Raw genomic sequence first — 144,179 nt, forward strand, 5'->3', positions numbered from 1 at the left:
GGGAAAAGAGACTGACTTAGAGGTGTTACCATATTTCGGGGCTGGAGATGCTGTGGGGATTTTCACATGAGCCTAGACTTGCAGTTTGAATCTCTAGTCAGCAATAAAAGAGAGAGCATCCAGGCTTCCTTACCAGCTAGCCTAGACGTTGAACAGAAGGGTGAGAAAGAGGGGTGAGGCTAAAAGCTGTCAGCTGTCAAATATTAAAAAAGGGAATCCATCTCTTTAACACAGTAAGATGACATTCCTATTTAATATATTCTCTTAAAAAAGCAGTTCACATTTTTACCGTAAATTCATCAAATCATTAACAACACAATGAATTTGTTGAGAAGGAAAGGACTTGGCTGGGTGTTGCAGAGAAGTCAGATACAGTGAGATAAGAAACCACGTCAAGAAAGCAAAGTAAATTTTAATGCACTCTGCCTAGAGTAACAGAGCAGGCCTGCCTAAGATAAAACAGGCCCGGATGCTTATTCTGAGGCTTCTTTTATGTGGTTTTGTCAGGGCAGAAAGGTCTTTGATTGACAGCTGTTAGCTCTCTGGGCTTTTTCTGATCAGTGAAATGTGGACAGGGGCTGGGCTTTGCTATGCCTTTGCTTCTGATGTTTCTTGTCTGGGGAGACCCTGGACAATTCCTGAGTAGCTCTTGGACCCTGTGGCTTGACTTGATTAACTCTGAGTAATTTCTGGCTCTCTGGCTCTATCTGAACAACTCCCTAAGTCATCTTTGGTGGGGGCCCTTTCTCCTTTTCATCCCACTCATTTCTGTCTAACAAATTTAAGATTATAGAAAAAGGCAGTGTTCTCTGACCTATCTGAAACAAACTCTTACATTTATGGATGAAAAAAAGACTTTTGGAGTTTAATGTTTCTCTCAAAGGGCAAATTCAGTGAACATTTCATAGAGTGCCAATCAATATACAGCCAGGCAGGAATCCAGATGTGTTTGTTGGTCACTGTTCTTGCCTTCAGGTACTTAGAGTCTAGTAGAGGAGACAGACCAAAAAAATAAACCAAAGCAAAGCTGTTCCAACAGGAAGAGATGTAATGAAGCCAAATACACATACTATTGGAATGAAGAGAGAATTTTTTGCTAGCAAACATGGTCAGGATAAAATTCCCAGGGAAGGAAACAAGACATAAATTTCATAATGGATAAAAGCCTTTTGTAGAAAACTTATACCTTTTGGGGGAGATACATTGCATGTAAATAGTCCTTCACTCAGTATGAGAGAAAGAGTAGGGGGATAAAATATTTCTCAGGCATCCAGTGCAGACTCTCAGTTATCAAAATGATCTTCATTTTTGTTCCTTGTCTCTGAAATGCTTTTGTAGTATAGCCAGCCATGAAGAAAAGATAGTTTTAAATCTGAGTTGAATTCTCACAGATCACATGATTATTCTCTTTGCTGAAATACATTCCTCTTTGCTGAAATGTATTTTTGTGAAAACACAATATTAAGTCAATCTATATATTTTTCTTAATATAAGAAGACTATACATTTATTTTTCTTATATGTATGTAAAGGGTATACTAAGTTTAATATAATTTAACATTTTAAAAATGCTCTAAGGATGTTTCCATGTGCAAGATTCATTAACACTTAACTAAAAAAATTATTTGATTTATAAATCAGCAAAATATTCATGAAGTAATTAGAGATGTTGAATTTATTTATTTTGTCTATTTCATCCATGTAGGGAGTGCATAATGGATTCCAATCTGATACCATGAGATACATCTACTAATTCCTGCTAAGGTACTGACAAAAAGTTCTCAGTATTACAATTTTATCAAATCCCTTTGTACATTGTTTTGTTAGCTAATTTACTAATCAAGCAACAATAATAAAAGTATAGAAATTAATTCAAAGACATTTATTTATCACTTTGTGCACATCAATGTCATCTTGCCAATGGATTTCAGCCCCATCTTGCCACATCTGGATTCAGTGTGACCAAAGAAAATGACAGTGAACATTGTTTGGAGTTAAAGAGTTTATTACCCTGCTAGTTCTCCCAGCAGTAGGTCAAGCACTGGTGTCTCTGCCTCCACTCAGAGCACTGGGCCGAGCTCTCTATATAGCACAATAATAGCTTATTACCTAAAGGTGTGGAAGTGGCAGCCCAGCAACAGGCCAGTTACATCATCAGGTGGTTTAAGTTCACTGAGGATCCTGGCTATAGGAACCCTAACTTCCACACACTCCACCCCTCCAGGATTCTCGCCTTACAATCTACACACTTTTCAGTCTTACGCAATGTTTTCAGTGCAAGAAAGCTGTAGCGCAGATTCCACAACAGCAACAGAGGATAACAGCAACTTAGAGATAATAACAAAAATTAAGATACAACAAGATTTTGATAGAGGTAACAAAAATTATAATAATCCTCAAGCCAGAAGACGTTCCCAATCCACAAAGACCTTAGGGGTAATAAGACATGTTTTAATGACACTAGCATAGGCAAATCTTGTCTATCAGGTAGGATGCATGCAAGAGAGTGGTCCTGTGATAGGACTGCAGCAGGAAGGGGGTCCTTTCCAGGTCTAGTGTACCATACTTTTACTCCTTTCCCCATGGGGTTACTGAAGGCTCTATATATATAGTGCTACTGGAGGTGCATGGACTGGCCATAATGATAAAACAAAACACCTGGGAAGATGCTCCTACCTTCTGGCCATTCAGGATGTACTACTGTAACCTTTGGTGGCCACTCTGCTGTTATTCCAGAAATACAGAGGAGGCCAGCTTCCAGGCCTTGTCCCCAAGGTGCCGGGAGAGCCAGCCATCATTGGTCCACATATCAAAAGGTCCAAGGCCATGTCCACTCAATGGAATCTCCAGGGTTCAGTGCAGGTTGGGGCTGGCATAAGATATTATTCTGGTGGCATAAGATATTATTGGCTTCAGCGATTCTTCCTTGGTTTGTACTTGCAGTTGTATAGGGGAGGCAGCAATATGAGTTAACATGTCTGTGGGGCTCAGGGCTCCCTTTCGGGGTCTCTCATTCAAACACTGTATCACAGTGCATAAGTGGACTGACCATCCCCACAGATTATTAGTATCTGACTTTAGTCTGGACTTTAACAAGCCAATGTGCCTCTCTATTATGCCTGCTGCAGTAAGATTGCATGGCACATGAAACTTCCATTTGAATCCCAGCTGTTGTACCCATTCTTGCAGTGTATGTGCAGTAAAATGGGTGCCCTGATTACTCTCAATTACCTGTGGTCAGTCATAGGCAGCAAAGAGAGGCTCCAGGCCTCTTTTGGTCATCTGCTGTTCTGCACAACAGGTAGGTAAAGCAACCAGAAGTCCAGTAGCTGTGTCCACACAAGTCATGGCATATTGATATCCTTCTGACAGAGGTAGAGGCCCAATATAGTCTATCTGCCACCTGACAAGGGGTATAGGCCCCTTAGCTACTGTACCATGTTGCTGTGGAACTTGGTATAAATCCCTTTTAGAGCACGTAACACACTCCTGGGGACTCACTGAGGACCAATGGATAGCTATTTCAACATATGGCCTCCAGTACCCCCTGATCCCTCAGGGCAGATACCTTGACCTCCCCCTCAGTCAAATCGTGTTCCCCAATAATCTTCCTTTATGGGCTCGAGTGAGGTTGGCTTGCTCTCCAGCATGAAATCTTGTAAACAAACAGGCCGGACTTGTGGCTCTGTCTCTGACCTCTACCTATTTGATTTTAATGACCAGAACTGCTGCTCCTGTTTCAGTTATTGCCACAGCTCTAGTAAGATCCTATTTGAAATCCCATCTAATTTCTTTCCAACCTCTCCTGCCTGTATTAAATCAAGCCACATCTGGGTCCTTGTAACCTTCATGGGGCCCTTTAAATTCTTCCTGTGAGTAGCAGATCTTATTTCTTTCCAGGTTCATATTGCTTCAGCTTCTTCTAAGTTTACTACTGTATGTGTCATCTTGCTTATGGGCTGCCCTAAGTGAGGGGAAAGAATAGACACTAGAGACCCAAATAAGGAAGTGGGAGCCTTTTGAAGCACAGTATTTCTCATCCCAGTAGTGAAAATCTCTTCATCTGGGCCATATGTGTGCCCTCTAACAGGAGAGGATGGCAGATCACCCAGATTGGGGCACAGAGCATGAAGTGTAGCCATAAGTCAATCAAGTAGGGAGTAACTCCCTGGGGTCTGATGTGCATTTTGTAATCGCTGCCTCAAGGCAGGCTGCACTGTCAGGGAAGCCAGCTTTCCCATCTCTGATCCCGACAGAACAATTCCATCCACCCCTAAGTCCCACAGATGCAGGAGCCAAGCTGATATTGACTCCGAGGGATTCTGCCTAAACCGGGAGCCCAAATCCACCAGCTCATCCTGAGTATAGGGGCGGAGCATAGAGTGCCCCATCACCTGGGGAGGGGCTGCTCTTCTCCTTGGGGAACTTTCAGCTGCTGGGTCTTTATTTTCTTTACAACCACTGGGGATGCTTTCAATACAGGAGATGTCAGTGCCTCCCACACCACCCCTTCATCCTTTCCTAGCTTTTCCATTTCCAGGACTGATGGCACCTTTCTCTCCCCTCCCCTAACTGCCTCTTCTGCTACAACCTTTACCTTTTCTACTGTGTCTCACAGCACTGCTAGCTCAGTCTTTAGAAGCTCCTCACCTTCACCTCAGTGCTACAAAGCTGGCGTTCTCGTGCCACCTCTGCCTGTGCTAACCTCAGGAGTTCGTCTTTTTCCTTGATGGCCTCTTCCTCCTTCAGAGCACCTGGCAGTGCTGCCGTCTCATTCTGTAAATAATCTTTTACCTCTTCAATGGCACCTTGCTGCCAGTGTTCTTGTGCTGCCTCCTTTTCATCAATGCCATTTCCTTCTTCAGGGAATCCACAGAAGTTTGCAGCTCGCATTCTTGTGCCTCCATTTCTTGGGTATTTTTCAGGAGAATGTCCTTCTCTTCTGTAGACTTTTTAATACTTTGAGAAGCAGCCAACCCACAGTTCCCACTGCCTCATGGGCACTCTGTCTCTTAAAAGACCTACTTACTGTACCAAGGGCTATCTGTACTGCCTCAGGTATCACCTCCACTTGCCTCCAGTCCTGGGGTGGGGCCCAGTCCCCTAGGAAGCAAGCCGCTTCAGACCACATAGCCATTGGGGGATGATCCAGTGTCTCCCCATTCACAGGGGCAGCCCACTGATGCACCCCTCCAATAAGGACAGCCTATCTTTTTCCTTGGTCAACAATGAACCCTGCCAACTTAACCAATTGTCTTGCCAATGGGTTTCAGTCCCAGGCAAGTTTGCTACAGATTAAATGTGACCAAAGAAAATGATAGTAAACGTTCTTTGGAGTGAAAGGGTTTATTACCTGGCTTGTTCTCCCAGTGGTAGGTTGAGCACTAGTGTCTCTGCCTCTGCCCAGAGCACTGGGCTGAGCTCTCTATAAAGTGCAATAATAGCTTATTGCCTAAAGGTGTGGAAGCAGTAGCCTAGCAACAGGCCAGTTACATCTTCAGGTGGTTTAAGCTCAGTGAGGATCCTGGCCATTGGAACTTCCCCACAAATGTACTGCAAAGTGGGAATAAACTGGAGAACAAGACTGTCTTGCCAATGAGTTTCAGCCCCGGGCAAGTTCACTACGGATTCAATGTGACCAAAGAAAATGACAGCAGAATGCTCTTTGGGGTGAAAGGGTTATACCAACTTTATTTCCAGGTGGCAGGTCAGTCACTAGAATCCCATTCACTCAGAATGAGTCTGTATGCAGAAAGCCAGCTTCTGCCAATCACAGGATATTTAATTGTATTGCCTCTGGACCCCTCTGTCCATACACCTGTCTGCTGGGCCTCCCTGCACAGCCGTCCCACACAGCTTTCCTCTGGGCCTCTGTCCTCTGTGCTGCCACCATTCCAGCCTCTGCTCTGCTCTCCTGCAACCTTGCAGTCCTGCCACAGTGTTGCACCCAGAGCACTGGGTGGAGCTTTTTATATAGAGTCAATAGCCATGTATTGCCCACAGGTGTGCAGTGAGCTAGCCAACCAGGGCCAGGTGAGAATCCTGACTACAGAACTCTCATTTTATCCACACAGACATAATGATTCCTTTATCCCATGGACTGTAACATACAAAAACAAAACAAAAATACTACTAATTTACACAAAAAACAAAATAAAACTTATCTTTTGTTATATATAAAAATGGACTTCCACTGGTTTCTAACTAAAACTAAATTTTTAAAAGTTATTCAGATTTTTAGTATTATTCCTCAATTTTATGAAAAAAATAATAAAATTTCCAATCACAGGATATTTAATTGTATGCCATCTTTGTATCATCCCTGGTGTTGCTCATTGGATACCTGAGGATATAAAGATTTTCATTTAATTTTATTTAATCATTTGGCTGAGGCAGTGCATCAGCAATTGGGAATATAGGTTCTGGAGTTACCCTAGGTTGTTAATAATCTTGGTTTCAGTATTAGCAGCTTTGTGACTTTTTAAAAACCCTTCCCCACCTCTTTTCAGGAAAGGCGGCCTGAGGATCTTTCCTCTGTGCTGTTTCCCTTGTGGTCAAGCTTAAGTTCCAATAAAGCCTGTCCAAGCCAAACTTTTATTTTGATTTTAATCCTACTAGCATGTGGAACTCAAGAACCCTCGGTTGGTAACATATTTTGTTTGGGTTATTTTTAATCCAAATACAACTTTTAGAAAACAACTATCAATTCAATTAGCTAAAAGTAAATTGCTTATTCCTCAGTAAGGCTTTTCTGAGCACTGCCTCATCTATTCTAGCACATTTCTCCAGCCTCAGTGTCTGTACTTTATCAGGCTACCAGGAAAGGGAGTCAAAGTAGAAATGTGTATAGTTAGTTATTTATTGCTCCATAAAAAGATAATACCCTAAATGTATTGGCTTAAAGCAAGCCTTTATTATCTCAGTTTATGTGGATTTGGAATCCAGGTGCACTCTTGATAAAGTCTCTCCTGAAATTTTGGTCAGTGTGTTGCCTGGGACATTAGTAATCTCAGGTGTTTCAGCCCCAGACAGATTCACTATGGATTCAATAAGATCGAGAAATGACAATGGGACATGCTTGGGGTAAAAGGGCTTTATATCTGGCTTTATTCTCACAGTGGTAGGTCAAGCACTAGAATCACGACTGCATCCAGCAGTCTGCAGGTCACAATCTACCTCCATCTCTGGGCAGAGTTCCTTACATAGTGATTCAGTCAATAATAGCTCATGCCCAACAGGTGTGGAGTCATCAAATAGTTTAGAATCAGGTGAGGATCCTGGCCATAGGAACATCCATATTTCCCACATGAAGGCTCAACTGAGGATAAAAATATGGTCCCAAGCTCCTTCCCATATTTGTTGGCAAACATCACAAGATCTGCTTCCCAAGTCATTAACTTCAGGTTCCACAGGGCTGTCTCACATGACAAATAGTTTCCTGAAAAGCCAATGATCCAAGAAAGAGTGAGAGTGATCAAAAAGGAAGTCACAGTCTTTTTATAACCTAACCTCAGAAGTAGTATCCCATCACTCTCCCATATTCTATTCATCAGAAAAAGTCATTAGTTCCAACACATGTTCAAGGGAAGGAAATTACACATGCACATAAATACAGAGAGGTGGGAATTATCCAGGTTTAATTTATAGACAGCCTAATACAATTTGAATTCTTATCTCCAGTGATTCATGAATGCTCATAAGTTCTCCAAAGTCTCATACCTTTACAGCAGCAGCTCAAAATCTAGAATTTCATCTTCTAAATCATATCTAAATCTGGTGATGAGACTACTTGGCTATAGTTTCTTATGTAAGCTCCTCATATGAAACCTCATTTTAACTGTAGACCTAAAATAAGAAATAGAAAGTAATATCTTCCATAAACACCCCATATTCAGTGGTCAAATAGTATAGGATAACTACTGTAGATAACCCTGTTCAAAAGGAGTAAAATAGGAACTGCTTTAGTATACACAGGGTTTGTTTTAATCAGTATGATATGACATGCAGACATGGAAGAAAGAAGTTTATACTTACAGTTGCCTAGAAACAGGGACATAGCATGCCTTACCAGTATAGTGGAGTCAATCAATAGGCAGAGAGAAGAAGGGAATTAGTGGGATAAAGCCTTTATTGTGGTTTCTGTGGGAAGGAAGAGGTGGAGTAGGGTATGTGGGCTTAGGGACTAGTTCGAATAATTTCTCTGTGGGCTCTGTCCATAGTTGTATGGTAACTCACCATGGGGCAATTAGGGAATGGGAATAGTGGCCCAGAGTATAAAAGTCCTATAATGGAAGTGCTAGAGATATGAGCATTGGATTACCTGGTTTTCATTTGAAACATACATTTAAGGATGAACTGTTTATTATTTCTAGGAATTGGCTAACCCTGGAGGACAGTCAAAGCATCAGAATATAGAAAATTAAAATAAATGGTTAATACTATGACAAAGTGGGGCCACTGATGCATAGCTATTTTGAAATCCAATTTGATAATCATAGGAAATTTTTGATTAATTATTAATGGCTGTGAATACATCATGGCTTTTGGCTTTGCCCTCTGATGTCTTTGTTTTGACCTATGAGTCAGCTTTTCTTTTTCTGGAAAGTTGTTACTTTGTTACATGTTTGCAGCTGAGCAATTCTATTGGCTTCAGTTCTTCCAGTAGTATTCAGGGGTCAAAAGATCTCTCCTCAATCTGCAATACCTTTGTTTCTCTTAGTTAAAGTGGTGATGCTTCTGTATTAGACAAAGCCATACCCATAAATCTCTGGGAGAGATGCACTCTATTTAAGGATCCTGCTGGGAGAGACTGGGAACACTCCTTACACTTACTGATTCTCAGTTCTTTTATAAGAGCATCCTGGAGACATACCTTTAATCTTTTTAGAAGGGCCTTTTGTGTAACTGAATACACTCAGGCATCACCTTTGATTTTTTCAGGTCTTAACAAAGTTTTTACAGTCATACATTGGCTTCATCTTTTGACCAAGTTTTCCTGCCAGTGGGCTGGATTTTATGTCTGCTTAAAAGCTATTCCTTAATTTTAGTATTGCTGTCCATCTAGAAAGGTTGAGGATTTATAAAACATTCAAACCTTGGCTCACATTCCACATAACTTCAGTCAATAATGTTGCTCAATTTCTGCCTTTACATAACAATAACCTACTCTTCACTTGCTTTTGAGTCTTTATATTCAGCATCCTTAAAGTCCAGGTTTCTACTAAAAATCTGCTTAATGCAATTTTAACAAGTTCATCAAAATCATCCTAGCCTCTTTCTACTTTCTGGGTCCACAGTGATTCCTACATTTTGAGGATTTGTTATAATGACACCCCTCACCTTGAACCAAATCTGTGTTAGTTGTCTATTTCTGTGTAACAAAATACTCCCATATTTAGTTTCTTAAAATAGCAAATATTTATTATCTTGCAGTTTGTGTGATTAAGAACCCAGATGCAGTTTTCTGGGTATCTGTGACTCAAGCTTTCTGCTGGGTTGCAGTCAAACTTTGGCTGAGGTACAGTCACCTCAAGACACAACAGGTGCTATTGGCTATTGGCAGTTATCAGAAGATCCACTTCCAAGCTCACTCATGTTGACCTCTACACAGGGCTGCCTCATGACACGACAGCTGGTTTTCCCAGAACAAGTAATCAAAGGGACTGAAAGAATGTTCACGAAGAAAGTCGTTATCTTTTTATAACTGAATATCAACAGAGGCATCCAGTCACTTCCTCCCTAGACTATCTTCAGATGTGAGTAAATAATACCAGCCAAGGGAATGGTATAACAAATGTACATGAATACTGGAAGCAGGGGTCACTGTGGACCACCATAAGGGTTCCTGATCAATGTAAATTTTTCTGACATATATGTTGAGCTAGACCCTATCCTGAACAGACTCAATCTACTGTGTGAATCATTTAGAATTTCTATAGAGCTGAGAGGCCTGTCACTCAGAATAGCCTTTTGCATATTTGTCAATGTGAGCATGAGGTGATTGTTTCTCTGGTGACTTCCCAATGACAAAGAGGTGGTTAAGTCAGAAAGAAAGCTTTCAATTTTCAGATGTTTTCACTACCTTAATTGGTGGTAAACAGTATTCAAATAAGGAATGTGATATCTCAGAGGGTATCTCTATGTAGGAGAGTCAACTATCTTGTCTCTAACTCTCTGCAGAGAATCCTCTCCATTTTCTCTTGTAAGCTAGAGAATAGCTTAAAATTAAGGGAGATAAGTATTAATCCTCTATCCATGGTTTTTAGTTTCCTGTGGTCAACCTTAGTCAGAAGCAAATGTTCCTCTTTTGTTTTATTGTCCAAAGGCCACAAGAGCCTAATGCTAAGTCATAATGCCTGCCTCTTTCACCTCACTTAGTTTTATCACATAGACATTTTATCATTTCTCATCACAAGAAGGAGACAGAATAATAGGGTATTTTGAAAGAGAGAAGAAATCACATTCACATAACTTTTATTATAGTATGTTGTTATGGTCTTTCTATTTGATTATTGGTTATTGTCAATTTCTTACTGTGCCTATTTTATAATTAAATTTTATCATAAGTAAAACATAATATATATAGGGTTTGGTAGTATCGTTGCTTTCAGGTATCCACTGGAGATTTGGAGCATATCCCTGGCACTGTTCTGGATCCATTTAATAAAGGAAAGAGACAGGGGAGTAAACCATGCAGGACATTCAGATGAGCAATTGCCAAATATGTGGGTCATGTTGGGGTGATGGGGGTAAAACCCCTGAAGCAAGATTTCCTGACTACTACAATTTTTGCTCATAGTGTGAGCATATCACTTGAGAATTAGTTTTCACTAGAATTTATGGAGATATATAAAAGTAATGATTTTTGCTCTCAAATATGTTCTGGTGTTCAGTACATTTAAGATGATTTCCCAAGCCACATCTGTAAACATGTTAACATGGTACACTGTACATGGGACACTTGGGATTATGTCCAACAGAGATTTTTGAGAGGTTGGTATGGTATTTTGATAAAAGCAGTATTGTTCTTAATGATGAGGCAGGTAATGGTTTAAATTCTGGCTTTGTCCTTTATTTTAAACAATGAACAGTAATGTTTATCTTATAGGATGTTTGTAAAGATTAAAAGAGAAAGTGCTATTAAAGTCCCAAAGAGAGCTTACTATATAGAAAACACTGAAAAAAATAATAATTATCTATCCCTCCCTCCTTGTTAGCAAAACAGTAATTTAAAAAAGCTGCTTACCTTGTGTTCCTCTCTAGATGCCATATTTTTAATTTGTCTTTTACATTCAACCGTTTTAAACATTAGCAATGATTTCTGAGTGATTTACCATTTAACTTATTTCATGCTCATTTCCGTACAAAATACATTACAAAGGCTAAATAATTCTGAATAAGATGGAATTAATTATAGTTCAATTTCTAGAAAAAAAGCATATTGGTAGGTTTGAGTCATGTGCATTGTCAGGGATGAAAAATTGAAACCTTGGGATGTGAGGCACTTCACCTGCAAAATAATAAAGGAACACAGATGAGTAAGTCTAAGCATGTAAAACATGTTTGTGTATATTTATATATTGAATTAAATTTGAACTTGTATTTATTTTCACTTTAAGACTTTATCTACATTAGGTGTTGAATAAATGTCAACATGAAAATGTAGTTCAAGGAAGGTTTTTCTAGTAGTTTTAAGTAAAATGACGTTGATAAAGAAAAAGAACAAGAGGAAAATGGAAAATTGACATATCAATAATTGAAAAAGGGAATATAACAAACTCCCTAGTGCTTAAATCAGTGAGTGATTCATAAGCCTATTTATATGACATAAGTTACAATTGACTGAAAGTAGATCTCATATAAAATGTATCTAGATTTGTAAGGACCATGTTTATATGTATCACTTACTGAGTATATCTCATTTTGTGACATCATACAATAAAATGTTTTGTTGAAAATTCAATTATGACATCTACATGACTTAGGTAACTCTTAACAGTATTTTTTATCTGAGAAATTCTAAAGACTAATTAGATGATTCACATAGTCCATAATATATGTAACAGTTTTTCAATAAGTAAATTGAGCCATTATTTTTATAGACTTCTCTGAGAGGTACCATTGGTCCAGATTGTTGGCACTATAAACCTCATTCACTCATTAATAGGCATCTCTACTGGAATTGTTTACCAGCTTAAACTCTGATCCCTATCAATGGAAAAATATATAATGTGAGTGGGTTAAAAATGCACATGATTATGCTGTTCAGAAAACATGTAAGGCATTTTATATTTCACCCCCTTAGAGTATTTAGAATCATCTATTTCTAGAACTGCATGGACCTGATATACTTTGGTAGAAACTCAGCTTGGAGTGCATTCTTTAGATCATTATGCCTCCATTGGACATTTTCTTTTATACCAACAAAACGCTTGAGAAATAATCTTTGCACACTCTCACTGAATTTTTCCATCTCTGTGTTTCAACTCCACTGCTTTTTGTGGACAGTCACAAAATTCTCTTCCAATTTTTTTGGACAATTTCCAGCAACTCTTCAAAGTAGTTTCTCTTTCACTTGTTCTTGGTTCAACATAAAGTGCTTTGGAATCCCTAATGGCTTTAGTCTTCACAAGAAGTCTTTATTTTCTTTCCCAGTTTTGACAGCAGTTTATATTAGTACCTTCATCCTTCAAAGTTTCCTCAATTATTGTCATCTGGATTTTTGTCCCATCTCATTTAGTCTTTCTCTTTAAAAGCAAGTTGTAGAATCATTACAAGAGCCCTTCACCTACAAGTTATTGAGTAAAAGTTTACTTGTTTCCAAGGCCCCTCTTATTATACTATATATTTATTATCTAATGAAACATGAAATCTGATCCAGGTTTAAACATAATAAGAGCAAAATTCTAACTTTTGAAGATTGCAGTATCCCATCTATTTGAATGTGACAATGTGACTCACAATCCTAACCAAGAAACTAACATTTTGATAAATTCCTATGGTTACAATAATGGACAGTATTTTCTACTTAATATTATTGCCTTCAGTAATGTTTCCATCAATGGTAGGTTATTCTGGGAAAACTCCAATAAAGAATGTGGAAATTGTGATTGATTTATTTTGACATTATTCCTTCCTTATTATAATTGAAGTTTAAGAGTCTATAAATTTTAAGGAGGCAATGAATCTATAATTTTAGACATGAAAGGGACTTGGTAAACAGATAATCTGATTTATAAGCTTAGTTTGCAAATGAGGAAGTGTAGCCAAGTGAAGCTAAGTGATGGTCAAAGACTATGGCATTATTAAGTAACACAGGAGAGTCTGTAAACCTCTGTTGATTTTTCCTCCATAGTTCTTTGCCATGAACTTCTTGCTGAGATTACTCTCAGTGTTGTAAATTATGACACTACACAGTGTATCTTTCAGTCATCTGGAAAACTTAACTCTTTGTGTTTGTAAGGAGCAATAGTCAAAACCTAGAAAATGGCAGCAGCATTTGGCTCTTCATATCTATTACACACCAAAAGAACTTCTTTCTCGGTCAAGTTCGCTATGGATTCAATGTGACCAAAGAAATTGACAGCACAACGTTCTTGGGGTGAAAGGGATATACCTCACTTTATTTCCAGGTGGCAAGTCAGTCACTAAAATCCCATTCACTCAGAGCAAGTCTGCATGCAGCAAGTTGGTCTCTCCCCCTACCTCTGGGTCTCTCTGCCTGCACAGCCTTCCCACACAGCCGTCCTCTGGGCCTCTGTCCTTGGCACTGCCACCACTCCAGCCTCTGCTCTGCTCTCCTGCAGCCTTGCAGCCCTGCCACCATGTCGTGCACAGAGCACTGGGTGGAGCTCTTTATATAGAGTCAACAGTCATGTATTGCCCACAGGTGTGCAGTGAGCTAGTCAACCAGGGCAGGGTGAGAATCCTGGCCACAGGAACTTGCATTTTATCCACATAGCTCCTCTCCAACACTGCTACTCAAAGTATGGTCCTTAGCATGGCACATCTTTATGAACAGTATGTTACTGGTCTATGCAAGATGACAGAAACTGAAAGAATGAATATAGAAAATTTATAACAACTTGTCTTTGCTGCAACTTCCAAGAGTGTTGTCAGAGGATTTTATGTAGAACAGAGTTTAAAGTAATTCAGTTGTCATGCTCACCTGGTGAGGCATATATGGTCTTCATACGTTGGAGGGACATTTTTTGGTCCATTAAAGTAGGTATTTTATAAAATGGTCATTTATTCCACAGTTTGAGTGGCACTGCCCTAGAGAAATGAGAATTCAGGGTTTGGTAGTTTCTGTTGCCATTGATTGCTTAAATATTTATTTGTTTTAATTGCCCATAGCCTTGTCTTCTCAAGGTAGCACACAGTTCAGATATCAATGTAATTATGGAAATCATTGCCTAAAGGACAGAAAATGCAGTAACTATGGTCTCAGTTCATCTGTGAGTCCCATAGAAATCACTTGTTAATGGGTATATTGGGTGAGAAGGTAGAAAACTGTAACACACCCAAGAGGCTTGTTTGCTTTTCTTCCTGACTGGAGGAAATGAAAACAATGGGAAAATATTGTATTCATTTGCTAATTCCTAGGGGAAAACACACCTTTCCTGGGAGGTAGGGCATATTGAAGTAGTTGTAGTTTCTTAGCAGTGTAGTTTTCCTCAGGAGAAAAGAATGGGGAGAGGCAGGCAGAAAGGATTCCCCTCAGTAACAACATGAAACACATTTTGAGATGATCCTGGAAATTAGGGAATTTGAAAGACACAAGTGACCTCTCATTGTCTCTAAGAATGTGTTGAGCTACAGGAACTTTGTAAGGTTTCAAAATATGCTCTGAAAGCAAGAAAATTGGTAAATAAAATACCTTATCAGCTCTAAAGAAACATTCTATAATTACTCTTAAAATCAGCTGGGAGCATCAGGAAAAGTGATGGGACTTCTCTGTTGGAGCTGAGAGTTGAAAAAAAAGTTTGCTTGGGCAGCAAGCACTTTCATGGAGGTCGTTAGAACTATTTGAGCTCATTGCATATGTAAACTCTAATAATGGGCATTAAAATGGAAAATTTAGGATAATAATGTAAGAAAGGCTCTTTGAAAGATCCATTTTAAGGTTCTCCTAGGCTCTATAAAAATACATGTAAGATTCATAATAATAAATTTCATTTGCACACCTCATTACTGTTTGGAACAATGTTCACATTGTTTTTTCTCATCTAGTACCTGCAATAGGTAAATAAGAGAGCTATTATTTCCATTTCACAGATGAGGAAATTAGAGTATCAATATTAACCAAAGGGGCAGGACTCCACATACAAAATTTTGATTTTGTTTTGTTTTGTTTTTCTCTAAAAATCTCTATTAGGACATAGAATGTATTATAATTTTCTTACCTCCTCTCCTTCCAAATTCAGGACACAGGCGTTGGTGAATTAACAGTTCTGCTATTCAAAAATACATGGACTAACCTTGACTATTATTTTAGCATTCGTATATTTTTTGTCAAGGTGACCTGCTTTCAGTCAGACAGCATTCTTTCTAAAGACATTCTAAATAGATTCAGTCAATCTAAAGATATCCAGTCAACCAGAGAACAGTGACAGACCTAATTGTATTTCATGTTTGATTTTTTAGGTTATTATTGTTTTGATGTCTTTATTTCACAACTTGAAAAATAGTAACCTAAGTAAGTTCAGGGATATTTTGAAATTATTTGAAAATTTAAGAAAATACTATTTTGAAGGTGTATGGAAGTTTATCAAATAATATGTAGAGGAATAAAATTTAGCATTTTTACCTGATTAATAATAGGATATGATAACTGTTTTGTTTAAAGGTTAATTGGAAAGTCATAAAAGTCACATAATGGAATGTAGAAATATATTATTACAAAGAAATTCATAAAACTCTGGCTTATTTTCTGTTTTCACTTGTATCATTTTTGAATGCATCTTGTAGTAAGTATTGAGTATGTCCAAAATATATATCCAAAGCATAAATAATTTGACTGTAGTCAATAAAATCTAAATGACTTTAAAATTCTATGTGAGAATTTTTGCTTTACTTTAACTGTCATGATTTATAATATTTTGATAGTTGTTGTGTTACATTTTGAAATTTTGTTATTAGCTCTGTCATTTCCCTTGCCTACTAACTGTATTACTTCAATGCCATTTTTTCTGACATAATTATACCAATTTGATGAACTGCCTTAAAATCAACATTACCAACAGGGTATCTGTTCACAGCTATTAGATCTATTGCATACTTTATGATTAATATATAAACCCTCAAAATACTCTCCAACAAGTAAAACATATATGGTGGGTCATTTCATAGATAAAAGCAGTGAATATCTTTCCCCAGTGAGACAGAGAAAATTGATTCAGATCTTTGCTCTCACCTCTTCCATGTGGAAAGTTTAAGCTCAACACGTTCTGTAATTCCCAAGGAATGTTTCTGAAGTCTCTTTTCATAGAGACTTGCTTGTGATTGTTACTCATTTGTACTAAATGGAGTGAGGAACCAATTCTTAGGCTGTGGAAAGCAAGGAAGGTAGAAAGAATAGTATGTTAATAGGAAATGAAGGCTATAGAATACACAGAAATCTTTTATATTTAGGGTGACAAGGGATGGGACAATAGGGAACAGCTTTTAGAAAATTTCTACCTTCAATTTGGAAATTCCAGTTCATTCTTCCTAAAACATACATGGCAGGCAATTCTGTGGTAAATATCATGTTAGAGAATGGAAACTGCACTTTCATCAGCTCTTATATCTGATCAGGTGTGCATTTATATCTGATCCTTCCTTCATCCATCACTATTATTCCAGCCATTGACCAATTCCTCATCTCTTGCATGGTTCATTGTAACTCCCTATTTTAATTCTCCAATATCCTTTCAATTTTAACTCCTCATTCATGGCAATTTTTTCTGAAGACAAATATGATCATATTTAGAAATACCACGTAAGTATTTAGATGTACACATCTTTTTAGAAGATCAATGTTGCACTCCTTGGCATTGCATCTGTAGGCCCTTAAAACTATCCTCCATGGTGTTCTGCCCCCTGCTGCTCTCGTGCATTCACCACAGGTCACTTGGGGTCAGTGACTTAGGTGATATATACACCATTCTTGTTTTACTTTCATGACTTTGATAATACTGCTTCTCTCCTTCCCAAAAGTAATTTCCCCCCATTGGGCTTTCAAATCTCAGAATATGTCCTCTTTTCAGTGAATTTTTCCTGATTTCCTCATACAGAGTTAATTGCTTTAGTTTATGGACTCCGTAGTAATTTTACTTAATTCCTCTAGAGCAGAGCACATCATATTGCAATTATACCACCTTACTTCTGTGAATTCCTCTAATTTGGAAACTTTATTTTCTTTAATATTGCACATATCTAACTTAGAGACTGATCTATATCAGATACTTTGTAAATATAAAATAAATAAGTGAACATGCCTTAACAGTAGCTTTAGCTTTTGTGTCTGCATAAATCAGCATCCCAGATAAAGGAAAGTATATTATTCCTTATAGTTTTTAAAGGCACATAACTGAGTTTAGGATATAGATCATGTAGAGAGAGAGAAAAAAAACAACAACAGGTGAATCTTTCCACATGGGTTACCCTCCACACACACTCATAAGGAGAATAACCGTTTGAAGCAGGTAATCTCCCCAGATTAAACTCTACCAATCCTTAGGTCTTGGAAAGTGAGAGAGTGGAGAAGTACCCGTCCTGTGGAGACCAGTTAGCCCACAATGGCCTTTATCAACTCTTCTGCCAGCAAATTTTTGTGTTGCCCTGATATCATTCTGCTATTGCTAGGAAAGCAACTAGGCCACTGATGCTGATTTCCCTAATGAAGAAGCAAGCAGTGATTGTCTCCAAAGAAACAGAGGCAAGAGGCAAGAACAGAACACAATTTTTTTTTCACTTCTTCTCTTTTCTCTCCAGCCTCCATCTGCTCCAAGTGGCAGGCACCACCCACCTGCCCCCACCTACCCAACACACACATTGGATTCAAGATAGATTTTAATCTGTTCATTCTGTTAAATCCTGGAATCCATAATTCTGTTTCACTTCTCAAATTTCTTCAGGGATGAGTTCAGTGGGAGGACAACAATCCTTGCTAGATTACTAGTCTTAAAAGAAACAAGCCAAAATGTTAACAGAGATGGTGTGTGGGTACAAGGGTCTTAAAAAAAATGCATGTATTTTATTTTTAAACAGTTTTGGTATTAAGACAAACTCTTATTTTGCATTTCCATACTGTGAGCTAACAGATTCTTTGGGGATTATGCATACAGCATTTCATTTTGTCTACAACTCATCTGAGGGCCAAAGAGATAACATTACTTGAAAGAGTTTATAGAGCTAGTTGACTGCAGGGCTTGAGCTTGATTAGCATTCTTTCTATCTAGTCAAGAGCACTTTCCATTGCACCATATTGCTTCCATTAAAATAAGATGAATTCTTAGAACTAATTTAACTCAGGTGCAAAGGTGAAGTGAATTAAGCAAAATGAAACTATATGATATCCTGAGACAAACAGACCCTTTGTGCTTGAGATCAGGAAGCTTTTAGTTATCTTGAACCTTGCTTTAATGAAATCCTTAGGCTGAAAGGGACCTCTTAATTTCTGTTGTTCTTGTTGCCCAAACTTATTTAATCATGGGACACATTATTTTAAGCAACATCTATTAACATCTGAAAAGCTAGTCAAAACACACATTGATTAATATTGGAGTAGATGATGTGTATGAAACCACTTTATAATAGTTCACATTATTTATTTATTTATTTTGAGGTTCCATGGGGCCTGGTGCTCATATGCCTGGTCAATTATTTATTTATTATACTTTTATTGGAGTCTAATGATATACAATATTATATTGGTTTCAAGTTACAACACAGTGATTTGGGAATTATATACATTAGAAATGTTCACCATGATATGTATAGTTACCAACTATCAACATGCAAAGATATTAAAATATTATTGAGCATATAATTTATTCTGTACATTTTATTCCCATGGCTTTCCATCCTCATATTTTATAACCAAAACTTCATATCTCTTTATCCTCTTCACCTATTTAACCCATGTCCCTTCCCCTCTCATGTATGGTGACCACCAGTTGGTCTCTTTATTTATGAACCTGTTTTTGTTTGTTCATTTGTTTTATTTTTCAGATTCTATGTATAAATTAAGTCATATGGCATTTGTCTGTCTATATGTAACTTATTTCACTTAGCATAATACCTTCTAGGTACATCCATGTTGTCATAAATGGCAAGATTTCATCCTTTTTTACAGGTGAATAATATTTCATTGTCTATATGTACCACTTCTTTCTTATCCATTCATCTATCAGTGGACACTTAGGTTGCTTCCATATCTTGGCTATTGTAAATAATGTTGCAATAAACATAGGGATGCATAAAGCATTTTAAATTAGTGATTTTCCTTTCTTCAGGTAAATTCCCTGAAGAGGAATTACTGGGTTATGTGGTATTGCTATTTTTACTTTTTTGAGGTTCCTCCATACTGCTTTCTATAGTGGCTGCACCAATTTACATTCGTACCAACAGTACACAAAGATTCCCTTTTCTCCACATCCTCATCAACACTTGTTATTTTCTGTCTTTTTTGTTATTAGGCATTTTCACTGGAGTGAGGTGATATTTAATTGTAGTTTTGATTTTCATTTCCCTCATGATGAGTGACATTGAGCATCTTTCTATATGTCTATTGGCTGTTTGTATGTCTTCTTTGGTAAAATGTCTATTCAAGTCCTCTGCCCATGTTCCAATCAGATTATCTATTTGTTGAGTTGTATGAGTTATTTATATATTTTGGATATTAATCCCTTGTCAGATATATTATTTGTAAATATGTTCTCCCATTCAAAAGGTTGCCTTTTCATTTTGTTGGTGATTTCCCTTGCTATACAGAAGCTTTTTGGTTTAACATAGTCCCACTTATTTATTTTGGCTTTTGTTTCCCTTGCCTGGGGAGACATAGCCACAAAAAAAAAATAAACTAATGCTGATGTTTAAGAGTTTATTGTCTATGTGTCCTTATAGGAGTTCTATGGTTGCAAGTCTTATGTTATGTCTTTAATCCATTTTTAATTTATTTTTTGTGTATGGTGTAAGACAGTAACCCAATTTCATACTTTTTGCATGTAGCTGTCCAGTTTTCTCAATACCGTTTATTGATCAGAATGTCTTCTCCCCATGGTACATTCTTTCTTTCTTTGTAATATATTAATTGACCGTATAAGTGTGCGTTTATTTCTGGACTCTCAATTCTGTGGAAGGGACCTCTTAATTTAAGTTATTTCAAATGCATAACAATTTTTTTGTTCAACCTACTTTTAAAGAGATATGAACAGCATAAAATTAGAGCCACTCAAAAATTATGATAAAACAGCCTTGTTCTTGAAAATTTAACAGTTTAAAGTTACAATATCATCAGATGATGAATTGAATGATCATATGTTGTTCAGTGCAATTATCATCTATTTGGTTTGATTAAATGTTCTATTGTGGGGTGAAGCACAATTAGAAATCCTGAACCAGGTTATTCCTGTCCATCCTACCAGTGGTTTTTTGTTTGTTTGTTTGTTTGTGAGTTTTGTTTTGTTTTTGGTGGCAGATGTGGATGGGTGTGGGTAATAGGAAATTATCAGCCAGCTCTTCTTTAAGTACACAGACCTCCAGGTTTTGGCTCCTTGGACTGATTATGTTTTATACAAATTACTGTGGAAAATGATTCTTTGATAGGTGATTGCAATCAGGATGATAATATATAATTTTGACTAATCAAGGAAGTTTGATTAATTTCAGTGTTGATCATAGCACAGTGTCACATTAGAATGAAATGCTGTTTACTGTCATCTGGGAGGAGTAAGATCCCACAGTGAACTGAGCACTTGTTGAAGTTCTCCCAACTTTGAAATAAAATTATCTCATATTTCTTGTTATTTCTATTGATGAGTATAAATAATGTTTCAGTGTTTCCAAAGTCAAAGCCCTCAAACTCATTATAACATATAAAAGCACTCTAAGAAAGATATCCCCCAAAAGTACTATTTGAGACCATTCTGTCTCCTTCCTCCCTTCCCACAAAATCTTGCATCTCCAAAGTAGTATTCACTGCTTATCGATATGAGTGGGTTTTCACTCTATTAGGTTTAATTAATCCATTACTTTTTATCTAAAATTTCATTGTGGTTAAATTAATATTTTGCTGGTGTTCAAATGTAATTTCTGTCTCTTGAGATTTAAAGTCAGATATTGTTAACCCTAACCATTAATAAATAAATCAGCTCTGCTTTTGGTTTACCCTCATCTCTACTCTACAATACTTTTACTCATTTCTGATTATAACCTGGGTCAGTCACTACTATATCTACTTCAACATTCCTTATGTCCCTTATTGTCGTTTTTCACCAGATCTCAGCTAATGATCCAGTTCCCTAATGCATTCAAAGTATCTGAGCTCTGGCTCATCCCAAGGCTGGGTCTTTTTTAGATCAATATTTTTTGTTGTTGGCTATAGCAAATATTTAATCATTTCCATCCACAACTACTCATGAAAGGGAGGCAGAATCAAGCTACCAGGGTTAATGGAACTTGGGGGTCACTGAGTAGTCCCCCCAAATCACTGACCCCACTCCATACACTGGTGGCCCAGTGGAATGAGGGTGGGGTTGATAGAATGTGAAGAGAGAAAAAAAGAATGCATGGTGAAGGAAATATAGACACTGGCCTGTACCTTTGCCTGCATGAAGGAGAAAGGGAGGGCAGGAGACCCTCTGCGCACAAAAGGACTGGAACTACCCTTATTACATGTGGAGAAACAGATGAGCCTCCCCCCATCTGTCATGTATTAGCAGAACTCCCCCAAGTGGTCTTCTGCTACCTCTGTTTTATCTTCCCAATTCTGGATTCCAAATTCTGCAATTCAAACCCATTATTTATCTAATACACTGCTTCTCCTCCAGTTACCAACACCACAGTACAGTTTATTGCCATTTCACCCACCTATCATGTTTTCTCCACCTAAATAAAAACTCTATGTGTGCAAGAAGCTTTCCCCTTCTGTCGACTACTTGAGTTCCAGTGTCAAGGATAAGATTCCATTTATTCCAGTGGATATAAAAAAAGGAATGTTGAATGAAATAATGTATGTTCTAATGCTCCCTTATTACTGCTCACTTTTGTTTCAATGACTTTATTAAAGTTATGTGTTATTTACTTCTAAGAGAATTTGAAGATTCATTCTAAATTCAGTATACATGATAAATCCAATCTCCTAAAGATGTTTTTCATATAACCTATTTCCTCTTTTTTATGTTTTTAAAAGCTCTCCCTTTAAATTTTTAAAGCAGATTTCATAATGTTGGTGCTGGAGTCAGACTGCTTGATATCATTCTACTTTTTCACCACTTGCTAATTGGAGCATTTGGTCAACTTTTGCAAGCTTTCTAAACTTCAGTTTCTCTACCATGAACTAAAGAAGAGTTGACCCATACTAGGGGCCACCAAAAAGATTTCCAAGGCCTGAGTAGTGAAAGCTTCATTAATTCTGAGAGTTTCAAAATGGCCACTCATGAAAACTTGAACTTTCTATTTCTACAATACCATCTGTTACTAAGTTAAAAGATAACAGTTGGCATCCACATTCCTGTTAAAGGATGAGCAAAGTGTTTGTTTTCCCCTCAATTTTTTTCAGTGCCAAGATATATTTTGCCACCCCCCCAAAAATATTTTTTTGGCATAACATATATAATGTAAATGAAATGTATCCCTTTTAAATTCTGTCTCTCTTGCCTGTCTCCTTGAGGATATAAAACCTTTATACGATTTGGGCTCTTTGGACCGTATCTCCTGCCCATCCCTGGGAGTTATAACTTCCCAAGCCTAGGTCCTAAATGTTGACTCAAATAACACTTTTTATTTTCAAAGTTATTTTAAATATTTTTTTATGGGCATTATGTTATCTTCTATATTGGCATTAACAATACTACCTAATAGGTTTATTCTGGGTATTAAGTGAGCTCAGACATGACTTCAAATGAGTTTAGAACACCACATGACTCATGATAAATTTACATTAAATGTAAGCATTTTTATCATAAGAAATGATTTCTTATTTGCCTTTAAAAACTTTCCATAGTGAAGGAGAAGATGAGAGAATTGGTGAAAGTATTTAGATGATTTTCTTTTCCATGGTATTACTATTTTCCTATGACTCATCTCCATTCTTCCCTTTAGGATACATGAAATTTGCCTGTATGATCATAATATTCTTTTAGCTTTTTGCTGGGAAAATTATGATTTATTTTTATTTGAAATGATAAGCACCTAAACTAAACCACAGCAACGGGACTTCATTTAAGGCCTTGTCCTTTCAATTTGTTATTGCAGCAGTCTACACTAACAGCTCTATTTCCTTACTTAACTTTTCACCCTTACCTTTCACATCTGGCTTCTTTATCCATCAAATTAATTAACTGGCAAGAGTGTCATATATGTCTTCCCTGAAAACCTGTAAACAACATCCTTCTTTATTGTACTAGAAAGATGGAGTGCAGGTTAATGCATGAAACCACTGATTACAAATGACACCTTGTAGCTAGCTCTATGGCTGGGAGAAAAAAAATCACACAATATACAGATACTGTCCAGATATAGAAATACTGTTGAATTTAACATACTGGATGCTATTCAGTGGCTCCCTACTCCACTTACCTATGAAAGATGGATTCCTGGAAACAAAAGTAATAAATTAAGAGTCAAGTTTAAAAGCTTCATTGTCTCCATACAATACTACTGAGTTAATCAATTTAAGGCAAAAGAAAAAGGAAAAAGCTTTGAGGGTAGAACAATACCTCTAAGATACTATGTAGAATACAGACACAGGGGAGCCTTATCCCCCAGTTCAGCATGGCGATTTAGTGGCATGATGAAAAAGTGGCAAAGAATGTTATGCAAGGAATATGGGAACCTCTGGCACAGGCAACCCCACCACTGTGTGAGAGACAGGTCAGCATTGGTATCTGCTCTTAAAGTCAGTGCACTGGGTTGGAAGCACAAAGTGAACCAACCACCTATGTGCAAAAGGAAAAATTGCACACAAGAGGAAAACTGGTGACCATTTCCAAACAAATTAACACATTGAATAAAAAAACCAAGGTCAGAGAGAAAATTGTATTGACTATCCTTGGTTGATGGAGCTTGAGCTAAATTTGTTGTTTTAACTGTGACTTTTTCTTCCTTATGTATATATATTCTTCCATCTGGTACCACCTAACAGTCAAATGCTATTCATCTCCCTTTCTGCCTAATAATCCTTCTGGACTTTTTTTTTTTTTTGCCTTCTTTTTTTCCTTCCATTGGAAGTAGATGATTTCTGAGACCCAGGATACTGTCATTTACTCTTCCCTGTTTTATGAAAATTATCCTTCTCTTGCTTCAATGATCACCCTTAAGAATGGCTAGCACGCTTAAATTTCTGACTTTGATCAAGACAGTGATTCTAACTGTATTCTGTGTACTGTCAAGAATCTATGTCCTGAATGAAAGTAATATGCCTAACGTTTCCTCTCATGAAACCATTCCTCATTTTCCCATTTCTGCTGATGACCATATTATTCTCTTTCTTCAAAATCACAATCTCTTGACTCAACTGCCTTTCCCATCTTTCCCCTTCATTTACTTATTCAATCTAAGTCATCTTTTAGATTATATGCCAAATTTATATCTTCCTCTTTATTTTTACAGTTTCATAAGCTCTCTTCCAAGTCCTCTCCTCTTCCAGACCCAATAAATTCTTGAAATCAGTCCATGTTCCATCCTTCTTGAATATCTTTCTAACGTGCTAATCTGGCTGCAATTTATCTAATTCCTTTGACTTATTGATCTTATTTTAAAAGTTGTTCATGTGTATGATCTTGTTGTTATCCCTATATTGTATGTCAAAAAAAAAGAGTAAAATTTCTTTGTGGGTAGATGTTAATCTTCAGTTAAATTTTTATTATCTTTCTCTTACTATTGACTAATAGATATTAAGAAAATTAAAGTAGTTCAATGATTTTTTAAATTAGAAAACAAAGATGTACCTAATGGCAATAATCTCAGTATAAAACTATTTATTGTAAATTGGTGCAGCCATACTGTGCAAAGCAGTATGGAGGGTCCTCAAAAAACTAAAAATAGAAATATAATTTGACCCAATAATTCCACTCTTAGGAATTTACCTGAAGAAAATAAAATCCCTGATTTAAAAATATATATGCACCTGTATGTTATTGCCACATTATTTACAATAGTCACAATATGGAAGCAACTAACGCATTCATCAATAGGTTAATGGATAAAGAAGGTGTGCTACATATACACATGGAATATTATTCAGCCATAGAAAAGAAAGAGATCCTGCCATTTGAGACAGCATGAACACACCTAGGGGGTCTCATGCTAATTGAAATAAGCCAGGTGGAGAAAGACAAATGCCATATGATTTCACTTATTTGTGGAATCTAAAGACAAAACAAAACAAAATGAACAAACTACCAGTAGACCCATAGACACTGAGAAGTGACTGGTGGTTACCAAGGTGATGGGGTTGGGGTAGTGGGTAAGTTTTTTTTCAACTGAATTAATTTTTTCACAGAAAGGAATAAAGGGGCACAAAATTCTTAATCATAATGTAAGGTGCTCACCTGGATGGTAGTACAACATGAAGAGTAGAGTCAATGATTTTGTAACATCTTCCTGTGTTGACAGATAGTAACAGTACACAGAGGGTGTAACTGTTGAACTGTTGTATAGTTGAAACCAATATAAGATTGTATTTCAACTATACTCAATAAAAGACATTAATTCTATCAATCACTAATTAACACAAGTTCATATTTAATTATTTGTTTGTTTTTGAAAAACACAATTGAGCACTTGCTATGTATCATGAAATGATGCCTACACTGTATTAAAAAAAAACAGAAATGCAGAGTCTCTGATCACATGACCTTCAGTGTCTAGTAAAGAAAACATAATTAAAATATTTTATACTGTCATAATAATTGATAAGATACAGTAACAAGATGTTCTATGATGAATGTGTAAGAAAAATATTGAAACTTCAGATAAATCTATTATTTTATAAACTTTTGATGATCTCTAATTAAAATAGCATTAATAAAGAAACTATCAGTATTTCTACCTTAGAAAATATATGTACAACTGTAGATATAGTTTCTGGCAATAACTGGTACCAATACATTTGTTCTAATTTTTGTTCTAATAGTACAAATATATTTGCACTATTGTCATAGGAAAAATGAAATTGATAAATTAACTAAAGAATTAAAAGATAAAAGTAATATTGTATGCACTACTGCCATTACTATTTAGGACTTTACTTTCTGTTTAGATAACATCAATAATCAAATAGTAAGAATTCAGAGATTTTGACAATCTAGTTACTATAAATATTTAAGAAGAATTTTGTTCTTACTACTTTTCAAAGTTTTTATTAAGCTTCTTGTAATAAATTTAATGATTAACTAAATTAATTATTTTCCAGTATAGAATCTTGCTAATGAATTATAGAAATGTATGTGATAGAAACTATAGGACTTGAATTTCAAATTATCTTTATTTCTTACTAAGTAACATATATAATCATGCTTTCCACCTCCAAAACCTTTCTCAGATTTTGCACTTATCTGTATTTTGACTTCTACTAAGGAGATAAAGGAAATTGAGGCATGCATTATATTTTGACTCCGACAGTGACACAATTCCAAGAAGCCCTAAATAAATGGATTTGTATCCATTTTTCATTTGTGATAGAACCAATTTGCAGAACATTTTTCTCCATCATTTATCTTTTTACTCTTAATCTCTCTTTAAAATTGTTTTGTCTTAGGGTTTCTAGTATCCCCATCATGCTACTTCTTGAAGATTTGTACTCTTAAAAAACGTCACCCACAAGAACAGAGCCACAGACCAGTGGAACAGATTAGAGACCCCAGAAATTAACCCAAACATATATGGTCAATTAATATTTGATAAAGGAGCCATGGACATACAATGGCAAAATGACAGTCTCTTCAACAGATGGTGCTGGCAAAACTGGACAGCTACATGTAGGAGAATGAAACTGGACCATTGTCTAACCCCATATACAAAGGTAAACTCAAAATGGATCAAAGACCTGAATGTAAGGCATGAAACCATTAAACTCTTGGAAAAAACATAGGCAAAAACCTCTTAGACATAAACATGAGTGATCTCTTCTTGAACATATCTCCCCGGGCAAGGAAAACAACAGCAAAAATGAGCAAGTGGGACTACATTAAGCTGAAAAGCTTCTGTACAGCGAAAGACACCATCAATAGAACAAAAAGGAACCCTACAGTATGGGAGAATATATTTGAAAATGACAGATCCGATAAAGGCTTGACGTCCAGAATATATAAAGAGCTCACACGCCTCAACAAACAAAAAACAAATAACCCAATTAAAAAATGGGCAGAGGAACTGAACAGACAGTTCTCCAAAAAAGAAATACAGATGGCCAAGAGACACATGAAAAGATGCCCCACATCGCTAATTATCAGAGAAATGCAAATTAAAACTACAATGAGGTATCACCTCACACCAGTAAGGATAGCTGCCATCCAAAAGACAAACAACAACAAATGTTGGCAAGGCTGTGGAGAAAGGGGAACCCTCCTACACTGCTGGTGGGAATGTAAATTAGTTCAACCATTGTGGAAAGCAGTTTGGAGGTTCATCAAAATGCTCAAAACAGACCTACCTTTTGACCCAGGAATCCCACTCCTAGGAATCTACCCTAAGAACGCAGCAATCAAGTTTGAGAAAGACAGATGCACCCCTATGTTTATCGCAGCACTATTTACAATAGCCAAGAATTGGAAGCAACCTAAATATCCATCGGTAGATGAATGGATAAAGAAGATGTGGTACATATACACAATGGAATACTACTCAGCCATAAGAAGTGGAAAAATCCAACCATTTGCAGCAACATGGATGGAGCTGGAGAGTATTATGCTCAGTGAAATAAGCCAAGCGGAGAAAGAGAAATACCAAATGATGTCACTCATCTGAGGAGTATAGGAACAAAGGAAAAACTGAAGGAACAAAACAGCAGTGAAGTTACAGAACCCAAAAATGGACTAACAGGAGATCAAGGCCTAGCTTGGATACCCAGAAAATGAACTAAGATACGATATGAGGAGGAGCTTCCGGCATCAGCACTCTCTGGAGGACTTGTGCCGGGGGATGATCATCAAAAAGCCTCCACAGGGATTCGGACGATGCTGCGGTTGTGGCTGCATCCAGCCCACCATCTCCTGGACTTGCCATAAGAATGAGGAGGGAGATGTCTAGGCTGGCATGTGCATACAGTGAGACAACGAATTTGACCGGATCTGTACTGTTGGAACTCAACCAGGAGTTGGGAGGGGTGCAAGTTGTAGCACTCCAAAATCTCATGACTATAGACTATCTATGGTTAAAAGAACATATGGGATGTGAACAGATCCCAGAAATGGGCTGCTTTAATTTGTCTGATGGTTCAAGTACAGTTGGACAATATCCATCATATCATAGATAAATTTTCACAAATGCCTAGGGTGCCTAAATGGTTTTCTTGGCTTCACTGGAGATGGATGGTAATTATAGATTTGCTTTGTTTATGTCACCGTATTCCTATTATGTTAATATATGTGTGCAAATTAGTTAGTAGTTTAAAACCTATACATACTTAAGGTACTATACAAGAAGATATGTCAAAGAAATAATCAATCCTCCCAAGTTTCCTTCGTATGCTACATCTATAGCTTTTCTTCTTCCTTCCTAATTACAACCCTTAAATAGAATTCGTGCCTCATATCGAATTTACCGAGTATCATAATTCCTCCAGGTGGTAAAGATACCTTGAGACAAGTGCTGGGCATAGAAGCCACAGGGCATAAATCTGCAAAGAAGTAAAAAGCTAACCTTTGCAAACAATATGGCTTCTCTCTCACTTACCAACTTTACATTTCCCTGTATGGCCCCGGAAGATGACTGGTTAGCCAGAGACGGGTAAGATTCCTCAAGGGAGGAACAACCTAAGACAGGCACAGTCGCAGGGGGGCCATCAGGTGAGAATTTGGGGATCAACAGAGGTGAGGCTCAGAACCTCACCCCCCCTGCTTTGAGAGAAATCTTCTGCATCCGTGGATGTCTTGATGCTCTTGTCTAGCCTGGATTAATACTTAGTCCATAGGCACACACCTGATCATCTGATCATCTACATTTGCCTTCTTACAGCACTAAACTATGTTTTCTACCTTTATCTTGCATCTACCTACCACTTCAGCATTTTATTAAAAATAAAAATAATAATAATAGTAGGAGAAATGGGGGATCAACATATAGATCAAGTACAAAAATCAAACGAATATTCATATTTGACCTGATTGTTTATAGGTCATATTGCATGATCAAAACCGAAAGTTTCTGTGATGACTGCCCTTGTACTGTTCACCATGTAAGAATTTATTCACTATGTAAGAATTCGTTCACCATGTAAGAACTTGTTTGTTATGCTTCAGAAGATTGGAGACTGACGAGAATTAGGCTTGAGATGGATTAATGATTGTACATTGAGCGTTGACCCCCCTATACTGAATTTTATTGTTGTTAACAACCATTTGATCAATAAATATGAGAGATGCCCTCTCAAAAAAATAAAAAAAAAATAAAAAGTCACCAAAAACTTCTCTTTTACTCATTTGTATTCATCATGGGTGATTCTAAATAAAATGAAGACTAATACTAAGTAAAACAAATGGCATATTCTTATCTTTATCATCTTTTCCTTTTATTACATTCACATCAAAGACTATGTTAAAGAAAATGAAGTATATCTTTAACGAAAGTTTTTTGTATGAAGTCTCATTAAAAAAGAAAAAATGAAAATAGGTCAAGAAAATAACTGTAAACAAAGAAATCACTCAGAAAAATACTATTAGAATATTAAAGTGATTTTCTTGGACAGCTACATATAAAATTATCAAGGTAAATATGACTCAGTATATGTTATGCTGAATTTGACTACTGTTATCCCTGCCTTCAAAGTTTCATTCTTCTTTAGTTAACTGTGGAGTTTTGATTCATCAGAACATAAAATTATAAACACAAAGCAACTTCTCCACCTCAATTCAGGTTTCCCTTTATTCACTGAACCCTGAAGATGCTGAGCTTCATTTTATTATATTCACCAATAAAGATCACCTAGCTAGAAATAGCCTTATTTCTAAGATGGATTGTTTGAAGAAATACAATAAGGACCCTTCCTTTGAGCAAAACTATAGAAGTTAAGTGTACTTTGAACCCACTAAGAGGCATAGAGTTTGTTTTCTAAAATATCAGATGAACTTACTGTAGGCCAGTTTTATTTTTATCTGTTCCAAAGCAAGAGCCACTGATCAAGAGAACAATAAAGTTCTACTTTATTCTTAAAAATGAGAATCCAGCAGAATGAAAGGGTTCGGTTGAATGTCTTTTAATTATATCTTCAAGGAGATGAAATGCTGTTAAAAATAAATACCACTATCTGAGAAACATTATTTTCAGTTGAGAAACTTTGTTTTGATATAAGAAAAAAAGAGGCATAATATTACTATTAAAAAAACTAAAATAACAATTTTAAGTGTTCACCCACAAATGGATATATCTTTTCCCCACATGTTCTATTTTAGTTTGGAGCTTCTGTTTCATTGAACAGGTGCTTGTCAAGCAAGAAAAATGATTTAAATGGATATTTCACAATTTGAAAAACAAATTTAGTTGCATTCTCAGTGTAGTAGTTTCATGGAAGCTGTATATAGTAACTTAAAAGATGAAATATAATTGAACACAGAAAAATTAGTCTTTATGACTAAATTATAACTAGGAAAAGTGGCATAGAATTATTTTAAAATAATTTAAAACACTGAGAACTGTTTTTTTTCCCTCCACACCATAAAGTTCATAATTTTAGCTCAAAGTACAATGTCCTTTACTTCAGAGAATTTTCCACCACTTAATTTGCAGATAATTTCTCTAGAAAAATCTAAAGAATAAGTATCTAAAGAATAAGTAAATGAAACAATTAAAAGCTTAAGAAAGTACTTCTCTATTCTTATGATGTGCCAATAGGATCATTTTCAATGTTATAATAAATCCTTCAGAAGATTTCCTTTGTTGGAAAGATATTAGATAGTATCTTTATAAACCAACTCTATTATCTATTATACTTAACATAGCCATATTCCATTGTTGCTGTGACAAATTAATACAAATTTAGTGGCTTAAAACAGCACAAGTGTTTTATTTCACAGTTATGGAGATCAGCAATCTGAATTGGGTCTCACTAGGTCTAAATCAAAGTGCTTCTGGCTGGGTTCCTTCTGGAGACTAGGGGAAAATCCATTCACCTGCCTTTTGCAGGTTCCAGAGGCTGTCCATGTTCCTTGGCTCCGGATCCCCCTTCATCTGAAAAGCCAAAAGTGTGGCATCTTCCAATTTCTCTGACCCTGCTTCTGTCATATTTTCTTCTCTGACTCCCCTGCTTCTCTTCCTCTTACTACGATCCTTGTGACTTTCTTAGGCCCACCTGGATAATCGAGGGCAATCTCTCCACCTCAAGATCCTTAATCTAACCATCTGCAGAGTCCCTTTGTCACATAAATCAAAACGTTTCCAGATTCTGGGACTGGGAGGTGCACATCTTTGTGGAGGGATAATTATTCTGACTACTAGAGTTACATATGTGAGATGGTTATTTGAGAATCCAAGTCTGTTTCATTTACTTAATTTTCTTTCATGGTAATACAATGACACAAGTATGTTGAAAGGGAACACTGTCGTTTAGGCTGCTGTCCCCATATTCCTCAGTTTGTGATCTCAGTATAATTATGAACTCTATGAGCTATTTTAATGGCCTTGTAAATTTTAGGCCAACTAAGCCAAGGGAGACTTTTTGAGGAAAAGAGATCAAATATTATTGACAGCAATTCATTATTGACATTGAAATTGTTATAAGTACTTTAAAGAATTGGCAAGGATAGTTTTAAATATTTTAAACATGTTACTATTATCTCCCATTTTATGGATGGCAAAACTGAGGCTTTGACAGATTAAGGAATTTACTTAAAAAACATACAGCTCGTAAGTGTCATGAACCTATGTCTACTGAACCTCAGTTTTTTACAACTGCTGAACATATTGTTAATTTGATATATCTTCCTTCCAAATTTGCTACATGAGTGAGAATATAAATCACCTTTGTAATATTGCAGTCTGTGTTCAGTACATTCCTGATTTTACCCATTTTGAAATGTCAAGCAAATGCCTTTAAGCCCTGTGATATTTGGGGACTTACATTTCTCAAAAACTGCTCTTGAATTAAATGTGGAGGAGCTACTCTTTTTAATCATATGCTTATGATTATTTTCTTGACAAAGTTTATCCTACCTGATTGGGCAGCAGAGTGTAAAATATATATATTTTAGAGTATGAAAGATGTACTTCAGAATTTTATCATTTCCTGGTTGTCTGATCTTAGGTAACTTACGGTATTTCTAGGCCTTGGTTTCTTTGACATGTTGGTGATAAATAATGCTTGTTTTAGAAATGTGCTGCTCTCTTTATAAACGATATCGTGGCAACTAGTCTCCTGTTTTCAAGACAAAGTAGGCCATTGATTTTATCCATTCTCCTTCCCTAAATACCATTGCTGGGAATTGGAAACGGTAAGGCATATGAAGTAAAAACTGCAAATAATTTAAATATTAATTAAGGAGAAGAGATCACTACCAATCAGTTAGGAAAATAAAGACAAATATGCATGGAGCACTGCCCTGTATTAGGCATGTTCTAAATCCTTTGCTTGTACTGTCTCATTTAATCCTCACCACCCCCGTGGATTTGACCCTGTAGATACCACCATTTTATAGATGAGGAAATTGAGGCAAAAAGAAGTTAGATAATTGATGTAAGAGCACTGTGTTACTAGGTGACAATGCTGAGATTTTTAACCTTGAAGTTTGGCTTCAGAGGCCATTTTAACCGCTGCACTCTTGCTTCCTTACTGACATATGAGTGGCGCTCATGAATGGTAAGGGCACGGTGCTGTCCAGCAGAGAAATTTCCCATTCCAGGAAACCTTTGTACTCAGAAAAGCATGGTTGAGAAATAAGGGTGTGTCGTAGGAAATTGTGCAGATGGGGGCCATGCTGATCGCAAGGGTTAGGTCTGTGTCCAGCCCGTGCTACCCGTCCCTGAGGGAAGTGCTTGCAAGGTTCCTTAACTCAGACTTTTTCGTAACTAGGAAATTAGATGGGAAGAAAGGCCTCATGTAGAGTATATAGAAAGACAACAGGAGTAAGAATAGAAAGAAGGAAATGTTAAGAAATACTTTCTTTCCTTCTGCTTTATTCCTCTGTCTCTCACCCTAAAAACTGGTATAATTTTTTAATGTATGGCATGAGTTTGATAGCAAGTAACACATTCAAGCAGGGCCAACTTTATGGCATGTGCCTTGTACAGTCTCATAAAGCCCTGCATTCAGAAGAGCTCCGTACCTGGTTTAAGACTCATAAGTCTCCAATACTCCAATACATTCTTCTTTTACATTTCAACTTGTATTTTGCACACTACTTGCAAGCAGGGTTTCCATGATTCTGGCAAGAACAAAATACATATGTGTGTGGGAGCTACTAAGTACAAATTGTACAATATTGGTGATTCTGCATATATTAAATTAATATATTAAATTCTATTATATTTGCACCTAAAACTGGCATTGCCTGATACAGAGATTAACAGTAAAACTCATGCTAATAATTTAAAATATAAATGTTTCTTACTTAAAATGACATTAAAGAAGCAGGAAATACCATAGCTTAGAGAGAGGTCACAAAGTAAGGAAAAACCTTATATTTCTGTAACTTTAGTAGGAGTATTTTTTGCATTGTGAACATTTTTACTTTGCACCAAACCCCACAAATTATGTAGGTTAGATCTATGCATCCAGGGAATACTGAGTGGCCCAAAAATCTCAGAATACCTATTTTAGTAGGTTATTCCATGGTAATAAGAAAACTAAAATGAGCATTCAACACAGAGCGTTCTGAATGAAAGAAAATTCTCCATTTTTAGCTATTCTCACTCAGGAAACAAACCAGATATTTGTAGGCATAGGGACTCAAACAGGAATAGGATTGTAAGTCCAATTTCCAGCTGCCCCAGAAGCACTTCCTCCTTTGGCACTATTCACTGACCAGGCACTTGATCGTGCCCTGCTGACACCTTCTAGCCTCCAGAATTAGAAGAATACATCTTCTGTTGTTTTAAAGCTCCCAGGTTTGTGGTCATTGTTATGGCAGACCTAGAAAACTAATATGATATATCTCGGGTTTAACCTTCTGTAACTTTTTAAACATCATTTTTTAAAATTGTTAATAATTAGCAATAATAATGAATAGTTAACATATATTAAATGTACTAGATTTCTTGCTAAGTGCTTTTACATGTGAATGTTACTTAGAGGTAATACCGTCAGCTAAGGAAGAAACTATTTTTACTTTTCAACTGGCCAAATTGAGACTTAAAGTAATTAAAGTAATTTCCAACAACCAGCAATGGCAGAGCAAGTATTTGTATTCCAGTCTCCGTTACTCCAAGCCTCCAGTTCCCAATTGCAGTAGTATATTTGAAGTAAGATTTCAATGTACAGTTAAATATTCATTTTACTGCAGCGTGTTTAAATATACTGCCACACTTAATTTTTGGCAAAAGCTTGGCACAGCTAGGAAGTCTATAAATACCTACTGAATGAATACATGTAGCACTGCAGCATTTTTATATGATAATATTTCTTTAAAAAAATTTTTGGCTGCAATGTGTAGAAGTACATTTTAAAATGGGAAGAAAAACTGATTTTATGTCATAGTATCTGTTACCCCAAACCCAAACTCCTTTCTAATGAAAGCAGCTGTCTCCAAAAGTACAGAAATCAACACAAACATTTATAGGTGCCTCTAAGACTCATAAACTACTCACCAAGCATGAAGAGCTTTTCTTCTAAGAATGCTCAAATGGATTATAAAAAAATACATTACTTTTATGTTCTCACGGCCCATTAAATCTTTTTTAATGCAGTATTCTTTTGAATCAGTAAGTTTTGAGTACTCCAAAGTCGTAGCTCTTGCTCTGGTTTTCGTTGCAGTGGGGGGTGGGGGCACACAATTGCTTCTGTCTTTTATTGTTACCTCCATAAACAGTATTAATTCCTAGGTTAAAAAATATTGCAATAAGAATATCTACTTTTTACTAAAGCAAAGAAAGATTTTTAGTCATCCCTTTGAAAAGAATGGGAAATCTGACTGTATGCCTGAGCCCTCCTGTTCAAAAGCAGTAAACAGCTGATCAAAATGCCTGACTTCCTGAATATATTTAAGAATTTAAAAGTGTTTCACTTGGGAGTTTAACATATAAAGGAAACATGTGATGGGAGTTGTATCGTGTACCCCCCAAAAGGCATGTTGAAGCCCTCATCCCCAATACAGTGATGTGTCCTTATTTGGAAATGGGGTCTTACCGGATGTAATCAAGTTAAGGTACGGTCATATTCCATTAGGGTAGGCCCTAACCCCGGATTACTGGTGTTCTCATAGGAGAAATCAGAAGCACAGACAACTGAGTGCCAGGTGAAGACACAGAAACAGAGAGGGAAGGCAGCCCTGTGAAAACGGAGGCAGAGATTAAATTTAGGCTGCCACAAATTGAGGACTGCTGGGGCTAAACAAGGAGGGGTCTCCCCCTAGAGACTTCAAAGGGAGCATGGTCCTGCCAGCCTCTTGATATTGAACTTCTAGTCTCCAGAACTTTGAGAGAATACATTTCTGTTGTTTTAAGCCACTCAATGATAATTTGTAAGGGTAACCCTAGGAGATGAAAAGAGCATCTGAAATTCGGTGTTTTCAGACTGAGATGATTATATTAGTGCATGTGTTGCCTATCATTCTAAAGAATGTGGGGTCTTTGATCAAGCCAAGAGAGTTTCTAGCTGTGGAGCAATTCTTTAGGTTTCAGTAAATGAATAAATATTTATTACTTACCTATTAAGACCTCTGAATTGCTTTAGCTGCTATTAGCTGCTATAAGGAAACAAACATAAGCCATGGGCATTTTTTTAAGAAAAATTATGAGAGACACATATGAAATTTTGAAACATCCGATTTTTCCTTTCAAAATCAATTTTCCTACGCATTTGGTTTTATGCCACATTGCATGTGGCATACTACCCTCTTCCTGCAATCTTGGTAATATGAGATATATTGACCATGCTAGATCACTTCCAATTCAATTAACAGAAGACACCTATTGCCATTATGTCAATCATATTGTTTGAATGCTGCAACAGGTCCCTAAAGATGTCAAGACGACTGCAGCTTGGTGGTTTATGCTATTGCTGTCCAAGCAAGATGAATTATATACAAATTTTAGTCTCTGGCTAGTTAAGCTGACCACATCTTCCAGAGAATTTGTCTTCATACAGCATCTAGGAAGTAAGCAAAATAACCTTGAATCTCTGTATTTTCTTCCAATGCAGCCATTAGTTTTCTAGTGTTCTTACTCTGGTCTCTTCTATTTTACACACTAGTTGAAGAGTCATCATGGATTTCTTAGCAGGCTTTCAATTCATAGATCCTGTCATAAAACATTTGGTAATTTCAGTAAACTCATATTTGGTTGAATACTAGGCTTTCTAAAATATTTTCTGGGAAATGCTTATTTTTGGCGGGGGGCAGAGTGCACATTATATTAGTCTCAGATGTATAGCATAATGATTCAATATTTGTATATATTACAAAATGATTTTTAAAGTGCTTATTCTTTTTAAGGTAGCCATTTCCTGGCATTTATATAATATGGCCCTAGGTCCAAACCAGAGTCTGGTCCAGGGAGAAGCTCCAGCTTCCAGGTGTTCTCATAACTGTTCCATTTACCAGGAATTTGGAACTTGGAAACTAGGATTTTTTTTCCTTCTCATATATATAGTTTTGTGAACAGAAAAAGTAGATCTGCTTGAAAAAATTAAAATGAAGACAACATGGATGGAGGAGCAGTGAAAGGAGCATGAGGTACTTTCTGAGGCCCAGCTATATTCCTCTTTGGATCCTCATAAGTATTCCTGAACCAGCTCAATGAGTTTCAGTAAATTGCAACCATGTGATCTTATGAGTCAGGAATGGAATTCATAATTGAATGAATAATAGAATGTTATATACATTTTTGGTTGTTTTCTGGATGTCACTATCTTTTCTCTCTCTCTTTCTGAGACTACAATGGACAGAAAGTCATTTTGTCTGCCATTCTGACTGTGTGAGACACATGGGTGGTATGGGGAGAAGGATTTGGTCCCTCTCCTGTTGTTGGTGGCCATTTCTCCTCCCATATACCCTATTGCTTCTGATCTTGCTCTACCCCTATTCTCATTTTCATCCAGGATAAAGAATGACGTCACATTAGTAACTCTGACAGAGGAAACCAAGCATTCACAGCCAATTCCTTTCCCTTCTTTTCTTTGGTGATATGTGACTTACAGAGAATGTGTGCTCTCCTCTATGCTCTATGTTTCAGAGTATTGGATCTTATTGCTGGGTGAAGAAGTAGAATATAGGGAAAGGGAGAAGTTAAGCTCAAAAGCACAATCTTGTTTTTGAGCCAAATACTTAAAAACCTCTATGGCGAATCCATTTTTGGATAGATAAATATCACTAGGATACTGATGGGTCAAGGCATTTGGCCTTTGTTTCTGTACAATGACACTACAGTACTTTTTTTAATGGTTTTTGTAGTTGTGCAGTGATGCTCTGCTTATCTACTGCTGCATAACAAACTATCCCCAAACTTGGGACTGTGCGTCCTTATGGGCAGTTGGATCTGGAACATCCACTTCCAAGATGACATCTTCACACACATGCCTGGTGCTTCCATGTTCCTTGATCTTCCTCTCCACAGGGTGTTTTATTTACCTGGTTTTCTCCTTAAGCTTATGGTGGTCTCAGGTTAGCTGAACTTTTTAAATAGTGGCTGGCTTTCAAAAGGAGTATTCTAAGAAATCTAGGGAAGATAATAAAGCTTCTCAAAATGTAGCTTCAGAAGTCCCAAAACCTTACTTCTGCCATATTTCATTTGTTAAGAAAATCACTGACATTACTCATATTTTTTATTAAGGTATTATTGATATACACTCTTATGAAGGTTTCACATGAAAAAACAATGTGGTGACTACATTCACCCATATTATAGATTCCCCCTGATACTCCATTGCAGTCACTGTCTATCAGTGTAGTAAAATGCTACAGATTTACTATTTTCCTTCTCTATGCTACACTGTCTTCCCCATGACCCACACCATATTATGTGTACTAAACATAATTATTCCTCAGTCCCCTTCTCCCTCCCTCCCACCCAGCCTCCCAAACCCCTCCCCTTTTGTAACCACTAGTCCTTTCTTGGAGTCTGTGAATCTGCTGCTGTTTTTTTCATTCTGTTTTGCTTCATTGTTATACTCCACAAATGAGGAAAATCATTTGGCACTTGTCTTTCTCCACTTGGCTTATTTCACTGAGCAAAATATCCTCCAGCTCCATCCATGTTGTTCCAAATGGTAGGATTTGTTTCTTTCTTACGGCTGAATAGTATTCCATTGTGTATGTGTGCCACATCTTCTTTATCCATTCATCTCCTGATGGACATTTAGATTGGTTCCATATCTTGGCTATTGTAAATAGTGCTGCGATAAACATATGGGTGCATATGACATTACTCATATTTAAGGGGAGAAAATTCGACTCTACTTCTTGATGGGGAACATGGTAAGATCACAATACAGAAGAGCATCTTAGTAAAATACTGTTGGAAACACCTTACATGCAACCTGGGTGAGTGGCTTTAATACTTCATGCAAGCCACAGGGATTGTTACTTTGCTCACCATGAAGGCATATAGCAGCTTTGTCAAAATTTAAGCGATCATTTTCATAAAGATGAGTTGTAAAAGTCAGCCCTTAATCAACAAATGTTGCTCAAGAAAACTGCAGGACTTTAGCAAAGACATATGGACCTCAGCAAAATAAGGGGCTAGGTTCTCATCAAAGGTGGGGCACAACAAAAATACAGGTTTTAGGGGCCTTGACTGCAGTCTGGTATGATACATAGCCTAAACATATGTGAGCCGCAAAGGGGACTTGCTAACTTCATTATGCACTGCGGTGTATGTAAAAGGTATACTTGTCTTTTTGTTTTTAATGTAATTTCAAGTTGAGTCTGATTGACTTTGAACTGTTCAAGATGAGGTTTTGCTAAGCAGATACACATAAAAGAAAATAATTTTGACTATCATGGAATTTATCATTGCATAAAACAGTATTTTAAAGCAATAACTACTAGGGCAATTCTTCTCACTGTTAACATCAAAGGTGGCTGAGCACTGTGTTCTCTATAGAACACACCAAGTTTTAGCAGTTTTAGGTTTAAATTTTATGACTGTCCAAGATAAGTAGCACTGGCTCAGCTTATCCAAATGTAGTTCTGCATTTCATATCATACTGAGAATATTCTAGAGATTAATTTTGCATTCAGTTTAAAAAGGCAACCTCACAACCTGATTTTAAGTTAGCTCTAGATTTTGTAATTGCTAGGAGATAAAAGTCATCCCTAAGGATCATGTTTCTTAGGCCTAAATAATTCCATAGCAAGAAGCAATTGAAACACTCCCTCTGGTGTAGGATGGAAAACACCCATGCACAATTCAACACTGGTGCAGGGGCAGCAGAATTAAAAAAAATTGACTAAATAGGGCAAAGGCAGGGGAAAAAAATTCAGTCTTCGATTCTTAAATATGATGTTGGCCCTGGAACAAGTTTTTTATAGTTCGTTGAGCACGTACTCTTTTCATTGTTGCTGTTTTGTTTTGTTTTGTTTTGTTTTATGAAAAGGCATAGATTTTGTCAAATGCTTTTTTCACCTCTATTGAGATGATTATATGGGTTTTGTCCTTTTTTATTTTCTCTATTAACACCATGATGTCTTATATTGATTGATGTTTTTAGAATTTAAACCAACTTTGCATTTTAGGGATAAATAATGTACAATCCCAGGATAAAAGATAACTCACTGGTATATAATCATTTTATATATTGCTTAACTGATTAGCTAATACACTGGGAATTTTGTCATCCATATATTAAACTAAAATTTAATTTTCTTGTGATGTTTTGTCTAGTTTTAGTATTGGCTTTCTACAGTGAATTATGAGTGTTCTAGTTTTTCTGTAGGTTTCTGGATTGGTATACCTCTCTTTAAAGCAGCTGGTCAAATTCATCAGTGAAGACACGTGGAGCAGGATTTTATTTTTCTAAGACTACTGCAGAGCAAGTTGAAACACCACAGTTTCCTGTATCAGTAGGAAGTATTTAACTTATTCAGTTTCTCTACTTATAGGTCAATTCAGATCTTCTATTTCTTCTTGAGTGAGTTTAAGTAGTTTCTTTTATAAGAACTTATCTATTTTATATGTTCTTCAATTATTTGGGTTAAAATTCCCTTATATTTTTTTACCTCTCTGTAGATCATTCTGACACTCTCTCTTTCATTCTTGGCTTTAGTATGATATTGACCTCTTTTTTTCTTGGTACATCTAGCAAAAGGTTGACCAATTGTGTTTATCTTTTCAAATAATCAATTTCTGGCTTCACTGATTTTTTTCTATTGTTTAACTATTCCCCATTTCACTATTTCCACTCTAGTTTTTATATTTCCTTAGCTCTTCTTGCCTCGAGTTTAGTAGTCTTTTCTTTTTTTCAGTTTTTTAAGGTAGAAGGCTAGGTTATTGATTTGAAATTTTCCTACTTTGCCAAGAGAAACATTTACAGCAATAAATTTTCTTCTAGCTTCTGTTTTAGCATTTGTATTTTATAATTTTCATTCATCTCAAATTCCCATTTGCCCTCATGATTTCTTTACTGATCCATTTATTATTAAGAAGTTCTATCAATCCAACCATTGTTAGGTATTGTGTGGTTTAATTTCCATGTATTTGTGAATTTCCTAAATTTTCTTGTTACCCACTTCCAAGTTAATTCCATTGTGGTAAGAGAACACACTTTTTATGATTTCAATACTTTTTAAATTAATGGAGTCTTGTTTGATGGCCTAACATATGATCCCCATGTACATTTGAGAAGAATAAATATTCTGCTGTCTTTGACTGAAGCATTCTATAGATATTTGTGAGATCTGGGTGATTTATAGTGTTAAGTCCTTTATTTCCTGCCTGATCTTCTGCCTAGTTGTTTTATTCATTGCAAGTTGAGTATTATTTTTGGATTGTTTATTTCTTCAATTTTGTCCATTTTTGTATTTTGGGTCTGTTGTTATGTGCATAAGTGATTATAATTACCATGTTTACCTGTTGGATTGATCCTTTACGATTATAAAATTCTTTCTTTAACTTTAGCAATAATATTTGTCATAAAATTCATTTTATCTGGTCTTAATATGGAGATTCCCTTTCTTTGATTTGCTGTTTGCATAGTATACATTTTTCCATCCTTTTACTTTCAATCTATTTGTATCTTTGAATATAAAATATGTCTCTTTTGGACACCATTATAGTTGGAGTACTGTATAAATCCATTGTATCAATTTGGAGTTTTAAAGCCATTTATATATAATGTAAATTATATTTACTGGTAAGATATGACTTACATTTTCCACTTTCATATTTATTTTCTATAGGCCTTCTGTTCTTATTGTTCATCAACTCCTACATTTCTGCTTTTATATATTAAATATATATATACATATATTTCTGGCATATATTTTAATTTCCTTCTTGTTTAAAAGTGTACTTTTTAAATTATTTTCATTTTGATGGTCCTGGAGATACAATTAACATTTAAATGTAATACAATTTAACACCAACTTAATTTCAATAGTATATAAAACTTTGCTGCAATGTAGCTCCATCCTCACTTTGTACTTTCATTGTCAAACATTTTTATCAATTATAAACCCATCAACACTTTTTTTTTGAGAGCCAGGGAGACTTTTACTGAGAGATACAGTGAGAAAACAGAGCTCCTGGCTTACACCAGGAGGGGACAAGAGAGCCCCCGATCAACACATTTTTCTAGTTATTGTTTTAAGCAGCTATGTTTATATTATATAGGAGAAAAAATAGTTACAAAAAATACATTTATAGAACCAAAACCTTGTATTCTTTATATTTACAAATATAATTAACTTTACCAGAGCTTTCTATTTCTTCTTATGGATTCAGATTGCAATCTTATATCCTTTCAGTTTAGCCTGAATACTCCTTTTAATATTTCTGGTAGGGCAGACCAGCCAGTGACAATTTTTCACTTTCAGTTAAAAAAAAAAAAAAGAGACATTCAAAGAAAGAAGAAATTCTGACCCTAAAATAGAAAAACAGACTTTTGAATATTTAATAAGAATTGTCCCTGAAGAAGCCTAGATGTTAGACCTACTATACAAGAGCAGAAAATCAGCTCTCTTAAGTATTTTCAAAGAACTAATGAAAACTAAAGGGATCTTCTAAATAATTAAAGGGAAATATGACAAAAACATATAACCAAGTAGAGAATATCAACAAAGAGATAGAAATTATTTCAAAGAAAGAATGGAGTTGAAATATAGAAAAACTGAATTGAAAATATTTACTGAAGCAGTGCTATCAAAGATTTAAGCAGATAGAAGAAAGAATCAGTTAAGTTGAACATAGGCCCGTTGAGAATACCTAGTTTCAAAAAATAAAGAAAAATGAACAGTCTCAGATCTGTTCATCTAGGAATGTCTTAATTTCTCCTTCATTTTTGAAAGATCATTGTGCAATATAGAAATCATTGATGGTCATTTTCTTTCAACACTTTTTATATACCTTTCTACTGTCCCCTAATATCCATAAATTTCGAAGAGCAATTAGATGTTAATCTTATTGAAGATCTCATACATAATGAGCAATTTTTGTCTTGCTGTTTTCAACGTTTGTCTCTCTCTCCCCTGCTCCCTTTGGCCTTTGAAAGTTTGACTAAAATTTGTCTAGTTGTAGATCTTGAGTTAAACTTACATGGGTTTCATTGAGAATATTCAAATTTTACATTGTTCTTTAAATCCAAGTTATGAGTTTTTGGAGTATTTTTTCAAATATTTTTTCTGTTCTTTTGTCTCTCTCCTTTCTTACTGGACCTCTTCTTATATTTATGTGTAGTATTTGTGTCTCACAGGTCTGAGACAGTTCATTTTCCTTTATTTTTTGGAAGTAGATAATTTCAACTGCCTTTTGTTCAGGTTAATTGATTCTTTCTTCTGTCAGTTTAAGTCCTCTGTAGAGATACTCCAGTAAAATTTTTTTCAATTTAGTTTTTGTGCATTTCAACTCCATTCTTTCTATTTTTTTGAAATAATTTCTCTTTATTGATATTATCTACTTGCTTTTTTGTCATATTTCCCTTTAATTATTTAGAAGATCCCTTTAGTTCACATTAGTTCTTTGAGCATACTTAAAAGTTGATTTTCTGTCCTTGTATAGTAAGTCTGACATCTAGGCTTCCTCAGGGACTAATCCTATTGACTGTTTAAACATTTTTTCTTTATTTTGGGTTCAGAATTTCCTGTTTCTTTGTTTGTCTTATTTCTTTTTTTACTGAAAACTGGGTTTTTAAAATAATATAATGTTGTATCTCACATTCAAGCAACCACCCTTTCCAAGTTTTTTGGTTGTTACAGCTGTTGCTGTTTGTTTCATGTCTCTAATGGGTGAATTCTATTAAGCTTATACACTGTTTTCGTGGACCCTGAAGTCTTTGCTTATTTAGCTTAGTGGTCAGGTAATTATTGGACATACCTTTCCTGAAATGTTTTAAACCAATATGCCTTCCGTCTTGCCAAGGGAAACATGCATGCCTTCAATGTTGTGGCTGTTTGCAACTCTGCTTTATCCTTTACTTCTTGTCCATGCAGAGCATCAGTGTCAACCACGAATGGAAGATTTGCACCTTCTCATTTATTTCTGGACATGCTATACCACTGAGATGTGTGCAGCCTTCTCTTTCTCCAGGAATATTCCAGAGCTTTTCAAACCTCCTATGAACATGTCACCACCCAAATTATCCTTTAAGTTTTTGGCTAGCCTCTTGTTTGCCACATCTGATATCACTGACTTCATAGCTGCTATGTAAATTATTTCTGCACATTGTTTTTGACAAATACCTTGGAGATAGGGCTTTTTTCACTGAGCTCTCTCTGAATTTGATCAGATAAAGATAAGACCCATGAATATATCTTTCCAAAAGACCAGGTTAAATTGTGATAATTCTCTGAGACTGAGACTTTCTGGGGCACTTCAAACCCTTTTGGTTACTGAAAATGGCTTCTAGGCTGCTCTTTTCATAGCTAATATGGTCTGAGGCTTCTGGTTTTCAAGACTACTGCAGAACAAATTGAGACTTCCCAAAACTTAGTCTTTGTACTGAAATTCAGCCTCATTTTTCTTGAACAAACACTTTGTAGATTGTTGTAGCCTTTAGTTAATTTCAGAGTTCTAAAAAGGTTGATATACAATTCCTCAAATGTTCTCATTGCTTTTATGAAGTATATTTTTGAAAGTTATAGTCTGCCATTCTGGAAGTGCTTCTGACTGATGTTGCTAGAATTTTAATATTGGGTTTCTCTTATGTATGTTATTGTTAGAGAACCTGAATGATGTTTTTGAGCCCATTGCAGTGCACCCTCTACTAAGAAACATTGAGCCTGTGGTCAACCTATGATGCTATTAATATAAAAATCACAATCTATGTATCATCTCTGGGTATAGTATGCCCTTGAAACTGATAGCATTAATGTAATCTTCTGGTAAATATTGTAGTTTTCTTGGGGAAAAATATGTATTAACATTAGTCCAAGGAAAATAGTGGTTAATATTAGCAAGCAAACTTACACAGATTTAAGCAGAGTTATTGTATTAGGCTGCTCATCTACTCCTCTGAGAGGATGACTATTTACCAGCTGAACAATTTCCTTAAAGTCACCAATACTGGATTAACAGAACCTAATCTTGAGAATGTTATTAGGGATTATTTCTTCTCAACTCATGATATTTTTGTCTATGTAAAGGAACTTCTATTTATGTAACACATCTGGTCCTTTTAAACCAATTTTCTAATCACTACACCTGAGAAGATGAATAGCTTAGCTAATTATTGAGTTTGGAAGGAGAAACTATGCATATCAACCTATATCCCATGTTTTTATCCTTCCTTTTAGGAGCATCTCTGCCTTCAAGTATCAAGATCTGCTCTTTTGCTCCAAACTGTTTTATTATAAAGCTATTCCTTGAGGGAGCCCATCAGCATTGAATAAGCACTTGCCTCATTACCACTTGCTCTATTAACAAGTCTAGTTGGCTTTAGATCTTGTTACATTCTCAAATATCAATGTCAATATTTAGTTGGTTCAAAGTTTACACAGGAAGTAAGCAGTTTTGATTGGACCTTCTCAAAGCCCCCCCATGTATCTTTTATATGTCTGTTAAGAGTCTATAGTCAAAATGAAATATAAAAATACAGTTCAAAAACCAAACAATGTTAGTAAATACAAAATTGTAATAATAATGGAAATCCACTGTTCACAGAAATCTAAACTTGAGGATAAATTCTGCATCTTACTAGTTATATGACTTTGAGCAGTTCATGTAAGCATCTTCCACTACCCAGTTTCATTATCTTTCATCTAAGGATATAATGATACTGACTTTATCACATTTTAGGGTTGTTAAAATGAGACATCATTCTAAAAACATATTTTCAGATTTAAAAATTACAAAAAAAAATATTGACAAAGAACATTGGTGGATAGAATATACATGGCCAGAAATGAATAAAATGGAGAGGAGTAGTCACCAAAAACATTATACATAAACAGAAGCTATGAATAGGGAAAGGTACATTTAAGTAATTTGGAAAAGAAGCATAGGTCATAAGTTATAATTGTTACATTGAATTTTAGTTGTTTTAATGTCTTTCTTCCTCACTAGACAAGGAGAACAAGTATATTATTTATCTTTATTTTTCTGGCACAGAATAGGCACTCAATAAATTGCTTCTAGACTTTTATAGAATACCAGAATTCTCTGCCTAAGGAATCCATACCCTACTTCCTTAGGCCCAAGAAGCAGGTGAGAGCAGCTATTTGTGGAGTATGTTAGCTCCAATGACTGGCACAAGGCCTCAAGTTCCCTATGTTGAATGCAGTTCATGGAGAGAATGACAAGGAGGCAGGTGAGCCAAGAGCTAAGTGCTGGTTATCCTTGGGTTACCTACCGAAGACTTTGAGAATTCTAATTATAATCTTAGCTTTTCAAGTTATTTTGATGACATGTTTGTAATAAAATATCTTCAGATTAAGATGAAATAAGATTACATTAAGAGAGAGGAACATTTTATTAGCTTTATGTTGTCTCTCTCTCTCTCCTCTCTCTCTCTCTCTCTCTCTCTCTCTGTCTGTCTGTCTCTCTCTCTATACATATATATATATATATATATATATATATATATATATATATATGCACACTTGTTCCATGTAGTCCTACAAATGTCGGAGGAGGAGAACTATGGGTAAGAATTCTGTTGAGTCCTAAAGGAAATCTTGCCCTGAACTGCAGGATCTGAACTGGTTAGTCATTGTATTGAAATGTTGAGTGCCTGGAGGAGGGCTTTCTTAATTCTTCCTACCCTTAGGGCTGAAATTTGAGTTGTATCAGGGCAGAAATTCTTATAACTTAGGTTCCACCATTTTTCTTTTATTTCACTTCTAAATTATAAATTACTCTTTCCTCTGATAAATTTTTAATATGTGATTTACTTGAAAATTAAGTACAGTGTAATGTAGTTGCCAGAAGTAGGCCAAGGGAATGAGTGAATAGTAGATTTCCTGTTAACAATTCTGCATGATATATAGCATGAAAAAGTAATCAGTTTTGACTGGAGATATTGTCTCCAGGGAAGCTAGTAAAAATGAGCTTTCTTTCCTTCTTGTAGCAATATTATTGAAGTTACTGAAATTGGGGTCATAAAGGGTTGATAGTTATTTTTTGAGGGCTTCCTCTTCATTATATCTCTAACTCTACATATATTTTCTAATTGTATACTTGCTGCATTGTTTCAGAGGATTTAAACATGTCTTAAAAAGATTTTGAAAGAGTGTCTTTGTTTTTTTAGTGTTCTCCTTGCATATCAGAGGCATGGACACATCAAAACTGAAGGACTTACTATAGCATAATTTGTGACTAATGCTCAAAAGTTTTCATTATTGGAGGTAAAACTGTCTTATAAATGTGAAAATCATAACATTTAAAATCATAGAGAAACATGAGAAAAATGAGTTCATATGTACATCTGTTCCAGATATGTCTTGCTAGTAATTGTCCATTTAGGTAGGGTCTCCACAATTAATCTTGCAATTCTATGTAAATTGCTGTAATTCTGAGTGGAGGTCCGTGGGTGGGGGAGATTTTGTTCCCAGCCTGGGGCAAATAAACTGTTGAAGCCGAAATCAGCCAAAGGGAAATATAAAGTGGGAGAAACCTATTTACTCCTTACAAAAAGCCATCTACTTCCATTCACCCATGTCTTTCTCGACCCGGCTGTGAAGAAACCAAAAGTACCTCCAGTCCAGGTGTGAGTTCACTCTCCATCCCTCTTGTAATCACCTACTAATATGGAGGTGGGCTACTTCTCTCCATCCCTTGTAAATACCTATTGATATGGAGCTGCACTAAGGCCAGGCCAGAGAGTCTGGGAAAATTGCAATTTTACCTACAATTGCTCATCATTACCTTTATTGCCTATTATACAAAAAGGAATCTCTTTCTTTGATTCTGCAGCTTCACTTATCTGCTAATTTTGTTTATTTCATGAGACCTTATATATATATATTTGTCTGAAATACTATTAGCCTAAGTCTAACTCTCTGTCTATAATGTGCAGTGTTTTGGGACCAGTTGTTTTACTTAACAGAACTCTTAGTCTCTAACATTTAAAATCCAGGAATCATATATTATCTTTTAAGTCCTATCTAGGTACCAATATTTTTTCTCTCTAGATTAAGTAACATACCCTGAGATGAATTTATACATATGACATACTTTGAGAGTTTAATGAAGCTTCTCAAATAATTTTTAAAACATTTAAAACTGAATTTGGCATGGATTTTTTTCATTTGACATGCAAAGAAATTAAGATTAGAGAATAAATGATTTATAGATCACTCAGCTCATAAGATGCAGAGCAAAACTTGGTATCAGGTTTTCAGATTCTAAATCTAGTAAGTTTTTTCTATTTTATTATTATTTTGTCTGTACCTGTCATGTATCCTGATTTATTTTACAAATTTCTGAGTGGCAGTAATAATGTGTTGCTTTAAGTATTGCATTTTATAGTCAAATGCAATGGATTATAATTCCTGTACTGGTTTTCAGTAGGTTTAGGAATATTGTATCAGTACAGCTGCCCAGCTGTGGCCTATTCCTCACTTTATTCTGCATAACTTAAATATTTAAGTCAGTCTGAAGATATGGTCCTAGTATGGTGAAAGTGGGGATATATTTTTACACTTGGGTTACATTTATAAAGGAAACAGTTTTCAGATGGCCATGAAGACCTGGAGTCTGGAGACAAACCCAGAAAATTCCCTGCTGGTAGTGTTGGGCACCATGGTCAATTATACGCTGTTATTATCATCTTATGTATCACTGGACATTCTTTATTTTGACATACTTTTCAAGGCCCCTTTGTTTTGACCAGATCCCAAACTCTTCCTTTTTATTCTTCATGACTTTCTCTTTTTTGGCCCAGACACATTTTTTTATTAAGGTATGATTGATATACACTCTTATGAAGGTTTCACATGAAAAACAATGTGGTTACTACATATACCCATATTATCAAGTCCCGACCCATACCCAATGCAGTCACTGTCCATCAGTGCAGCAAGTTGCCAGAGATCTACTGTGTGCCTTCTGCGTGATACACTGTTCTCCCCATGATCCTCCACACCATGTGTACTAAACATAATATTCTCAGTCCCATTCTCCTTCCCTCCACTACCCACCCTCCCACATCCCTCCCCTTTGGTAACCACTAGTTCATTCTTGGAGTCTCTGAGTCTGCTGTCATTTTGTTCCTTCACTTTTGCCTCATTGTTATACTCCACAAATGAGGGAAATCATTTGGCATTTGTCTCCACCTGGCTTATTTCACTGAACATAATGTCCTCCAGTTCCATCCATGTTGTTGCAAATGGTAGGATCTGTTTCTTTCTTATGGCTGAATAGTATTCCATTGTATATATGTACCACATCTTCTTTATCCATTCATCTACTGATGGACACTTAGGTTGCTTGCATATCATGGCTATTGGAAAAAGTGCTGTGATGAACATAGGGGTGTGTATCTCTTTTTGAATCTGAGAAGTTGTATTCTTTGGGTAAATTCCAAGGAGTGGGATTCCAGGGTCAAATGGTATTTCTATTTTTAGTTTTTTGAGGAACCTCCATATTGCTTTCCACAATGGTTGAACTAGCTTACATTCCCACTAGCAGTGTAGGAGGGTTCCCCTTTCTCTGTATCTTTGCCAACATTTTTTGTTCTTAGTCTTTTCGATGCTGGCCACCCTTACTGGAGTGAGGTGGTATCTCACTGTGGTTTTAATTTGCATTTCCCTGATGATTAGTGATGTGGAGCATCTTTTCATGTGTCTGTTGGCCATCAGAATTTCCTCTTTGGAGAACCATGTCTTCATATCCTCTGTGCATTTGTTAATTGGGTTATTTGCTTTTTGGGTGTTGAGGCGTGCAAGTTCTTTATATATTTTGGATGTCAACCCCCTGTCACATATGTCATTTACAAATATATTCTCCCATACTGTAGGATGCCTTTTTGTTCTCTTGATGGTGTCCTTTGCCATACAGAAACTTTTTAGTTTGATGTAGTCCCATGAGTTCATTTTTACTTTTCTTCCCTTTCTCAAAGAGATGGGTTCAGGAAGAAGTTGCTCATGCTTATATTCAAGAGTTGTTTGCCTATGTTGTCTTCTAAGAGTTTTATGGTTTCATGATTTACATTCAAATCTTTAATCCATTTCGAGTTTACTTTTGTGTACTGGGTTAAACAATAATCCAGTTTCATTCTCTTGCGCGTAGCTGTCCAGTTTTGCCAACACCAGCTGTTGAAGAGGCTGTCATTTCCCCATTGTATGTCCATGTCTCCTTTATCATATATTAATTGACCATATATGGTTGGGTTTATATCAGGGCTCTCTAGTTTGTTCCATTGGTCTATGGTTCTGTTCTTGTGCCAGTACCAAATTGTCTTGATTACTGTGGCTTTGTAGTAGAGCTTGAAGCTGGGGAGCGTAAATCCCCCTTATTTATTCTTCCTTCTCAGGATTGCTTTGGCTATTCGAGGTCTTTTGTGGTTCCACATGAATTTTAGGATGATTTTCTCTAGTTCGTTGAAGAATGCTGTTGGTATTTTGATAGGAATTGCACTGAATCAGTAGTTTGCTTTAGGCAGGATGGCCATTTTGACAATATTAATTCTTCCTTTCCATGAGCACGGAATGTGTTTCCATTTATTGGTATCTTCTTTCATTTCTCTCATGAGTGTCTTGTAGTTTTCCGAGTATAGGTCTTTCACTTCCTTGGTTAGGTTTATTCCTAGGTATTTTATTCTTTTTGATGCAATTGTGAATGAAATTGTTTTCCTAATTTCTCTCTCTGCTAGTTCATTGTTAGTGTATAGGAAAGCCACAGATTTTTGTGTATGAATTTTGTATCCTACAACTTTGCTGAATTCAGATATTAGATCTAGTAGTTTTGGAGTGGATTCTTTACAGTGTTTCATGTACAATACCATGTCATCTGCAAACAGGGACAGTTTAATTTCTTCCTTGCCAATCTGGATTCCTTTTATTTCCTTGTGTTGTCTGATTGCCATGGCCGGGACCTCCACTACTATGTTGAATAGAAGTGGGGAGAGTGGGCACACTTGTCTTGTTCCCAATCTTAAAGGAAAAGCTTTCAGCCTCTCCCTGTTATGTATAATGATGGCTGTGGATTTGTCGTATATGGCCTTTATCATGTTGAGGTACTTGCCCTCTATAATCATTTTGTTGAGAGTTTTTATCATAAATGGATGTTGAATTTTGAGAAATACTTTTTCTGTATCTATGGAGATGATTATGTGGTTTTTGTCCTTTTTGTTGATGTGGTGGATGATGTTGATGGATTTTTGAATGTTGTACCATCCTTGCATCCCTGTCATAAATCCAACTTGATCATGGTGGGTAATCGTTTTGATGTATTTTTGAACTCAGTTTGCTAATATTTCTTTGAGTATTTTTGCATCTGTGTTCATCAGGGATATTTGTCTTTAATTTTCTTTTTTTTTGGTGTCTTTCCTGGTTTTGGTATTAGAGTGATGCTGTCCTCATAGAATGAGTTTGGAAGTATTCCATCCTCTTCTATTTTTTGAAAACTTTAAGGAGAATGGTTATTAGGTCTCCACTAAATGTTTGATAAAGTTCAGCAGTGAAGCCATCTGGTCTAGGAGTTTTGTTCTTAGGTAGGTTTTTGATTACCAGTTCAATTTCATTGCTGGTAATTGGTCTGTTCAGATTTTCTGTTTCTTTCTTGGTAAGCCTTGAAAGGTTGTATTTTTCTAGACAGTTGTCCATTTATTTTAGGTTATCCAGTTTGTTAGCATATAATTTTTCATAGTACTCTCTAATAATTCTTTGTATTTCTGTTGTGTCCATAATGATTTTTCCTTTCTCATTTCTGATTATGTTTATGTGTGTAGACTCTCCTTTTTTCTTGATAAGTCTGGCTAGGGGTTTATCTATTTTGTTTATTTTCTTGAAGAAACAGCTCTTGCTTTCATTGATTCTTTCTATTGTGTTATTTTTCTCAATTTTATTTATTTTGGCTCTAATCTTTATAATATCCCACCTTCTACTGACTTTGGGCCTCATTTATTGTTCTTTTTCTAGTTTCACTAATTGTGAGTTTAGACTGCTTACATGGGATTGTTCTTCTTTCTTGAGGTAGGCCTGTATTGCAATATACTTTCCTCTTAGCACAGCCTTGACTGCATCCCACATATTTTGTGGAGTTGAATTATTGTTGTCATTTGTCTCCATATATTGCTTGATCTCTGTTTTTATTTGGTCATTGGTCCATTGGTTATTTAGGAGCATGTTGTGAAGCCTCCATGTGTTTGTGGGATTTTTCATTTTCTTTGTGTAATTTATTTCCAGTTTCATAGCTTTGTGATTTGCGAAACTGGTTAGTACGATTTCAATATTTTTGAATTTACTGAGGCTCTTTTTGTGGCCTAGTATATGATCTATTATTGAAATTGTTCCATGTGCACTTGAGAAGAATGTGTATTCTGTTGCTTTTGGGTGTAGATTTCTGTAGATTTCTATTAAGTCCATTTGTTCTATTTTGTTGTTCAGTGCCTCTGTCTCCTTACTTTTCTTCTGTCTGGTTGATCTGTGCTTCAGAGTTGAGTGGAGATTTGAAGTCTCCTAGAATGAATGCATTGCATTCTATTTCTCCTTTTAATTCTGTTAGTATTTGTTTCACATATGTGGGTACTCCTATGTTGGGAGCATAGATATTTATAGTGGTTATATCTTTTTGTTGGATTGATCTCTTTATCATTATGTAATGTACTTCTTTGTCTCTTGTTACTTTCTGTGTTTTGAAGTCTATTTTGTCTGGTACAAGTACTGCAACTTCTGCTTTTTTCTCTGTTAGTTGCATGAAATATCTTTTTCCATCCCTTCACTTTTAGTCTGTGTATGTTTTTGGGTTTAAAGTGAGTCTCTTGCAGGCAGCATATAGATGGATCTTGTTTTTTTATCCATTCAGTGACTCTATGTCTTTTGATCAGTGCATTTACATTTAGGGTGATTATCAATAAGTATGTACTTACTGCCATTGCATGCTTTAGATTTGTGGTTGCCAAAGGTTCAAGTTTAATTTCCTTACTATCTAAGAGTCTAACTTAACTCACTTAAGATGCTGTTACAAAGACAATTTAAAGGTTCTTTTCTTTTTCTCCTCCTTTTTCTTCCTCCTCCATTCTTTATATATTAGGAATCATATTCTGTATTCTTTGTCTATCCCTTGATTGACTTTGGTGATAGTTAATTTAATTTTGCATTTGCTTTGTAATTAGCTGTTCTACTTTCTTTACTGTGGTTTTACTACCTCTGGTGACAGCTATTAAACCTTAGGAACTCTTCCATCTGTAGCAGTCCCTCCAAAATAGACTGTAGAGATGATTTGTGGGAGGTAAATTCTCTCAGCTTTTGCTGATCTGGAAACTGCTTAATCTCTCCTTCAAATTTAAATGATAATCTTTCTGGATAAAGTCATCTTGGTTCTGGGACCTTCTGCTTCATTGCATTAAACACATCATGCCACTCCCTTCTGGCCTATAAGGTTTATGCTGAGAAGTCTGATGTTAACCTGATGTGCTTTCCTTTGTATGTGATCTTATTTCTCTCTCTGGATACTTTTAATAGTCTGTCCTTATCCTTGATTTTTGCCAATTTTATTACTTTATGTCTTGGTGTTGTCTTCCTTGGGTCCCTTGTGTTGGGAGATCTGTGGATCTCCATGGCCTGAGAGATTATCTTCTTCCCAAGACTGGGGAAGTTTTCAGCAACTACCTCCCCAAAGACACTTTCTATCCCTTTCTCTTTCTCTTCTTCTGGTATCCCTATAAAGTGAATATTGTTCCATTTGAATTGGTCACACAGTTCTCTCAATATTCTTTCATTCTTAAACATCCTTTTTTCTCTCTGTGCCTCAAGTTCTTCGTATTCCTCTTCTCTAGTTTCTATTTCATTTATCATCTCTTCCACTGTGTCCAACCTGCTTTTAATACCCTCCATTGTGCTCTTCAGCGATTGGTTCTCTGACCTGAATTCATTCCTGAGTTCTTGGATATCTTTCCATACCTCTGTTAGCATGTTGATGATTTTAATTTTGAACTCCCTTTCAGGAAGAGTCATAAGGTCCATATCATTTAAATCTTTCTTGGGAGTTGTATTAATAATTTTACTCTAGACCAGGTTTCTTTAGTGTTTCATGTTTGTATATGGCGCCCTCTAGTGTCCAGAAGGTCTACTCTGGAGCTGCTCAGCCCCTGAAGCAATATCAGGGGTCGCATGGGAGCGGTATTGGTGCCTGGGGGGGAGGAAAGAGCTGTTCCTTGCTTCCCGGCTTCTGTGCCTGTCTCCACTGCCTGAGCCAGTGGGCTGAGCACACAGGTATAAGGTTTTGTCCCAGAGCAGCCAGATATGGATCCCTGCTTTCCACAAGTGGCTGGAATCTCAGTCTCTCTGGGAATTCTGGCTATATTAGCTTTCCAACCCGGTAATCATGAGAGTCTCATGAAAGCATCATGAAATGTAGTTTTGTGCTCCCAGCGCAGATCTCTACAGCTAGGTATTCAGCAGTCCCAGGCCTCCACTCCTTTCCTGCTCCATTTCTCTTCCTCCTGCCAGTGAGCTGGGGTGGGGGAAGTGCTTGAGTCCTGCCTGTACACAGCTTTAGTATGTTTCCCTGTTCTATGAGGTCTGCTCTTTTCTCCAGGTGTGTGCAGTCTGGTGCTGTCCTCTTTTCTGTTGCTCTCACAGGATTGGTTGCACCAACTATATTTTCTAATTGTATACAGTTTTAGGAGGAAGCCTCTGTCTCTCCTCTCATGCCGCCATCTTTAATCTAATCCCTCTTCAGTACTTTCTTATACTACTTAGTTACAGCTACTCTTTATGAAAATATCTTAAATACTTTCAGTTATGAACCTCAAATCCCTTACCATGCTCCACACTCATAAGACTTCATGATCTTCTTTTATTCATTGGGCACATTAAATTCATTCACACCTCAGTGCCTGTGTACTTACCTTTCCCAATGCCTGGAGTGCCCTTTAATTAGAATTTCATGTGGTTAGATTCTTACTGTTTTTCAGGGTTTAACTCAGTATCCTCTTCCTAGAGAGCCCTCTCAACTATTCAATCCAAATTAAAGCAATTCTCTCTTACTTCCATCACTATCACTCCTATTGCATAATCCTTTCTTATATTATTTATTTATATGTTTACTTGTGCATTGGATGCCTCCTGCATCCTCTACCTTTCAAGAATCTGAGCCTCATAATGGAGGAGACTTTGTCTTATTTCTGGTTATATCTTCTGTATCTGGAGGAGCCTGCCAAATAGTAAGTGTTCAGTGAATATTTGTTGAATGGTAAATTAGGTTAAGCAGATGCTAGATTGGTCTTTATTCACACACAAACACACATACACACAACTCTTCACCAATCCTGACCAAGGACAATAGTATTGCTGAGGTGAGGAGGGCAGGACAAGTCCTAGCTCGGCAGAACCACAGGAAGGTGTGGTCCCCAAAGTCAGCAGAGCCGCCATTCAAATAGAAGGCCTTTCTCTCACTGTGACTAGAGTGACACATCGTTTTTTAGACTCTGGTTCTGTGATGTGTCAAAGGCTGGTTTTATAGATACTACCTTAATAATCTCTGCTTTAGTATGAAACATCAGTCTCAAGGACAAAAATGGTGAGAAAATAGTACCAAGCATGTTCAGAAGCATATAGTCAAGAAGGAATGACAGGAATTATGATTAAGAATAAACAAAACCAAAGTTAGTAGGAAGCATTCCTGCAAAAACATCTGGGAAAAGGGTAAAAATGGAGATTAAACATCCCACTAATAAACTGAAAAGGGGGACATGAAATCCATAATTTTATTAAATACTAAAATGTTAGAGTATTTAAAATTGTACCACAATTTATAATGTGAAAAATATGCTTTAAAATGAAGAAAGCTATCTTACAAAATTATGATGAATATGGAATGGATAAAGTAGCATTACTATACTACTATTTAGAAAATTGAAAGGAATGCCTGCATCTTCTGTAAACTAACATTATGACCTAGTAGACAAAAAGGGCCAAAATAATTAAATGAATCATTTTACTTCTCTAATTGACATTAGATAAAGAAACTAGGATTATATCTATGTTTAGGACAATTCAATATTAGCCTTTTCAAAATACATACATTTATTTTCTGTTTTGAAAAAGAATGTCCATTCATTCATTCTTAACTGATCATTTATTAGCAAATAGTTTTGCAGTATGTGCCATAAAATATGAAACATATTGAGAATAATGAAATAAACACAATTCAAACAAAAGCCATGTCTCTAAGAAGTTTCAACTCTTTTAAAGAAACAAATAAAAACAGAATTATAAATAAAAACTAAAGGATTACATAAAATTAGGGGAGTGCCCCCATAAGAATGGCCCTGCTATGATATCATAGGAATTCAGTTGAGTAGCTAATTAAGAAAGTAGTTTTGAACAGAACACTTTTAAGGATCAGAAGTCAAGGGAGGGATTTTGGGGTGAAAGAGTAGAGATAAGACTTTCCAGGAAAAAGGGAATTCAAAGCAGTGGTGCCCACGTGTTGCATTTGTATTACACATTCTAATACTAGACATTTTTTAGTAGCACACTTAAAGTGATTAAAAATCTCATAAAAACATGGTATGAGAGAATAATAAATACAGCACAATCACCATCACACTATAACAGCATCCCAAATTGTCTATAAAGGTACCATGATTATTGCACTGATGAATTTGTGGTCCTCCAGCATTGTATTGCTGTTTGAATTGAATTGTTCACTGCCCCGACCAAGCTTTCTTACATACTCACAAGGCAGTTATTATTGATCCCAGGAAATGAGGATTAGTCTTTGGTGTTGGTTTGGTGTTTCATTTGCTACCTCTGTCTTATGGCAAATTACATCATATTCTACCCCACACTGAATGACTTCCTCCACTAAATAGTCTCTCTGACAGTCCTCATCATAACAGCAAGTATTTTTAGCTATATCAAAATAAATTTTTAAGAAGGATCAAAATTTGGCCATATAGCTGTAAAATATTTGCTGCTCAGTGACAAAGAAACACTGTAGTATATATAATGCATGCAGAAATGTTCAGTTTATCTGAAACACATACGAAGCTGAGTGGGTGACATTCAACTAGAATATGTATAAAGTTGAGTGGTAGAAGTCTGGAAATAAAAAGAGAACAGATTATAAACTTTCTTGAATGCCTCACTAAGAAAATTAAATTATCTTTACTAGAGATTGGTAAATATAGTCAAGCAAGGCATCAATTTACCCAAACTATGCTTTAGGAAGATTATGAAATTAAATATATTATAAAGACCAGGAAGAAATGGGGAGATTAGAATGTTGTCTTGAGAGCAAGCACTATAGATGGCTGCTGGAATAAAATGGAAGAGTTTCTATGAAAAGTTACAACAAACTAGATCCTTCACTACTCAGGCTGTAGAACATTTACAATACATGCTACGTATGGTAATTTGCTGCGGTAATGAAGCACGAGATGGTATTACTTTTATTGTTATCACACCAACTTCTTAATCCTGTCTAGTTTGTCTAGATATAATCAAATATGAGGATATCAGTAAATTATGGTCAAGAATATTTTTTCTATTGCTACACTCTTCAGAGTGAGTTATTAGGTGCTCTGTGGCCTGCAGCTGCTATCTCTAAGACTGCCCATGCACAAGCTATTGTAGAATCCAGAAAACTGTAAGTTAATAGCATTGTTTCCTCTGTTTAATGTGATTTAATGGTAATCAATGTCACTTACCAACTCATTAAAAAGTCTTCTTCACAGCTCATCAGAAACTAAAACCTAGGGGAGTTGAATCTTTCCAGTCAATTAAAAGACAAAGGTGCCCAACATTTTTTCCAAATACTATTTAAAATGAGCAAATAAATGAATAGCTAAGTAAAAATATTTATTAGTATTTGAAAACTCTGCTTTGATCTGACATCAAGCTTTATAAAAATGCTTAGTCTAAAACAAGAAAAAAACATATAAATTGAAGGCTATTATTCAAAGAAAGATGTAATTTTTCAGCACTTACAACTTAAGAAATTTACAAGTCATGCCTAGTAAATTGCAAAGAAATCCTCTTCTCACACTTATGGTTATTTTCTTTGAGTTTGATGTTAAGTTTGATCTTCAAGACAAGATCTTCTGTGGAGACAGGACTAAAAGACTATGATTATATAATAAGAGAATTGTATAATTGCCTATTGTTGATAAAAACAAATATAATACCAAAAAAATCATCCCCAAATCTGAATTAAATTTCTTGATAAATTCAGTCAAGTTAACTTTATCATTGTTTTGGCCCTGTTTTCCTGCTTTGTTTCTGTGATCCTTATCACTGTAGAAACTATCGTATTTTCATAGAAATCAAATCTTAACTACAGGAAAGATTTGTGAGATTTGTGGGAAAATTAAGTCAAATTTACTTTTTCCCTCCCCTGAGTCTCCATGAACATTTTGAAAAGGTACACAATTTTTCAAAGGGGTGATCAAAAGGGATATGAGAACTATATAGCTCAGCTGCTCTGTGTGTTCCTGAAGACTTCCCATTGTCTCCAAGTTAGAACTATTGGAGATGAAATAAGAAGGTTTATATCCTGTACTGAATAAGCATGCAGTTCTATAGCCAGTTCCACTGGAGCCAATCTTCTTGCTTTATTTGTAAGGAAATTTTAATTGTCAGAATGCACAGGACATTTTTCATGTCTCACCAGAAAAACAAAGCAAAACAGAAAGTAACAACGAATTAGTGTTTCCAAAATAGCATTGGTTCAGTGTCTTGGGAAAATTTCTACTTGTAGGCTTTTCTTTTATTTTTGGCCAACAAAATTTTAAAGTAGGTATATGGAAGAATTTGTTATAGTAATTGTGTTGCTATAATACCATGTAGGAACTTGGAACATTAACTTACAATAATTATCTTCTTAGCAAATGTAAACACACTTTTATTAAAGATTGTGAATGGTAACTCTGCTTTCTCATGATGGGTCTCAAGAAAGAATTAGTCTTTTAACCTAAACATTTTTAGAGAATGGGGAACTAATAGAATGTTTTTTAAATTATCTCTTTCTTATTAATGTTACAATATAGGTTATACAGAAATTTTTTCTGACAAATTAAATAAATCTCCTGGAATAACTAGTTCAAATTTCTTTTTATGTCTTTTCTTGTAATTAGAACAGAAACAAATGGCCCCCAAAGAGAAGACATACATATTACTATTTACACATGCACACTCACATGTGTGTATGGATCTGCTAATTTAAAGAACTGCTACTTCTTAAACCCTCATTTCTCAACTAGTGATTGTCTTAAGAGACTATCTAAAAATTATTTATTAAGTTTTTTTGGTTTTGTTATTTAGTATTTTATGTGAATATGCCAAATATTTGGTAAGTTGACAAGATTTATTTAATGAAAACATATTCCTGCAAAAAAACATTAAATAGGGAAAAAGATAATAAAAAATCAAATTTCTGCAACTTTATAAGCTGGACTTTCATTTCACAAATCGTGTAAATAGTTTGAGAAATTGGTAATATTACAACTCTGCTCTTTTAAAATCTTTTCACTTTTAATGTGTTGCTGAAGACATCTATTTCCACAGAAAAACATTTAAAGGAAGTAAAATGATTTCCATTGCAACAAGGCCTGTTTTTAATTACAATTTCATTTACTTTGGATTCAATGTTAGTGTTTACATTTTTTTGACATTGTTTTAAATCATTTTTGTGGAAAGCTAATAGGGACTTCGACCCTAAAATATATTCAATATAACCTTATTAGTGACTGCAAACAATTTTGTTCAATTAAACTTAAATTCTTGGGTTTATGTAGCACTCATTCATGTATAAGTCATTAAATGATCATTTATTAATCTTGTCAATAACATTAAGCTAGACAGTGGGGATACAATGAGGTAAGAAAGATAAATTCGGTCATTCATGGTCCTTGTTGTTTCATTGAGTAGACAGATATTTAAACAATTATAAAATATGACGCATTTTACAGAGAATTATTCTGAGTCTCATAACATAATAAGTTTAGCCTGCTCATTCAAAATTTGCTTTAGATCAGTGACCCAATTTACTCTTTTCATTTTCTTCCATTCAGAATATGAATGTCTAGTCTATGCCTATCCCACTATTATACTTTGGAATCACATGAGTTGTTTTGCACTCTCACAGGTCCAAAGATGGTGACGAATTTTGACCCACGATTGATCATACCCAGAATCTCACCCATAGACGATTTAGATTATTTAGATGATGAAATATGGAATGTTTTATTTGATATGTATCTGAGATTTTGAATTTAGAGTTAATGCTCAAATGGATTAAGACCTTTGGGACACTGGGACTAGGTGAATGTGGCTTTAGGAGCTCCATAAGGGAAATAGAAAAATAATGACCCCACTGTCAAATGTATGAGATTGAATAACATTGGGGAAAATTTGTCATGAAACCCCTAGCAATATGGCCTTTGTGTGCTTGAAATTTTGAAGAAACTGCCAAACTGTTTCTAATGTGGTGATATAATTTTAAATCCCTATGTGGCTTGGAAATAATCGTTCCAATTTTTCTAAGACTTTCACAATGAGCGGTAGGGTCGGTCTTTTTAATTTTAGGCGTGTTAGTGGAGGTGTAGTGATATCTTGTTGTGATATTAATTTGCATTTTCCTAGTGACTAATGATGTTAAACATTTTTTTTAATCTTTGATAGTCAAAAACAAAATGAAGTAAGCTAAATTCAAAGATAAGACTTTGTCCACATTAGAAGGGAGAAAAATAACTGTTCTATTGATCATGCTTATCTATTTATCTTTCACAAATTACTGCATTTTTTTTCTTCAAGTCTCCCCACTCTTGATCAAAACTGACCCTAGTGTTTAGCAAAAAAAGTGAAGAGACTGAGTATTTTTGCAATTCAGGGATTGTTACCCATTGAGATCCACTAATGGATACTATACTTTAGTAGACTCTTTCTGCTAGGTTATATTTTGCCTTGCATCTTGATTACATGGAAGGTTTAGGTTACATCTAAGAAACTGGGAAATTATTCTGACATATGTTGCCACAGCTCTTCCAGGTTTAGGCAATGTTACAGCTCCTTACCATTTTGTATTAACGATATTGTGGCTCTCTAGTACATATTTGCACAGAAGCACTAAGAGATATTGTCTTGGCTTTTAAAATTATTTGTCCATGTATTGCATTTTCTATAACTTAATTGGCTAATGCATGAGTGACCTAAATCCTATCACTTTGTGGCCGAGTATGGGAATGCTGGTCAAGATTCCCTGGTTTCACATGCCATCTCTCTTACTTACTACACGTGTGTCTTTGGGTAAGTTGAATGTGCCTCAGGGCCTCTGTGCCTCAGTGTCCTCATTTATAAAATGGAGATTATAATGGTTATCTCCCTCCCAGGATAATTAAGCATATTAAATAAATAATATATGTAAGGCACTTAGAATATATAATATGCACCAAGTACGTGTTACCATGAGGCTCTACCATGTTGTAGAAAATACAGTTAATGATTTCAACTCTGGAGACCATCATAGGGTTTAATAAAATAATAAGGAAGAAGTACCTGGTTTATGGTGTTTCCAATGAGTGAAGCAAGTACATCTTTTCTTTACTCTCCAATTTTCATTACAATAAACTCCAAGACGTTTTCAAATTATGTTTTCGTGACTGGTATTGCAAATTACCAATATAAAGAAGTGTTGATGCAAAAAGAGTCAATCTATATTATTTTTTATTATAAAGGGAAGTCGAATTATAATAAAGCAAATATTGGTAGATTTTTGTTACTCTCTTTACAACACTTTCATTTGTCCATAAGGGGTCAAGTGTCAATTCCAAAGTATTCTTGAATGTCAAATAAAATGCCAAGCAGAAGCAGACAAATATCATATGATTTCACATACTTGTGGAATATAAAAACAAAACAGAACAAAATAAACAAAATAGCAGTAAACTCTTAGATACTGATAAGCAACTAGTGGTTCCCAAAAGGGAAGGTTTGGGGTAGGTGGGTGGGAGGGTGAAGGAGATAAATTCTTAATAGTATATATAAAAATTCTTAATAGTAATACAAGTTGCTCACAGGGATGGTAGTACAGCATGGAGAATATAGCAAATGATTCTGTAACATCTTCCTATATTGACAGATAGCGACTGCACTAGTGGGGGTGAGGATTTAATAATATGGGTAATTGTTGAACCTCTGTGTTGTATATTGGAAATCATTGTAAGATTATATATTAGCAATCCTTCAATAAAAAATATTAAAAATATGCCTTGTGTTCTCCATCCACTTTTTTGATTCAATTATATATGGATACTACAAACAAATGAAAAAAATACTAATGAAGTTTCCTGATTGCTGAGGGAGTTGTAATTTTTCATTTCAAAGGTCAGCCACAACACTATGTATGAAGGAATAAATACAAACACTAAAATCATTGGTGATTAATTGAAAAAGTGGAAGGGATGACATTTGAATTTTTATTTTTTTATACTGTTTGAAGGGTTCTCATCTTTTAATAAGTTGTTGGGACAAACACTTATTGATGATGCTTGATAAAGGCATTGAAGGAGAAAATGAACTTTATTTGGGTAAAAACATTTGAGATGAAAATATCTCATATTGTTTCCCCAAGGTAATTTTTACTTACAAAGGGATCTGTAAAAAATGCATTTTTACAATTTTAATTATATGACCATTAAGAAGTATGTTTTTCTTTTTCAGGCAGCTCAGAGGACTTTCAGTGCTTTAATGTGTTTGGAGAACCCAAGACAAGTTACTACTTTATTTTTAATTCACACTTGGCTTAGATTTGGTCCTCTAGGAGACATACTGGAAGACATTTGGTTTTAAAAAAATAATAACAATAGCAATATTAAGGGTTTATGTTATCCACTAATTGTTTTTTTCTCATCCCCTAGTGGCTAAAAATGCCTCTTTGTGAATTTTCCAAATGTTTGCAGGTGCCGAATGAGTCAAATTTGCACCTGCAGATTTACATGAATATGTTTCCAGTGAGCTTCATGCTGAACAGTATATGGTGAATGCAATAAAAACAGATGGACCTAGGGACAGCTGGAGTCTGAGAAGAAAAATGAAAATAACAAAAGCAACAGCAACGAAAATCTGGCAAATATATCAATGTAGTTATCTTTCATTGGGTTGGGGGTGCAGTAGGTATTTTCAGCATAAAAATCACCAGCAGCTGAATTACAACTAGGAGAGAAATTGCACAGGCTCCACAAATCAATAACCCAACTAGCAAAATGTGGAATAATGATGTATTATTCCAGGTGCCTTGACAATAAACTAGGCACAATTCCCCCAGGGCAGACTCCCAGACTCCACCATCCATCTTTCCTTTTCTAAATTATCTATTGTGCCCTTTCAAGTTCTATAGATTCTTCCTTCAACTTAATTCTCTAATTAGAGGTTTCCCTTTCTCATAGCCAAAAATTAGCCTTTTCAATATTTCAAACCTGAGTTATTACAGATTTCCTGCCACTGGTATAGCAAGATGGCATTATGTAGACCATGCACGATTTTCAGTTCTGATTATAACACTATCACTTAATCATTTAACTCTTCCAGGCCTTAGCTACCTAATATAAAAGTAGCATCAGTGATTCCTTCCTCCTAGAACAGTGGAGAAGTAAAAAGGATAAGACAAATGGAGTTCCGTTGTACACCTGGTAATGCTCTGAACAGTGGGTCAAAGAAAAGTAATTTATGTAAAGGACCCAATAACAGAAGCTGATACTCTATGAAGGTTGTTTGTGATTTTTGTCTCAAGCTCACGGTTGATTTCAGAAAATGTATTCTGCATCTTGTTTCCTTTGATGGTTAAATAAAATCCACTGTATAACTACATATTTTTAGCTATCTTCCACATTCTCCCCAGATCCATTCTCCATCATTCCTTCTATCTGCCCTGAAATAAGAGGAGTGAAAGTGTCAAGATCCTTTAGAAGGATGTCATCATGGTTCAGACAATAGATAATGATAATGTGGACTAAAAATGGATATGTTGAAGAACAGTCAAATTTTAGATATTTTGAATATTGAAATAAGAATGCAGGCATTTTGAGGGGATATTCAATGGGGAAGGAGAGCATGAAGGAGTAGGAAGATTTCAAGTTGATTCCTAGGATTCTTGTTTAGAGGAATAGAATGAAAGGCCAAATGATAGAGGAATTTAAAAAATGTAGGAGAACAAATTTAGGGGGCATTTATGCATAAAATCTGAAAGAAAATAGAAGATACAATATTTTTTTCATTCTTTATTGCATTATTTTAGATTTCATTTCATTCTTTATCCACCTGAATATTTTACTTGTTAATTAGATTGCATGTTTTATATTAATATTAATAATTCATCATTTTTATTCTATCCTCAAAATCAACCTGACTTTAAACACAGATAAAATAGGTTAAATATAAACAATAAATATATATAATGAAAACCATAATCCAAAGAAATCTTGAGGGAATAGACTAATAACAAAGTTAGACTTTGGAATGATGAATATGACTAGGGAAAAAGAAGAAAACTTTATGTTAATGAAAGGGCCAGTTCATCAGGAATACATAGCAGTCTTAAATGTATATAAGCCTAATAGCATATTTCAAATATATGAAAATATCAAAATGTATACAAAAAAACTGATACAACTTGAAAGAAGTAGCAAATCCACAATTATAATACAGGATATCATTATTCTTCTCTTAGTAATTGAAAGACACATATATTAAAAATCAGTAATCATATAATACACTTGAACAATGCTATCAAGCAATTTGACATAATTAATGTTTAGACAACATTTAGCTGCCCATCACAGAATACATATCCTTCTCTAGTGCATATGGAACATTCACCAAATAGACCATATCGTGGGACTTAAATCTAAGCCTTAATAAATTTAGAAAGTTTAAAACAATAGAAATTATGTTCTCTGACCACAGTGGAATCAAACTATAAATCAATAGTAGAAACATGGTTGGCATAATAGAAATACTTTGAAATTAAACATTAAAAATTAATATTAAAATACTAATAGAGTATTTTAATTATATCATTATATTAATGTCTGAAATTAATATTGAAAATTTTAAATTAAACATGTTTTAAAATAAGACCTATTTTAAATAAAAACATCACAAAGAAAATTAAGAAATATTTTTCACTAAATGAAGATAAAAACACACCTGGTTAAATTTGTGGTATTCAGCTAAAACAATGCTTACAGGGAAATTTAAAGCAGTTCATATTTTTTAAAAAAAGGATTGAAATTAATTATACAAGCTTCTATCTTAGGAAACTAGAAAACATGAGTATATTAAATTCAATGTAAGTAAAAGGAAGAAAATAATAAAGATAAGAGCAGATATCAGTGAAAAAGAAGAAATAGTAAAGAAATTCAATGGTTGGGATGGGGGAGAGATTGACTGCAAACAGATGAGGGAATGATTGAAATATTCCTAATCTTGATTGTGATGCTATTAATTAAGTGGCCACATACCTTTATCAAAACTCATCAATCTCAGTAAACTTTATGCATCATAAAGACTACTTTAAAAAATTTACATTACGTATTCCAAATTCAAGGCCTTTTTTGTTGTATATGCATTTTAACATATCCTTACATTCAATAGCTGGACTTTTCATTTTCTTGTAAATATTTCTAATAAGCTTTTTATTTTAGAATACTACTAGATTTATAGAAAAGTTTCAAAAGAGTTCCTATACACCATACCCTGCTTTTGTTATTGTTGATACCTTACGTTAGTCTGGTATATTTGTCACAACTAATGAATTGATGTTGATACATTATCATTAATCATACTCCATACTTTATTCGTACTTCCTTTGTTTTTACCTGATGTCCTTTTTCTATTCTGTGGATCCATTCAAGATATATACCATAGAACATTTAGCTGTCATGTTTGCTTAGCCCTCTCTTAAACATGTTTCTCAGACCTTGATTTTGATGATCTTAGCAGGTTTAAGAAGTACTGGCCAGGTATTTTGTAGCTATCCATCAGTTGAGATTTGTCTGATGTTTTTTTTATGGCTAGTCTAGGAATATGTGGTTTTTGGAGGAAGACCATAGAGGTGAAATTCCATATACAATCAATATAATTTATCATGTTGAATTTGATACTTATCATCTGGCTGAGGGAATGTTTGTTAAGTTTCTTCCTCATAGATTTATTCTCCTCTTTCCAAACTGTACTCTTTGGTAGGAAGTCCCTATGAACAGCACACATTTAAGGAGTGGGTGATTATGCTAGAAATCCTTTAGAGCAGAGTATCTACAAAAATGTTTTGGACTTCTTCTCCACAGGAGATTTGTCTCTTCTGCCCCCACGCTCTGGTCTGAATGTCTGTGTCCACAGAAGCTCATATGATGAAATCTTCACACCCACTGTAATGGTGTTAGGAGGAGGCACTTTTAGAAGGTGCTTAGGGTGGAGCTCTGGTGAATGAGATTTAGCAACTTCACCAGGAGTAGATTCCATCTCAAGAAACCACTTCCTTTGCTCATCAATAAAACACAATTTCTTATCCATTCCAGTCGAAGCAATTAAATCAAATCTTTATGTTCCACCTACAATTCTAGTTCTCTTACCATTTCTGCCTTATCTGCAGTTACTGCCTCCACTAAAATTTGAACCCTCAATATCCTCCATAAGGGTTGGAATCAATGTCTTTCTAACTCCTGTTAATATTGGTATTTTGACTTTTTCCTAGTAATCACAATTGTTCTTAATGGCTTCTAGAATGGTGAACCCTCTTAGATGGTTTTCAACTGACTTTGCTCAGATCCATCAAAGAAGTCTCTATGGCAGATGTAGCCATACAAATTGTATTTCTTAAATAATAAGACTTGAAAATCAAAATTACTCCTTGATCCCTGTACTACAGAATGGATGTTGTATTAGCATACATGAACATTAATCTTGTTTGTATATTACCATCATAACTCTTAGGTGACTAGGTATTTTGTCAATGAGTGGTAATAGAATTTTGAAAGGAATCTTACTTTCTGAGCAGTAGGTCTCAATAGTGGGCTTAAAATATTCAGTGACCCATGTTGTAAAGAGATGTGTTGTCATCCAGACTTTGTAATTCCATTTAAAGAGCACAGGGAGAGTAGGTTTAGTATAATTCTTAAGGGCCCTGGTATTTTCAGAGTGGTAAATGACCATTGACCTAAACTTAGTCACCAGTTATAATAGCCCCTAATGTGAGTCAGCCTAACTTTCAAAGCTTTGAAGCCATGCATTGACTTCTCTTTAATTTTAAAATTCCAAGATGACATTTTCTTCCAGTAGAAGGTTGTTTTGTCTACATTTTACTTTAGTGAAGCCACCTTCATTTTATTAGCTAGATCTTCTGTATAATTTATTACAGCTTCTGCACATCAGGACTTGCTGCTTCACCTTGTACTTGTGTGTTATGGAGACAACTTCTTTCCTTAAACCTCATGATCCAACCTCTGCTCACTTCAAACTTTTCTTGGGCAGCTTCTTCACTTCTCTCAACCTTGGTAGAATTGGAGAGAGTAGGACTTTGTTCTGGATGAAGCCCCATTTGAAGGGAATGTTGTGGTTGGTTTAATCTTCTATCCAGACCATTACACTTTCTCCGTATCAGTAACAAGGCTGTTTTGTTTTCTTACCAGTCATGTGTTCACTGGAGTAGCAGTTTTAATTTCCTTCAATAATTTTTCCATGGCATTCATGACTTGGCTATTTGGTTCCAGAAGCCTAGTTTTCAGCCTATATTGACTCTTGACATGCATTCTTCACTAGGCTTAATTTATTTTCTAGCTTTTGATTAAAAGTGAGAGATGTGTGGCTCCTTTCACTTGAACACTTAGAGGCCATTGTAGAGTTACTAATTAGCCTAATTTCTATATTATTGTGTCTCAGGGATTAAGAAGGCCCAAGGAGAGGGAGAGGTAGCAGGAGGGGTTATGGTAAGTTGACATGGCAGTAAGAACACATACAATATTTATCCATTAAGTTTGCTCTCTTACATGGATATGGTTCATGGCACCCTAAAACAGTTCCAATAGTAACATTAAAAAAAAAAATCCCTGATCACAAATCACCAAAACAAAAAAAGTAAAGATGGAAAAGTTTGAAATGTGAAAATTACCAAAATGTGAGACACAGATGAAAAGTGAACAAATGCTTTTGGAAAAAATGGCACCAATAGACTTGCTTGACACAGGGTTGCCACAAATCAACAATTTGTAAAAGACAGTATCTGTGAAGTACAATAAAATAAAATATTCCTATATTTTTGTTCTAGTAGCCTGAATGAACAAGGGTATCAAATTTAGTTATTTATGTATTTAATCATTTATTTATGTCAGTATGGACTTACAGATATTAATTTTAAACTTTGAGTGACCATGTAATAACTGCTATTTTGTTGCTCAAGCTGTTTCATCTTTGGTAACTCAGAGATCTTTCAACTGGCTCCTGTGCCCTTTGACATACTCTCTTGGCTATGTGTTTTTATTTTATTTTATTTATTTTTCAGTGTTTTTTACTCTCTAAGACTAACAGATGCCCCAGGCTTATCTTGCATATTCCCTATCTTAACCTGTGAATTATGTTTCTTGAAGTAACCGTGTTTCCTTTTATTGGAGAACAATATTGGAAATAAAGAATCTGGTCCCTGGTGCTCACTGTTACTGGGGTGTAGTTACTTCTGTGCCCTCTCACCTGCCAGAGCAAGAAAGTATGCATTTCCGTGTGAATTTTAATTAGCAGAAATCTATCCTTTTATATTATCCAAATTTCAATTTTTTAATTTCTATTTAATCTTTCACTATTCCAAATCCATGGATATTTGCATCATGATTACTTTTAAGAATTATATTGTTATAACTTCCACACTCATATACATTTTGATCTTCCATCTTCCTGATTTTGTAATTTGTGCACATTATGATTTACAAGTTAAGCTTTATTTTACCCATATATATATCTAATTGAGCTAGAAACATTTGGTTTCCATAATGTTTCCATAAATGACTGGTATGATTTAGTATCCAGAATGTAAGAAGAACTCTTAAAAACCAGTCATATTTTAGAGACAATAACCTAAAAGAAATTTGGTCATGAAACTTGAATTTTTTTTAAATATAAATTAATGGTTTATTGCAAAACACAAAATTTTAGTTTCTTATTGTTAGCAAGGCCATGAGACGTAGGTGGAACTCGGGGCTAGAAGCTAGGCTCAAGAGTGGGCCAGCAGGCACTGGTTTACAGCCAACAGCAGGCGGGTGTTTCACAGGGCAGCTGGATCCTTCTTATCCATAAGCTGTTTGTTCACTGCATGTTCTGAGGCATGGGTCCATTTTGTAAAGTGCAAGACCATCTTGAAATGCTGAGAAAAGAATCACAGAAGCTTAACTTTGATGGAAGGCCATGAAGGGCCCATAGTGTAATGCAGAGTGCTGGGTGTGAATTTGGCAGCCACTGTGTTCTTGGGTTTGCACACCTAAACCTGGACTTGGTATACAGTGCTCAATTCTCATACCAGTGGATGCTCTGGGTTATTGATGAAGAGAATAAGACTGAAAATCTAACATGTGGGCACACCTAATATTGCCCAGAGTGACTGGTTACTGGTGATAAAGATAACAAGTCATAAAATGAATATATGAAAACTTACTCTATTTCATTGTTATCAAGCAAGTGAAATTAAAACCTCAATGAGATACCACTATATGAGGATCAGAGGAGTTAAAGTTTAAAAGACTGAAAATATGTGGTTGTGAAGACATGGAGCAATAGGAATTCTCATTCACTATTATAGATAGGTTTATTAGCACAAATCCTTTGAACTATTAGTATTATCTACTAAATTTGAATATACTCAGGTATATACTCTGTAGAAATGAGTGCACCTGTGACCAAGAGACATGTACAAGAATAATAGTGGATTTAATAGCCCCTGTAGGAAATGAACTAAATATTCATTAAGAGTAGCACAGAGAAATTAATCATGCTATATTCATACAATGTGACATTAACTGAAATGGAAATAATAATAGAAATATACAGTCTTAAAGATATTCAATTATTTTATGATTCTATTTTGTGGGTAAAATTGCAATATTTCCAGGATCTCTCACCTGACCTTAGTGCATCTCAGTATCAATAGGTACTTCCAAAGAATGAAGAGAAGCCATCCATCTCCATATCAGTAGGTGATTGCAAAGGGGAACAAGGGCATATCTGGACTGGAGAGTTTGGGTGTGGTCTCTTTTTGCAGCCAGGTCATGAGAGACAGGGGCAAGCAGAAGTGGATGACTGATTGTAAGAAATAAATAGGTTTCTACCACTTTGTTTTTCCCTTTGACTGATTTTGGCTTCAAAGCTAAATTGCCTCAGGGTAGGAAAATATTATCCCCTCAAAGTTGTATCTGGTGGTAGTCATCAGGACCTCTGAAGCCAAAATCTTTCTACATGGCTGTGACCCTTGGGTGGGCTGCCGCTAGAGATGGTGGGGAGATACTTGGAAACCCCCTGTGGATGGTGGGGAGGCCCCAGTGGCTGCAGCAGTGGAGGTTGTAGTTTACCTGGGAGCTCCCTATCCATGGGGCTTCCAACTGGGGAGACCCTAGTGGGGAATTGGTCTAGGGTAAAGCACCTCCTAGATAGGTGGGGCCTTCCCAAGAATTGGGGAAGAGTAGAGACACTAAAAACTGTGAAATTAACCCTCTCTGAAAAAGAAGACTGCTTAGCAGACCTGATTGTACCAGAGGGGATTGTGGGATGTTTATTTCTTGACATAATGGAAAGGGGTATCGAGGAGAGAGAGAGACTTTGGCAAGAGACACACTTCACCATCACTTGGAGGAATTGGGTGATAACCTATGAGATATCCTTAAGAAAGAGAGACAGGAGGATGAGATTAGAGATGGCAGTGTGAGAGGTGAGACAGATGCCTCCTCGTAAAACCACATATAATAAAATGTAATTAGTACAACTAATCCTGAAAGAGCAACAGGAAGAAAGGCTGTGCCAGACTGCATAAACCTGGAGAAGAGAACAGACTTCATGGAACAGAGTAAAATACCAAAGCTGTGATCTGGTGGGACTCAAGCCCTTCTCCCACCCCAGCTCACCGGCAGGAGGAAGAGAAACAGAACAGGAAGGGAGGGGAGGCTTAGGAATGCTGAACACCCAGCCATGGAGATCTGTTCTGGTAGCATGGGATTACATTGCATGGTGCTCTGGAGATTAGTGAAGTTGCAAAGCTAAGACAGGCAGAATACCCAGAGAGACTGAGATTTCAGCCACATGTGGAAAATGGATCCACATTCAGCTGCTCTGGGACAAAAGAAAGGTGGTCAGTCTGAGAAACTTCCTAACAGCAAGAGGGCTGCTAAAGGGTCAAGGATGGCACAGACCTTACTGCTCAGGAGAAAGGACAGGTGCACTATCCAGGCACACTCTGCCCAGCAGGTTGGGAAATTTCAGAAGCTTTAGGCACTCCATTTCCCCTGGCTGGCTACACAGCTCCAAGGATCCCATGGTGATACCCAACCAGCTGCACCTTCCTCCCAACCAGTCCACACTGGCTCGCAAACCTGCAACTCCTGCCCTAGCATCAGGCCAACTAGAGAGAAGCTATGCCTATGGCAGCTACAAATGCAAAGCATAGAGGCTTAGACCTCCATGCTCAGCACATTGGTTCTGGCAATGGAGGCAGGCATAGCAGCTGGGAAGCAGGATACAGCTCTTTCCTTCCCCCAGGCACCAGCACCATTCCCCCAGGACCACTGACATAACTCCATGGAGTGAGCAGCTCCAGAGACTAGAGCTTTTCGGCACTAGTGGGCAACACATACAAATATGAAACATCAAAGGAACCTGGTTCAAACCAAAATCACACAAACACCAGAAAAAGGATCAAGTGAAACTGAACAATCAGTCTTCCTAAAAGAGATTTGAACATAAAAATAATAATCATGCTCATAGAGGTCTATAAAAATATTCAAGAAATCAGGAAACAATTTCAGATGGAGATTCAATCATTATGGAATACAGTATCAGAATTGAAACATACAGTGGAGGGACATAAAATCAGATGAGCTATAGTGGAGGAGAAAGTAAATGGAATAGAAATTAGAGAAGAGCAATACAAAGAGTATGAGGCACAGAGAGAAAAAAGAACCTCTAGGAATGAAAGAATATTGAGAGACCTGTGTGAATAATCCAAACAGAACAATATTGGCATTATAGGGGTAACAGAAGAAGGAGAGAGAAAAAGGGACAAGAAACTTTGAGAAAGTAATTGCTGAAAGATTCCACAATCTGGAGAAGGAGATAGTCTCTCAGGTAATGGAGGTGCACAGATATCCCAAGACAAGGGACCCAAGGAAGAAAACACCAAGACATATAATAATTAGAATGGCAAAGATCAAAGATAAGGACAGACTTTTAAAAGTAGCTAGAGAGAGAGAAAAGATCACACACAAAGGAAAACCCATCAGGCTATCATCAGACTACTCAGCAGAAACCTTACAGGCCAGAAGGGAGGGGCATGATGTATTTAATGCAATGAAAAAGAAGGGCCTTGAACCAAGAATACACTACATGCAAGATTATCATTTAATTTTGAAGAAGGGATTAAACAATTTCCAGATAAGCAAAAGCTGAGAGAATTTACCTCCCACAAACCACCTCTAAGTATACTTTGGAGGGACTGCTATAGATGGAAGTGTTCCTAAGGCTAAATAGCTGTCACCAGAGGTAATAATACCACAGTAAATAAAGTAGAATGATTAATTACTAAGCAGATGCAAAATGAAATCCACTGCCCCAAAGTTTTGGTCAAGGGATAGACAAAGACTACAGAATATGATACCTAATATATAAAGAATGGTGAAGGAAGAAAAAGGAGAGGGAAGAAAAATAACCTTTAGATTGTGTTTGTAATAGCATACTAAGTGAATTCAGTTAGACTGTTAGATAGTAAGGAAGTTACCCTTAAATCTTTGGTAACCATGAACCTAAAGCCTGTAATAGCAATAAGTACGTCCCTATCAATAATCACCCTAAATATAAATGGTCTAAATGCAACAATCAAAATACACTGAGTCACTGAATGGTTAAGAAATAAAGACCCACCTATGCTACCTACAAGAGACTCACATCAAATCTAAAGACATACACAGACTAAAAGTGAAGGGATAGAAAAAGATATTTCATGCAACTAATAGGGAAAAGAAAGCAGGAGTTGCAGTACTTGTATCACACAAAATAGACTGCAAAACAAAGAAAGTCACAAGAGACAAAGAACACATAATGATAAAGGGGTCAGTCCAATAAGAGGATATTACCATTATAAATATCTATGCACCCAACACAACAGCACCTATGTATGTGAAACAAATACTAACAGAATTAAAAGGGGGAATAGAATGCAATGCATTCATTCTAGGAGACTTCAACACTCCACTCACTCCAAAGGACAGATCAACCAGACAAAAAATAAGTAAGGAGACACCTGCATGGAAAAATACGTTAGAAAAGATGGTCCTAATAGACATCTACAGAACACTCCAACCAAAAGCAGCAGGATACACATTCTTCTCAAGTGCACATGGAATGTTTTCAAGAACAGATCAAACTCTAGGCAACAAAACCAGCCTCATTAAATTCAGACTAAAATTGTACCAATCAGCTTCTCAGACCACAACATTATGAAACTAGAAATAAATTATGCAAAGAATATGAAAAAGCCCAGAAACACATGGAAGCTTAGCAACATGCTCCTAAATAACCAATGGATCAATGACCAAATAAAAACAGAGGTCAAGTAATATATGGAGAAAATGACAACAATAATTCAATGCCACAAAATCTGTAGGATGCAGTGAAGGTCGTGCTAAAAGGAAAGTATATTGCAATTCAGACCTACCTCAGAAAAGAAGAATAATCCCATATGAACAGCCTAAATTCACAATTATTAAACTAGAAAAAAAATGAAACCCAAAGTCATTAGAAGGAGGGACACAATAAAGATTAGAGCAGAATTAAATAAAGTTGAGAAAATAAAACAATAGAAAGAATCAATGAATGCAGAAGCTTGTTCTTTGAGAAAATAAACAAAATAGATAAACCCCTAGCAAGACTTATCAAGAAAAAAAAGAGAGTCTACACATGTAAAGAAAATAAAAAATGAGAAAGGAAAAAATCACTGTGTATATCACAGAAATACAAAGAATTATTAGTGAATACTATGAAAAATTATGTGCTAACAAACTGCGTAGAAGAAATGGACAAATTTCTAGAAAAATACAACCTTCCAAGGCTGACCCAGGAAGAAACAGAAAATATGAGCATACCAATTACCAGCAACGAAATTGAACTGATAATAAAAAACTACCTAAGAAGAAAACATCTGGACCAGATGGCCTCACCACTGAATTTTATCAAATATTTAGTGTAGACCTAATACCCAATCTCCTTAAAGTTTTCCAAAAATTATAAGATGAGGGAATACTTTCAAACTCATTCTAGGAGGCCAGCATCACTCTATACCAAAACCAGGCAAGGACACTCCAAAAAAATAAAATTACAGACCAATATCCCTGATGAACATAGATGCAAAAATATTCAACAAAATATTAGCAAACAAAATTCAAAAATATATCAAAAACATCATCCATCATGAACAAGAGAGATTTACTCCACGGTTGCGACAATGGGACAACATTCGAAACTCCACCAACATCATCCACTACATCAACAAAAAGAAGGACAAAAACCACATGATCATTACACGGGAAGATGGTGGCATGAGTAGTTCAGAGGAAATCTCCTCCCCAAAACATATATATTTATGAAAATACAATAAATACAACTATTTCTAAAAGAGACAACAATGAATGCAGTACAACAGCCAGGATACATCTATATCTGTGATAACTCAGTATCACACAAAGGGGGTAAGATACAAGCCACGGCCAGGTGGGACCCGAATGCTCCCCCACCCCAAAACCCTGTGGAAAGAAAGGAGCCGGAACGTGAAGGGAGTGAAAGCCCAGGACTGCTAAACAACAAGCTCTAGAAATCCATACCCGTAACGCAGACACAAGGTACACGGGGTGCTGGACATTAGAGAAATGGAAAAGCAAAACCTGTGGGCAGGTCCCTGCAATGGGCGCCCCTGAGACAAAAGAAAAGCGACTGCTTTCTGCAAGTCTTAAAGAAACAGGGACCCAATAGCTGGACAAAGTTGTCCCAGCAGCTGGGAATACCAGGGAAACTTAGGCTCCCTAAACAGAGGCAGTGCAGCGCTGAAGCCCCTCACAGGACTAGACAGCCTGCCAGTCATTCCTCCAACTAGCACGGACCCTGACACACGGGTCCAGTACCAGGAGAGTGGGAGTGTGCATCAGAGGTGGAAGCGCTGGAAGGAACCGAGAGCAGATCCATGAGCCGCAGGAGAGGCTTGTGCTAGCCCACAGCAGCGCGACTGAACAGCTTGGGCGATGCTCATGCACACCAGCAGCAGTGAAGCCAGAGCCTGGTAGAAGCCTGCATGGAAAAGCCCAGCACACACCGGCAGTGGAGCCAGACAGGCAGGCACGCACCCAGGAGCTGACCGGAATCCCAGTCCAATGCACAGCACCCTGGGCCAGACCCAAAGGCCACTGCTGCCACACAACTTTGTGGCAGGGTCGCTGTTATCATGGAGGAGTGTACCTGGTGTGCCTGCCACTCCCCACAGGGCTCCGCGCTGCTCTGACAAACACCCTGCCCACAGCAGCTTAGGAGATTAACCCAGTGGCTGCTAAAGGCGTGCAGGCAGCCATCACAGGCAGCGGAGAAGGGCAAGGCATCCAGCAAGCAGGAAAGGACTTTCTTCTCTCAGCTGGCACACCCACAACCTGCCTACAGCCACTGCTATCACCATGAAAAGGCAAAAAAATCTGGTCCAGTCCAAGATAGTTACACCTGAGCAAGGATCTGCAGAGCCGAACTAACCAGTCTCCCTGAAAAAGAATTCAAAATAAAAATCATAAACATGCTAACAGAGCTGCAGAGAAATATGCAAGAGCTAAGGGATGAAGGCTGGAGGGAGATTACAGATGTCCGGAGGGAAATCACAGATGTCCGGAGGGAGATTACAGAATTGAAACAAACTCTGGAAGGATTTATAAGCAGAATGGATAAGATGCAAGAGGCCATTGATGGAATAGAAACCAGAGAACAGGAACACATAGAAGCTGATGCAAAGAGAGACAAAAGGAATGTCAGGAATTAAACAATATTAAGAGAAATGTATGACCAACCCAAAAGGAACAATATCCGTTTTATAGGGGTACCAGAGGAAGAAGAGAGAGAAAAAGGGATAGAAAGTGTCTTTGAAGAAATAATTGCTGAGAACTTCCCCAAACTGGGGGAAGAAATAGTTGCTCAGAAAATGGAGGCACACAGAACTCATGAGAGACAAGATCCAAAGAGGTCAACATCAAGACACATAATAACTAAAATGGCAAAGATCAAGGACAGGGACAGAGTATTAAAGGCAGCCAGAGAGAGAAAAAGTCACCTACAAAGGAAAACCCATCAGGCTATCATCAGACTTCTCAACAGAAATGTTACAGGCCAGAAGAGAATGACATGATATTTTTAATGCAATGAAACAGAAGGGCCTTGAACCAAGGACACTGTATCCAGTGAGATTATCATTTAAATATGAAGGAGGGATTAAACAATTCCCAGACAAGCAAAAGTTGAGGGAATTTGCATCCCACAAACCACCTCTACAGGGCATCTTACAGGGATTGCTCTACATGGGAGCACTCCTAAAAAAGAGCACAGAAAAAAACATCCAACATATGAAGAAGGGAGGAGGAGGAAAAAGAAGGGAGAGAAATAATCATCAGACTGTTCATAACAGCTCAATAAGTGAGTGAGGTCAGACAGTAAGGGAGTAAACAAGCTAACTTTGAACCTTTGGTAACCACAAATCTAAAGCCTGCAATGGCAATAAGTACATATCTTTCAATAGTCACCCTAAATGTAAATGGACTAAATATACCAATCAAAAGATACAGAGTAATAGAATGGATAAAAAAAGCAAGATCCATCTATATGTTGCTTACAAGAGACTCACCTCAAACCCAAAGACATGTATTATTTATTAAAAGTCAAGGGCTGGAAAAATATATTTCATGCAAACAACAGAGTGAAAAAAGCAGGTGTTGCAATACTAGTATCAGACAAAATAGACTTCAAAATAAAGAAAGTCACAAGAGATAAAGAAGGACATTACATAATGATAAAGGACTCAGTCCAACAAGAGGATATAACCCTTATAAATATATATGCACCCAACACAGGAGCACCAATATATGTGAAACAAATACTAACAGAATTAAAAGAGGAAATAGAATGCAATGCATTCATTTTGGAGGATTTTAACACACCACTCACCCCAAAGGACAGATCCACCAGACAGAAAATAAGTAAGGACACAGAGGCACTGAACAACATGCTAAAACAGATGGACCTAATAGACACCTATAGAACTCTACATCCAAAAGCAACAGGAGACACATTCTTCTCAAGTGCACATGGAACATCCTCCAGAATAGACCACATGTTAGGCCACAAAAAGAACCTCAGTAAATTCCAAAAGATTGAAATCCTACCAACCAACTTTTTAGACCACAAAGGTATAAAACTAGAAATAAATTGTACAAAGAAAGAAAAAAAGCTCACAAACACAAGGAGGCTTAACAACATGCTCTTAAATAATCAATCGATCAATGACCAAATTAAAATAGAGATCAATTAATATACAGAAACAAATGACAACAACACAAAGCCCCAATTTCTGTGGGATGCAGTAAAAGCAGTTTTAAGAGGGAAGTATATAGCAATCCAGGCATATTTAAAGAAGGAGGAACAATCCCAAATGAATAGTCTAATGTCACAATTATCGAAATTGGAAAAAGAAGAACAAATGAGGCCTAAGGTCAGCAGAAGGAGGGACATAATAAAGATCATAGAAGAAATAAGTAAAATTGAGAAGAAAAAAACAATAGAAAAAATCAATGAAACCAAGAGCTGGTTCTTTGAGAAAATAAACAAAATAGATAAGCCTTTAGCCAGAGTTATTAAGAGAAAAAGAGAGTCAACACACATCAACAGATTTAAAAACAAGAAAGGAAAAATCATGACAAACCGCACAGAAATACAAAGAATTATTAGAGAATACTATGAAAACCTATATGCTACCAAGCTGGAAAACCTAGGAGAAATGAACAACTTCTTAGAAAAATACAACCTTCCAAGACTGACCCAGAAAGAAACAGAAAATCTAAACAGACCAATTACCAGCAACGAAATTGAATCAGTAATCAAAAAACTACCGAAGAACAAAACCCCCGGACCAGATGGATTTACCTCAGAATTTTATCAGACATACAGAGAAGACATAACACCCATTCTCCTTAAAGTTTTCCAAAAAATATAAGAGGAGGGAATACTCCCAAACTCATTCTATGAAGCCATCATCACTGTAATACCAAAACCAGGCAAAGACCCCACCAATAAAGAAAACTACAGACCAATATCCCTGATGAACATAGATGCAAAAATACTCAACAAAATATTAGCAAACCAAATTCAAAAATACATCAAAAGGATCATACACCATGACCAAGTGCGATTCATCCCAGGGATGCAAGGATGGTACAATATTTGAAAATCCATCAACATCATCCACCACATCAACAAAAAGAAAGACAAAAACCACATGATCATCTCCATAGATGCGGAAAAAGCATTCGACAAAATTCAACATTCATTCATGCTTAAAACTCTCAACAAAATGGGCATAGAGGTCAATTACCTCAACATAATAAAGGCCATATATGATAAACCCATAGCTAACATTATACCGAACAGGAAAAGGCTGAAAGCTTTTCCTCTGAGATCAGGAACAAGACAGGGATGCCCACTTTCCCCACTGTTATTCAATGTGGTACTGGAGGTCCTAGCCAGGGCAATCAGACAAAACAAAGAAATACAAGGAATCCAGATTGGTAAAGAAGAAGTCAGAGTGTCACTGTTTGCAGATGACATGATATTATACATAAAAAACCCTAAGGACTCCACTGCAAAACTACTAGAACTAATATCAGAATTCAGCAAAGTTGCAGGATACAAAATTAGCACACAGAAATCTGTAGCATTCCTATACACTCACAATGAGCTAGTAGAAAGAGAAATCAGGAAAACAATTCCATTCACAATATCATCAAAAAGAATAAAATACCTAGGAATAAACCTAACCAAGGAAGTGAAAGACCTATACCCTGAAAATTATAAGACACTCTTAAGATAAATTAAAGAGGTCACTAACAAATGGAAACTCATCCCATGCTCCTGGCTAGGAAGAATTAATATCGTCAAAATGGCCATCCTGCCCAAAGCAATATACAGATTCAATGCAATCCCTATCAAACTAGCAATAGCATTCTTCAATGAACTGGAACAAATAGTTCAAAAAATCATACGGAACCGTCAAAGACCCTGAATAGCCAACACAATCCTGAGAAGGAAGAATAAAGTGGGGGGGATCTTGCTCCCCAACTTCAAGCTCTACTACAAAGCCACAGTAATCAAGACAATTTGGTACTGGCACAAGAACAGAGCCACAGACCAGTGGAACAGATTAGAGACTCCAGACATTATCCCAAACATATATGGCCAATTAATATCTGATAAAAGAGCCATGGACATACAATGGGGAAATGACACTCTTCAAAGATGGTGCTAGCAAAACTGGACAGCTACATGTAAGAGAATGAAGCAGATGACTGTCTAACCCCATACACAAAACTAAACTCCAAATGGATCAAAGACCTGAATGTAAGTCATGAAACCATAAAACTCTTAGAAAAAAATTCAGGCAAAAATCTCTTGGACATAAACATGAGCGACTTCTTCATGAACATATCTCCTCGGGCAAGGGAAACAAAAGCAAAAATGAAGAAGTGGAACTATATCAAGCTGAAAAGCTTCTGTGCAGCAAAGGACACGATTAATAGATCAAATAGGTATCCTACATTATGGGAAAACATATTCATAAATGACAGATCCGATAAAGGATTGACATCCAAAATATATAAAGAGCTCACACACCTCAACAAACAAAAAGCAAATAATCCAATTAAAAAATGGGCAGAGGAGCTGAATAGACAGTTCTCTAAAGAAGAAATCCAGATGGCCAGCAGGCACATGAAAAGATGCTCCACATCGCTAATGATGAGAGAAATGCAAATTAAAACCACAATGAGATATCACCTCACACCAGTAAGGACTGCCATCATTGAAAAGACAAAAAACAACAAATGTTGGCGAGGTTGTGGAGAAAGGGGAACCCTCCTACACTGCTGGTGCTAATGTAAACTTGTTCAACCATTGTGGAAAGCAGTATGGGGGTTCCTCAGAATGCTCAAAATAGAAATACCATTTGACCCAAGAATTCCACTTCTAGGAATTTACCCTAAGAATGCAGCACTCCAGTTTGAAAAAGACAGATGCATCCCTATGTTTATTGCTGCACTGTTTATAATAGCCACGTTATAGAAGCAACCTAAATGTCCATCAGTAGATGAATGGATAAAGAAGAGATGGTACATACACACAATGGAATGTTATGCAGCCATAAGAAAAAAACAGATCCTACCATTTGCAACAACATGGATGGAGCTAGAGGGTATTATGCTAAGTGAAATAAGCCAAGCGGAGAAGGACAAGTACCAAATTATTTCACTCATATGTGGAGTATAAGAACAAAGGATAACTGAAGGAACAGAACAGCAGCAGAATCACAGAACCCAAGAATGGACTAATAGTTACCAAAGGGAAAGGGACTGGGGACAATGGGTGGGAAGGGAGGGATAAGGGTGGAGTCAAAGAAAGAGGGCATTATGATTAGCATGTATAGTGTCTGGTGGGCATGGAGAGGGCTGTACAACACAGAGAAGACAAGTAGTGATTTTACAGCATCTTGCTACACAGATGAACAGTAACTGTGAAGGGGTATGTGGGGGGGACTTTGTGAAGGGGGGAACCTAGTAAACATAATGTTATTTCTGTAATTGTAGATTAATGATACCAAAATAAAAAAAGTAAAAAAAATAAAAACACATGTTCATCCCCATAGATGCCAAAAAGCATTTGAAAAAATTCAACATTCATTCGCCATAAAAACTGTCAACAAAACAGGTATAGAGGGCAATTACTTCAACATAACAAAGGCCATATTTGACAAACCAACTGCCAACATCATATTTATCAGTGAGAAGGTGAAAGCTTTTCCTTTAAGATAAGGAATAAGACAAGGATGCCCACTGTCCCCACTTTTATTCAACATAGTACTGGAGGTCCTAGCCATGGCAATCAGACAACACAAAGAAGTAAAAGGCATTCAGATTGGTAAGGAAGAAGTTAAACTATCACTGTTTGCAGATGATGTGTTTTTGTACATAAAATATCCTAAAGAATCCACTCCAAACCTTCTAGATGTAATACTTGAATTCAGCAAAGTTTCAGGATACCAAATTAATACACAGAAATCTGTTGCATTTCTATACACTAATGATGAACTACCAGAAATAGATATCAGGATAATAATTCCATTCACCATTGCATGAAAAAGAATAAAAAACCTAGGAATAAACCTAAGCAAGGAAGTGAAAGACCCATACCCTGAAAACTACAAAACACTCATGAGAGAAATTAAAGATACCAATAAATGGAAATACACCCCATGGGTAGGAAGAATTAATATTGTCAAAATGGCTATCCTCTCTCAAGCAATCTACTGATTCAATGCAATCCCTATCAAAATACCAAGAGCATTCTTCAATGAACTAGAGCAAATAGTTCTGTAAGTCATATGGAACCACAGAAGACCCCAAATAACTGAAGCATTCCTGAGAAGGAAGAATAAAGCTGGGGGCATTATGCCCCCCAACTTCAAGCTCTACTACAAAGCCACAGTAATCAAGGCAATTTGGTACTGGCACAAAGACAGACCCATAGACCAATGGAACAGACTAGAGAGCCCAGATATAAACACAAGCATATATGGTCAATTGATATATGATAAAGGAGCCATGACCATACACTGGGGAAATGACAGCCTCTTCAACAACTGGTGTTGGTAAAACTGGACAGCTACATGCAAGAGAATGAAACTGGATTATTGTCTAACCCCATACACGAAAGTAAACTCAAAATGGATCAGACCTGAATGTAACTCATGAAACCATAATACTCTTAGAAGACAATATAGGCAAAACTCTCCTATATATAAATATGCGCAACTTTTACTGAATGTGTCTCCTCAGGCAAGGGAAGCAAAAGCAAAAATGAACAAATGAGACTACATCAAGCTGAAAAACTTCTCTGCAGCAAAGGACACCATCAGTGAAACAAAATGGCATCCTACTTTATGGGAGAACATATTTGTAAATGGCATATCTGACAAGGGGTTAACATCCAAAATATATAAAAATCTCACTCACCTCAATGCCCAAAAAACAAATAACCCAATTAAAAAGTGGGTGGAGGATATGAACAGACATTTCTCCAAAGAAGCATTTCAGATGGCCAACAAGCACATGAAAAGTTGCTCCACATTGCTAATTATCAGGGAAATGCAAATTTAAACCATAATGAGATATCACCTCACACCAGTAGGATGGTCAGTGTCAAAAAAGCCTAAGGACAACAAATGCTGGTGAGGATGCTGAGAAAGGGGAACCCTCCTACACTGCTGGTGGGAATGAAAACTAGTTCAACCATTGTGGAAACAATATGGAGGTTACTCAAAATACTAGAAATAGAAATTCCATTTGACTTGGATATTCCACTCCTAGGAATTTATCCAAAGAATGCAAGTTATCAGATTCAAGAAGATATATGCACCCCTATGTTTGTTTCAGCACTATTTACAATAGCCAAAATATTAATCTAAGTGTACATCCGTAGATGAATGGAAAAAGAAGATGTGGTACATATACACAATGGAATGCTATTCAGCCATAACAAGAAAACAAATTGTACCATTTGCAACAACATGAATGGAGCTGGAGGGTATAATGCTCAGTGAAATAAGCCAGGTGCAGAAAGATAGTACCAAATGATTTCCCTCATTTGTGGAGTATAACAACAAAGCAAAAGTGAAGGAACAAAACAGCAGCAGACTCACAGACTTCAAGAAGGGACTAGTGGTTACCAGAGCATGAGTGAGGGACAATGCATGGGGAGGGAAGGAGAAGTGGATTGAGGGGTATTATGATTGGTGCATATGGTTTTTGGGGGTCATGGGGGAGACAGTGTAGCACAGAGACAAGTAGTGACTCTGTGACATCTTACTATGCTGATGGACAGTGATTTCAATCGGGAATGTGGAGGCAATTTGATAATATATGTGAATGTAGTAACCACAATGTTTATCATGTGAAACCTTCATAAGAGTGTATATCAGTGATACCTTAGCAAAAAAATAGTAATTTTTTTATATCCACATTTATTGGATGTTACAGATAGATTAGGTTACAGAGATCTTTTGCTGGGTAAATATATGGATATTTTCTAAAACTAGGAATCCTTAGTAAATTCTAGACTAAATATGAACTATAATCCTATAAGTCTTCTAAATTTATCTAATTTCTCAACTCTTTGGACCACGATGATTTTTTTATTTTTGTTACATCACTGATTAACTTCTGATTTCACAAAACAGAATGAATTTCAAATCTATAACTGGCATATGATTTCCCATAAATTATCACATTTATTCCATAGTTTATTGTTATTTGACAGGATTTTTTATTTTTATTTCTCAGATGACAAGAGACAGCCTCAAAGTTTTAGCAACTTGTCCAAAGTCTTACAACTAATAAATGGAAGACCTGGTAAAGATTCCAGAGCTGTCTTCCTAAAGACAATGTCCTTTCACTATTCCATTACGTTAAGAAGTATGTTTCTCAGATTAGTGGTACCACTGGATATTCCACCCCCCAAAAGGAGTTCTTTAATCAAAGATATTTAAGAAACGATGCATACAGGATCTTCTCTTAGAGATGTACACAACATATGAGCATTGTTAAAGTAAGAGAATTTCTGCAGTGATAAACTTAACTTTGTTTAACCAAAGAATTCCCCAATGGATTTGAGTCCAAACCATTTTTACAGTCAAAGCTCTTGTTCAATCAGTCCTAGTAAACAGCTTTCTGAAGAAAATGTGACAAAATTGAAAGTTATATCACAGTTGACCGATTATTTTTTAAATTTGATTTGTCAAAATCATGATTGGAATACTGATGCTTGCTGCAACATAGATGAACTTGGAAATATGTTAAATGAAAAAAGTCAGACACAGAAGGCCATAGATAAGACCCCCTTAGAGCTTGGACTCCATTTATAATGAAATGTCCAGAGTAGAGAAATAATCCATAGAGATAGAGAGCAGATTAGTGGTTATCAGATGTTGGGTGGAAGGGAAAATAGGAACTGACTACTGATGAATTTTTGTATTTTTGGAATTCTTTGAGTGTTAGTTATGAAAATTCCCTGGAATGATACAGGTTGCACAATTCTGTGACTCATCTAAAAGTTAAGTTGTACACTTCAAAAAAGTAAATTTCTTGTATTGGAATTATATTTCAATAGTCATGTTATTAAAACTAAAAGCAAGAGGAAATACACATGATTATTAAGCATATTAGTAACTAAATAAATTCAAATTCAAGTTGATTGATAATATATATATTTTTTAAATGCATGTGTTTGAAAAGTGATTACATTCTTTACCGAGTATGGCCTTGAGAGTCAGAGTGATCAGGGTGTGAAATTAAACCACGTATTTACCAAATATGTGATGCCGGACAAGCAGTGTAGTTTGGTTGTTGCTGATAATTGCTTTGATGTAAAATGGGAATAATAACAAACACCTCTTCCAGCTGCTGTAGGTGCTACAGAGATAACAAATGTCTGGCACCTTGCATTGGCATGCAGAGTTGGTGTCCAATTCTGCTAGGTGCCAGCAATGATAGACAGAAGATGAAACATGCTCTCTATAGTCAGTTCTCTCACCTTGCCCTCAAATGGCTTGACAGCCAAGCTAGGGAGCAGAGAAAACAACAGTGGAGGGAGATTGGGGTCATCCCCAGATAAAGACTGAGACACCATCTTCTGTGCTTCTGGGTACATGTGGGTGTGGCTCTGGGAATGTAGGATGGATGGAAGAAATGTCATCCTGCATGTTTCTGTGTACTATTTGTTTGTACTATATACATAGTTCTATCTTAATATGTGTGTATGTCAATTTTATAATAATAAAAATGGATCATCTGTCATTCTATATATATTATCATTTTCTAAAAAGTGAATACACTAAAAACTGGAAGGAATCAATGAGATGCTATGTGTAGTGCTGAAATTTGATTCAACTTTATCTGGAAAATGACTTGAGGACCTCAATACATTTATATCAGTTGTCCTAATAATTCTTCCAGAAATCTCATAATTAAATACAAAAGGAAAACAAATCTTTAAAAGTGTTAATGCCTTTTGTAGGATATTGAGAGGGTGAGTCTATGCTATTGCTTCATTGACATTCATGTAGTTTGGCCAAGCAGCCTTTGCGGGGTCTTAAACTTATGCTAGCCCTCAAAGAAGCATGGGCCCTAGATAAAACCTTGAAAGTCACAAGGAAATGCAAGCACTTGACATAACTTCCCCAATTGGTCTTGTGACACACAATCTCCTCCAGCTCCTTGGACTTTCCCTTGTGTGTCTCTAAGATAAGAGCCCTGGGAGCTTACTAAAAACCCACTCTTTTGATTTGCATTGACCAGTTAGGCCTCACCCAGGAACCCCAAAGTATTATACCTGGGGACCCTAATAAAAGCATGTGCCCAACTCTCATGGTTCTGTCTCCTATATCCAGCCCTGACCTCCTGATGTGAGCCCTCAAGGCATGCCTGTTATTTCTTTCAGGGCCTGGGAGTAATGAACCTCTCTATTTGAATTTCTCCTGTGGTCTTTTGTTGAACCACAGCTTACCATTCTGCACCCCAGGGCTCCACTTAACAAATATTAATTCAACTAAGTGTAACTTAGAGTTACTCATAATTATAAAACTGGAAACAAATTAAATGACCAATGGTAGGAATATGATTAATTAAATCAAGCTCCACTCACCAGATGGATCATTATGCACTCATTAAAATAATTGTTTAAAAAACATTGTGATGATACACCAAATACTTTTTTGTAAATGCTAAGTAGATAATTATTATATAATGAACTAAAGTAGGTAAAATATTCATGAAAGACATAACTGTAGAGACACCATAAAAGTGCCAAATACAAAGGATTATAATTTTTGAGTGATGAGATTATGTGTTTTTTCTTACTTATTGATATATTTTCAAAATTTGCACAATAAATATGTATTTTATAAATATATAAAATATTCTGGACATTAAATAGAAGAGTTACAATCTAACATAAGAGATTATCTAATAGGGACATATCAGATATATTTTAGCAAAGTCCAGGAATATAATGCCAAATACCACAAAAAATATGAAAGGTATTAACATTATTTGCACACATATTACATTATATTTAATGTTCTAAGAGATTTACATATATTAGTTATCTAAATTATGACAACCAGCTAGTGGCATAGTATTTTTCTCCCCGTCATTTAACATTTTGGGAAGATGAAGCCATTTAGGAATAAGAAATTTGCTCATCCAGCAAATGATGGAGTCAAGATTCAAACCCAGCCAATCTGGCTCCAATATTCTAAACCCTAATAGAATAAACTAACCAGTGTTTGTGTTTAATATATTCCAGTATTCCTAATAACTTTTCTTACAAATAATAAAAAAAAAGACTAACAGTATTTTAACCTTCAGAGATTTAGTCAGTTAAGTAAATGAAAATTTATACACAAACTCACATATGCATACACACAAACACACACATACAAATATAGCCATAATAATTATTTTTTATGACTTTCTCAATGCCCTTTGTGAAAAATTTACAATGAATGACTTACTTGCTCTGTAGGAAAGATATGGATTTGTTAATTAAGCCTGAGTCTATATGACTTCTATTTAAGGGTGAAAATTTGTCATATAGCTTGTGATAATCAAGGCATCCAGAACCTAAAGATGGTGACTTGAAAAATGTAAGAACAAAATAAAAAAACCCAGAAAGGTGAAAAAATATTCAAACATCTGTTCTAGATGATTCTAGACACAGAAGCATCATTATGTTAAGCCTGCGGTTCCTTTTCTCAATTTAACCTAATGTGTTTATCACTAAGTTCTCAGATAATCCTTCTCTTCTATTCTGAAGATGAATTTGTGCTAAAAATGCGGTGAAACAATCTGTAATTTCCATTATTTTAAGGAAATTTTTAGTTTTAATTAAAGTTATTAATGTCACATGAAAGAACTTTCGTTTAAGGCTGTGTATCTATTGATTGTCTGCAAACACCCATAATGAAAGTGGTTTGTGCAGGATGGACATTAAGAACCTCATATTAAGTTCTTCTTTGGAGTCATTCTCTTTTTGTTGTTGTTTTTCTTTAAGATCTCACAGTATTAGTTCATTCATTCAAATAGTTATTGCCTAACAGAACTCTCATGGACTGAAAGAGTTAATAAAGCTTCCAAGTGCCACCATATCACAATTTATTACCAACTGAAATATTCTAATAGATTATACATTTGCAAGACAGACCTTTATAGAACAGTGCTTGAAACTTCTACTTCAAGTCAATACTGAGACACTGATATCAACTCCCTAAGTGAAGCAGACATCCTTATTCATATAAAAATACTTTTTGTTTAGACAGACCTTGCAGCAAACTTCCCCAAACTTCTTATCCTAAGAAGTGCAAACTGTGAGAAAAAGTTTCTGACACTAATGCACCATAATTTTCCTATGTGATATTAACTAGTGCTAATGATGGGCCATCTATGCTTCCAAATTATACTTTTTAAAACGTTTTTCTCCACTTTTATCAACTTTATTTAATACTAGGGATATAGAGCAACACAAGTAAAATATAGCTATCTTTTCTACATGTCAGTTCCATGTAAGTAAGGTATTGTTTTCTGGTTTTCTTTCTTCTATATCCAAGAGTAACAAATCTCTGATAGATGATAGAAGCAGGATAAAAATCTTTTTATAGAGTAAGGAATTGAACAGATCATACAGCAAAATATATGTTCCATGTGTAAAGGAAGAATCTGAAACAAAAGAGCACAGAAGAGAAAACAATTATCCTTGCAAAATCTATTCAAAGGAATCCAGATTTAGAACTGGTCCATAAGATAAATGCACACACACACACCACACATATATATAAAATATCTCAAGTAAGTTATATATAACATTGAATAATACCTTCTTCCTAAGCACTATGCAGAGTGCTAGAACAGAGAAGATGATCAGTAAATATCTGTTGAATAGACAGATGAAGTAAAAGATGAATGGGGATGGATGGAGAGATACAAGGGCTGCATGGATGAATGGATGATAAACAGAATAAAGGAACAAAACTAAAATATCCTTAAGTTTAAGTGAAGAAGGTGGAGGCCTGCTAGGTACATCATCTCACATGAATAAGAACATTCCATTGATAGGCATATTCATAGTAAAGATACTGTTTTTCCTGGTGGAGGAAGTTTATAATAAGAGGCACTTATGCACAGTGAAAATTAAAAAAAAGGTACAGTCTTGGAAGCTAAGACAACTTGGCTTCATTTCACAGGTCTGCAACTTTCTATCTGGATAACTGTAACTGCATTTCTTAACCTTTAAAAGCCTCAGTGTTCTCATCGGCAAACTTGGGTATTTATGTTATATCATTGTCAGAAAGTCTTGATGTCAGTATGAAAGTGCTGAAATATGAAAGGTGCTCACAAATGGTAACTACGCTTATTTGGTGAGAGCAACCATTGGCAGTACCCTATTATATTTGGTAACCACCTTGCCTTGAATTCTACAGTGTCCTTTAAAAAGAAAATTGTAAAAGCATTTAAAAGAAATCAAGGGAATGTCTAGTTTAAAAACTCATTTCATATAAATCCACATTTTCTGAACTGATTAAATAATAACACTACTTTAGGGACTATGACAGTTCCACATGTTGATGATAAGACAAATGTATCATACTGGTTAAAACAGAGGCTTTCTAATCAGATTGTGTTTCATTTCCTGCTCTGCCACACACACCTGTTTGACTCTGGGCAAGTTAATTAACTTTCTAAGGCTCAGTGATCTCATCCCTAAAACAAGGATTAAAAATACCTCTATCCTCCGGTTGTTGTAAATCCTGAAAAGTACGTTTTACACAAAGCTCTTAACTTTATGTAAATGAGAACTCAATTATTCTTCACAACAGATGATGAAGTAAGTAATATTATTATCCTCATATGAAGAAGAAAACACGAGGCACTGAGAGAGGAAGTCATTTGCTCAAGGTCACAAACCTGAGGAAGTGATAGGGTTGGATCTGCACCTAGAGGATCTGGTGATAGAAAACGCCTACCCGTTAACATGTATTACCTCTCTATGCTCTCCTGGTAGTAATATGCAAGGACATTGAAGCCATTTGAAAAAAGAAGGGTGCAACATTTTTTATATACACTTAGAAACTGACAGAAGCCCCACACCTACTACCTTAGCAGGAATGCTGTGATTTTTAAATTAAAGCCAGATTTCTCTAACAACTGGTTGGAAACTCAAGATAACGCAGATTGCTTTTCCCATGGGAAAACATTTTCAACTTCGTCTTAGAAATCAAAAGAATAATATGATTTACTATAGTAAGCTGGGACGTTCATTTAACTGTTGGATTTTATCTAGTGTGTCATGTGACAGATATCCATACTAATATCTGAAAAAAATGAGAAGTGGCAGGTTTTGAAGGAAACTGTAACAAATTTAGTATCACTACATTCATATCTAAGGTCCATTCTGCTGTTTATCAAACAGCTCTGGACTTGGGCTAATTTCCTTCATATCTTTGATCTTCAGTTTCCTTGTGTGTAAAATCTGAACTTACACTTCACAAAGCTGGTACCATCAAAAGAAATAAATATCTACTAGAACAGTTTCCAAAATGTAAACATTGACTGGTTGTTAGCATGATTAGGAATAAATCATTCCAGTTTTGGTTTTGAATAAATGACATAGTTAGCCCAAACTTCACTTTGCATCTTTATCTTTGGAAGGTGAATTCTTACCTGTGCAGTCAGCAGCTCCCTAAAGGTATGCGTAAGCCATGAAACTTAAAAGAAAGAATAGCCCATTTTCCCCCTGAGGGATATTCATCTAATATTTGACACACTGCCATGTCTCTTTAAACATAATATATGGAACTCTAAATGAACTTTTCCTTAACGGCCCATGATTAGGAGACACACGAGTGACTGAACTGCATGTAATACAGTGATCCTGTCAGAGGTAGTGAAAATGAATAAGCAGCTGCTGTGGCATCAAATATCCTCTGTATGGTCTTTACTTATTGACACCTTTGATCAACTTGTCACCCATCTCCTCTCCTGTGCCTACAATCTTTAGCACTCAGTGTAGCTTTCTGTCAATTCTTCTAATTTATATCCTATAGATCTGCTCTGGGAGAGAATATTTCAGAGTAAGTGCATTAAGATTATTACAATTGTGCCTTTAAGTTTGGAGTGAGAGTCCGGGTCTCTTCTAGAATAAGTCAAGCAGGTTTTGGCCAAAAAAATCATGAGTGGCTGGTGAATCTCCACTGAGATTGGGTCTCTTTTTGCTGATTTTGCAGGAAATCTTACCTCCAGATAACTGGGGTGCAAAATGCATTCCCCCAAAACTGTCAGCATCAAATATCTTGGCAGGGTGAAAAAAAGCCTATGAATTGCTCTTGTAAAATACTTCAGAAAATAGCAAGAGAAAAAAAAAGAAGAAGAACCCTAAGCTTCATTATTAAAACTACTTCATTATTCTGTGACAAAAAGAGTCCTGGCATCCATATAAAAATGCCCAGCTCCAGCTGAAGGGTGCTACTTAAAGAAGAGATTAGTTTTCCTATCTAGGGACAGACCAAAAAAAAAAAGAGAAACTGATTTATTTTCAGTATGTATGCTGCTTGCCTTACAAACAAACATTTTTAGGTATTGCAAACATCATTTCCAACACTTTTAGATATTTGGACTTGGTCTATGCAAACAAGTTTCTGAATTCCAAAACAAAGCAAGCAGGAAGAGACTTCATTTAAAAATATATTTGACAAGTTTAAATTACTGAGAAGAAAACCCTTCTTTTGCCTGCAGCTTATGCCCTATACATAAAAGAGGAGGGGTTTGTTTAGCGGTATCTGCAATGTATTCTTACTTCCAAATTACATGTTTAAGCACAGAAATGATAAGGCACAATGAATGTCATGTTGCCTTCATCCCAAATAGAGAAGGAAATAGGAGTAGGTGAGTGTGTATAGTTTAGTCTGTCAGGCCAATTTCTACTACTTTGTTTCTCTTCAAGTTCTTCAAGTTCTCTTACCCTCTGTGTTTATATACTAATGAAGTATTACAAAGCAATTTAATTTTTTTCAGGGTTACTTTAAAGATACAATGAAATTTCCTGTGACTAATTTCCATTACAAAAATAGCTTGAACTGCGGGAATGATCCGAAAAAGTTTGTGGATAATAAATGGACCACAGATAAAAGCTTTCTCACTAATGAGAGAAAGAAATATTCAGTACTGCTGACCTGCAATGGCTCTTATCTCCCTTCAGGAAAAGTGACTTTACTTGCATTTATTTTTCAAGCAGTTATTAATTCCTAACTTAGAAAGATTTTGGAAATGATTATCTATATTTTTTGAGGTCAGTATATCCTCTGAAGATGTTGAATTACCTAAAATATAATAGAACAAATTACATAAGCTTATTGATGTCATAAATCTTTGCAGCACATAGATATTGGTCTATTTGCAATTTGTCAATAAGGTAGAAATATCCCCTTTCTTGTATGCTAATCACTTATTTAATAAAAAGTGAAAAATTAAGTAAAACTTTTTTAAGACGCAGGTGTGACTAAAACTGTCTCTGTGTGACCAATTTTAGTTGGGAAGATCTTTGGCTGCCCTTGCAGAATATGTTCATTAGTCGTATTTGCTTTGTTGAAGTTATTTAAGCAAGTGTAAACATGATGTGGTGAAAGAAAATGAGTATCTTGAGTTGCTCACTATTTGCTGTATCTAATTGCTGCCTCTTTCATTTTAGAGTACAAGCAAAGTGACATTTATATATTCATATATACATTCATATGTACTCACATATTATAACTCCTGTAGAAGTCTAGTGAGAGAAAGATAGAATGAGAATTATGGGAAGAATTCTGTACTGAGGAGTATATTCTAAGAATATTTTACTTAGTACATGAAAATCTAATATCAGTTGAGGTTTAATCTTTGTTTTTAATGTCTGCAAGAACTTTTAAAGATTTGAAATATTAGATTAATAATTTCCAACTAAGGTTATATAGTTGTAAAATTAAAGCTACAGAAGTTACTGTTTAAATTATAACAAAGTATAACTATTTTACAACCAAGAGATTCTTGGGCTGGTTTATATCATTGACCTCTTCCAGATTAATCTTCCCAAAATACAGCTATTATTAAAACAGAATTTCTCTTATCAAATATCTTCATGTTCCCACTGTATAACTCTAAAAAACAATTTACAATCCAAACCTTCAACAATGTCCCAATTTATCTGTCCATTCCTATTGACCATTACTCACCTTTTCATACATGCTAGCTCTTCAGCTTTGTTAAGCTATCTGCCATTCTATAAATATACATCTATTTGTTTATGCATACTGGCACTTCTACTTGATGTAGATAACCTTAAAAATCTATGTTTTAAGCTTTGATATTTTTCTTTTCTTTCCAATTCTGCCTATTGTACACCATTACTTAGATTTTTCTAAATACGTCTTAAACTCAGAATAACCAAAGATAAATTCACTTCCTTCCTAAACATGTTCCTTTTAAAAAAATATAAATTTCAAATAATGGCAATAGAATCCACCACTTTGTTCATTCCAGAAATCTAGTCTGAGCCCCACCATTGACGGCTCCTCTCCAGTACACTTAGTTCCCACAAGTAATCAATCTCAAGCCATTACCATATACTATCATGTCTCACCTGAACTATGGAAAAAGCATCTAATTGGATTCCATGCTTCTAATCTTGCTCTTCCCTTGTCCATTTTTCTATATTTAAAGAGGCTATTCTAAAATAAAACTTTATCAACTTAATATTCTACTTAAAAGCTCAAGGCTTTGTCATGCTCTTAGTCCACCATGAAAAGCATTATTGATTGCCTAACCAAGAGCTGTTTCTCCCATTTTTCTTGTCAGCAGAGGCTATCTTCCACTCTCCTCCCTGAAAAAGCCAGATAATTCCTTTCCCAGATATGCTTGCAACTCACGAGAAAGCAAGTAACTCAATCTTGGTCAACTAAACCTGAGATATAAGCTATTAGAGAGCTTCTCCCATACGTTTTCCTCCCTAAAAAAATGATAGAAATGAGCAAACATTATTGTATTAGCTCCCGCTGGCTCTGCCCTTTCTTCAGTTGATTCAGAATATGGCAGCCATTTACAAAGGAAGTCGAACCCTGATACTCGTCTACTCACAACCCTCAGTTGGCCTCCTGTCTTACTCTAAAGGGTAGTCAAAAGTCCAAATATTTTACATAATCTACTTTATATTCTTGCCTTTTTAAAACTCTGTGACCTTCCTTCTTCCTAACTCTGCTCCTCCCATTAACAGCATTCTCTTTACCTTTCGTGCATCTTGGCAAGAATGCTGTCTACCTGATTGAGTCCTCTGCCCCTTAGTAACTATATGGTAGCTTCTCTAACCTCCTTTAACTCTTAACTACAGTGTCACCCATCATTAAATCCTACCCTGCTCATAATACCTATAATTACAGCTCATTCCCTCCACAAAATTGAAACACATGCATATACCTTCAATTTTCCTTAATTTTTCTTTTTTACATTTTCACTAACTAGGAAACTTTATATTTCACTTACTTCTCTTGTTTAGGTTTTTTCTTTTTTTCTCCCTACCTCAAATATATACCCAATATCACAGGAAGTTTTGTCTGTTTTGTTTGCAGATGTATCCTTAATACCCAGAATGGTGCCTGACCTCTGATTTTATTCAGTAAAAAAGCTTGTCTTTTTCTGATTTTGGAAGCTCTCATGTGGGAATGAAGTGCTTGGAGATGTTGCAGGATTCTTCACCATGTGGAGGGATAGAGCTGATACTTTAACGATGACAGGCAGAGTAGCAATTTAGAAAAAGTCTAGGTCCTTGACATTGCGGAGCAATTATCTGACCCTTGAACCACCTACCTTCAGCCACCTTCTTGTTACATGGTGCTTAGTTATAAGTCCTAGTTTTTATACCACCATTACTTGTATTTTCTGTTTCTGGAAACTAATCTTGCCATAAATCATGAGACTAGAGGACTCACAAGATCCTTTAGGATCAAGCTTCCATTATATCTCACTATCTCTTTATTTTAAAATTTGCATTTCATGCTCTGGACTTGCTTAACACTTTTTATCCCTAGAACAAACCATTTTCTTATTTCTGAGAGCCTGATTGCCAGGAACTTCATCTTCATAATTCCGAACTCCTGTTCAAGATCCAACTTGAGTGTCACTTGTTTGGGACTTTCTTGCCTCCCAAATACAACTAAAGTGTCCTTATTAAACCATTCCTGCAGCTCTCTTAACTCTCCTTAGCAGTGGTCATTAATTTCTTATGTTTTGTATTAATTATATTGTGCTACTGATGGGGGCAGATATGCCTGCCTTAATCACCTTTGTGTCTCTGGAATTTAGCACACTGCCTAGCACAGAGAAAAAACTCAATAACTATTTGTTAATAAGTGAGTAAAACGGACTGAGTGAATGAATCAACAAACAACTAAAATCTGAGTGAATACCTTCATTTTTCCCTTTATCAACATGTTATCCCTACCATTGCAAATAGCTGCTATCAATTTTTTAATAAAAGTCATCTGAATAGTCATTTTTAAAATCAAGATGGCTATATATTATTGAAACATAGCTTTCCATCTATGTGAAAATGCAAAAACATTATTTCTTGGTTGTAAACAATTTTTCCCTTCAGGTGATTTTTGGAGATAGCTGGAGACAATTTTTATTGTCACTATTGGGAGTTGGTACTGGCATCTAGTAGACTAAACATCCTATAATGCTCAGGACAGTCCTTTCCCTCTACCTTTCTGAATAAATAATTATTTAAACCAAATTTTCAATAAGGTTGCAGGCTGAGAATCCTGTATGAGGCAACAATTGACAACTTGCCAATAATTCTATGATCAACTATAAGAATACAAAATTCCCAATTTACATTTTCATTGGATAAAAGAAATAGAGTAAGTGGCATCAAAATATATATATATATATCTACCGCTGAATTAGCACTTAAGTCCCAAAGGTGAAAGCAAAGACCTTAAGTTTCCCTGAATGAAGTGAACCTATATGATGTATCCAGGCTCCGTAGATCTTACTGGTGCCACAAAAAATTGGGATCATAACTTCTTTAAAACTAATTAAAATATTATTGAACAGGCTCTGGTCTACTTAGACATCTACCTAGTTTCTTCCACACCCTTTTCCGCAGCCTGAATAAGCAGAAGACAAGGGGGCAGGAAAGGAGGAGAACTGTGGGACTTCTATATAAATCCAATGCCAAACGGCGAGCTGGGGGTTTTCCTTCCCTATCTCCATAGGAGATGCCTCATCCTAAAATTTAAGTGAGAAGGAAGAAAGATTAATAAAAATTGGTAGCACTTGCAAAAAAGGAAAACTGGTAACTTTTCTCTAATTTGAATATTTGCTCTTGCAGGAGCCTCACTGATTTGTGTCCTTATTTATCAGGGAAGACTAGATTTAGAAAGAGACGGTGGCTTATAAAGAGGGATGGCAGTGGAATAGCCTGCATACACTTCTCTCAATATGAGGTGACAAGGTAAAGTTTTGTGTGGGTCAAATGAAATTGAACAATGTAACCACAATTGATATGTCTTGCTGTTGCCTCAACCCAGTTGACCTATTTGATATGAGTTCCTAGACTGAGAAATTGTGGAGTGTACACCAAGTGATGAGAGTTGAAGTGGGAGGTTGGGGAAGAAGTCCATATTTAGCTATATACCTCTAATCAGAGGATCATGCAGTGAGTTTTAGAGAATACTCACATGTGTATCCACTAAGAGAACCAGCTTTTGAATGCCTGCAATACAAACAATATTGATGGTGACTCTTTGTCAAAACCCTTTCCTTAGGGCTCCAGCAAATGAGGACCTAAAACCAGAAGAGGATTGGGTGGACTGAATGAGACTGTTACCTTACCGTGGAGGAAGGAAGCAGATGCTATTAAATTAGATATGAAACGTAGTGTTAACTGAGATAATTAGTACTCTTTAATAATTAGAATTGCACAGAAAGTCTTTAGACTGAAAAAAATGATATTGCATACTGAGGGTACAGTTTTAGTATCAGAATTGGTGATAGAAATCAATATAATAAGGAACCATTTCATGTGTGTATCACAAGTTTTCATATTGCTATCCCTTAGATGGATATTTTGTTTTTGTACTGCACCTTTCTTCTGGGGAAACTCAATAGGTTTTCTCATTTATCAAATAATCTTTATTCATAGAGGGAGTAAGTCTAAAAAAGCTAATTTTCCCCAAGAGAATAATCTGAGACTGGGAGAAGTTAACTGGCCCAACCAAAAACACACATTTAATCATAAACTGTCCCAAATACTTTATTCATTTGAATCCATATCTCCCATCTTAGATTATAAAGAAGTCAGCTTTTTTGGTAGATATAACAGTTTCATTCTTATAAAAGGGATTTTCAGACACTCATATTGGAAATAATTTTATTATTTTAATTTTCTTATTCTTATAAATATGAAGTCTACCAATTGTTTTCAGATATTATGCTTCTGATTGTATTGGGAGAGATTGTATCAGACTAATGCTAACGACATAAACAACTATTTGAAGGAGTCCAAGAGCTCTACATGCAAACAAAATCTGTGGAGGTAGGTAGGTGGGAAACAGAAATGAACTTGGTACTTAACTGCTTTTTCCCTGAGGACAAACCTGCTGATTCGAAATGGTAGCTGGGGGACTGAGAAGATGAGCAGGTTTTCTAGTGGGTACACCAGACTTCAAAGACAGAAGTTGGACATAACAGCTGCTATGGTAGGGAGGCCTCATAAAGTACCCAGGCTTAGAAGTCTTGAACTTGAAACGTATAGCTTCTGGAGGAAGATAATGTGGTCAAGAGTCTCTAAAAAATCTCTATAAAGTTTAATTAAATATTTCCAGTACTTAATCAAAATTAACCTGGCAGTCTGAACTTATTAAATGAATACTGAAGTAATTATGGGTAATATGATCAACAAAATAGACAATAAGAGAAAATTTCAGCAAAGAGCAGAAATCTTTGAAAAAAAAACCAAAACATATAAATGGAGAATCCAATACCTAAAGCTAAGAACAAATTAGATATATTAATAGCAGAATAGGTACAACTGAAGAGAGAATTAATGAAATAAAGACAGGTAACAAGAAAACATTCAGACTGAGACAAGGGCTGTCTTGTTTGATTCATCCTTATAGGCACAGTGACGGGTACAATTCCTGAACACAGTAGGCACACCACCACTTCTACTGCTGGCACGTGTAACTTACTATTCCTACTACTGCTTCTACCACCAAAATTATTAATTAAAAATCATTAAGCAGTCACTATGTGCTGATCATGATTATCAATGCATTAATCTATTAATCCGCTTGATTCATACTACAGTCTTATTAAGAAGAAACTAATTTTATAAATGAGAAACTGGAGCACAAATAATTAAGTTGCTTGAGGTCATATGTTTATTGAATAGTCAATATCAACTCAATTTCCTTACTGATTCTTTTAAAGATAAATGTGATGTAAAGAAAGAAAGCACAAAGGGTTAGAGAGAGAAAGAAAGTGGAAAGGATACAGAAAATTCCTTGCAGCCTGTCCAATCACTTTCTGATTAATTTTTCAGAGTTTTCCATTTCTTTGTTTCTGTCTAGAAGAAAGCATTCCTATGAAAGTAAAACCTTGATAATTTGACTGCATCTTAATTTAGGACGGGAAAAGGGAAAAATGGTATCAAGTCAATATTACTGACTTTGTCATTAATATTATTTAACACATCCTAATTCTGTAACTTTCAATAACAACTTACTGCTGAATTTTTACTGTGGATTTTTTTTTACTGGGAATAGGCTCAGTTTTCTGTCTTGTTAGAAAAGATAGAAGATTAATGAGCTAATATTTAGAAAGCATATCAAATGCAAAGTAGATATTTGAGAGGCACTATGAAGTTCATTAAAAACAAGCAGAGAGAGTTCTATTAAAACACATGGAATTCACGCTGACCTTAAGTAGTGACAGTATTTTTGAGGTTCTTAGCATCTCCAACTTTGAGAGAATGTCACTAACAAAGCAAATAATTTGGTTTCTATATTTTATTATCTGAAAATGTTTTTGTTTGGATTATCTCATCACAGTATTTAAAATTGTGAGCTACCTGAAAAATAAAGTGAGCTATTTAATAATCACTGAGATAATCTTTTGACTATAAACATTTGGGGATAGCATGAACACAGAGGCTTACAAATCGCAGGTCTCACTAAAGACCCATATTTTATATCCCTTGAATCCTTAATATATGTTTTCTATTTTTGTTGGCCTTCTTCAAAGTTTCTGTTTTTAATAAATTGTCCAATAGGGACCAATAAAAGAAAGTGGAAGTGCTCTCAGAAAAGTGCCTAGAAAAGATTTCTTGTATTTAACAAATGGATCTTAATTATTTTCATTGTATTAGATATTCTTAAATCATTTAAAGTCAGTTTTCTAAAACAGTTATAGTAGCAAATATGCAATCAAATGAATAAGGGTCTCTGTATTACATATACAAATAAAACTCAACATACAAATAGAAATTGGCATTTAATTACAGAAACAAAAATCAGGAAAAAATGAAAGAGTGAGAGCATTTTACTTAAAACATAAAAAATTATTCCCATTTAAATCTATTCATACCATTCCAGTTATTTTGAGTCATTTCATGTGTTAATCATAATCATCACTATTAATACCTTTTATGCTTCTGTGCATCCTAAGGTCAAAAGAAGTGATGACAAGCAGTTCCCATTGTACTTTGTCTCTTTTAAATTTAAACTTTTGACTAATAGAATCAGTAAACTATTTAAATCTCCCCCAAATACTCACTTTTCAAAGATTTTCCTCACAAAGTTCACTCCTTTAAATAGAAAATATTTTTGAGAATCTTTTATATGCCCTATACTTTGTTTAACTCTAAAGTAGTAAATAATACAAGGAAAACCCTGCTCTCAAGAAACTATTCACTAAAGGAAAAGCAATATTCACATAAAAACTAAGTGTATAAAAAAATGATGCAATGTGTTGAGTGTGAGGTGGCTTAGGGGCTCATTTAAATGGAATAGTCAGGTAAGGCTTACAGAAGTGCTGACAATGAGCAGAGACCAGACTGACAAGAAGAAGCCAAGCATAAGAGCAGAGCACCCCAGCAGAGGACCAGCAGGTGCCACCCCCACAGGAGATTTGCAGGTAAGTAATGGAAAGAATGTCTATGTGGCTGCTCTGTAGGGAATCACAGAAGAACAAGAAAGGCACAATAATTTAGGGAGGTACTGGCATAGTCCAAGCAAGAAACGGGACACATGGACCAGGTGGCAATACTAGAGATGAAACAGATTAATTGGCATTCAAAGCAGATTCATTTCTTGACTTTTAAGTCTTTAATTAAATTGAACCTCTGCAAGCATTTGCTGTTGTTATTACATCTGTAGATTCTAGTGTATCCCTTCAATTAGTTTTGGTTCCTAATTAATATAATTTGTTTTTCATTTAATCACTAATGGCATTTACCGGATTGGAAAGAAAAACACATCTGGATCTTAATAAATCAGTAAATCTGATACCTTAACTTCTGAGCATGGTAATAGAAGAGGAGGAATGTAATTTTTTAAAATATAGTTTTCTTTTATGTAAATAAAATACAGTGAGTATGGCAGCTCTTCAAAAGTTGGAGTCTTAGTTGCTGAATAAGGTCGTTTGACAAACTGACGGAAATTTTAATATGACCAAGAAAGTTATTTGTGAAATTTTAGTTTTCTCTTTGAACACAGGTTTCTAAATGCAACTTCAAAAACTATCACTAAACCTTTAACAGGAGACAATTTTAGTGGAACAAATTTTATATGTCAGTATAACTGCATATAGTTCCACTTTCCTTTAATGTACATCAGTAGTCCATTCCTAAATATTAGAAGATAGAAGTTGACATTATGTGTGAAAGAAAAATGGTCTATGCATGTGCAATATATATTTTCATGCAAATGAACAAAAATCTTGTATTTGGAGATCTAAAATCATCTTCAAGTCTTCCTCTACTCTAACTCCCTTCTTTGAGACACAACTTTCTCAAATCATTCTAAATACTTCTCTCCATTAGCTCAAGCTCTGTAGTGCCTGGATTATTCTGTACTCATGTACAAAATCATAGAATACCAAATCTCCTTAATTAGCTTTTATTTTTAAAAAATTAATTCAATATTTAATTTATTATAAAGAGAATCTCAGGACAAATTATATTATTTTACATCCAAGCTGTCAGTTTTATAAAATTACATGACCCCCATCTCCCACATCCTCAATATTTCCTAATAATTTAAAATTCATACTGATAGTTTCAAAAAATTTCAGTCGGATCTTAATTTTTAACCTATTTCAAGCTACTTTATCTGGACTTTGTTGTCCAGGACACTCAATCTCCTCTGGAAAAATAAATTAATATTCTAATAAGAATTTATGCACATATCAGTCACAGTTTTCACCATAGGATATCCCCTGTTTCTAATAGCCTACTAAATACTAACCAGTCAAAGCTGGACTAAGCCCTGCCTCCAATATGCCACCTTCCTTGACTATTCTGAAGGCTGTGTCTCTACCTCTTTGCATTATTATTCTTAAAAGATTCATGTGAGGCTTTATTGATAACTGTCATTAGGTAATCAGTTTATTTGTTTTGGTATGCTTACCCACCCCTGCACTGTGGGAGTTCATTTCTTTTTTTTTCTTTTTTTAGTTTGAATGCATTCAGATGGACAGACTCTTCATTTCAGCAGAATCCTCAATACCTCCCATTGGCTTATACCCATTTCACTTCATTTGATTTCTTTCTGACCACTACGGGTACTTCATTAGAGGACTCCATGCTGTACCAGTTCCTTGCAGTACAGAATAGAATACGTTTCTCAATCAAGTAAACTGAGAGATGTAGAGAATTTTGCATTTTCTTCTAATCATCATTAAATGGGACAGAGATATGAAAAATGAGTGTCAAAGAGAGGAAATGTCTGCCCAAAGCTACATAGCAAAGTGGGGTAATAGTAGAACTAACGAGGTATGATGTGCCCTTTGCTTTCGTTCATATCATTAATACACCATTCATCACACTATGAGTATCTGTTACTGTGTCCTCTCTCTCCATTAGAACAAAAGATATGTGTTAAACTCTTTATCAGCCCAATGCCCAGAATATAATAAGCTTTTAACAAAAAAGTGTTGAATTATTTCCTCATTCTATCCAGTGGAAATTAATTTGTTTCAATGTGCCCTTCATTCTCTCAGTTATTCCTCATCATCATTGTTTGCTTCCATTCATGAATCCTTTTTCAATTTTCACTATGTTTCCACTGACTTTAAGGTGGGAAGGAAATAAAAAAGAAGATTGTTAATTCTTTTGGGGTATTTCATCATCTTGGTGTGTTAACTGGAAAAGGCCAAAAGCTAAAGGAATTGCCAAAGAAGCTTATGTATTGCTGTCAATTTCTGCCTGCTGAAAGCATACTTTTCACAGCAGCCAGCAATGAAGAGATTTGGAGCCAAGCAATGAGTGTGCCTTCCTTTCCAAATTGCAGCACTCTGTGCATTTGGAACCAAGAGCTAAGATATTTTAATCATCTCTCATCACCAAAAGAAGCTTAACTATTTTGTGATGCCTCTCAGTATAGGTGATTGTGAAACTCATACAAATATTAAACATGATTTAACCATAAAGTCTTGATACTTTTCATCAAATTCCCTGAAGATTACTGTTTTTGGAAGGAATAATTCAATTAGCAATCCCTAAAAGACAGATTCTGTAAAACTTACCCATCAAGAAAAAAACAGTAGGCAGTATGGGTAGGTGAACTCCAGATTAGGCCATAGTTCCGACATTCCAGCAATGTAATTTTTGTGACCATGTCTATTTTTCTGTATATTTTTTTTTGTTTGTTTGTTTTGGGGGGTATCTAATTTTTTATTCTTTTGAATTATTTCCTTGTAATATATTTTCAGGGGTACAAATGCTGGACCAAAGAATTGGAGCATGTTTGGCTTGTAGTGTAAAACCTCATTGCTTTCCTGTTCATGATTAAATTTGTTTTTTTATTAAGGTATTATTCATATACACTCCTATAAAGGTTTCACATGAAAAAATAACGTGGTTACTAAATTTACCCATATTATCAAGTCCCCACCCATACCCCAATGCAGTCACTGTCCATCAGTGTAGTAAGATGCCGCATATTCACTGTTTGCCTTCTCTGTGCTACACTGTTTTCCCGTGACCCCCACACCATGTGTACTAAACATAATACTCCTCAATTACCTTCTCCCTCCCTCCTCACCCTTCCTCCCACATCCCTCCCCTTTGGTTACCACTAGTCCCTTCTTGGAGTCTCTGAGTCTGCTGTTATTTTGTTCCTTCAGTCTTGCTTCATTGTTATACTCCACAAATGAGAGAAATCATTTGGTACCTGTCTTTCCCTGCCTGGCTTATTTCACTGAGCAAAATATCCTCCAGCTCCATCCATGTTGTTGCAAATGGTAGGATTTGTTTCTTTCTTATGGCTGAATAGTATTCCATTGTGTATATGTACCACCTCTTCTTATCCATTCATCTGCTGATGGACACTTAAGTTGCTTCCATATTTGGCTATTGTAAAAAGTGCTGCGATAAACATAGGGGTGCATAAATCTTTTTCAGTCTGAGAAGTTGTATTCTTCGGGTAAATTCCAAGGAGTGGGATTCTGGGTCAAATGGTATTTCTATTTTTGTTTTTTTGAGGAACCTCCATATTGCTTTCCATGAGGGTTGAACTAGCTTACATTCCCACCAGCAGTGTAGGAGGGTTCCTCTTTCTCCGCATCCTCGTCAGCATTTGTTGTTCTTAGTCTTTTCGATGCTGGCCATCCTTACTGGTGTGAGGTGATATCTCATTGTGGTTTTAATTTGCATTTCTCTAATGATTAGTAATGTGGAGCATCTTTTTGTGTGTCTGTTGGACATCCGAATTTCTTCTTTGGAGAACTGTCTGTTCATGTCCTCTGTCCATTTGTTAATAAGTTTATTTGTTTTTTGGGTGTTGAGGTGGGTGAGTTCTTTATATATTTTGTATGTTAACCCCTTGTCAGATATGTAATTTACAAATATATTCTCCCATACTGTGACCATGTCTATTATGTAACAATAAACCTGGATCTATGACAAGTGTGTGGTGTGTACCATCATGTGATCTGAGAATTAGAGAGCTAAACTTACCACTGACAGTGAATTCAATGCACATACAGTTTTAACTATTATAAACCAACTTCTAGGACCAATTCCGTATCTAACTCAAAAACACCAAGCAGAGCTGCCACGTTTGCCGGTAAACTGTGCACTGCTTGTAAGTACCATGTCCTCTGCCCTGGAGTTTGGTGATGTGATAGACTTAATGTACCAAAGACAGGATCCAAAAAGTTTATCCCAAATATTTTGGATTTTAAAAGTACAATCTCTCTCTCTCTCTCTCTGACTCTCTCTCTCTGACTCTCTCTCTCTCTGATTCTCATATACATATATATGCATATATGTGTTTGTATATATGATAGATGGATCTCATATATATATATGATATATATCACATATATGTATATATATATAGTAGATATAGGTAAAGATATAGATAAATCTATACTTATATCTTTATTTATACCTATATGTATATATTTCTATTTCTATCTCTCTCCCTATCTCTGTCTATATAGATATCTTCAGAACCAAGCATCCTGTTTACATTTCAACCTAGGAGACATTGCCCAACAGAGTTTCTATTTATAATATTTCAAATGTTTTCTTAAAAAGTTACTCATTTAAATTTATGTTACTTCCAAATTTTATTTAATACATTGGTATTTTCGCAAAGGATTGAATAATAGTAAATGCAAAGTAATTGAACCAGAATTTTAAAATCAGTTATAAATTATTACATTTCTTTAAACATTTCTATTAATGAATTCACCCAATATTTTATACTTAATTTGTATTATTATCTTTCACACTATTAGATTTCCTCTCTTTGTGCTTTAAGACTTAGCATTTTGAGATCAATAATTTTAAGGATAAGAATATTGTGTGGGATGAATCACTGAAACTTGGTAGAATTAAAATTGTGACAAGGACAGTATGTCAAGAACATATAAAGTCAAGAATGTAATTCTTATGAACATTAAAATTGCTGAGACTACATATTAACTTAATTTTTCTTAGAGCTCTTCAGAAGTAGTGTGTAAGTGCATGTATTAACTTGCTGAGTTTTGTTGACTCTTCAGAAAGACACAGGTTAATTTTTTCCAGTATTAAGTAGCACTAAGTCCAATTTAAATACATATATTTAAGTATATATATATAGCCATATAAAGAATAAAGTATATATATATATATCATCTTACTTATTCTTGATTTTCCCTATTAACAAAATTTTGCATGTTTCCCCCTTACTAGTTCAAAGTTGTCAATAGTTTCCTAAAATTTGCTGAAAGATCAATTTAATATCTTTTAATATCCAATTAAAAGCCAAGACAAATATGATTTTTGAATACATATGACCTTAATGCATTATTTAACATTTGTAAAGCCATGTATATATGAAGAAAAAATGAGTTGGATTAGTGGTTCTCAAAGTTTGGTCCCAGACCACCAGGAATACCATTAACCTGGGAAGCTGTGAAAAATTCAAATTATTGGGCCCTGTTGGACCTGTTGGGTCAGACACTTTGTGGTGGGTCACAGAAATCTGTCTTTGAAAAAAAGAAAAAATACCCTGATTTGTAGTGTTTGCCTGTTTCCGTGGGATAAATAATCCCACCATGGTCAATTTCAAGATGAAAAGCTCCCACTACTGAGTGCAGAGCTGGGAAGTGGTTTACACCAATGCCTGAAGATGATTTTGATGCACGTTGCAGTTTGAAGGTCACTAGGACAGGCTGTTCGGGAGGTGTAAAAGCACCACCAGACGCGTTTGGGCTTGGATAAGCTCTCTGCTACTTACTGGATTACTAATTCAGTCTTGGGCAAGTTATTTATTTCTGTATTCATTAATTTACTGTTCATAAACTGGGACAATGAAGGTGTCTGTCTAATGGTGTGAGAATCATGAGTTCATTTTAATAAAGTGGAGTTGTATTTTATACAGGAGTTAGGTTTCTAAAGTCAGTGTTTAGGCTGTAGTTGTGTAGAAAAAAATTAGCCCAGCAAATTCTATAAGCATGTCTATATGACCAAGACAGCCTCCTTTTCTCCACTGTAAGAGAACTGTTCCCTCAGTCAAGCACCAAACACAACCCTTAGCTTGTGTTTGAAGACTGTATTATATAAAAACTGCTTATTTTTAGCACTATGCAACACAGAATACAGTGTGATGCTCATTCTGTGGAGTGGGGCAGTCCATGAACTGGGTCCAGTGAGGTTTAATTCATACCTTATCCTCTTGATTCATCCTCAGACACATAGGAATTGACATTATTTTTGCTGCTGTTATCATTATTGTTACTGTTGGTGTTATTATTTGTTCTTTATTTCTTTGCTCTTTTAGGGAGTGTGAAGTGCGAATTTTGAGATTCACTTATTTTAAATCTATAATTTGGGATTCTTTACACTGAAGTATTGAGTACAGTTTTATTCATGAAATTCCACTGTGATTCCAATAACACACAGTAGACCATCCACATCTTACTTAATATTATTATTGTTTTGCTGGTGGATGCAGCTTACTTGCAGTCTAGAATGAACAGATCCTCAGCAGTTCTTCACAGACCCCCACCCCGCAACTCCCACAAAGACTTTTGCAGAAACAGTAGCAATGAAAGCATAAACTTCTGGTTTCTGCCCTCCTGGAGTAAAGTTTAACACATTTATTAGAAGAAGGTCAATATGTTTTTAGTTTTACTGCTTTGCTACAAAGATGACATATATCTTACAGTTCAAATTTCACCAAAATGTCTCCTTTTCTATATTTCATCTGGTACTCCCAGCTCTATGAGATCTCTATGAAACAAATAATTCCTCTTTTACTCTGACATTTGCTCTATGCAAATATGTGTAAAAATTAACCTATTCCCCCTTCAGCGTAGCTGTAAATATGTATTCCCTTTACTCTTTCCTGATAAGACAGCCCTCTAATCAATTTTGGTGCTCTCATTTCAGAGCTAAATTCAATATATTCTATAATTTAACTCTTATGAGAGAGCTGACCAGACTGAGGTAATGCTTTTATTTTGAATTGGAAGGTTTGGGAGCACACTTAGAGAACCACTCACAACTGTAAATGTATAATGGAGATTAACCTGAAAGACATTGATTTTTATCTTGATATATATTCTGAAGCTCACTGGTGTTTGAACACTTTCAGCTCCTGTATACCTAAAAGCAGTAATACTTTTTCTTCCTCTGGTCTCTCAAGAATTAATGAAGCTTCCTATATCCGTCATATTTGAACAAAATCAATAAACCTCAGGTTTTTAAGGCAACTGTAATACCTGTCAGAGATATTGGCTATTGTTATGTTTCCTGCTTAATCACTGGGTTTGATGACTAACGATGCTCAAGAAACCAAGGGGCAAATACAACAAGGAAGCTTGTGTGGTAATTAGTAGAGCTTTATAATGACATTTGTACTCATTTAATTTTATATAGAAACTAATTAGAAATGTTTTTTGATATCATATTCTAGAACACTAAAAACATAGAAACCCTGATGTACAGTAACAAAGACTTCTTGAATCTATACATTTCAACAGGAATTTGCAATACAAATTTATTTTTGTATTTTGCATTATACAAATATATTTGTATGTTTTGTTATAATAACGGATAGCACCCCTCTTACAAGTATCTTTTATTAGCCATCAGAGACTTGTGTACTTCCATCTCCTATACCAACTATATGTGCAATAGTGGATAAGTAATTTCCTAACAAAAAAGCATAGCCTGACTCACAAGGTACCTGTTAAGAATAATTTCAGAAGATTTCAATAGTGACCAACAGTGGATTTATCACTTTCACTTTTATTGAACTGACTAGGTTTTAAAATGCCTAAGTCATAACTAGAGGGTGACAGAGAATTAGTGTGGTCACAATGGAGCAAGTGTAGTCTTAGGGTCAGGCTGACCTAGATTTGAACCCTTCCTTTATTTTTACATTTTGTGTGAGCTTGGATCTACAACTTAGATTGTTTGAGTTTAAACTTCTTCTTTTCAAAAATACAGATAATATCATTTATTCCATATACTTATTGAAGTGATAAATAAGAAAATGATATAGGATACTTCTAGGATACTGACTTGTCCCTGATATGTACTTAACAACATGAACTGTTAACTTATCTCTGTCATGTTTTATTTGTAATTTATTAATTTGATAAAATGTATCAAATATCTGAATTCAAAATAAAAGCAAAGATCTCTGGGCAGTCTAGTTGAGGAAGACAGGAGAAGGTAAATAGAGGAACCTTAACTGCTCATGTTACCTTTGTCATTAAGGGGGTTCCTGAAGTGTTTCATCTGGAATCTTGTGCCCAAGAAACCACAATAACTACATGCATGATCTAAAGGAAAGTCCTGATACAAATTACACCAACCTCTTGCTTTTCCTGCATTTACATACATGCCAATTGCATTATAATCTCAGAGCTCTCGCACTTACTCCATCCCCTGCCTCGTTCCCCACCAGACATTTTGACTAATTGCTTCACTCAATGCGTGTATTTGCTCCAGTATTTCCTTTTCAGAGTGGCCTTCCATAAATAGTCCATCTTAAATGACACCTTATTATTCTCTATCCCATTTTTGTACTATATTAAGCATTAAAGTGCAGGTTTTGAGGATAACAACTTTATCTCTTTGGTGTATTCCTGGGCTTGGGCAATCGCCTAAAACAAAGTAGGTACTCAAAAACCCATATCACATAATCATATTTACATACAAAAGTGCATAGTATTGGAAGAATTTGGTACAGGCAAATTATTTACTTACTTATATATCTTCATATTCATGTTTGCATGCATATATACACTCTTTTACAAAAAGAAAAGCAAAAATGAGAGAAAAATTATTTAGCTATAATTTACATATCATAAAACTCTCCCTTCATAGGTGAGCATTTTAATGAATTTTAAAAATTACCTACACTCATATATCTATCACCATAATTAGTAGAATATTTGCATTACTTCAAAAAGCTCCTTTGTGGCACTTGGCAGTTAATCCCTACTCTGTGCCTGGCATCATGCAACCACTGATCTTTTGCCACTGTGGCTTATACTTTTCTTTTACATAAAGCTATCTAAATGGGATCATACAGTGTACATTCTCCTAGGTGTGGCTACTTTCAATTAGCATAATATTCTTGAAATTTATCCACGTTATTGTGGATATGTAATTCACTACTTTTTATCACTGGTAGTATTTCACTGCATCAATGTTCTACTCTTGTTTATCCTTTCAAAAGTAATGGAGATGTGAGTTGTTTCTGGTTTGGGGTTATTGTGAAAAGAACTATGAACATTTATGTATGAATTTGTTTTGCAGTTCGGGTATTTCAGTAAGCAGGTGCTGAGACAGAGCTGGGTGTACAAAAACTTTACTAGGAAGTAATTCCTGTGAATTATAAAGGGTTAGGTGAGTGGGAGGATTGTGGAGGAGAAGCCTTTAGACTGCAATGCAGATCTGAAACTCGGAGAGAGCAACGTTTCAGCCAACCCCAAAAGGAAGTGCTGGTGTAAAGCTTTCCTGTTGAAGGAGCCATGCCATGTCAGTTTAGGTATCCTGAGAAGCAGGCGCCCAAACAGGGTTAACCATACAAGAGATTTACTAGACCTCTTGAATCAAATGGCAAGAGTCTTTTCACTTCTTTCCAGATGGGGTGCAAAATTCTTTCCCTGTCTATTAATAAATGGGCTAGATCAGAATTCGTGGATATGGCATATCTATATATGCCTCTGGAATACATGTGTGCTAACCAGGGATTTTGATTTCTTCCTGGTGGCAGGGATGCACAATTCAAAATTTTTTTCAATTTATAGGGGATATCCCAGTGTGCTTTCAGAACCGGGCTTCTAAAACATTTAATTATGTTTCAGAATCCTAAATCAAAGAGTTTATAATCCACTCTCTGGAGTTTCATGTGTTTTATGAAGGCCTCCTGCATGCTAGCCACTCCTTGCTCATACTGCCCAATCATCATATGCCATTAATTTAAAAATTCAGTGTGATTTACAAATCTCTTCAGAATATTATGACAGAATGGAAGATATACTAGACCTGGAGCAAAACTCTGAATGTGTATTGATATCCATGCTATGTCAATGCAAATTAATTCTTTTTTTAATCTGTTTTCATTTTTATCAGTTATATTGAGTTATAATTTATGTAAGTAAACATTTCCCATTTTAAGTGTACAAGTAAACAGATTTTACAAATACATATGATCAGGTAACCACCACCCCAAAAGATGTGTAACATTTCTGTAACCACAAAATGGTTCTTCATTCCTCTTTAAACTAATTCACATTCCTCCATCTTAGACCTGGGCAACACTGATATGGTTTCAATCACTATAGAATTTCTCCATATTTCATATAAATGAAATGCTGTTTGTATGTAATCTATTGTGTCTGCTTCTGTCACTTAATATCAAGCTTTTGAAATTCATTCACGTTCTTGCATTATTTTTTACTGTTGAATAGTATTCCAGTGTCTGAGTGTAACACAATTTATTAACCAACTGACAAAATGATGGTTGTAACAAAATATTTTTACTATTTTTCCCACAAGATTGATGTTTTCCTTGTCTGACTTTTAAGAATAAAACTGTTATGAAGATTTATATTCAAGTTTTTGTGTCACCTTGGAAAAATACAAAGTGGGACTGATGGGTTAAATGGTAAGTGTGTGTTTAACTTTACAGTAAAATGCCAAACTGTTTACTATTCATTATAAATATGAAAGGTCTACTTTCTCCACATCCACACTAATACTTCATCAGTCCATTTACTTTTAGCCTTTCAGATATGTGTGGGGATGTCTCACTGTAGAATGTAGAATATATTGTCATCCTTGGTGACAAATGATCATGTGTATCTATTCGTGCACTAGTTTGTCAGCTCTGAATCTTCTTTGAAGAAGCATCTGTTCAAATTTTTGCCCATTTTTTTATTGAGTGCTTTGTCTTCTTTTGTTGTTCTTATTGAATTATAACAGTATTTTATGTGTTCAGGGAATCAATATACATAAGGAATATACAAATATTTTCACTTGTATCTGACTTGCCTGTATCTAACAGTGTCTTTTCAAATAGCCTCATTAATATATAAAATATAATAAGCTACATATATTTAAATTGTACTATTTTATCAATTTTAACATATATATATGTATACACACACACACACAAAACTATGTACCTATAAAAAAATCAAATAATAAAAACTTGTATTATCTCCCAATTTTTATTTTGCTCCTTTGTAATTACATCTACATCCACACTTGTCAGCAGGCAAGAAATTATTTGATGTCATTATACATTATATATTATGTTGCTATAAATTAGCTTAAATTTTCTGTAATTTTATATAAATAGAATCATAATATATGTACATATATCTGCCTGGTTATATTCATTGTGCATAGTGCTTTTGAGGTTCATCTATGTAGTTTTGCAAATCAATATTTCATTTTTATAGCACAGTAGTATTTCATCTTATTGGTACATATGAAAATTTGTATATTTATTCCATCTTGATGGAAATTGTGTTATTTGGAGGTTTTTTGCTATTACAAATCATGCATGGAAGTTTGCACACAAGGTTTTGTTTGTGTGTGTGTATATAGACATACAATTTTATTTATTATTTATTTAATTAATTTGTTAATTTATTATTTTATTTGCAAGAGGTATATGGAGGAATGAAATGGCTGGATAATGATAAATTAATGCTTTAAGAACCTGCAAACTGTTCTTTTAAGTATTAAGAACATTTTACACCAATGATGAATAGTACTTTCTTATAAACATTTGGTATGGACTTTTCAAAAAATTTAGCACTTATAGTGGATGTGTACCATATCTCCTCTGTGTGTTTGTTTTTTTAAGTTTTGTATGTTCATTTAATATTGATTTTTCTTCTTTTTAAGAAATTATCATGGTTATTTTAGCTGTATTTCTCTAATAATGTTGGATGTCTTTTCATGTGCATATTGGCCATTTGTATATCTTCTTTTGTGAAGTACCTGGCAAAGCTTTTACTTTGTTATTGAATTTAAGAGGTTTTCATATATTCTGAATTCAAGTCCTTTGTATAATTTATGTATTTTGTATCTTTCTTGCAGCCTGTAATTCCCTTATATTATTGATGGCACTTAAACTTGATAATGTCCAATTTTCAAATTATTATTTTATTATCTGTTATTTTTGTTCTAAGAAAGCTTCCTCTAAATCACGGTTAGGAAAAATTTCTATGATTTTTAGAAACATTATTTTCAGGTTTATAGTTTGTTTTGTGATCCACTTTGAGATAATTTTTTTTAAAGGTGGAAAGATGTGTATACATAAATTTATTGTTTTAACCATTTTTCATTGTACACTTCTGTGATGTTAAGTACTTTCACAAAGTTGTGTGATCATCGCTAGAGTCCATTTCAGATTTTTGTCCACACAAAATCTCTCCATGCTTAAACTAATAGCTACCAGTTTCCCCCTCCAATCACTTTGTTGTAAGTTATATTCTATTTTGCATGTCTATGCATTTGTCTATTTTAGGTAACTCATGTGAATGGAATTATACAATATTCTTACTTTTGTGTCTGGCTTATTTCACTTAGCATAATGTTTGCAAGTTTATTTATGTAATATATATGTTAAAATGCCATGCCTTTTCAAGCTGAATAATATTCCATTTTTCATATATACCATTTATTATTTATTTACTTCTTTACTTTCAGAGTTGCTTTTTTTAATTTTGTTATCATTAATCTATAATTACATGAAGAACATTATGTTTACTAGGCTCCCGCCTTTACCAAGTTATCCCCACAAACCCCATTATAGTCACTGTCCATCAGCATAGTAAGATGCTGTAGAATCACTACTTCTCTTCTCTGTATTGCACAGCCCTCCCCGTGACCCCCCAAACATTGTACATGCTAATCATAAGGCCCCCTTTCTTTTTCCCCACCCTTATCGCTCCCTTCCCACCCATCCTCCCCAGTCCCTTTCCCTTTGATAACTGTTAGTTCATTCTTCAGTTCTGTGAGTCTGCTGCTGTTTTGTTCCTTCAGTTTTTCTTTGTTCTTATACTCTATATATGAGTGAAATCATTTGGTACTTGTCTTTCTCCTCCTTGCTTATTTCACTGAGCATAATACCCTCTAGCTCCATCCATGTTGTTGCAAATGGTAGGATTTGTTTTCTTCTTATGACTGAATAATATTCCATTGTGTATATGTACCACATCTTCTTTATCCATTCATATACTGATGGACATTTAGATTGCTTCCATTTCTTGGCTATTGTAAATAGTGCTGCAATAAACATAGGGATGTATCTGTCTTTTTCAAACTGGGCTGCTGCATTCTTAGGGTAAATTCCTAGAAGTGGAATTCCTGGGTCAAATGGTATTTCTATTTTGAGATTTTGAGGAACCTCCATACTGCTTTACACAATGGTTGAACTAATTTGCATTCCCACCAGCAGTGTAGGAGGTTTCCCCTTTCTCCACATCCTTGCCAACATTTGTTGTTGTTTGTCTTTTGGATGGTGGCCATCCTTACTGGTGTGAGGTGATATCTCATTGTGGTTTTAATTTGCATTTCTCTGATGACTAGCAATGTGGAGCATCTTTTCATGTGTCTGCTGGCCATCTGAATTTCTTCTTTGGAGAACTGTCTGTTCAGCTCCTCTGCCCATTTTTTAAATTGCATTATTTGCATTTTGTTTTTGAGGTGCATGAGCTCTTTATATATTTTGGATGTCAACCCTTTATCTGATCTGTCATTTATGAATATATTCTCCCATACTGTAGGGTACCTTTTTGTTCTATTGATGGTGTTCTTTGCTGTACAGAAACTTTTCAGCTTGATATAGTCCCACTTATTCATTTTTGCTTTTGTTTCCCTTGTCCAGGGAGATATGTTCATGAAGAAGTCACTCATGTTTGTGTCCAAGAGATTTTTTGTCTTTTTTTTTCTAAGAGTTTTATGGTTTCATTACTTACATTCAGGTCTTTGATCAACTTCAAATTTACTTTTGTGTATGGGGTTAGACAGTGATTCAGTTTCATTCTCTTACATGTAGCTGTCCAGTTTTGCCAGCACCATCTGTTGAAGAGACTGTCATTTCCCCATTGTATGTCCATGGCTCCTTTATCATATATTAATTGACCATATATGTTTGGGTTAATGTCTGGAGTCTGTAATCTCTTCCACTGGTCTGTGGCTCTGTTCTTGTGCCAGTACCAAACTGTCTTGATTACTGTGGCTTTGTAGTAGAGCTTGAAGTTGGGGAGTGAGATCCCCCCCACTTTATTCTTCCTTCTCAGGATTGCTTTGGCTATTTGGGGTCTTTGGTGTTTCCATATGAATTTTTGAGCTATTTGTTCCAGTTCATTGAAGAATGCTGTTGGTAATTTGATGGGGATTGCATCAAATCTGTATATTGCTTTGGGCAGGATGGCCATTTTGATTATATTAATTCTTCTTAGCCAAGAGCATGGAATGAGCTTCCATTTGTTAGTGTCCTCTTCAATTTCTCTTAAGAGAGTCTTATAGTTTTCAGGGTATAGGTCTTTCACTTCTTCCTTGGTTAGGTTTATTCCTAAATATTTTATTCTTTTTGATGCAATTGTGAATGGAATTGTTTTCCTGATTTCTCTTTCTATTAGTTCATTGTCAGTGTATAGGAAAGCCACAGATTTCTGTGTGTTAATTTTGTATCCTGCAACTTTGATATATTCTGATATCAGTTCTAGTAGTTTTGGAGTGGAGTCTTTAGGGTTTTTTATTTTATTGTCCTCCATTGGTCCCTTCTGTTGGGATCGCTGTGTACTTCTGTGGTCTGAGTAACTATTTCATACCCCAGTTTGGGGCAGTTTTCAGCAATTATTTCTTCAAGCACACTTTCTATCTCTTTTTATGTCTCTTCTTCTTCTGGTACCCCTATAATGTAGATATTGTTCCTTTTGGATTGGTCACACAGTTCTCTTAATATTCTTTCATTCCTGGAGATCCTTTTATCTCTCTCTTCATCAGCTTCTATGCATTCCTGTTCTCTGGTTTCTATTCCATCAATGGCCTCTTGCATCTCATCCATTTTGCTTTTAAATCCTTCCAGAGATTGTTTTATTTCTGTAGTATCCCTCCCTACGTTGTCCATTAGCTCTTGCATTTTTCTCTGCAGTTCCATCAGCATGGTTATGACCTTTATTTTGAATTCTTTTTCAGGGAGATTGGTTAGGTCTATCTCTTCAAGCTCCTTGTCAGGCATTGTCTCCCTGATTTGGGTCTGGGTCAAATTCTTCTGCCTTTTCATGGCAATAGAGGTAGTTGTGGGGAGCTGGCACGTCTGTCGGCTGGGAGAATGTTCCTTCTTGCTAGTTTGTGGCCTTCTTCTCCTGAGAGAATGGCGACCCCTAGTGGCTTGTGCTGGGCAACTCTTTGCAGACAGAGTCTCTGATTTTTGACTGGCCACTGTGGAGTAAGCTCTGCATTTATGGTAGGTGTGGCCACTCTCAGGCTGCTGCTCCGCTATGGTTGGTCTGCACCAGAGGGGTTTGGGCAGGAGGCTCTTTATTGCCATGAGAGGTCTCAGAGGTGCCTTGCCATCCATTGGGTTAGGACGCCTGGAGTTCCCTGGGATTCCCAGCTGCTTGCTTTTCTTTGTGTCATGGGCGCTGGCTGCGGGGACCCACTCACAGTTTTTACTGTTCCGTTCACCTGGTATCCAGCACACTATGCACTCTGTGTCTATTCTCTGGTATGGATGACTAAGGCTAGGTATTTAGCAGTCCTGGGCTCCTACTCCCTCCCCGCTCTGACTCCTCTCCTCCCACCGGGAGCTGGGGTGAGGGACGCTCAGGTCCCACCAGGCTACGGCTTGTATCTTACCCCCTTTGTGAGGCAGTGGATTCTCGTAGGTGTAGATGTAGCCTCACTGTTGTCCTGTAGCTTCTGGTCTCTCTTTTAGGGATAGTTGTATTTGTTGTATTTTCAAAAATATATATGGTTTTGGGAGGAGATTTCCACTGCTCTACTCATGCCACCATCTTGGCTCCTCTCCTATTGTTTATTTATTCATCCATTTATGAACATCTGAGTGTTTCCACTTTTGGATATTGTGAATAATGTTGCTATGAACATTGGTGTACAAGTATATGCTAGAGTTCCTGATATTAATTATTTTGGGTATACAGCAAGAAGTGGAATTGCTGAGGTATACAATTATTCTGTGTTTGGCTTTTTATGGAACTGTTCAAGTGTCTTTTATAGTAGCTATATCATTATCATCTTCCCACCAGCAAGGCATAGGTGTTTCAGTTCCTCCACATCCTGGACAATGCCAATTTTCATTAAAATTTAGCCATCCTAATGAGTGTGAAGTGGTATCTCATGGGGTTTTAATTTGCTTTTGCTTAATGATTAGTGATCATAAACATCTTTTCCGGGTTTATTGGCCATTTGCATATCTTCTTTGAAGAAACACCTATTCAAGTCCTTCACCCATTTTGAACCTGGGTTTTATGTTATTGTTGTTGACTTGTAGGAATTTCCCCAGAGATTCTAGCTATTAATATCTTTTCATATAAAGACTTTGCAAATATTTTCTTCTGTTCTGTGGGTTCTCTATTTTTGCATGTATGATATGAGGTCAGTGTGAACATTTATTTATTTTTTCCAAGTAAATTGCAGCTTTTATGTTCCCTAAATACTTAGCATGTGTATTTACTATCTAATGTTCAATAGTTATTTACTAATCCTTTGAAAACTTACATACACTGAAATGCACCCATCTTAACAATATATTTGCTTAGTTTTGAGAATGCAAACATTTATGTGGACAAAACATCTATGTGAAAGAGATTAATATATTTTTTTCCTGGTTATTGCTTTAGTGACCTCTTTTAAAAATTATTGCTTATTAACAAATCCAAAGAATCATTCAAGATTTTCCACTAAAATCTATATGGTTTAGCTTTTAAAGTTTAGACCCATGAAATATTTCAAATTAATTTATGTTTAAGACATGAGATAGATATTAGAGGTTCAGTTTTTTGTCCTCGCTGACAGCCAGTTCTTCGAAGATCATTTATTAAAACATTTCTTTCCTTTTCCTATTGGATGGTTTTGGTGTCCTAGTCAAAAAACAAACAACAGCAAAAAAAAAACATTTCAGATTTGGTCAATTTAAGGGCTCTCTCTTATTCCATTTATATATTTACTCATCTTAATACCAATATTATACTTTCTTGAATATTATATCTTTTTTATAAATACTGAAGTGAAACTCTGCTCTTCTTTTCCAAGGTTGCTTAGTATATAATAGATGCTTTCCTTTCCAATGTACCATTTAAAATGAGATTGTCAATTTCTATTAAATAGTTTTTGGAGAAAATTATTTGTCTTGCATTGAATCTGTTGGAGAAAACTGGCATCTTAACAATGTTGTGTTCCTGTCCATGAATATGGTACATATCTCCATTGATTTTGTTCTCTAATTTTGCTAATCTGTTGGATAATTTTGAGGGTAGATGTCTTATATATTTTTTATTAACTTATACCTAGGAATATTATTATTTGAAAATGTTTAAGTGGATTTTCTAAATTTAATTCTGAGATTGTATCCATATCTTGGCTAATATGAGTAATACTGCAGTGAACACGGGAGTACAGATTTCTCTGAGAGTGATTTTGTTTCTCCTAATTAGTGATTTTCAACATCTTTCATGTACCTATTGGCCACTTGTATGCCATCTTTAGAAAAATGTCTACTCAGGTCCTTTGTTCATTTTCTTTTTAATTTTTTTATTTTGGTATGCACAAATACTTGAACAACATTATGGTTACTAGAGTCTCCCATTATCAAGTCCCCTCCACATATCCCATTACAGTCACTGTCCATCAGTGTAGTAAGATGCTATAGAATCACTACTTGTTTTCTCTGTATACACTGCCTTTCCCATGTCCTCCCTCCTACCATTATGTGTGCTAATCATAATGCCTCATTTTCCCCCTTATCCCCCCCCTCCAACCCACCCTCCCCAGTCCCTTTCCCTTTGGTAACTGTTAGTCCATTATTGGGTTCTGTGAGTCTGCTACTGTTTGGTTCCTTCAGTTTTTATTTGTTCTTATACTCCACATATGAATGAAATCATTTGGTACTTGTCTTTCTCCACCTGGCTTATTTCACTGAGCATAATACCCTCTAGCTCCATCCATGTTGTTGCAAATGGTAGGATTTGTTTTCTTCTTATGGCTGAATAATATTCCATTGTGTATATGGTTTTTTATCCATTCTTTATTCATTCATCTACTGATGGGAGAATATATTCATAAATGACATATCTGATAAGGGGTTGACATCCAAATTATATATAGAGCTCACACACCTCAACAAACAAAAAGCAAATAAGCCAATTAAAAAATGGGCAGAGGAGCTGAACATACACTTCTCCAAAGAAGAAATTCAGATGGTCAAAAGGCACATGAAAAGATGCTCCACATCGCTAATCATCAGATAAATGCAAATTAAAACCACAATGAGATATCAGCTCATACCAGTTAGGATGGCCAAAAGACAAACAACAACAAATGTTGGCGAGGATGTAGAGAAAGGGAAATCCTCCTACACTGCTTGTGGGAATGTAAACTAGTTCAACCATTGTGGAAAACAGTATGGAGGTTCCTCAAAAAACTCAAAATAGAAATACCACTTGACCCAGGAATTCCACTCCTAGGAATTTACCCTAAGAATGCAGCAGCCCAGTTTGAAAAAGACAGATGCACTCCTATGTTTATCACAGCAGTATTTACAATAGCCAAGAAATGGAAGCAACCTTTGTTCATTTTTTAGTAGGATTATTTTGTTTTGTTTTGTTTTTGTATTTGTTCTTTTGCTAATGAGTTGTATGAGACTTTATATTTATTTCAATAGTAACTCCTTATCGGATTCCTAGTTTGCAAATATTTCTCCCATTCCATAGGTTACCTTTTCATTTTATTGATTGTTTCCTTTGCTGTATGGAAGGCTTTTAGATTGACATAATCACACTTGTTTATTTTACCACCTGTTACCTGTGCTTTTGGCATCATATCCAAAAAATCAGTGCCAAGACTATATTATCCAGCAACCCCATTTTTGGGTATATGTCTGAATGGAATTAAATCATTTAGTAGAGATATCTGCATTCACTTGTTCATTGCAGTATACATACTGTGACTACAATAGCCAAAATATGGAAACAACTAAGTATCCTCTGAAGAATTAATTTTAAAAAATGTGATATATGGACATAGATACAGACATAATGGAATATAAAAAAAGAAGAAGTCATAATAAAGAAGGAAATCTTGCCATTTTGACAATATGGTGAAACTGGAGAGCATTATGCTAAGTGAAATACCAGACAAAGAAAGACAGTACTACGTGGTATCACTTATATGAGGAATCTAAAGAAAGAAAAAAAAGTCAAACTCATAGAAATGGATAGTAGAATCGTTGTTGCCAGGAATTGAAGGATGAGCGAAATCGGAAGTTGGTTGAAGGGTATGCAGACTTCAGTTATACAGTGAATATATTTTGAGATCTAATGTACAGCATGGTACAATTAATAATACTGTATTGTATACTTGAAATTGATAAAGACAGTTGATCAAATGTTCTCACAAAGAGAAAGTGTAACTATATGAGTTGATGGTTATGTTAATGAACTTGATTGTGAGAGTCATTTCTCAAGTATCATCACATTGTATACCTTAGATATATTACATTTGTTCTGGCAATTGAATCTTAATAATTCTGAAAATAAATTAATTCTGATTATACTCTCCTTAACTCACTAAGGCTACCAGCCTCTAATTGGATTTCTTTGTCCTGACTTTCTCAAGCCATTTATTTTATGCTTTCACCTTGGCTATTATCATCACTATTAACAATTATTGAGCATCAACTCTGCACAGATCACTCTGCCAGACACTGAGGATAAAGAGTTGTAAAAGCCCATCCTTCATTGCAGCCTCTTTATTAAGAAGAATAAAACACATATTTTAAAGGATGATAATGATACAAAGGTACATATACTAAATGATCAATACTGACTGCATGGTTGTCAGAATGGAAAGATAATGTGATTAAGTGAATGACATCCACAGGTAAAGGCATAAGATATAAGATATTTTAACGTTAGTAAGTAGTTTTTGGTGAAAATGATTTGCCTACATTGAATCTTAATCTACTTTTACCATTCTCACAGGGCTTTTCTCCTCTACTAACTATCTCACTTAGAGTTGCTAAATACCTGTTTTCCTATGTACCAGGTACATTTACCTGATCATATCTGTAGCTAATTTCCAAGAAACTACAGTACAAATAGTTGAGTTGAAAGTCAATAGATGAATTGAAAGCAGTTTTCTAGGAGTACTATGTCTCAACAAAACTTACCTTCAAGCTACTCAAAGTCTGTCTCAATGGCTATCATTTCAAAAGTAGCTGAAATGTGTTAAGGAGTTTGATGAAGGGAGCATTTTTTAAACAGCACCATGTTAGCTGAAAGTTAAACAATAAGCAAAAGAGATAAACAGGCTGTGAAGAAAATATCTTTGATGCAGGGAATGGTGGGATGTTCTAAAGAGGGAATAAGGACTGTAAAAGTCTTGGAACTACAGATTGTCATACTCTACACACAGTTGACACTGTTAAATGAGTCTGCTGATGTTAGGATATGAAGACTCCTTTTGGTTCTCCATTTGTACCTGTTGCCTACAGGTACTCTATTGATGTACTTTTGAAAGTTCACACTGCCAGTGAATTTCAAAATGAAAAGATGAAAATATTAAAGTCTTTTATCTGAAGCAGGTACAAAAACACTCATCAGTCATCCCAGCAAACAAAGGTAATTGAGGAGAAGGAGATTTCTAGTGTAAAGAGCAAAGATAGAAGTGTAATATTTCTAGAATTTTTATTAGGATCTGTAGTATTTTGACTAGACTTATATGAAAATTTATTTATTTTAGAATTTTGCTTTAAAGAGGTCAAATATATATTAGCTGCAGCAACCAACAACACAAGCCAGTCAACAAAACCATGAAGCCAAAATTATTTTTTGTACAGTTACTTTGATTTTTATTCAAATTAGTACCATATTTAATAGTTATAAATAATATTTTTATATAATGACTTTTGGAGAGAATTCTCTTCAGCCATGATTCATTTAGTGTTTTCCCACAAATCAAAACTATCACTTATTAATTCCTAATGCCAACTGTTTTATAAACATGTACATTATTACTTATTATAAATAACAACAATTTTACTAAAAGGTTTTTAACAAGAAGTAAATAATTGCTCTATTGAAATCAGCACACTAATATGTATTTCTCATGAATTTAATCCTCAATTTGTCTTGCAGTCTAGATACAGGATTCTAAATTATGTTTATTGGTTTTATTTTATATGCAGGCAATAATCTCATAAATACATTAAATTTACAATTACTGTTTACATGGCTCAAATTGTATTTTTTCTAACCTTTGGAAATTGAAACCCTAATTATGTAATAATTACTAGTCAGTGATAGGCTAATTATAGAGTAATTGCTAAGTCATTATTGAGTAATAACATTGTAACACCATGAAATTACAGAGTAAATAAATGTTTGCCAATTTTCACATACTAAAACACAGTACAGAAAATCCAATAAGTATATTTCATTGTGTTTAAGGAAAGCATGCAAAAAAATCACACTGATCAGTTTTCAGTATTTATATATATTAACAACATTACTTCAAAACAAAACTTTTTATTTTATGATGAAATCATAACTGGCTTAATTTTTGCGTAACAGTTAACGATGAAGACAGAATGTATGATAACAGTATGTTTTCTCTTTAAATATCACTGGGCATATTACCTTTTTTTTGGGGGGGGGGAATATTACCTTTCCATGTAAGTAAACTGCATTATATGACATAAATGAGGTATCTTCGGGAAAGAAAAAAGTGCTTTTATATTTAATACAGTTATTTCACTGAATTAAGCAAACTAGCAAGAACAGATTTTATCATTCTAATTTACATACTAAATTTTACACATTCCCACCTATCCCACATTTTCCTAAATATCTCACATTTTCCACAAACAGAAAAATGTTTCTGTGCGAAAAGCAGATTCTGAAACCTGAATTACATATTTACAAAGCTTCAATGTCATGAAAGGTAAAAATGCTTAGGGAAATTCTTCTAGGTTAAAGGAGAATTAAATCCTCGACAAGTAAAAGAAACAAAGGATTCTAAATTTCTCTTAGATCTTAGATCCTAAAAAATAACAGCTTTAGGATATTATTGAGATACTTGGGAAAATTATAATTTGGGTTATATATTAAGTAAAGCATTACATCCATGTTAAGCTTGCTTGTTTGTGTTTTGTATTGTTTTATGTTGGAGAATATACTTGTTCATTGATAATATATGCTTTATTATTAACTGCAACACTCTACTATTTTAGGAAAAATATGCATCTATATACACACATGCACTTGTAGAGAGAAGGAATGAGAGGGAGGGAAAAGGGGAAAGATACACAGAAGGAATAGTAAATGTCGACACCAAGTAGAGTGAAAGAGTAATGTAAAGATGATAGATACATAAATGCTCATTGCAGTATTCTAGTGTTAATTCAGAGGTTCAGAAGCTTCCCCAGGTGGGAGGGTGTGGCAATTTGAAACTAGCTCCTTATGCAGACGGCAGGAAGGGGCCTGAGAAAGAAGCCACTCCAGATTGGTAGATGACAGGCTTAAGAAAGCAAGGTTTTTTACACATTAGGCATGTCTTCGGCAGCTACAAGATGAGTACATATCCAAAATTGCCTGCCCAATCTTAAAAGTTTACATAAAGGCCTACACTGGGCTCAGTCACATATAATGTCTCAACACATTATGCGTCATGGTTGTGTCGTTGGGCAGCTTCTGGGAATGGGTAAGGCAGGCGGCAGGCACATTCCAATGACAGAGCAAGTGTTGAGGAGCCTCTTACTGCCAGGGTCCAGCTCACGGTTAACTGCAATCATATCCCTTTGACGTCCTCCTCTAACATCTTGAGGATTTAATTGAAGTATAATTAGCATACAATATTCTAATACAACAGGGTCTAGTTACCATCTGTCATCATGAAAAGTTACGACAATATTACTTGTTATAGTACCTATACTGTACATTACATCTCCATGACTTATTTATTTTATTACTGGAAATCTATACTTAATCTGCTTCAACTATTTCACCTGTTTCCTAACCCATCCCCCCGTACCCAATAATTTGTTTCCTGTATCTGTGAATGTTTTTTATTTGTTTTATTTTGTTCTGTGTTTTAGATTCCACATATAAGTAAAATCATACAGTATTTGCCTTTCTCTGTCTGATTTATTTTACTTAGCATAATATCCTAAGGTCAGTTCATGTTGTTGCAAATCACAAGATTTCATTCTTTTTAATAACTCAATAATATTATACTGTATATATGTACCACATTTGCTTTACCTACTTATTTATTAATGAACATTAGGTTTCTTCCATGTCTTCTCTTCTGTAGATAATGCTGCAGTGAACATAATGGTTCACATATTTCTTCAAATTAGGGTTATTATTGTGTTTGGACAAATACTCAGAAATGGAACTGTTGGATTGTATGGTACTTCTATTTTTAAATAGAACCTCCATCCTGCTTTTTATTAGTGGCTGCACTGTTTATATTTCCACCAACAGTGTATGAGTGTTCCTTTTTTTTCCCACATTCCTGCCAATGCTTTTTTTTTGTCTTTTTGATAATAGCCAATCTGACAAATTGAGATGATATCTCATTGTGGTTTTGCTGATGACTAGTTTAATTTTTAAAAAGTGAAGGGAAATATTTCATACATTTTTAAATTTATGAAGGTTCCACTTTGTTCACCCAAAATATTTTGATTGAATAGCAAATACTCAAAAGAATGTAATAGGATTTCTTTTACTCAAGAATAATTATTTCTTGATTAACAGAGACATGTACAGAAATTACCTTATTATTAGACTATTGCAATACTTAATTTAAAGTTGCTCACATGTAGCCTCACAAAGGAATTGATATAGTCTGTACATTACTTAATGAATCTCAGAATTGTATAAGAAGACCAAAAGTGAGAAAACCCAGGAATTTCAAGCATAACTAGGTTAATGATAAATCAGGGGGTGCCTGAATTTGCATGTGTTGCAGTGCATCCCTTAATTTATTTTCCTTCCTCTATTCCACCTACATACATGTTCTACATGCACACACACTCATATATGCAGTAGATGTAGGTATATATATGTAATGTCAGCCTGTCTTTGACAAAAAATTTGGTGACTTTGGTAGAAGGAAATGGGTATGAATCTGTCAGGTATTTCTCTTGCCCTCTGTGTTTTCCTAATCCTCATATCTCTTTTGAGACAAAATCAATTCCCTACACACACACACACACACACACACACACACAGGCGAGAGAGAGGAAGAGAGAAGAGACGTTATAAACACTTAACAAAACCACCTCTGTACTGAAACGAGTAGCATGTCAGCTTTATAATATCTCTGAAAATATGAGCCCCAAATTATAAAGAAATTTAATGAATTAGTTCTAGCAAAATCAAATAAAGGAGCTGTGGCTATCTTCTTTTCCCTCTAATTCTCATGGTGTCATTCAAACCAAAGAGAAAGGCTGGTTTCTGAATAATTTTATATGTATTACTTGATATAAATGTTCATAGATTATGGCAAAAATATACTGTAACTATCGGAAAACAAATATTTTCAGAGAAAAAAGTCAGAAATTTTTGAAGAAGCAGCATTTGAAATGAAAATCATTTTTTGAAATAAAGCACTCAGTTTTATAATAGAATTACAGGCAATATAGAGAGATTTTTCATCCAACCTCACATCAAATTTCTTACATTGAAGTATGTAAGATGTCTTTGTTATTATGTAAAAAATGTTTATAGTAAACTTAATTATAAAGTAAAATTAATGTTGATTTTACTGCTATCTCAGTGATTATCTTGATACCAGACACATATATAGTTTCTATTACTTTATTCGTATTCAAAATAGCTATTTTTTTTGTTATTTTTACATTGGCTTCAAGTGTACAAAATAGTGATTTGGTAAGTATAAACATTACAAATTCCTCACGTTTGTAAATATAGTTACAATCACCAAAAATATTAGAATCACATCAACTATGTTCCCTGTGCTACATTTTTCATCCTTGTACCTTATTTATTTTATAATTGCAAGTTTAAACCTTTTTATTTCTAATAATAACTTTTTTAAGATAGAAATAAAGATAGTTCTTTAAACTAAGAAGACCCCACATAAGATGGAGTTCATAAGGTCCACAGTAGGCAAGTTCTTCACAGTAGAAGTTATGTCGTGAATCATTAGTAGTTACTATTAAAATATCATTTCCAATCTTCTGATTTAAAGTATTATAAAACATTTAAATTCATATGGGTTTATGAGTTTAATTTGATATTTTTTGAAAATAGAATTACCTATTAATGATTATAGCTATACAAGTTCTACTTCTTTAAAATCTGTAATTTTTTTCCACTGATAAAAAAAATTCCCCCCATTACTGTATACTATATGTATACTTAGCCTCTTTCCTTATCAACTCAGTGATAATAAATTGATACATAAATCTAGTATGTTTATAAAACTTAGTTAAGACCATCTTTTCAGTAGAAATTCTTAGGAATGTATTGAATATAATAAATTATAATATTTGCTTTTCAAACTTATATTCATCTTCCATATATCATAGAGAATGCCAGAAGTCATTTAATGCATCTGAATACTCTGAATGCATCATTTTTTAGTTTCATAGCATTTTTGTTCTTCCAAATGCTACATTTTCTTTTTATTTGTGGCATATATTTATAGAATTGCTCAATTTAGATTTTGTCCTTATTCAAAAATAAGCACCCACTCTCTTGTTATGTGTATGCACAATAAACACACCCCACATACATACTTATATGTTCATATAAAAAACACATTTTCTCTGTCAGTAAATACTGGATACATGATATCTTTTAGATAAGATATGAAATTCATTATCCTTTCAATCATGGCAAAGTATCTTTCAAGAATGATTAAAACTAACAACTTCGTTAATTACTTGAAACCACTCATATATTTTAAAATTTCCAGTCAAACTTTGATTAAGCTGTTTAGTCAAAAATTGGCTCAATTACACTGAAAATGCTTATTTGGATGTCAGTTTTCTCAGATTTTAAAAATAAAGGCATTAACTTCAGAGAAAATTATGTCAAATGTCTTCTGGTCTTCCTTTGAAGATATCAGAGTTTTTCTACTATACAGACAGAGGATGGAGATCTGTCTTATTCACATATTTTGCAATCTGAACTGTTGTAGGCACTATAGCAATGAACAAAAGTACACATACTGCACCCTCTAACAAATAAAATTCACTTGGGGAAATAGCATAGAAAATATATTGTAAGTAGGTGGGCTTTAAATGCTGGTCAATATTTAAATAACAATTTACAATATTTTTTAATTATTAATTTTTGAATTCCCAATAAATTGTAGATAGTATCCATTTTATATTCCTTATATAATGTGGAATGAGATATTGTACTTTTCCTCAGTCACATAGCCATTATCAACATAGCTACAGCAAAACCTTAGGTCTGCTCAATGCTAAGTAGAATGCTTTCATTTTATTGCTCTAAGATATGATTTAGCATTAAAAATTAATTCTATTGTGTCTATGCTTTTGTTAATACCATTGTTATTGTTCGTAAGCAGAAATAAAAGCTTACACATCAATGATGCTCTGTTCTCTAGCAGTTATATGTTTGTTTAATTAAGCAAAGACCTGTTCTGAGATAAAATTATTACCATCCAACCTAGAAATGTTAAATAATGAAAGTCTCTCTAACAGAGTGAGATATCCTAAAGGTCAAAGATGGTATCGACCTCTGAATTTTATCCTCATCATGTGGCTCAAATAAAGATAAATGCTTGTTGGGCAGCACTGCCCTTTTGTTTAAGCCTGGCTGACTCATTAAATTCAAACACACAAAGTTTTCATATGCTTTCACCAATTAGTATAATTAGTCCAACATGCTAAAGGGAGGTGTACTTTCTTAGTTATTTAGGTCAAATATTTTTTCCATGAATTAAGACAACAAAAGCTAACTATTCTTTGTTATCTGTAAGCTAAAAGGGTAATTTTATCACTAGGTGGAAGGGGCATTTCTTAAGTTCTGTGATTTCTTCTGCTTTGTAATGATGTTTGGAGTTTTAGCCACAAAGAATTATTCTTTGATTAAAAGATATCTACTGCCCAAGAGCAGCATAATAATTATATCCATCATGCATGCTTCAATGCCAGATCAAGAATCAACCTGATCTTAATAATCACCCTGATCCATATAAGGTAGGAAAATAACAAGTTTTGGAGATCTTGGTTCTAATTGTTGCTATTCTTTTGCTAGCTGCTGCCTTCACTAAGTAACTTTATCTTTTTGAGAAACATTTTCCATGTAAAACATTGAAAATAAACCTACCTCTTTGATAACTTATATAAATCTTATATAAAGATTTCAATTAGGAGGTGAGGAAAAATCATAACCTTTGGGGTATAGGATAGTTGGGCAATGATGGTAAAGGAGTGCAGAAAGCAGAAATTGTTGCTGCATTACATAAACTTATTTTCACTTTTTTGCCTTTTGAACAGGTTGAATAAAAAAGAAAATCAGTTATAAAAATAAAATCCCCATTGTGGGATTTAATGGAGATCACGCATGTTAGCCAACTTAGAACAGAAATTGATACAGAGCTTGTAGACAAAGGATTGGTCTTTTTCTTTTCTCTATTCTAAATTGTTTTAGATCTACACATTGATGTATTTTTTTTTCAGTGACTATTTTTAAAATTTTTTATTAAGGTATGATTGATATATACTCTTATGTAGGTTTCACATGAAAAAACAATGTGGTTACTACATTTACCCATATTATCAAGTCCCCACCCAAACCCCAATGCAGTCATACACACTGATATATTTTATAATTTAAATTAAAATTAGGATTCAAATTCTGACCTTGAATTGGAAAAAGTTCATCTTGCTTTTCTGTCTCTCTACTAAACATCTGTCATATCACTTGATTTGTCTGTGTAGTGTTGAATCAGTAAATGTTTATGCTGACAGATAATTATAAAGCAAAATTTTCAAATAACTTAGCTTCCAGAAAATGCATACTTTTATAATTTTGGAAAGAATACATTGAATCAAATGTTCTTAAACATATCCATGCTGTTATTTAAGGAAAAGGATAAAATAATTGTATTAGTATTATTTCTTAGAAAAGACAGAAACTGTTGAACTGTACAATCTTTTTTTTTAAAAAAGTCACATTTAATTATTCAAAGACAATATAAGTTTGTGTGCTTCCCTTCACCATATAGCAACTTAAATGTATTCTTCAGTGGCTTAATTTTATAAATTATATGTCAGTTTCTAATGGAATTATAGAAATAAAAAGGATTTGGGGTCAGACAGAAAAAGTTTTAAATTTTGCCTTATTTATTTGGTAGTATATGCACCTTAGACAAGTTACTCACCTTTTTTAAAATCTCATTTGTACTAACTTACCAGGGTTAAGTGTGCTAAATCCTCAACATCTAAATTTAGGTAATTTAATGTGCATTTCAGATAATACAAAAAGACCTTAGCAGGGTATTTAGTACAGAAGGGTCAGTGATTACAAATGATTACTGAGATTATGATGACATCTTTTATTGTATCCTTTCTGAGAAAAAAATCCACAAATAAACTGTATATTTCTATTCATTTGGAATATACTAGTTTATATTTAACTGAAAAGAACTTTGAATTAAAATATATAAAGGCGGAGCCAAGATGGCAGCGTGAGTAGAGCAGTGGAAATCTCCTCCCAAAACCAGATATATTTTTGGAAATACAACAAATACAACTCTCCCTAAAAGAGAGACCAGAAGACACAGGACAACAGCCAGACTATATCCACACCTGCGAGAACCTGGCGCCTCGCGAAGGGGGTAAGATACAAGCTGCTGCCTGGCAGGACCCGAACACCCCTCACCCCAGCTCCTGGTGGGAGGAGAGGAGTCGGAGCCAGGAGGGAGAGGGAGCCCAGGAATGCTAAACACCCAGCGCTAGCCATCTGCGCTGGAGCGCAGACACACAGTGCGTGCGTGGGGTGTTAGAAACTCAGGAAACAGGACAGCAAGACCTGTGAGTGGGTCTCCGCAGCTGGCACCCTGGGCACAAAGAAAAGTGAGTGCTTTTTGAAATTCTTAAAGGGACAGGGACCCCACTGCTGGACGGAAGCATCCCGGGACACTTAGCTGAGCAGCTGGGAATCCCAGGGAACTCTGGGCACCCTAACCCCCTGTGCAGCAGGGCGGCTTGGAAGCCCCTCACGGAGATAACTAGCCTCCCAGCTGTTTCCCCTCCAACACAGCTCTGCCATATCGTAGCAGCAGCCCAAGGCAGGCAGCGTCCACAGCAACTGTGGAGCTAAACTCCATAGCAGCCAGGCAGGAATCAGAGGCCCCATCTGCACGCAGCTGACCAGCACAAGCCTCTAGAGGTCGCTGTTCTCCCAGGAGAGGAAGGCCACAAACCAACAAGAAGAGACGTTCTCCCAGCCGTCACTCACCCCAGCTCCGCACACTATCTCTATCGCCATGAAAAGGCAGAATCTCAGACAGACAAAAGTCACAGAGACAACACCTGAGAAGGAGATAGACCTAACCAGCCTTCCTGAAAAAGAATTCACAATAAAAATCATAAACATGCTGACAGAGATGCAGAGATATATACAAGAGCTAAGGGATGACGTCTTGAGGGAGATTACAGAAGTGAAACAATCTCTGGAAGCATTTATAAACAGAATGGATAAGATGCAAGAGGCCACTGATGGAATAGAAACCAGAGAACAGGAACACATAGAAGCTGATACAGAGAGAGAGATAAAATATATAGAGAAGGTTTGAATGCAAATTAAAATGATGAGGTTACATAATGTTGAGGTTAGCCTTACTAACCTCAGATAAGAAAGATAGTTCTATAAAGATATGGTTATCATCAAAAATCTATTAATTTAAAATTATCATAAAACTTCTACTTCTGATTACTTCTTAGTACATAAATTTTTTTAATAAAAGAAAAGAAAAGAAAGAGCAAGATAGTAAAGTGTTTGTCAGCTTCAAATAAGGAGAGAAAGAGGATTGGGAATGATAACTATAGCATTTAAGATTACTCTTGCCATGGGTACTGCAAACCCATTAGAGGTGATTGAGAGGTTAAACTGTATTTTTGAAATAGTCCATTTGTGCTACCAAACTAGCATAGACTGGGTGGCTTATAATAAACACTCATTTCTCATAGTTCTGGAGGCTGTGAAGTCCAAGATTAAGGTGCTGGCAGATCTGGTGTCTAGTGTGGACTGGCTTCTTGGTTCATAGATAGTTGTCGTCTCACTGTGTACTCAGATGGCAGAGAGCAGAAATAGGGAAGGTCAGCTCTTGGGTCTTTTTATGAGGGCACTAATCCCATTCATGAAAGCTCTAAGCATTAATTATAACCCAAAGGCCTCACTTCTTAATATCATCACATTGGGGTTAGAATTTCAACCTCTGAATTTTGAGGGGATGCAAATATCCAGTTCATAACATTGAACCTCATAGAATTAAGACAATATAAGTAGAGGCAAAGGCCAAATTAAGGAATAGAGCTCAATAAGCCATTTCCCTTCAGGACCTCGAAAGACTCTAAAGTTTCATGGAATAAAATCAGGCTTCATACATAATGAAGACCACTTGGAAATAATATGATTAACTCAGAAAATCAGAAACTATTCAATTGATAAAGTTAAATAAGAATTCCTAAAATTCACAGATGACAGGATAAAGTAAATGAGAATCCTTTCCTAGAGGATCATAGTATCATAGGTAACATCACCCTAATCCTCAGATTACTCCTACAGATATTTTTCAATGATAATATACTGCACACATAAACATAAATATGTAGAAAAATGTAGCAAGATGATGTAAGAACTTCAGAAATGAGAAAAAAAAGTGATATATAGGAATAGCAGATACATAAAAATTACAAATTTTGGAATTATCAGACTCAGACTGAAGATAAAAATATGTATTCACACATTATAGGAGATAAAAACTAAGCTTCAGCAATTGGGAAGAGTACCAGAAACAATAAAGAGGGACTTAGCATATGAAGAAAAATCTTCATAGGATGTGTTGCAGTGAAGAATATAATAATATAAAACAAGGACTCAGTGGGCACACTTAATAACAGATTATACAAAGTGAAATAGAAATAATGAATTGTAAATTTGGCCAGAATAAAAAAGCTGTATGCAGCATTCAGAGGCAGAAATTTGGAAAGAAGAAAAGAAACAAAGAGCATGTAGAAGAAATTCTGACATATGTTTAATTACAGTCTCAGAAGTGGAGAACCTAATTAATGATACAGAGGTAGTATATGAGGTAACATTTAAGAATTTTCCAAATGCATGAATAGTATTACTCCATTGTTCCAGGAAGTTCTACAGTGAATTCAAACAAATCTACACATAAACCATCAAAATAAAACAAGACAAAACCCAAATCAAATCATCCCTCGGGTAACAGGCAGGAGGCATATAGGACAGTGACCCGGATGGTGTGTGTTGGTTGAATACAGAGGCAGTGCACCAGCCACAGGCCTGCTGAGAGAAGTCTCTGAGCTGGATCCAGGGCCAGTATGTGGTCAAGAGGAAGCTGCCAGTCCCTGAAGGTTCAGATAAGAAAAGAGACTGGGCCCTCAGATATGGACTGCTAGGGTCTGCAGAACCTGGCCCAGTCTTACCTCATGCCCTGCAGGGCGCTGGGAGATGCTTGGAGGGGACCATTTTGTGGCATGCCTGGCTTGCCTGCACCAATTGTCCAGGCTCTGCCTCTCTCACTGTGGGGCAGGTGCTGGCAGGGGCCATGCGCAGTGATACACCCTCCGTATACCATAGCAGGTGGGGCCCAGGGTTCGATTTATTGCCTTTCTTTTATTCTACCTTACCTGTGGGACTAGAGCTCTTCCCAGATCCCTGGGAATGAAACAAAAGCCCAGCCAACTGTGCTCATTCCTTCTTGTCCTTCAAAGTATTTGACAGCCTTCACCAAGGCCTTATGTATGTGCCCTGGTTATGTTTGGTGTTGGTGAATGAGGTCAGGTTTGTGCAAATTTGTTAAATAAATAGACAAACATGAAAAAATCTTTGTCAGTGGCCAAAATATAGGAAATTAAGCCAGATACAAAAGGAAAAATATTACATGACTTCAGTTATATGAAATATCTAGAATAGGTGATTCATAAGACAGAAAAATGATTAAAACTTACTAGGGTCTAGCAGGGAGGGGAGATGATGGAGGTATTGTTTAATGGTTACAAGGTTCATGTTTGAACTGATAAAAAAGTTTTGGAAATAGTGTTAGTAGTTACATAACATTGTGAATGTAATTGGTGCTATTGATTTGTACACTTAAAATGATTACTATAGCAATTTTTAACTTATAACATTTTACCACAATATAGATAGACATATTGAAAATAGTGCGATAAATATTTTTTATAATCATCTATAATTAAAAATTTTGCCACAGTGAAAATTCAGGTAGCTTCACTATCAAGTTCCACCCAATACTTAAGAATAAATAATGTCAATAATACTTATTTTACAAATTTTTCCACAAAAAATAATAAAATATGCTCTTCCATCATTTATGAGCTAGCATAACCTTGATCCTAAAACACAACAAAGACTATAAAAGACAAAAATTACATACTAATGTCACTCATAAAATTATATGTAAAAATCCTAAGTAAAATATCACTGAGTAAATAAGGCAAATACATAAAAGAAAATGCATCATGATAAAGGTAGATTTATCATAGGTACACAAGTTTTTATTTAGTATTAATAAAAATCAATACACAAATTCATCACATTAACAGAATAAAGGACAAAAAGTCATGTTGAGCATATATAATAAATAAAAAAATAGCAACTAAAAATAGAGAAGAATGTCCTTATTCTGACAAAGAATAAATACTACTTCCATCACTAATCACAGGTGATATGGTTGTATAAGCAAGCCTAAGTGTAAAAGATACAAATATTAGCTTTTACAATAAAATAAAATATCTTCATTAAGCAGCAGAAGAAAGTGCTATACATAAATTTCATTAAAAAGATAGAATTGTCTCTCCAGGTGATATCATTAGAATTATTGAAATTCAAGCTATGACTGGGAGAAGATATTTACAACATAGATAGCTACAAAAGAAATCATATCAGTAGTATATATATCAATAATATATAAAATATATAAAATATCAGTGATATGTAAAATAATTGTTTATTTAAAAACTAGGAAGAAAATCAAAAACCCAATAGAAAACTGGCCAGTAGGATTAAACAGGCACTTACAGACAAAAATACAAATGGTCAATTATCATTTCCCTGTTAGAACAGGGAAAAGTTCTAACAAAATTTGAAGTCACAATTCTAGACCATTAGGCCTCTTCTAAAACAGAAAAGCAATGCTAATGCCAATCGTAAGCTATGTATGTAACAACTCGAACTCTCATCCAGAGATCCATGGCTGATGGAAAGGTAATTCTCCTAATTGTTTTGGGAAATGGTTTGCCATTGTCTAGTAAATTGAAAGTACATTTGTACTGTACTACTCTAATTGTACTACAATATGTTTATGCTATAGAAACACACATAAATTAAATTAAATACACATAAATACACATAAAAATATCAAATATGAACAAAAATAATCAAACCATACCATTTATAATAGCCCCTGAATAGAAACAATCCAAGTATGCACAAGAATAATTTAACTAATAAATATAATGGTATATTCATCCAGGAAAATGCTGATACAAGTATAACTACAACTGCAAGCAACCCAATAGACAGATCTTAAAAGGTTGAAGGAAAGTCAGGCAAAAGAAAATTTATGTTTGATATCGTTTATATAAACTTTAAAATTAGGCAACACTAAAAATAGGACTGAGGATGAATAGGTAGGGAGTAAATTATAAAAAAGGTGGGTGGATAATTAATATAAAACTAAGGATGTGGGGGAAGAAGAGGTTGTAATTGATTAGGGGCATGTATAGAGCCTTGGAATAACAGTAATACCCTTTTTCTTGAATGATTACTTGAGAGTTCTCTTTATAAACATTTGTTAAGCTGTACACTTATGTTTTGTACATTTTTCATGCATTGTACATCACAAAAAATAAAAACATAGGTATACAATAATATCCTATTTGCACACATCAGTGTGTGTGTCTGTGTATAGGAGCAACTTCTAAGAAATCATGAGGTAAAGTTCAGCCAGATTGATTTTATTTTGGACAGTTCTTAAAGGATACATGAGCAAATTAAATTTGAATCATAAGATTATAAGTAATATATCCTGTCTTATCAGAAGTATCTAATTTCACTAGTCCTGGAATGCTGTTCAGTCTCACAAACTGATTTCCCAAAATGTTTTCTCTTGATGCTCTGGTTTCATTGAATGGCAAACACCATGTTCATAAATCCAATCTACCTACTCTTAGGCATTTCTGATTTCTAGCATCTTGCCCTTATGCAGCTAACTGGTTCAAAGTCATTTTTTGTTTTCCTGCATGTTGTGTATGTGACCTCATTGCCTTCTTTCCCACTGCAGTGCTATTCTTAGCCCAAATCCTCACCACTTCATAACTTACTTTCTAAAATGGCCTCAGTCTCTATCTCCAAGATCTCTATACTGCACAAGCATTCTGTATGTCAATGTGGATTATTTTATAAGTGTCAGTACTAAAAATATCCACCATTCATTAAGTTTTTATGCCAGTCTCTAATTAAGCATTTATATACTTCATATTACTGAATCTTTACTTAATTGTTATATCATTCTTATGGGGGTGTATTTACAAGTTAGAAAAATGGGCAAATGTGTTAAACAGACTGCCCAAATTCACACAGCTGGTGACTGAGAGGGCTGGAACTTGAACCTAGAGCTCACTCTCTTAAGTAGTATGATGTATTTCCTCTCTGCTTACAAAACAAGCTATTATAAAATAAAAAGTTTTCATATAACCAGTGTTATCCTCCATGATCTGGCTCCAGTCTTTAATTTTAGCCTATTTCCAATTATGTCCTTTCAGATAGACTATTTATTGATAATCCAACTTATATCCTCCTCTATGCTTTTGTCAAAACTATTCTTTTTCACCTGTCTGTTTCTTCTCAATTCTCCAGTTAAACACCACCTCCGTGACAAGGTCCTACACATATGTGAACTCTTCCAAGAAGCCATCAATGACCTGTCAATAAGAATGATCTCTCCTTGCACTGTTCCCTAAGACTCTGTTAACACCTTTATGAACATTTATGTCTAATTTGCATTGTAATTTGTTCAAGTCATTGCCTCGATTGTTGAAACATGTCTTACAGGAGCCTTCATGATCTACCTTCTGTCTCTGCCTCCAGTCACCTCTTACACCCGACATTCATTCATTCCATCAAATGCCAGCCTGTTGATTTCTTTCTGATTCTCCAAGGCATGTCTTTTACCTCTGGGCCTTACATTGACCTTTGTCAGTCACTCTCCCAATGCCCATCATTCTACCCGTTTCCCCACTCCTCTGCAATTCCAACTTCTCTTTCTGACCTAGAATCAAACTCTTATTTTTTACAGAAGTCTTCCTTCTGGTTCCCAAACCTATCACTGCCTCTCACTCCTTGTTAAATACTTATATGGCACTTGGTGTTATTCCTTCCTAGATTTTTATCACTTGTATAAAATACACCAATTTGTGGAATTGTTTCTTTAATTTCTCTCTCCCTCAATACAGCTGCATAATATTAGAGCCCACATCATTTTCCCCCTCTTTTCTTATCTTAGTCTCAGTAATTTGCCCATTGCAGACCCACAGTAATAACTCAGTACATATTTGTTAAATGGTCAGTTTGTTTCTTGCCGACATGGACAATGATGTCTTTAATACTGCCCTGATGCGTAAAAAAAAAAAATCACAAATTGATTTTTATAATGAAGGGAGCACACTGTCTAAACATTCTGGCAAAGTTTAAGCAGAACAGAGCTTCTCCTTAATAGGTTTAAAACCGATTTGATCTCAGTTCTAAGTAATGGAAAATATGCAGACCTATCTAAATGGGATAGGACTATTTATCTAAATGCTATTAGAAAGAGAACAATCTCCATGCATCAGGTTTTATTTATCCTGATTTAGATATGGCTCTTCTAGTGAGGAAACACGAAGCTTGTGCATCCTTTTATTCCTCTTTTTATCCAGTTTTCCTGCATTCTGTTTTTATCTGCATTTCATATATTTGCTAATATCTCATGGTTTCTCTTTTCATTGTCAGTTACTCAGCAACATAATCTTTATTGCATTGTAATATTTTTAATACCTTCCATTCCTAACTTGTAGGACATGCTCATATATGACAGGATTTGTACCCCTGACATACTTGTATTAATGCCATTTTTCCATCCTGTTTTCTCCATCTGTCTCCATCACCTGTCTTTTCCCTTTTTTGCCTCTCTATTTTGTCTGCCAGCTGGTGTTTTACTAATGTTTTTCCATCTTTTCAGCCTTTCAGAATAATCTATATATCTCTTCTTTGCTAGTAAATTGTCCAGCAGTGGATTTCTAAATAGCTGAAACTCAGTTAATGGCATTTTAACTCAAGGCCCCAGAGTAAAACTTGGCAGTGGACCCATACGCCCTTAAAATGTCTTTTGAGTACAGCCTCAGATAATACCAGAGATTGTTGGGCAGAGGTTTCTCTCATTCTTCCAATTTCAGTGTGTGTTTTTTTTTAACTTTTTTTTTATTAGCTATTCCTACATCTCCTTTCCATAGCTACACATAAGCAGTATTTAACTGGAGCCTGTGTTCTTTTGCCCCATTTTTTATTCTCTTTTTCCTTAAAGAACTGAATTTTCTGCACTGACATAGAGTGACTCAATAGCACTATATTAATTTCATCATAGGCCTGATTTTTATATTTTCCAGAAAAAAATTAGAACCATCCTAATAAATGCTATTCCCTCTAGGACTAATGAGATGTCTGATACTTCAAGAATAAGGTAAGGAAATCAATACATTTTTATCTTTTAGGAAAAGCATCAATAATTACAGTTGATCACCAGATTCTGAGTTTGGAACATAACTACCATGTAGGGGAACTGAGATAAAACATGGTACACATGTAAGTAAGCAGCAATTCAACTGAGGCTCTGACACAATGGATCTAATAGTCAAGACATCAAAACCCAAAGTCCACCATTCTTATAGGAATTTGATAAAATAATAATCTATCCATGGGAAGTCATAACTGCATTGGGAGTGTCAAGAATGTTGGCCATCATGCCTTTGAAATTGGGAAAAAGTTGATTTTCATTGAGTGAACAGAAGTCACTGTGAGCTTTGGAGGAACAGTAAAATTCTGCAAAGTCAAAAGGTATTCTAATGACCCGCCTTCTCCTGTCCACCCCCTTCCACCACCCTTCCTCTTCTCCCCTCCTTTCTTTCTCTATATTCCTCCCTCTCCTCCTATTCTGTGTGTGTCTTTCTCTCTTTCTTTGTTTATATTCATTAGAATTTTACCAACTCTCATGCAGTTTTAACTTCTGAAAAGCATACTTTTCAAAAGTCCTTTATTCTAAAATTTAAGCTGAGAAGGGTAAATCCAAAGATATATTCATACCAATGTGGTTGATTTCCCTTGGGATAAAAGGTAAGGCTATGTTAAATTTGAAAATAACTGTCAGTCAATTGTATTGAATGGTTTAGTATTCTAGTGTCAAGATTTCTCTCATCTGTCACTTGCTGGTTTCTGCATTATCAGTTGAAAATGAAGCTATTTGTGGCAATTAGAATCACTCAGTCTATATGTAATATCTCAATTGATAAGCTTATATCATATTCTATTTCACATTTATTATCATATAATCCTCTCAGCAATCAATATTGAGGTGTCTATCACCATGGAATATCTTGAAATTGCCAGCAGGCATAATGGATAGGACACCATCAAAGAGAAGAAGGAAGGGTATATTCTAGCTGCACGGTTTAGACAAGGATTAAGGATGACAAGCAGGCATTTTTGATGTTGGAGATCTTATACCAAGCAGAAGAACTCAGTGAGCAATTTATGAATCAATTAATGGACTCAGTTGAGAAAGGCTATATCTTAGTGCAGGAAGAATTGGTTACCAAGCAAAGCTTTAGGAATAAATGAAAATAAGACAGAACCTATTTTATCTGTGTTATATATGAAATAAACTTCAGCTTATGAATTAAGTTAGCCATACAGCTATTATGGAAGCAGAGTGTGGATGTCAGTCTGTATCTTCTAACTGCAAATCCCAGGTCAAAATCACTTTTATGAGTTGTTTCTGCTTAATAATAATAATAATAGTAATAATAGTTTTTGAATGAAAAACTTTTTATTAGACATTTTATATATTCTGTAATTAATCTGTATAATAACTTAATAAGATATATACAATAATCCCCCTTTTCATGCTAAGGAAACTGAATATCAAAGAAGTTAATTAAAATCTATGGCTACCTAATTCCATAGATGAAGCTCATTATCACTAATAAAAATCTCTGACTACTAAGATTCTGAACTAGAATTTGAGTTTAGGTCTGTTGTGAAAATGCAATTTATAGTAGCGCCTTAAATTGGGATAAAGTTTGCCTGACATTTCTAATGAAGATCAAAGTCCCCTCTTCAGTCCCTGACCATTATCAGAAGACCAAGTAGCCCAACTTCCCTCTGTCCATCAAGCATTTTTCTTTAAACATACTTTCTTCTAATCTGTATCATATTTATGACATCATTATGTGTTTACTTATATATTATCTGTCTTTCCCATCTGAATGCAAACTCCAACAGAATCACATCTGTTCATTTATTATTCATGTATAAATTACTAGTGGCTAGCAAATAACAGGAACTCCATAAATATTTGTTGAATAAGCAAAAAGAAAGAAAATGTAAAAAGTCATCAGAAAGATAATTTTTCACTCAGTACTCTAGTAAAAAATGTAAAAAGTGATAACATTCAATGTAAGGAAGTATAGGAAAATGGGTACTTGCATACCTTGCTAGAACTGTAGATAGGTAAACTTGTTGAAAAAATACTTTTTTTCTAAGAATATTTCCAGAATAATAAGACAAAAATGTAAAGATGTGTAAGAACATATATGTATATTTATTATAATGTAATTTGTAATTTTATATTTTAAAATTTGAAATTTTGAAAGAAGTGGAAATGTAATAAATGACAGTAAATGGAATATAGTTGAATAAATTATACAGACAACTATGTAGCTTTTAAGAAAAGGGCATCAAAAGATACTATTTTTACTATATTTTTTCTTAATATGCAATAGAAATAAAATTAAAAGTAAAAATATCCTTAAGATTGTAAAATGCTATGATATTCAAGAAATTATGGATTTCTAAAGTAATTTTTATGTAAAATATTCATATGTGTTTGGGGTATGGTTATAGGAGAAACATACAATTAATTACAATATTTGTTCATATTCACCAATGTTATGAATATGACATAATAGACAAACAAAAATGTGTGAAAAAGAAGAAATGTTATTTTGACTGGAGGTAAGAATAAATTAGTCCTAACACTATAAAAATTTATAAAACTAGAATAATGTTAATAATATGATACTGGTATAAAATAATAGGTGCTAAGTTAATAGATTTGGAATAAATCACATTACATAAAATAATTTAATCTGGTATATGATAAAAATATTTCATACATGTGGGGAAGACAGTTATTCAGTAAATGGTTGTTTTAAAAATGAAACATTATCTCATATCAAAAACCAATTACAGATAGAATAAAGACATAAGTGACAACAATAAAACCTTTGAAATATGGACATAGATGGGTAGTTATGAAATCTCTGGAGAAAAATGACCTATATTTGAAAGCAATGAAAGAATTAAAGTGTTTGAGACACATGTATATCAAAAGAACAATAATCTATTAATTAGAAAAAAAAAGGAATGTGAGAAATCAACAAAAATTAAAACAAACACTTAAATAAAACAATCATATATAGTTTCTTGCTAACAAATTACCAAAGATTAAAATAAAAATCAATGTTGGTGTGATAAATCTTACATCACTGTGAGAAGGTAAATTGGTATAACTACTTGGGAAAACAATTTGAAGCACTTAACTTAGACATTTACACTATTAATTCTAATTCTATTAATTCTATTTTGGCTCTAGACTAAAAAAAGTAGTCTAGAGCCAAAAAAAAAATCTTTATATTCAAATTGTGCTTGAAAAGGTAATTTACATTTTTAAAAAAGGAAGCTTCATAAGTATCCAACCATAGAATAGTTAAGTAAGCTATTATACAGAAGTACACCTCAACATAATTTATCCAAAAATTAGAATTTATAAAGAATAAATGCACAAACCCCTAGCCAGACTTATCAAGAAAAAAGAGAGAGGACACATATAAACAAAATCAGAAATGAAGAAAGAATACTTACAACAGTTATCACAGAAATACAAAGAATTATTAGAGAATACTATGAGAAATTATATACCAATAAACTGGACAACCAAGAAGAAATGGACAAATTCCTAGAAAAATATAACCTAAGATTGACCTAGGAAGAAACAGAAAATCTGAAAAGACCAATTACCAGCAATGAAATTGAATTGATAATCCAAAAACTCCCAACAAACAAAAATTCCAACTACCAGATGGCTTCACAGCTGAATTCTACCAAATACTTAAAGTGCTAATGTTCATCATTCTTAAAGTATTCCAAAAAGTAGAAGAGGAGGGAATAGTTCCAAACTAATTCTATTAAGCCAATAGCACACTAATACTGAAGCCAGACACTACCAAAAAGGAAAATTATAGACCAATATCCCTGTTGAACATAGATGCAATGTCAACAAAATATTAGCTAATCAAGTTCAAAAATATCATCCGTCATTACCAAATGGGATTTATTCCAAAGATGCAAGGATGGTATGATGTTTGTGCATCAAGCAATATCATACACAACATTAACAAAAAGAGGGATGAAAACTACATGATCATCTCAATAGATGCTGAAAAGGCATTTGAAAAAATCCAACTCCATTCATGATAAAAACTCTCGGCAAAATGGGTATAGAGTGTGTATAACTCAAAATAATAAAGGCCACATATGCAAATGCACAGATAACATCATACTTAATGATGAAAAGTTGAAAGCTTTTCCTCTAAGATTGGGAACAAGACAAGGATGCCCACTCTCCCCACTTTTATTCAACATAGTACTGGGAGTCCTAGCCATGGCAATTAGATAATGCAAAGAAATGAAAGTCATCCATATTGGTGAGGAAGAAGTTAAATTGTCACTGCATATGACATGATGTTGTAAAGAAAAAACCCTAAAGACTACACCAAAAGAATATAAGAACTAATAACTGGATTCAAAAATTGGCAGGATGCAAAATTAATACACAGAAATCTATTTTGTTCCTATATACTAACAACAAACTAGCAGAAACAGAAATAAGGAAAACAATTCTATTTATATTGCATCAAAAAGAATAAAATACCTAGGAATAAATTTAACCAGGAGATGAAAGACTTATATTCTGAAAACTATAGTAAATTGAAGAAGACACCAATAAATGGAAATCCATCCCAGGCACATGGATAGGAAGAATTAATGTTGTCAAAATGGCTATTCTGCCCAAAACAATTTATAGATTAATGCAATCCCTATCAAAATGCCAACAGCATTTTTCAATGAACTAGAAAAAATAGTTCTAAAACTCATATGGAATCACAGAAGACCCTGAATAATCAAAGCAATCCTGAGAAAGAAGTTCAAAGCTGGGGATATTAAACTTTCTGACTTCAAGCTATACTACAAAGCTACAGTAATCAAAAGAGTATGGTACTGGCACAAGGAGAGATCCATAGATTAATGGGACATAATAGAGAGTCCATGTATAAACCACACATATATAGTCAATTAATAATGGTAAAGGAGCCATGAATATACAGTGGGAAAAAGACAGCCTCATCAATAACTGGTATTGGGACAACTGGACAGCTACATGCAAGAGAATGAAACTGGATTACTGTCTAACTCCATTCACAAAAGTAAACTCAAAATGGGTCAAAGATCTGTATCTAAGACATGAGATATGAAACCATAAAACTTTTAGAAGAAAACATAGGCAAAAATCTCTTGAACATAAATATAAGCAAATTTTTCCTGGACACATTTCCTCAGGCAAGGGAAACAAAATAAAAATTAACAAGTAGGACTACATAAAACTAGAAAGCATCTGTATATCAAAGGACACCATCAGCAGAAGAAAAAAGGCTACCTACAGTATGGGAGAATATATTTATAAATGATTTATTCAATAAGAGGTTAACATCAAAGATATATAAAGAACTCATACACCTCAAACCAAAAAAAACAAATAACTCAATTAAAAAATGGGTTGAGGACCTGAACAGACATTTTCTCAAAGAAGAAATACAGATGGCCAACAGACACATGAAAAGATGATTTACATTGTTAATCATCAGGGAAATGAAAATCAAAACCACAATGAGATAACTACTCACAACAGTCAGAATGGCCACCATCCAAAAGACAAGAAACAACAAGTCTTGGTAAGGATGTGGAGAGATGGGAACCCTCCTACACTGTTGGTCATAATATAAATTGGTATAACCACTGTGGAAAGCAGTATGGAGTTTCCTCAAAAACTTAAAATGGAAATATCATTCAAACCAGTACTTCTACTTCTAGGAATTTACCCAAAGAAAACAAAGTCTCTGACTCAGAAACATATATCCACCCCTATGTTTATTGCCACATTATTTACAATAACCAAGATATGGAAGTAACCTAAGTGTCCATCGGTAGATGAATGGATGAAGAAGGTGCAGTGCATATACACAATGGAATAGTATTCAGCCATAAAAAAGAAAGAAATCCTGCCATTTGCAACAACATGGATGAACTTAGAGGGTATTATGCTATGTGGAATAAGCCAGGGAGAGAATGACAAATACCATACTATTTCACTTATTTGTGGAATATAAATACAAAGCAAAATAAAATGAACAAAACAGCAGTAGACTCATAGAAACTGAGAATGACTAATGGTTTCCATGGGGGGAGGGATATCTGGTCAGGAAGGGTATGGGGGATAAAGGGACACAAAAATTCTCAGTCATTATAGAAGTTGTTCACACAGATACTAGTACAGCATAGAGAATATAGTCAATGATTCTGTAACATCTTTCTATGTTGACAGATAGTATCTGCACTAGAGGGGGTGAGGCCATAATAATATGGTAACTGTTGAACCACTGTGTAGTACATCTGAAACCAATAGAAGATTGTGTATCAGTGGTACTCCAATAAAAAAAAAAGCAAACAATTTGTATAGTAGGATGATTTTTACAAAAGTTTACACTCATGTAACCATGACCACAATAAAAACAAAGAGTATTTTCATCCAAAAATAAGAATAAATGCACTTTAATGTTTTAAAAATAAAATAGGACTTAGAATTTTATATAGAATGTACTGAAATAAAAACTGGAATTGTACCAAAATGTTAAAAGAAGGATGTGAAACTATGAGGTTTTTTTTTTTAATTCTTTTCTGTGCATTCCAAACATAATATGGGTGAAAAAAATTTTTTTTAATTTAATTAAAAAAAGTTTTCAATTATTGATTTTTAAGTCACAGTTCTAGTCAGCTCTTGTTCATGTGTTTACCGTCAGGAGTACTCTTTCACGTTGTGAGTATACTATGCCACTTTT

This window comes from Manis javanica, chromosome 11 (genome assembly GCF_040802235.1).
Source record: "Manis javanica isolate MJ-LG chromosome 11, MJ_LKY, whole genome shotgun sequence".
NCBI lineage: Eukaryota > Metazoa > Chordata > Mammalia > Pholidota > Manidae > Manis > Manis javanica.